At 42.0% G+C, this 132,349-nt stretch overlaps 3 protein-coding genes, 2 long non-coding RNA genes and 4 gene segments (V, D, J or C); 3 read left to right on the forward strand and 6 right to left on the reverse strand.

Annotated features, from left to right (window-relative positions):
• The first annotated feature begins 2,370 nt into the window (after positions 1–2,370).
• On the forward strand, positions 2,371–6,209 carry LOC139062164 (uncharacterized). Its single transcript, XR_011515750.1, has 2 exons — positions 2,371–5,508; positions 5,729–6,209. It is a non-coding gene; the product is annotated as an uncharacterized lncRNA (long non-coding RNA).
• Positions 6,210–25,340: 19,131 nt separating this feature from the next.
• Positions 25,341–31,298, forward strand: LOC129166901 (uncharacterized). Its single transcript, XR_008565787.2, has 2 exons — positions 25,341–25,469; positions 25,674–31,298. It is a non-coding gene; the product is annotated as an uncharacterized lncRNA (long non-coding RNA).
• A 14,255-nt stretch (positions 31,299–45,553) lies between these two features.
• LOC129165201 (zinc finger MYM-type protein 1-like) lies at positions 45,554–48,743 on the reverse strand. Its single transcript, XM_054747769.2, has 2 exons — positions 48,129–48,743; positions 45,554–47,862 (listed from the first exon to the last, which is right to left on the reverse strand). The coding sequence occupies exons 1-2, from the start codon at positions 48,457–48,459 to the stop codon at positions 45,701–45,703; spliced, it is 2,493 nt and encodes an 830-aa protein (XP_054603744.2). The 5' UTR covers positions 48,460–48,743; the 3' UTR covers positions 45,554–45,700.
• A 12,825-nt stretch (positions 48,744–61,568) lies between these two features.
• On the reverse strand, positions 61,569–62,348 carry LOC139062163 (Ig heavy chain V region 914-like). The segment is given in 2 exon segments: positions 61,569–61,940; positions 62,022–62,348. Coding segments are annotated over 2 exon segments (363 nt in total).
• A 5,197-nt stretch (positions 62,349–67,545) lies between these two features.
• LOC107372684 (Ig heavy chain V region MOPC 173-like) lies at positions 67,546–68,246 on the reverse strand. The segment is given in 4 exon segments: positions 67,546–67,651; positions 67,737–67,830; positions 67,937–68,122; positions 68,204–68,246. Coding segments are annotated over 4 exon segments (429 nt in total).
• Positions 68,247–68,763: 517 nt separating this feature from the next.
• Positions 68,764–69,511, reverse strand: LOC129166969 (Ig heavy chain V region MC101-like). The segment is given in 2 exon segments: positions 68,764–69,297; positions 69,383–69,511. Coding segments are annotated over 2 exon segments (384 nt in total).
• Positions 69,512–72,829: 3,318 nt separating this feature from the next.
• LOC107372685 (immunoglobulin heavy variable 3-64D-like) lies at positions 72,830–73,299 on the reverse strand. The segment is given in 2 exon segments: positions 72,830–73,152; positions 73,239–73,299. Coding segments are annotated over 2 exon segments (348 nt in total).
• A 12,265-nt stretch (positions 73,300–85,564) lies between these two features.
• Positions 85,565–109,703, forward strand: LOC107376631 (zinc finger protein OZF). 4 transcript variants are annotated; one of them, XM_015945848.3, is made up of 3 exons: positions 85,565–86,547; positions 89,501–89,607; positions 107,549–109,703. In XM_015945848.3, the coding sequence occupies exons 2-3, from the start codon at positions 89,514–89,516 to the stop codon at positions 108,862–108,864; spliced, it is 1,410 nt and encodes a 469-aa protein (XP_015801334.3). In that variant the 5' UTR covers positions 85,565–86,547; positions 89,501–89,513; the 3' UTR covers positions 108,865–109,703. The 4 variants fall into 4 exon arrangements, with proteins under 4 accessions (XP_015801334.3, XP_015801332.3, XP_070398784.1 ...); XM_015945846.3 differs by having other exon boundaries at positions 85,565–85,996; XM_070542683.1 differs by having other exon boundaries at positions 85,565–85,968.
• Positions 109,704–117,007: 7,304 nt separating this feature from the next.
• Positions 117,008–121,301, reverse strand: LOC107376632 (zinc finger protein 875). The gene is made up of 3 exons (XM_015945849.3): positions 120,871–121,301; positions 118,786–119,148; positions 117,008–118,097 (listed from the first exon to the last, which is right to left on the reverse strand). Exons 1-3 carry the CDS (start codon positions 121,040–121,042, stop codon positions 117,370–117,372), a joined length of 1,263 nt encoding a protein of 420 aa, XP_015801335.3. The 5' UTR covers positions 121,043–121,301; the 3' UTR covers positions 117,008–117,369.
• Positions 121,302–132,349: the final 11,048 nt, after the last annotated feature.

The following is a 132,349-nucleotide window of genomic DNA, read 5'->3' on the forward strand; positions in this document are numbered from 1 at the left end:
ACATGCAGGCCTTGTCAAAATCAAACGACGGCTTTAATTACCTATTAACCGTCATAGATGTATTTTCAAAGAAAGCCTATGTACGAGCCCTGAAAAACAAATCGGGGAAAGATGTTACAGAAGCTTTTGCTTCAGTTTTGAAAGACAGCGGTGTCCCTAAAAAATTGCAAACGGATTCCGGTAAAGAATTTTTTAATAAGAAATTTGAAGCCCTCATGAAGAAACACGAAATTGTGCATTTTGCCACAGCCAGCAGCGTAAAGGCCAGCGTTGTGGAGAGATTTAACAGGACTCTAAAAGGTAGAATGTGGAGATATTTCACAGCCAAAAACACCCATCGCTACATAGATGTAATTCAAGATTTGGTGAAAGGTTATAATCATAGCTACCACACTTCTATCAAAATGGCCCCCTTTGAAGTTAACACGGAAAATCAATGGCAAGTGTTTCGCAACCTTTACGGGACCACCGCACCGAAGCCTGCAAAGAAAATGAAGTTTAACAGGGGTGACGTTGTGAGAATTTCCAAACTCAGAGGTGTTTTTGATAAAAAATATGAGCAGAGTTTCACGCACGAGCTGTTCACAGTAGACCAGTGTCTTCATCGAGCACCGCCGGTTTATAATGTTGGTCTCTCTTCCGTTAGACCAAGCACGGGTACGGAGTAGATGGAGTTAAACACCTTTTAAGTTGACAGAACGAGGAGACAAATGATCAGAAGTCCATTCACTGTTTCGCCGCTCATGAGGGGGAGAGTCTCTGCAGCAAGTCCCGCGACCTGCTCTTGCCAGATGCTTCGGACAGACTCTCGCCGTTCTGCTGAAACGGCTGATTTTTATTGAAGATTACAGGAATGTTACATACGCAGTTTGCCATGTACATACGTCAATGATTATGACAGGTGAAAATAACAGCCTTGTTAGCGGACAGTCTAGAACATTTATCCTTGAAAGTACCAGGAACATCGTGATACATTTATGACAGGAGAAGATACATTCACGGTGCGGAGAGGCACTGAGTGTAGATGGAATGTGCACACTCCTTTCTCTGGTGCAGGAAAAGATACACAGCTATTAATCTTTGTGTGGAGGCCTTGAGTATCTGAGCGAGTTTCCATAGCATAGAATAACAAAATGAGCTTTTAAGGTAAATATATATATATTGCCTTGTTAGGCAGGATCTAACATGTCACAAGAACTTGTAATTAGAAGATGAGCAGAAACATCTCCCTTTTGGAGTTCCTGCAGCTGTTCTAAGAGCTTGTGCAGGAGAGAAACACAGAGAGACCTTTATATTATAACATGATCCCATAATGAAAAGAGTAGCATGTAAGAATGAATAATAAAAGAGCTTATATGAGAGTTACATATATTTTCAATCCCCCTTTTGAACTCTTTTAAGAGTTCAATAAAGATATAAGAAATCAAAACAATAACACCAAATTCCATCAAAAAGAATCCAATAAGCAAAGTTTTAAAATACCAATACAAACAACCAATCAGATTACATTTACTCATCTTTCTAGCAGTAAACTAATACAAAAAACATGATCATACTTTCAACTGAACATGTTACAACATGTATGGATCGCATGCAACTCCATATGAGGGCGAAAAACCCTAATTATCATATGTTTATAGGGAAAATTCCCCCATGTCCCCCCATTTGTCATATCTCAATTTTGGGGCGAACACCTGTTGGCATAGAGTGTGCATGCCTAGGACATCAATGATCAACAAAAAATAAAACAAAACAAACAAAAAAATCATAAAAATGAACTGGTGAAGGGATGGTTACATAAATCACTGAACATTCTCACACTCTAACAACATCTTCTTCATCATGAGAGTCATCACTATCATCAGAGAGTTCCCCTCCCAAATAGATTTTAGTATTGGCTAGTAACAAGGGCATCTGGATAATTGGGTCAGCAGGTGGAGGGTGTAAAATATTACCCTTGTAAAATAAATGAGGGTGTTAAATAGAACCTTTGTAGAATGTTCATAGGGTGGTTACTTCTTCCCCCTGTTGAGGTCCCTTCACTGGCTCCAGGCAGCTGCAGGGGGTGATGATATCAGGATTCTCGTCCTGCAGGATGTGGTGGCAGCTTGGCATGCTACTGTAGTCAGCTACTTCTCTTCCTGGCTTTTGGATCCTTTTTCTGGTTAGGCAGATGTCAGCTGCTTCTCTTCCAGGTTAGGCTCCTCCCGTCCAGCCGGACAGCGTGTGACGTCCTCTCCGTGATCCTGTATGGCTCGGTCCACCTCGGTTCCGTCCACTTCCTTTTGGTGACTTTTAGCAGGACCCAGACGCCTGGCACCGAAGGCGAAGTATCTTCGTGTGCGTGGTTTTGGTCCAATGAAGGCTTTCTCGGCTTGTGCAGTCCTTGATCTCGGCAGATAGTTGGTAGGAAGATTCACACTCCGGCCGGACCAGAAGTTCCCCGAACCGATCGCCTAGGGATTAAAGGTTATGCACAAAAATGTCCTAGCTCTTACTGACCCTAGCCTCTGATACCTTCAACATCAGACACATGCAGTTACGAACAGCAAGCGCAATTAAAGGTACAGTGACATCACGACATGGACACACACAGACACACAAACACATACACATGCACATACACAGAGAGAGAGGGAGAGAGTAAGAATGTGTGTGGGAGAAAGAAATGAGTGGGATCCACTTTGCCACCAGCATCTCCACCTGTGTCACAGGGAAAAAATTACAAAGAAATTAAAACATAAAGCAAACAACAATAATTCAATGAGTATAAATGATCAAACTAAAATATACAACCATGCATGGGTTTTATAACAGTTCCGGCAACACTGGAGATGATGCCTTGTACAATGAATTCTTAAGATGTCCTTCATTAATTAGAGGTTATAGCCAAATTGTTTCAGGATCCTGAAGTTGAATTGGTCAATTTACTCAGAATAGCCCAATGGCTTTGTTGATGTTTCTCAAGGCTCAGCCATGCCCATATAGATAAATAAGCAAACAAACAAGACAAACACAGTCAAACACACGGTCCATACACGTCTCTGTGCCCTCACACACCAAGCAAATGTCAGACTGAAGCGAAAGTGTGAAAACACTTAACCTAACGCTAAATCAGTGGAAAGAAAAAAACAAGACCTAAAGCGTGTAATCAAATTAATCCAACAAAACTTCCCATAACTGCCGTTCTAAACTCATGTTGCGGTGTGATCTCTCCAATTAGAAATTAGGACAACCACTTTTACTATCAATTCAACCAAATAGTTTCAGGTTGTCCCTTACCTAAACTACCTGTCTTTCTTACCTTCTTTCTTTCTTTCTTTCTTTCTTTTTTAGGAACACTACTCGCACAAGAAATCCTAAGAATTAATTCACTACTTAAGGTTAATTCATAAATAACGAAACTGCAGTTACAGGTTTGTTTGTGCATAGTATTGGTAATCAGCAGTTTTTTTTTCCTTATCTCCTCATCTAGAAGTGTTTCTGTGCTACTCCTCCATCTATAACACAAGTTAGTATCATCCTTAAAGCATCTGAAATTAAGCTGCATTGCTAAATCAATAACGTGATTTGTGCTAAGAAATACTCCCCTATCCTCTTCCTTTTTCCAGTGGCGCTGAATGACAGATTTTAGATCAATTTAACGTTTTATCACTATTACGTTTCATTTAATTAATTTTGCTTTTTCTCTCTTATTTTTGTCTATTTATTTATTTATGTTATTTACTTATTTATCATGCCATCCTGTGATGATAATCTTAAAGACTTTTTAGCCAATTGTCGTCAAAACGGCCATTTAAAAATATTATGTTAAAGATTTCACAAGATAAAAATGTGAACATAATTTTTATCGAATGAGGGGTACAATTATTCAATATTTTTGTGACATTATTTTCTACGTTAGAACTTACAGCTGATAGAAAAATATAGGATCAGCTAGGTTTGGCTAGATCTGTTGGGAAACTCAACGGAGCTGAAACAACACTGTTGTCTCGGATGAGATGTTCCATGAATCATTTAGTCAGCTGGATGCCAAATTATTCATTTAATGTTTATTTTTATGCAATGAATGGAATGGGATGGAACGTTACTATAAACTATCCGGAAATTTGCGCATGTTTGCTCGAAGGAGAGAACTGTTGAAGCCTAAAGCGTTCTCCTAGACTTATAAATAGACACCGTTTCCTTAACTAATGAAGATAAGTGATGACGCCGATGAATGACTTTTTGAAAAGAAAATAAGGCTTTACTGCATGTCCGCTGCAGCTGAGAATCCTAAGACAATAAAGATTATATTGACGTCCAATGATGAGTTGGGCTGAAATCCAGGTTACTAATCCTATTATTTATTTATTTATTGATATTATTATTATCTTTTTTTTTTTTAGGCTAACTTTCTCAGTTAACTATGTTCTACAGTAGTTTAGTAAATTTTCCACAGTTCTGACATTTCATCAATTCAACTGGTTGTTGCCAAAAAGCCTTGTTCATTACCTGACTGCAGCAAGCACTCTTTTACTGGGTGTAACCATAGGAAACAGTCTCTTTTGAGCCTCTCTTTGTAAGTCCAGGATGACCACCGTCATTGATTGAAGTTCACATGTTAGCACACATGCTCCCCCTTTTGTACTTTGTTTCATCAGCAGCAGGGCAAATAAGTTTCTGCCTCTTTGTCCATCTTGTAGTGCTCCCCGTCTTTATGTTATGAGTCACAGCTTTTGGTGAGGGCTTCCAGGTTCTCTTTGGTGAGGGCTTCCAGGTTCTCTTTGTATAGAAGTCAGAGCCAAACATTCTTTGCAGCTGGTTGTGACAGGCCCACCCAGTAAAGTTCATGCCTGCCACAATGCACAGCAAACGTTTTCCTTAAATATGTTGATTGAGTTAAAATGACAGAACTTTCTCTTTTACAAATCAAAATCAACGATGGTTTCTAATATTTAGTCGACTTTATTGACTCAAAGGTAAATCTAGACTACTTCCTATGCACAATTTTTCTGAATCGTCAAATCGGTTCTACACAGGTTTTAAACTTTAGGCACAATCTATCCCAAATGCAAGATCCCTCCTTTCATTTTTTATTTATCTATTTTATTTTGGGAAAATAACTACCAGTTTTTAACTCAAAACAGCCTAGTACAGTTTCTAGCCAGGTTACAGGAAATAATACTTAGTTTATCTGTTTTTTCATTATTCAGCGTCCCAAAATCCAGCCATTAACGTTAATGGTTCTTAAAGTTGAGGCAAGACAATTATTGGATTTTGTTTTATAGCAAGATTTAACAAATATTTTATTTCCTTACTGATTATTTGTTAATTTTATGGTTTTCATAAAGATGATCCTGAGAGGTTCAGAGCTGCTTTTCGCAGTACCCTGTGCTATTTTTAGACTGCGGGACTCCTGTGTGTAAAAGTGGGTGGAGTCAGGTCCCCAGGCTGAAACTCCAGTCATTCTCACTAAATCTGTCCGAGAGGAAGGATCTCCTGAATACCCTAACCAGAAGCCTTAAGGTACGTCCAAAACACCGAAAAATATCCTTTCTAAAGTCACAAATTGCTTAAAACTGCATGTTACACAGAAAAACTGTGAGAGCGAGGGAGTCCAGCTGACTCCACGGCCCATAATCAGACAAAATACTTCCTTTATAACCACAACCATACAACTTTTGTATTTTAAAGGATTTTCTTGTCCTCACACTAACGATAAATTCTTTTTCTATTGTTTCCACAGTCTCTCGAACTAAATAACCGTCTAGTAAAAACATGGAACGCACCCTGTTTCTCAAGCAGCTGCTCCCTCTATTAAAAACTGAGTCATTCAGAAGATCCAGCGAAAGCAGCTCATGCAAGAAGACACACATTCACTCATTCACAAGGCACAGAGACATTCTTTGTTTGTCACAGTCTCTTTTTATTATTATTATTATTTTTTTAAGGTAAGTCAGTTCGTCACTTATTTATTCTCTCTCTCTATATATATAATATTTTAAGCACAGAATTTATTTAACACTGCACTGGTTATTTTCAGAATTTAATGCTTACTATGCTTTTAAGCAGGCCTTATGTAACATTAGAGCAAATCCAATTGCAATTTTTTTGAGAGCGCTCTGAGGAATAGTTTATATATTTATTTTCTGCAGATCTGTTTTGATTTTACTGTTTAGCAGCTATATGACTATATTTCTAAAATAAAGCTGTCATTTACATCCTTACTTGCGTTTCTTGGTGGTTTTTTCCCTTTTTTCATCTCCAGGTCACTTAACCCCCAGATCGGGGTCACTCACATGCTGCCCCACACACAAATGATTATCACGCTTGTACACTACATATGTATATATATATATGTATACACATATACATACGTACACACATACATATACACATGTTACTTTAAAAACCTTTTATTTATTAACTTATGGTGTTCTGTTCAAAGACTGATCAGAACAGGGTTGCAGAATTTGAATTTTGCGTAGCTCCAAACATTAATTTTAGCACTGCAGTGTAATTTACATATACGAGTTGCAACTTTTTAAAGCTCTTATTTATTTTATTTATTTATTTTCTGGTACCGCATCAGGCCTTCACACACCCACCCAGCGCTGTACACTCACACGCACACACATGGAGCTCCCAAAACTCTGCTCTGCATTCTGCACTCTCCTAGTGCTGCACTTTCAATCCAGAGCCATAAGCAGCCTCTTGCTGCGCCTCACACACACAGGCTGAACTCAGCTTACACACACAGTGAAGCTTGTCTACAGCTGTGCCTTTTTTCTCTCGATTCTGCAGCCTTCACTTCCCAAATCTTTCTCCAGTTACCTCTACTGTTAACATCTACCCCTTTTTTCTTCATCGCCTCTTCCGCTGACTATCTCAATAAAACCTTATTTCTCGTGGCTTCAACTGGGCTGCTTGTCATATTTAAACATTGCTCATTTTATGCAAAAACAGCCAAAAGCACGCAGAAATAGCCAAAAGCACTGCTCTCTTCACACAGAAGCAGTCAAAACATTTATCATCTTATGCAAAAACAGTTACCTCAGAACATTTTTCTCATCTCATGCAAAAGGTCCTTGACCTTAAAAATCCAGGGAGCTCTCTTTAGCCTCCCCTTCCCTTAACATAAAAACCAGGTCCTTGACCTTTAAATCCAGGGAGCTCTCTTTCAGCCTCCCCTTCCCTTAACACAAAAACCAGGTCCTCGACCTGTGGACTTTTAGGGTTCCCACACCTATGGATCCAGCCAAGCTTTATATAACCTCGTTATATATTCTATCCGCTCGTCAGCAAATAGTGTGGTCAGCCACGACCTGGAAATGGAACTTTAGGGCTCCTCAGCCCTGGGTCACCATCCCTTCATCTGTACTATTTCCTTTTCTCATTTACTCATTAAACCATTACAAAAAATCCTCATTTCATTTCACCACTAAACCATTACAAAAAAAATCTCTTATTCTCCTGCACTTGTCTCCACTTTCTTCTCCAACTATTATTTTAGGACCTCAGCTACTATGATTCTGGACACAAAGGCTTTGGATAAATCCAATGAGCAGATTTTAGATAATAGGCTCTGCTCACCTTGTTTTCCACCGCGGTGTTCTGTGCCAAGATCTGTTCGCTGGGTCGGTTGGTCAAATTGTCCTCCAAAAACTCCTTTTTCTTCAAAAAGAAAAAATCCTGTTCGTGACGCCAAATTTGTTGGTCTCTCTTCCGTTAGACCAAGCACGGGTACGGAGTAGATGGAGTTAAACACCTTTTAAGTTGACAGAACGAGGAGACAAATGATCAGAAGTCCATTCACTGTTTCGCCGCTCATGAGGGGGAGAGTCTCTGCAGCAAGTCCCGCGACCTGCTCTTGCCAGATGCTTCGGACAGACTCTCGCCGTTCTGCTGAAACGGCTGATTTTTATTGAAGATTACAGGAATGTTACATACGCAGTTTGCCATGTACATACGTCAATGATTATGACAGGTGAAAATAACAGCCTTGTTAGCGGACAGTCTAGAACATTTATCCTTGAAAGTACCAGGAACATCGTGATACATTTATGACAGGAGAAGATACATTCACGGTGCGGAGAGGCACTGAGTGTAGATGGAATGTGCACACTCCTTTCTCTGGTGCAGGAAAAGATACACAGCTATTAATCTTTGTGTGGAGGCCTTGAGTATCTGAGCGAGTTTCCATAGCATAGAATAACAAAATGAGCTTTTAAGGTAAATATATATATATTGCCTTGTTAGGCAGGATCTAACATGTCACAAGAACTTGTAATTAGAAGATGAGCAGAAACATCTCCCTTTTGGAGTTCCTGCAGCTGTTCTAAGAGCTTGTGCAGGAGAGAAACACAGAGAGACCTTTATATTATAACATGATCCCATAATGAAAAGAGTAGCATGTAAGAATGAATAATAAAAGAGCTTATATGAGAGTTACATATATTTTCAATAAACTCAAAGATTTTGATGGGGAAAAAATTGAAGGGTCATTTTATGAACCCGAATTGCAGAAAGTAAACTTATCGACCGAACGATCCTTCCACGTTGAAAAAATTTTAAAGCGCAGAACTTACAGAGGCCAGAAGCAAGTGTTTGTTAAATGGCTTGGATGGCCTCAAAAATTTTCCAGTTGGATTAAAGCCTCAGACCTGCACGACGTTTAAAAAACAGATACAATAAAAAAATGGATCTGAGACAAGAGGAGGGTTTTTATATCACATTGCCCTCTAACGCCAGTAACGAGGTGTTTAAAAATAACACGATTGCCAGTTACAGAACCGATCTAGCCCGTCACATCAATCTCAATGGCAGGTGGCAAGTGGGACTGTCTGAAATCAATTACGTACACTCGTGGTTTAATTTACCGAACGATCGTGCGTTTGTTGAATGGCGACGAGTGAAAGAACCTAAGAAAATCAACAGAGCTCCGATTACTCCCGGATATTATAAAGCTATCCAAACACTTAGAATGGAATGTGAGACTGCTATGAGAAAGATTGATCCTGATTTCTATCTCATTCACAGATTCCCCGACCCCATTCTCAAATATCAGATCGGTGATGAAATAGAATTTAGATTTTTAGCGCCTCTGGCCTATCTGTTAGGTTTCAACGCGGGTGAGTGGTTGACGCCTGAAGGTACTTCAGGCATCGATGAACCTATCAAATCGGCGCCTCACCCACCCGATTTAACAGGCGGTCTATATCAATTTTACTGCTACACGGATGTCGTGACCGAGCAGTTGGTCGGGGACGTCTTTGCGCCTTTATTACGTACGGTGAAAGTTGAAGGGACCTTCGGTCACACGGTCACTCATGTGTTTAATCCTGTGGATTACATCAGCGTTTCTACGAATCATATAGAAAGCATTCATATCGAAATAAAATCTGATCAGAATGAGCCGATTCACTTCTTATACGGAAAAACAACGGTGAGGCTTCATTTCAGGCCCGCACATCAGAGAAATACAATAATATAACGCTCGTGAAACAGGGTGAGAGAGTCAGTTACGCTCGTACGTCTTGCAGACATGATTTATCACCTGCAGAGAAACGATCCCAACCGTTTTATCAATTATTACGTCACTCAGGCCGGTCATGGTTTACCAGGTTTTAGCGGTGTTCCTTATATGTACGGACGTGGCTTTGGATCGATATTTTCAAGACTGTTTCGATTCATATCACCTTTTGTTAAAAAAGGATTTGCTCTGGCTAAACCGCATCTCAAAAAGGCCGCTACAGGAATCGTGTCAGATGTGTTGACGAGAGCCGTCGGTAAAATCAATGACCCTAATGCCCAAGAGGGGTCAGGCCTCATGGTTCTGTCGAGGCGTGTTCGCAAAAGACCCCCCGGCAGGCGTTTAAAGACATCTACATCACGAAGCGACCGACGCATCAAAGCTCCAGTTACAAAACGCAAGCAAAAGAGGAAGAAGTCTCGTCAGACAGGCTCTGATATTTTTTAATCATGTCACTGCTCCACAACAAATCGTCAGAATGTACGCTGAGTGAACTGGATCTCTTCACCGTACCCATGACGCAGTTGTCTATCGAAGATAAGATCTACAGCGAAATTTTACCCATAGCGGCCCTGACGGACGGCGGGCCTGTAGAATTTTTTGTCCCCGGAGATGGAGAAAAATATTTGGATTTAAACGACACTCTTCTATTTTTGCGGGTGAAAATTACAAACGATGACGGCAGCCCGCTAGATGATGGTGCTGCCACCGGTCTGATTAATTACCCGATAAACACGATTTTCTCACAATGTGACGTGGTTCTCGGCGATCGTCTGATTTCACAATCCAGCGCCACGCACCCCTACAGAGCGATCATCGAAACCCTGCTGAACTTTTCTGAAGCGAGTTTGAATTCTCAATTCAGCGCGGGATTGTTCTTCAAAGACACCGCAGGCGCGCACGATTCCACCGTTGTAATTAACGGACGCAATTTAGGCCTTAATCAACGAGCGACTTTTACAGAAAACTCCAGAGAAGTGGATCTGATAGGACCCCTGCATTCTGATATATTTTTCTGTGAAAGACTTCTTTTAAATTCCGTCGATCTCAGAATTAAACTGACACGCGCGTGTGATGGTTTTTGCCTGATGGGGGCGCGTGATTCCACCTACAAGCTGAAACTGCTAGGTGCATCGCTTTTTGTGAAGAAAGTTAATATTTCACCCGCCGTACGTTTGGGTCACGAGTCTGCTTTACTAAAAGCAAACGCCATGTACCCGCTCTCACGCGTGACCGTCAAAACTTATTCCATTCCACAAAATTCGAGGATATGTAATCTGGAGAACCTCTTTCTCGGCGCCATTCCTAAATATATCGTCTTAGGATTAGTGGATCACGAAGCTTACACAGGACGTCGAGATCTTTCGCCTTTTAATTTTCGTCACATGAATGTGGAATATCTGGCGTTGTCCAGAGACGGAAAACAGATTCCATCGAAAGCCTTCCAACCTACTTTTTACCAGGGAACATCGGTCAGAGAATTTTATAATCTGTTTACAGCCACTTCAAGACAATTGAAAGATTTGCCTCTATCGATTAATAGGTTGGAATATCAACAGGGGTATACACTCTTTGCCTTTAATCTGAACACAGCGGATGACTCGGAGGCGCTTTCAACCGTTTCCACCGGCAACCTGAGGATGGAGATGCGCTTTGGAGAACCTCTGAGAGCCACGGCTACACTCATTGTGTATGCGTGTTACGACTCCATTCTGGAGATAAACTCAAAGAGAGAGGTATTGGTGGATTATTATTAATGGATAATCACGAATTGGACAGCATATTATCGAACCTGCTGGGAGATTATTTTGGTGGCGTGTACGCGTCTGATCAGCTGTCTACCGTCCCAAAAAACATTCGACTACCGGCCTACTTTGTGGTAAACACTCATCCTGTCCATTTACCCGGTGAACACTGGTTGGCGCTAGCTGTGGAACAAAATGGCCTCGGGACATTTTTTGACTCTTACGGTCTATCGCCTGAATTTAAATATTACCCTGAAAACATCCTGAATTTTCTAACAGAACGTTGTTCACGAATACAATATCAGGATCGTCAGCTACAGAGTTTTGCATCCGACCGTTGTGGCCAGCATTGTGTTTTTTTCCTGTGTCATAAGGCTTGTGGACTTTCTCTGAAACAAATTCTGTCTAAATATCATAAAAATGTAGATAAAAATGATGCTATGGTTTATCATTTTGTTAAAAAATTTTCAAATTGCATCAAACGTCATGATGTATACTACACACAGGTGAATTGTACTCTTGAAATGTTTAAAGAATGTCACGGACTGTGAAATTTGTTTTGAATAAAGTTTTATTGAACAAACAAGAGAGTTAAGGTGTAAAGCTGATCCATTTCTTCAAAGTGGGGACATCGCTCCAGCTTGGTGATAAAATGATATTTCTCCTCGGTTTTTTCTTTTTTTTCTTCAAAACGTCTTCAGAATCCGGAAGTACAGCCCCTCCGTTCCTGAGTTGCGTAATCTGACGTTTCGCTAGCGGATTGGACACGATAGATAAGGGTACATTTTTTTCTACTAGAGTTTTTAGGAAAGGAGTCCAACCCGTCGGTTCTGATTGTGGATGTTTTTTTAACGGGTTGCTGATGCTTTTAATCAAGTCAAGGATGTGCGATCCTTTCTGCACATCGCCTTTATATTTAAATTCCCCCGTCGGAGTCCAGTTTAATCGTGTCATTTTCAGCAGGTACTCGGCGTTTTTTCTTCCGCGCACAGGAAGATTCTGTAGCGTTTCATTAATGAGCGTGTCAGCCGCTGTTTCTACAGCTGACGTAGGCTCAGCCGTCACAGTGGGCGGTTCAGTGGGAGTTGCACTTTCGTGTAGTCCGCTTTTCATCAACTTCAGATAACGCTGTAGCAGCGCATTGTATTTTTTAATTTTCTCATACGGCGTTAATCCCGTCTCCTGCATAATTAATTTCATTTCAGAGTCAAGATTCTCTTCAGCCACGTCCCGTATCGTAGGTTTAACAAGCTGACGTAATTGTTGGGGGGTCACCATAAACATTTTTTGAGAAGCCATCGTTTATTTCCTTATTAAGCCACCTATCAGTTCGCCGATCAGAGGCGCAGCGGCTGCTAGTAGTATGGGTAGAAATCCGCCTTTCTGGCCGACTAAAAGCTTCTTTTTTTTAAAAAGGCTAGTTTTGTTATGAGTCAACTGTCTGAGCACCGTTTTGCTTTTAGACAACTTTCGAAATTGACGCGGCGACAGACGTATATTTCCTTTGATCACGTTTAAAGCTATCTCACACAAAGCCTTGAGAACGTCCTCGGAGCACCCTTTTAAAAACTCCTGACGTTGGCGATGCTTCATACGTGACAAAGCACGTAGAATCTTGGCGTTGCGTTTTATCCGGGCTGACATGGCTCTGTTTTAGGCAAATACACCGCGGTGAGCTGATCCGGAAGTAAACCCGTACGGAGACGGAAAGATTCTGGCGTTTCCGCTTTTAAATCCACAATTAAATAACCGTACGGTTCTGACGTAGCGTCTTGAAAACTCTCCATGAAATATCTTTTTTGGGTAGGATATATTTGATTTGCTAAAACATTGATTTGCAATTTATCTCGAGGGTTTTTAAACAAAATCAAATAATTGGTGTTTAAGCTGATGGAACGACTATGTTTTCCTTGATGAAAAACATTTTGAGTGATTAAAATGACGCTCATATTTCTGTGATGTCTCAGCTGCGTAAATAATTTTAGCACTCCAGGATGGCTGGAGGTTTGAGACATCATGTCATCCAAGATCACCAAGTGGTTTTGACCCGATGGAAATAAATCATCATCCTCGAATGAAAGCGGGAGACCTTGAATGAATCGAATACTTTTATTACAAAGATCATCATACATAGGTTGATAAGATGTAAAAAACCACACGATGTTTTTTGGCATTTCAGTTAAACATTGCATACAATTTTCCAAAATACTTTTTACAAAAAAGGTTTTTCCACAGCCTGACGGACCAGCAATTTGTGCACTGAATGGAGACTTTAGTCTAGCGTCAAAATCAGTTTCCATTTTTAATACCCGAATGGTTCTGTACTGCCGTCAGCAAACAACCTCCTTTTATCAAAAATCACACGAAACCTTTTCACAAATGAAACATTCGCGAGAGTGAGACCTTTTTTATCTCTCTTGACGATCTCCTGCCGAGTTTGCAAAAATCTTCCCCTTTCTCCAGCCACGTACCCCTCAACCAGCAGCGCTAAGCTGTCAAAATTGATGTGATCAGATGAAATGAATGACTGTGTGATACCCTTAGCCTTTAGCACCACCTGCTGGCGGTCCCGGGTTTTGTAAGCATACGTTTTTGGACCAGCTGATGCAAATTCCGTGATGGAATCACCTCCAAGTTCGTCAGTTAGATCCCCCAGCAGCGGTCCTGTTGGTAAAACACACTCGTTCTCTTTGACAGAATAAATTATAGAATCTGTATCGTAATAAATGACGCGATTTCCCAGTTTGTTCAACGCATTTAATAATTTCAATCTGGCATAAGTTGTGGTGAAAGCGGCGATAAAAATGTTGTTGCTTCTGCCAGGAGTCGTTAGGCATTTTTCTGCCAAACTGTGTTGCACCAGAACGGCTCCTGAAGTGAGAAAACTGAAGAATTTAACATTGTATCTCCCTGAAAACAGAATGTCAAAAAATTCATCAGGTTTTTGAACAAATGTGGTTTGTACAAGATCATCTCTTTGACCAAACTTTCCCCAGAGTGAATTGAGACATAATTTTGAAATGGCACGCTTAGCAGGATTGTGCTGAATCTTAGACGCATCTAATAGTATTCCCTGACGAAGTTGGTAGTCCTGAATGTATTTTCTTTTCGAGTCATCGTCAATCAATCCTTCAGGAAAACCAGACGCTTGTTGTTTCTGCTTCAAAAACGTGTTAATGTAACCTGCGAACACATCTTTACTGCTTTTCTCAAAATCCCAGACTTCAATCATTTTCACCAGACTGTAACCTGAATCCAAAGCGTAATTGAACTCTACACTCACCCAAACGCCCGTCAAAGCACGTTGAGACGCGCTGTGTGAACAAGAATCAGATTGATTATTCATTTCAGCGCATGTGCGACACAGTGTAAAAACGAGTTTACCTTTGGATGTTTTAAAAGGCAGAACAGGGAAAAACAGTTTTCTGGGTGGCAAAACGACAGCTTTAATCAAGCCAAAATAGTGACTCGGATCTCTGAAATTTTTAACATGAATTTTGGGATGGCCTATGGGGTAAGTCTGTGTGGCGTTTACATAAGGGTACAGGCTCGTAAAATCCACATAGTGGATTTTTTCACCGCTCTGAGCAGAATGCCTCAGCCGAACCGGACAAGTTCTGCCTCCATACAGGGCTTCACGAGGTAAAAGAGGAGCCGGCGGTGGATCAAATCTTGAGACAAACTGTTTCACGTCCGGATCAGTTTTTACCATCTCCTGCCAATCATGTTCCCAAATGACATTCATTTTTAATCGATGCACAGTTTCCAACGACTGAAGCTTTTCGACGGTTTTGTCATAAATTTCACCAAAAGTGATTTTTCTCAGAGGACATATGGATGACTGTAAGAAACATTTTGGACAGCCGTGGAAAAAACAACCCATATACTCAAACCCTTGTTCGACGCCTGAAATCACAGCATATCCGTCGAGATAAAAATCTCCCACTTTGTACTCCCCCAAAGGCGTTAAAGCGTGTTGAATGTCTACATTTTGACTGCGTGAAACCCATTCCAGCCACACGATGCTTGAACTTGAAAATGGTTTTTGTTGCGGTCGATAGCCGAGCGGACAAGGAATGGCCAATGTGTCTGGTTTTAGGAATTTTGATCTAAACACACGCATGCAAGCTGAAGCGATCGTGACAGATTTCAGCGGGTCGATACCTGTTTCATTAAAAAACTCCTCTCTGAAAATACCGCATGCTTTACGCAGAATTTCCACATCGTTTCTACAATAAAACACGGCCTCCTTTCTGAAATCAAACAGCTGCTGTTTAGACACATCGGTGTACCATTCTAAAAATATTTTTTTATGCTCCGGAGACATTTGTTCAAACCCATAATGGCTGACATCTGGGTAAGGTCCTTTATAATTCAGATGTTCAAGCGATGAAAATCTGTGAGGAAAATAACCTTTAGTTTTATCTGTAAAGCCCAAAGCAGCTGGAAGGTTGGCTAATTTCATCATGAGGAAACTTAAGGAATCAATGAATCTCAACCCAAAATCTGGATCGTGAAAACTCAGGATTTTACAGCCTTGCATGAGTATATTTTTGGGAACAATTTTTAATTGACACATAGCGCTCAAAATTATATAAGCATCAAATCCACGCGCATTGTGTGCAACAAATGTATAATTGCTGAATTTAGGACGACGCATCTGCATAATAAAATCTTTAATGCAATCTAAACCAAATTTCTCCCAAACGTCGCCTGAATCGGATTTTGCACAGATTAAAAAAGGTGTATGCACACCGTTCTGATCCGTAAACGTTTCAGTGTCGTAATAAATAACCTTTTCCGTTAAACCGTCATCTTTTTTTTCAAGCTGAATAAAACAGCGATGATCGTCCGTGACCACCGACTGTTTGCAAACGATGCATTTGGTCGCTGAGCAAACGTGCTGTGAACCATTTCCACCCATGGCGATGTAATAAGATTGTTTACAAATGGTGCATTTTTTAAACATTTCGCAAGGAGAAACTAACCTGTTTGCTTGAGGCCTTAAAACAGGTGTTTTGTGAGTTTGAAAACATATTACATTTTGGCATATTCGATTACAATCAGAACATGTGATGAGAGACGTTTCTGTCCGTTTGCATAAATCGGTATTACACACGCGACAGAACCATTTACAGTGATGTCCGTTTATGTTATTATAAGCGGAAAAGCACCATGAACAAAAATATTTGGCTCCTAAGAAACCTTTAATATTTTTTATGCCGTAATAATGTTGGTTCAGTAGCAAAATGAACAACGGATTTGTTCGATCGCTAAAATCTGTTTCAAATTTAGAAATGATTCTGTCGGATCTGTAAAAAATGATTATTTTTCTTTGAACAATATTTTCAAATTGAATCACGTCGCTAAATGAAACGGTTGATTGCTCCTGAAGCCCTGCCTGTTGATGAATATTTTTAGCCACATTCAATAATTCTGTATCTCTCGCTGAGGGATTTAACAGTCCGGCTATGCTTAGCGCAAAACACAACGGCTGATTGGCCTCTGGAGGGCAAATGAGATGGTTTCGTTTTTTATTGACTAATTCGTGATCCAGAATGGATTCGATTTTTCGTTTTCCGCCGCCGGACGGATTATTTATCACTTGCAGTCTGAAATTAAATTCGTTGTCGGCCTCTAATGCTTCATTTGATTGGACTAACAGATCCAGTAAATACTGAAGCTGATTTAACATATTTGATCCGTCATAATTAAAATTAACGTGGTGCGTCGTGTGCAAAGTATTAATTTCAAACTGGACTCTATCGTTGGGACGCGCGATCTGGCTTCCTCTTTCAGCAAACCTGTTTAATATTTCCATCAGATTAATATAAAACTCGGCTGGGTCGTTGATTGCTTGAAAAGACACTCTCTCTCTAATTTCACGCTGGTTAAAAGCTGCGTTTACGCTCCCTCCGATCTGCCGGTGTTCTATTTGTCTCAATATTTCATCTACAGCTTGTGGAGATGGGTCATCTGAATTTGCTAGTATTTGATCGATCTCGTTTACGCGCTGCTGGTGTTCTATTTGTCTCAAAATTTCGTTTATTGCTTCTGATGAAGGCTCATCCGAATTTGCTAGTATTTGATCGACCTCGTTTGAAACGGCTTGGGATGCTAAAATATCGTCTAAGATCTCACTATCTGAAGCTAATTCATCTACTTCACTCAGTCCGCTTAAATCAAACCAGTCAGTTAACACCAAATTATCGGCCTCCTCCACTGAGGGATTTTGGCTGGCTAAAATTCTATCTAACATTTCATCATCAACTACGTTTAATTCATCATCAACTACGTTTAATTCATCATCTACTTCAAACAAATCTGAAAGGTCATCAAACCAATTTTCACTCATGATACAAAAGACATTAAAAACCTACTAAAAATGAAGAAAAAAATCTGCGTCGTCCTTTTACAGAGCCAGAACTTGTTGCATCACATCGACCAGGCCGGAATTGACTTGCAGGAGCAAATACCCAAGCTTCATCCTGTTTAATCTCTGCAATGGCGTAAATCTGCCCCGCTTCTTCTTCTTCAGCCGTTTTTCTGATGAAAAAATAAATAAAAATAAATAAAATGAACGAGCTTTTAATAAATTATATATATAAATTTAACTTACTCTGTACAGGTGCAGGAGGTGGGGCGTTCTCTTCGTCGGTCGTGGGTTGTTCTGAAAGGATAAAAAACATCATCTTTTTTACTTCAAAAATTAAATATACTATGCAGAGCGGTTTTGTGAAACAGCTTACCGGCTGGCTGCTCAGGACCACGTTCAGCGGTTTCAGAGTCGCTGTCGGATTGTTCTGAAAGAATAAAAACAAGGAAAAATATGAACGAATCATCTTTGAAGTAAATAACCACCTTTTTATAAATCTCTTACCCTGTGCTGGAGAAGGGGGAGGAGGAGGAGGAGGTGTGGGCGGAGATATTGAAGCGGCTGTCGGATGTTGTTCTGAAAGTATAAAAAACAACGGTAAATGTGAACGAGTCATCTTTGACTTATTAATCAGTTGTTTTTTTTATCGTTACCATCCGTCTGCGCATGAGAAGGGGTTGGAGGTGGTGGTGGGGGCTGAGATATTGGGGGTGCGTAGGCCGTCGGCCGTTGCTCTGGAGAATAAAAACGATAAATATGAACGACACACCTCTGACTTATTAATCGCTATTTTGTAATCACTTACCAGCTTCGAGGATCGTCTGTGGCGTGATGATCCTGTAACGAACAGCTTTCACGTTCGCATTCGCGTGTGATCTGACGGTATGGCTGGGCTGATACGGATGTAAGACGGTTCGGCTGGTGGATGGAGGCGTGGTTGGGTAAAAGTTATCACTTCCGGGGTAAGGTTGAACCCCCTCCTTTTCTGTAAAATGAGATATTTCTCAGCTGAAGAAAAGAACGTTACGTATATATTTATAAAATCCACTCACTCAGATTCTCGACCGCGCGATTAATTTTAGACAAATCATCCAGGGGGGAAGGTACCGGAGTTTTACAAGTTAATTCCTCAATAGGAATTTCTTCCCACTCGCCGTCCGATATGACAATAGCGTCTGAAAATAAAGATGTTAAACCAGAAAGAGAAAAAAAAGATTTGCGTCTTGAGTTAAAAACTTACCCGTCATCTTAGCTTGTTACACCTCAAATCACGACTCCGAAAATGCGGGTTTACATTTTATACAGCTGTTTAAAAAAAAATCTTGAATAGAAAACGGTTGCGATTGGTCGAAAAAAAATGTTTATAAACAATACATAGTCATTTGCTTTGTTGTATAGGTAGACAAATGTATGAATGGGTGTTTAGAGTTGTGTGTGTGTGTGTGTGTGTGTGTGTGTGTGTGTGTGTGTGTGTGTGTGTGTGTGTGTGTGTGTGCTCGTATCCATTGCTTCATCAAAACTCCCCGGAGCAGAAATAAAAAAACCTTTACGATCCAAAAAATAATACCGTACCGTTTTTGTACCGGACTTTTCTTCCTGAAATCTCATCATGTCTCAATTCGAACGTTGTTTTTAGCAGAGGAAGGCTATATTCAAAACACGTATCCATCGGTTCTTCTTATTCTTCTTCTTCGCTCATGTTTTGGTTAAAATGTAGCAGCTCTTTCACTCGTGTGTAAATCCGTTTACGACATGCATGTGCCTTAGTTTAACTATTCTGAGAGGTATGACATTAAAGGTTTGACCAGAGGTACGTCTGCTCTGAGACTTTACTAATCCACCCCTCCCAAAAAACAAACCTCATAAACAGCTTTTTATTTATTTCAGCTGTTATAGGTCCTACAAAATGGATCAAATCTTTTCTCTGAGGCAGGAAGCAATGTGTGTGTGTGTGTGTGTGTGTGTGTGTGTGTGTGTGTGTGTGTGTGTGTGTGTGTGTGTGTGTGTGTGTGTGTGTGTGTGTGTGTGTGTGTGACAGTGAAAACAAAATGTGACACTAAAGGCAGGAGGCGATAGTTAAGCTTTCACTGATGATGATGACGAACCAAAGATGCTGTTCACCTAAATAGCTCTTTGAAACAATAGCAAGTCATTTGCTTTTGTGAATTGTTACCATGCCGACTTGGTTAGAATGAACCAGAACTTTGTTTTAAAACTTTCCCGCCACTCTTTCAATACAGCCCACCTGCAAAAAAAGTAAGTAATTTGCTTTTTGTGTGTTGTTTCTGTGACGATTTGGTTCAACCAGTTCTTTGTTTTTAAAACTTTCCCGCCACCTGCAAAAAAAAAAAAGAAGTCATTTGCTTTGTCAGAAGTCGCTGGCCGTGCAAAATTGTTCAGAATGAACTTTAAAAAAGCTCAACAGATCTTAAAAGCATCACGCTGAGGTAAGGATCAACTTTTGTTCTTATAGGCTTGAGTATGCAGGGTGGTTTACAACAGAACCATAAATGGTTTAGGATGGTAAACCATTGCTTTTGTGAAGTGAGAGAAATGTTTGAATGGTTTAGTCAAAGACAAATGTTTGAATGTAATCCTTTTACTTCTTAGAGAAGTGTGTGTGTGTGTGTGTGTGTGTGTGTGTGTGTGTGTGTGTGTGTGTGTGTGTGTGTGTGTGTGTGTGTGTGTGTGTGCTTACAGCCTCTGATGATTCATCCATTATTTGAGGTGCTGCTGGACAGAGAGTTTTACACATTAGTTTTAGTTCTGGTCAAAAAGTGTCTGAGAGCTGCATGTAAATAACACATTTAAACACAAAGTTTAAGACTGAACATACGAAATCCAACGTGAACATGTGCCAGATGGCTGAGTAAATCAAAGAGATTATTAATGACATAGACAATGTGTCACTCTGAAGAGTTTGTGTGTGTTCAGCAAAAGGCTGCAAAAGTTCTTGCATTGACTTCAGCTTATGCCACCCACTCGAGAGCAAGCAGACCATCCCATCTTGTTTGCTACTTCACAAACAGATTCTTTAACTTTGAGGAGACGTACAACCATTTCATAAGTACTTGACCAGCGTGTGGGGCTGTCATTCACAGCAGTTAGGCCGCACTCATCCACTGTCAGTGAGCCATTTTTTTCTTAGAGCTCGGCTTTTCACCATTCGGACAGATCTGAGCTTTTAAAGAGTTATGCAAAGGGGGTAACACTATAGGAATACACTCAGAAGGGAGGGGGGCTGTGGGAACCGATGGGCTATCACAAAAAGAAACTTCACACGCCATTACACACATTAGCCTATGACGTGGGGATCATGGACATCTGGACACGTTCAACAATACGCCATTGATGATGCGGCGTGGGGGGTCTAGGCCATCTGGACGATCAACAATACACCTGTCCATTTGATTAATGATACGGAAGGGGGGGCAAAGATTGAACAATACACCTGTCCATTTGATTAATGATAGGAAAGGGGGGCAAGGTCAAGGGTCAAATGAACAATAGGACTGAAAGGTCAGAAAGGTCCAAGAACAATAGACCTGTCAAAAAGTTTGACGAAAGGTGTCTTATAATTCTCTCTAATGTTCTGATTACTGACATTTTCTGTATGGTGGGGTGTTCTGATGTCCATAATAAGTATTGGTCTGTGTGTGTTGGTTTCCTATATGTGTTTATGTTCAAGGTCCCGTCGTTCTGCCTGCTTATTTTCATGTCCATACATGCCATACTGCCTTCTGTTTCTGACTTATACGTGAACAATGTTATTCAAGTGTTGTATTAGTGTCCAAAACTGTAGAGGTCTTCAAAAAACATTTAAAAACTCACCTTTACATCCTGGCATTCCCCGCTAAATATTCTGAAAGATGGTTTTGTCTTTGTTCATACCCTGACTTTGTTTTTGCTCCTGATTTTTACTATTTTGTCACTGCTATTGTTTTTTATGATCTACTTTTATCGGTTTGAGGTATTTGCCCTGATTTTACTCATGTTGTACAGCACTTTGTGATTCATATCTGCAAAAGGCGCTTTATAAATAAACTTTTACTTACTCACTTACTAGTGTTTCTGTTTGTCCTTTTACTATTGTTGTTGCCAAGAAGGTCAAGAGGTCATCTACAACATATATTGAGTTGAATTATGAGTACTTAGGTTAAAAGCTTACTGAGAAAGCTGTGTTCATTGTACGTGAGGTTTAACATGTCCAGCTTGTGTGGGCCAGCTCCAGTGGACCTTGAGCCCTCGGATCATGTCGGGATAACAGGGCTGGTCGACCTCTGGGCTGGAGGGTGCGTCGACCATTTGGAAGTGTAAATATCACCCCATCCTCTCTCCACATTTGTCAAGGGACTGTGGGAGTGGCCCAGGGACAGAGGGTATGAATTTGGGACTCCACATGTGGTCGAGATCTTTTATAGTTGGCTGTCCTGAGATGTGAGATGAATGAATAAAGAGACCCGCGCTGTCTGACTGAGCTGCCCGTCTCCGACTGCTTCTTTAAGAATAACAGAGAAACCCCACATATTGGCACAGCAGATGGGTGAACAGAGGGGAGTTCCAACAGCGGCCCTTGGCTCCTGTCCAGTGGATGAGGTCCGAAGGGCCCAGGTGAGCATGTTTTTGTTCATTTTTGTGGCCTCTGTCACTGGGCGGAGGGGGGGGGGGGGGGGGGGGGGGCTGTCCTCCTGTTCTGATAATACTATAAATATCAGTTGGAGAGGGGATTCATGTCTGGCAGTGGTGAAAAATATTCACACGTGTGAAGTCAGCTGTGTCATTTTGATGACGGACAAATTTTAAGTGTCAAATTAAAAGGTGGGACAGCAAATTGGAACAGAGTTTTAACAGCTGATGGTTCTGAGAGATCGACACTCTTTAATCCAGTCTGCTGACTCGGTTTGAGCAGAGACGGGGATCTTGAAGAAAAAGCGCTGAAGTTGTGAGAGATAAGCTTTGCTGTAGTTCGGCTATCCCCGGGGATTGGTAAATTTAAGAGTTTTTTGGCAAAGCATGTAAAAAAACAGGGTCCGTGAGCTCGGGACGACCTGTACGTTGTACTTTGCAGCAAAATGGCTGTAGAAACAGTTTCCGGGAGCTCGGGATTCTGTAGTTCTGTAGTTCTGTAGTTCTGTAGTTCTGTAGTTCTGGGTGTATGAGGCGCATCAAGAGGCTGCGTATGGCTCTGGATTGAAAGTGTGTGAATGTTTGTGCACTGAGTGCAGAATGCAAGACGTGTGAGTATGAAGGCTTGATGCGGTACCAGAAAATAAATAAATAAGATAAATAAGAGCTTTAAAAGTTGCAACTCTGCAATCCTGTTCTGATCAGTCTGAACAGAATACCAAAAGTTAATAAATAAAAGGTTTTTAAAGTTATATATATATATATATATATATATATATATATATATATATATATATATATATATATATATATATATACAAGCGTAAGAATCATTTGTGTGCGGGGCAGCATGTGAGTGACCCAGATTTGGGGGGTGAAGTAGCCTGGAGATTGAAAGGGAAAAAAACAAGAAATACAAGGAAAGTTGTAAATGACAGCTTTATTTTAGAAATATATAGAAATATATAGATATACATTTATTGAAAGTCGGACAGCTGCTAAACAGTAAAGTCGAAACAGATCTGTAGAAAATAAATATATAAACTGTTTCTGAGTGCTCTCAAAATATTGCAATTTGGCTTGCTCTAGTGGTTGCATAGGACCTGCTTAAAAGCATAGTAAGCATTAAATTCTGAAAATTACCAGTGCAGTGTTATACAAATTCTGTGCTTAAAAAAAACAAATACATGAATAAAAGCTGTTAATGGAGCTCCTGCCAATTTGGTGTAAAGTAGGAAAAGTAAGTGCCAATTTGGGTCGGTTAAATTTAAATTAGGAGAAAACATAATGATAATAGTCCAGCTGGAAATAAGATACTAAGAAAAAATAAGGTAAACAGACGTTTATATATATATATATATATATATATATATATATATATATATATATATATATATATATATATATATATATATATATATATATATATAAAGAGAATAAATAAGTGACGGACTGACTTACTTTTGTTTGGAGGACTGTGACAAACAGAAAAATGTTGTTTGTGCTGTTGTGAGTGAGTGGATGTGAGTGTTTTTTGTTTTTTTTTTGCATGAGAAGTGAATGCTGCTGTGGCTGGATCTTCTGTTGAATGACGCAGTGTTTAATAGAGACAGCTGATGGGAAAAAACATGGTGTGGCCCAGGCTTTGCCCGACTGAAAAACAATAGAAAAATAATTTATAGTTAGTGCGATGACAAGAAAATCGTTTAAAATATAAAAGTTGCATGGTTGTGGTCATACAAAGGAGGTATTTTATCTGCTTTTGAGCCGTGATGGCTGAAACTGCACTTTGGACTCTCTCTATCTTTTATCTATGTTTGCTTTTCTGAAACTGGAGCCTCTCTCTCTCTCTATCTCTCTTTTTCTCCTGCCTGCACACACACACACACATGGTGAGACCAAGGCTGGCTTGCTTTTCTGTGAAGTGCAACAGGCAGGTTTAAGCAATTTGTGACTTTAGAAAAGATAACTTCTGGTGTTTTGGGCATACCTTCTTAGTCCACGGGTGGCCTCCGTGTGAGGGTCTTTTCTCCTGGACGGTTGAGAGCGGAATGAGGCTGAAGGTTCAACCTGAGGGCCTGACTCCACCCACCTTTGCACACAAGACCTCTGCAGTCTAAAAATAGCACAGGGAGCTGCAGAAGAGCGCAGCACTCGGATTCTTAGAATCATTTATTATCGAACCATAAAATTAACAAATAATCAATCAGGAAATAAAATATTTGTGCCAGATTGTTTAGTTACACCCACTTATAACTATTTTGCATAGGTTTTGTAAAACTATTGCTGTAAATCTTGCTATAGAAATAAAATGCAATAATTGTCTTGCTTGAACTTTAAGAATCATTAACATTAGTGGCTGGATTTTGAGACGCTGAATAATGAGAAAGAGATAAACTATTATTTCCTGTAACCTGGCTAGAACCTGTACCAGGCTGTTTTGAATTAAAAACTGGTAGTTATTTTCCCAAAATAAGATAGATAAATAAAAAATGAATGGAGGGATCTTGCATTTTGGGTTAGATTGTGCCTAATGATTAAAACCTGTGTAGAACTGATTTGATGATTAAGGACAATTATGCATAGAAGGTAGTCTAGATTTACCTTTGAGTCAGTAAAGTCAACTAATTATTAGAAGCCATCGTTGATTTGTAAAAAAGACAGTTATGTCATTTCAACCCAATAAACATATTTAAGGAAGACTTTTGCTGTGCACTGTAGCGGCAGGAATTTTACTGGGTCGGCCCGTCACATTTGAAACCAGCTGCAAATGAAAGTCTCCCGGATCTGGCTCTACACAAACGGAGCAGGAAGTCCCCACCACAAGCTGAATTATAACACCGAAATGGGGCAGCACTACGAGATGAACACTGTGGGACCGGCGCTTGTTTGCCCGGCTGCAAGATGAGACGGAGACAAAGGGGAGGAGCACGTGTGCCAACATGTGAACTTTAATCAATGACTGGGGTCATACTGAACTTACAAACAGATGCTCAAAGGGTCCCACCAGTGAAAGTGTGTTTGCTGCAGTTAGGTAATGGAAAGGCTTTTTGGCAACAATCAGTTGATTTGGTGAAATGTCAGAACTGTGAAAAATTTACTAAACTACTGCAGAACATAGTTAACTGAGAAAGTTAGCCTTAAAAAAATAAAAATAGGATTAGTAATCTGTTCCAACTCACCATCGGATGTCGATATAATCTTTATTGTAAGTATGATTTAAGATTTGGAAAACCGCAAGTGTCAAGTTTCTCTATGTTTGCTCTATAGCCTATCCTAGCTTTCTATCATAGCTTATATGATTAACAAAATTTAAATGAAATAGGGGTAAAGTAAATAACTCAGTGCACAACAATTTCTCGGTATTCATCAGGTTTCTTAGTTGACTGAATTACTTTTCTTATTTCTACAGGTCTTAGGGTACTCAGCTGCAGCGGACAGGAGAACAACAGTGTTGTTTCAGCTCCTTTGAGTTTCCCAACAGATCTAATCAAACCTGATCCTAAATTTTTCTATCAGCTGTAAGTTCTAACGTAGAAAATAATGTTACATAGTACTGAATAATTGTACCTCTCGTTCGATAAAAATTATGTTCACATTTTTCATCTTGTGAAATCTTTAACATAACATTTTTAATTGGCCTTTTGCGGGAGTGACGTTGCGAGAACATTTGGATTTGGCTACAGCCGAAATTGGCTAAACTGAAATTTTGGTTTGACTTAAATTAGATGTCACTGCAGGTAAACAAAGTTATATTCGTGCTGCATGGGAATTGGAGGAAAATAAATGTGGATGTGTCGGTGAGAGGAAAACAAAAATAAAAAATAAATATCAAACAATATCACAGTAAAAAGAGTGTAGGGAAAATTATTAAAATAAATTAAACTGGGAGAAATAATCCTTTTTTTTTTAGGGACTAATGCATGGCCATGAGCTCTGCTGGAAACACCCATAAAATCGCTTTACATTCATCAGGTACATTACAAAAGAGCCTCATCAATGGTTAGTCATGCTGGATAATGAGAACATAACAATAATCTGTCTCCCTAGTTTGGTTGGGTAAAAGGGAAAGAGGTGTTTATATGTCTGATGTTTTATAGGAACCAGTGTATCACAAGAGGTAGGACGACAATTGGCTAAAGGAAAAAAGTCTTTAAGTTTATCATCACAGGATGGCATGGTAAATAAATAAATAAATAAACAAACAAACATACAAACAAATAAATAAATAAATAAAAATAAGAGAGAAAAAGGAAAATTAATTAAATGAAACGTAATAGTAATAAAATGTTAAACTGTTCTAAATCTGTCATGGAATCAGTGCCACTGGAAAAAGGAGTAGGTAAAAAGAGGATAGGGGAGTATCTCTTAGCACAAATCACGTTATTGATTTAGCAATGCAGCTGAATTTCAGGTGCTTTAAGGATGATGCTAATTTGTGTTATAGATGGAGAAGTAGAACAGAAACACACATCTAAACGAGTAGATAAGGGAAATTACTGACAATACTAGGGTTTTAGGATGTTTGGCTTTAAGTAATTTGTGGTTTGACAAGCAAATATATACAAACAACCCGGTAACTGCAGTTTCGTTATTTATGAATTAACCTTAAGTAGTGAATTAATTCTTAGGATTTCTTGTGCTAGTGAGGTTCTTAAAGGAAAAAGGAAAGAAAATAAGAAAGAAGGTTCATAATTGGGGTGAATATTAAGGGACATTGGAAAACCTGAAACTATTTTGTTGAATTGATAGTAAAGTGGTTGTCCTAATTTTTAATTGGAGAGATCACACCGCAACATGAGTTCAGAACAGTAGTTATGGGAAGTTTTGTTGGATTAATTTGATCACACGCTTTAGGTCTTATTCTTTTCTTTCCACTGATTTAGTGTTGGGTTCATTTAAACCAAGCGGAAACACAGACTTGAGAGAATAAGTAGTTTAGTTGTGCGTGTCCCGCTCTTGCAGTTTGAGCATTTTTCCAGAAATAATCTAGATATTTAAGAAGTGGAAGGAAGCTCTTGATGAAATTACTAACATGCATGCCTACTTAAATGAGGAATTTCACACTTTCGCTTCAGTCTGACATTTGCTTGGTGTGTGAGGGCACAGAGACGTGTATGGACCGTGTGTTTGACTGTGTTTGTTTTGTTTGTTTGTTCATTTATTTATATGGGCGTGGCCGAGCCTTGAGAAACATCAACAAAGCCATTGGACTATTCTGAGTAAATTAACCAATTTAAATTCAAATTCAGGATCCTGAAACAATTCGGTTATAATCTCTATTTGGTGAAGACCATCTTAAGAATTCATTGTACAAGGCATCATCTCCAGTGTTACTGGAACTGTTTTGAAACCCATGCATGGTTGTATATTTTAGTTAAATCATTTAGGCTCATTAAATTATTGTTGTTTGCTTTATGTTTTAATCTCTTTGCAATTTTTCTCTGTGACACAGGTGAAGATGCTGGTGGCAAAGTGGATCCCACTCATTTCTTCTTCCCACACACATTCTTACTCTCTCTCTCTGTGTATGTGCATGTATATGTGTTTGTGTGTCCATGTGTGTCCATGTTGTGATGTCACTGTACCTCTAATTGCGCTTGCTGTTTGTAACTGTATGTGTCTGATGTTGAAGGTATCAGAGGCTAGGGTCAGTAAGAGTTAGGACATTTTTGTGCATAACCTTTAATCCCTAGGCGATCGGTTCGGGGGACGTCTGGTCCGGCCGGAGTGCGAGTCTTCCTGGTGTTGCACGGTGACCAAGGGAGAGGATGGAAAAAGATGAAGATTGGACTCTTATGAACTCACGTCGATACCTGAGACGAAGACTAACAGATAGTGTTGCTTCTCACCTTACTGGGACTAGATTGACTAACATAAGAAGAAGTTTGCTTACTTTTGTTCCAGTTTTACGACTTTGAATTAGTTCCTGAGTAGTACTGGTATTGTTTTAATGGTCCGAGGGGAGGTTACTGCAAATGGGGTCGTAGTTTTAAGGTGTACGTAAAGCTTTTGGGTGGGCCAGAAGGGCCAGGGAGATCTGAGATTATAAAGAGATAAATCCTAACAGAATATAGCATGTGTGTGTTCCAGGTAAACTACCAATAATGAGCCCAGAACTGACACGTTTCTGGTTAGTGCTTAGAGCACGTTAATGACAAAGTTATAGATCATAATGCTACAGGTTAATTCCTCGTATGCAGAGGATTCAGAATTACAGATGATAGGCGACTCAACGTGAGTTTACCGTATAATCTTAGGTTTCACATCATTTTTGTTCCCGTTTGTGTCAAAATTCTTTAACTTAATGTGATAACGTAACCATGACTGTTACTACTCCGTTTCAGGTGCAACAGATCTTCTGGTGGGTGCTGGATGTCATGTTTTGACTAGTGTTTTCTTATTGTGATGGATTAGCATGTGTTCGTTTTTGAGGGTGTGTGGATGTTGCATGAAGGGTTTTGAATGTGGTTTCGAAGGATAAGGAACAGATTATGTGATTCTGGTTGAGTTTAGGTCAGATTTGCTGAATGATTTTTAATTTGGTTTTAAGGACTTATTTCTGGTCGTTTTACCGAGCGGCCATTTACATTACTCCTGGTTATCGAGACAATCATGTGAGTTTTGCTCTTACCGTTAACCCATAAATGCTTGAGTAAATCATTGCATGCCTTACTACCAAATTAGCCCTTTAATTTAGGATAGTGGGTAGGATAGAAAGGGGGTGTGAATGTGGGGATGGATGCTTTGTCTATGGGTCTAAAGTTTAGAAAGTTTTTGTGGTAATAGGTTTATAGGCAATTGGCGTGCTAATTCAAGTTTTTCTTCTTGACATGTTGTGTTTTGCTTGCTGTGGGGAGGATGAGGTCGGCACCACCACGCTGCACGCAGATGGACAAAGGGAGGACTGAGCCAAGAACTTATGCCTTTGCTTTGCTGACAAATAAAGGACACTTGTCCACATAAAGCCCTGCTCAAGCAGAAGACCTCCAATGACGACATGGATGCTGAGCTTGTATTTTCCGTTTTATTCTTTTGAATGAAATCTTCAACCGGATTTATTACTGTTTCATTATGTCTTCGCTAAAGCTAATTGTTCATTATTCATCATATTTGTCACCTGTTTATCTTCATGTGCCTTTGTTGTTTTGTGTGTTCTTTCTTTTGACCACTGATGAGGATATTTGTCACCTGATGTCCTCAAGCTAGTCCTCGCATGCCAGCTCTGTGCTCCGGCGTTCGTCCCCTTGGGTCGGGGAGGACATGGGGGAATTTTCCCTGTTAAAGTACAGCGGACAGGGTTTTTCGCCCCCGTATGGGGTGCGCATGCAATACATTTGTGAAGTAATGAGTTCAGTTAATGCTAAAATCATGTTTCATGTATTGTTTCACAGTTTTTCATTGTCTCAGCTGTAAACTCATCGGTTGTTTTTCAGTTACTTAATCATTGTTCATTACATATACAAGTTGAAGTTGCTGTGTTATTCTGGAACATCATCTCGTGTTTTGGTATGGGTACTTTATGCATTTTTGATTCAAGATCATATGTTATACCCTTTTGTTTCCATTTTTTGTTATTTTGTTAGATTATCTTTATTTGCTGCTCATTTCTTCTGTTACTTAGTTAAGCATTCATTTATTGATATACCCTACATTGCTGATTCGTTTACAATGGTGGTGTGTGGCGCACAAGTCCGCCAAAGGGAGGACTGTTGTCGCCAAGAAGGTCAAGAGGTCATCTACAACATATATTGAGTTGAATTATGAGTCCTTAGGTTAAAAGCTTACTGAGAAAGCTGTGTTCTGTGTACGTGAGGTTTAACATGTCCAGCTTGTGTGGGCCAGCTCCAGTGGACCTTGAGCCCTTGGATCATGTCGGGATAACAGGGCTGGTTGACCTCTGGGCTGGAGGGTGCGTCGACCATTTGGAAGTGTAAATATCACCCCATCCTCTCTCCACATTTGTCAAGGGACTGTGGGAGTGGCCCAGGGACAGAGGGTATGAATTTGGGACTCCACATGTGGTCGAGGTCTTTTGTAGTTGGCTGTCCTGAGATGTGAGATGAATGAGTAAAGAGACCCGCGCTGTCTGACTGAGCTGCCCGTCTCCGACTGCTTCTTTAAGAATAACAGAGAAACCCCACAGTATGATTTCCAGCATGTCGTCTACATAGTGTTTCCATAATTTTATTTTGCAGTCTGGGGGGGCCAGTGGTTATGGCTTTTTGTTCTAGGTCTTTCATGAAAAACTCGCACTTGGTGGCTGATAACGGGTTGCCCATGGTGAAGCCTTCCAGTTGTTTGTATCTTGTGTCATCGTATGTGAAGTAAGTGGAGTTAGCTACCAGTCCTATCAGTTGTGCTATGTCATCTGCTGTGAGGTTTGTTCTTTTCTGTAAATTCTTGTCCTCTCTGATTCTATTAACTACTATGTCTATGTTTTTTTTGGGTCGGTGTTTTTGTGAACAGGGATGTGGCATAATGTGATATGAGGATGTTGTTATCTTCTATTGTAATCTTTTTTAGTTCTTTTGCCAGTTCTATGCTATTTTTGCAATGTTGATCTGTGTTACCTAACAACGGGCTGATTATTTTGCTGATTTCTCTTGCCATGTTGTATGTTGGTGTATCTATGCTGTCTACTATTGGTCTAAGTGGATGTTTTGTTTGTGTATTTTTGGAGTTCCGTAGATTCTTGGTGTTATGTTTGCTGTCGGAATCCAGAGTTTGTACATTTTTCTGTTATTTAGCCTTTTTTCTTGTAGTGGCTCCAGTAATTTTTTCATGTTTTTCTTAATGTTTTACGTTGGGCCTTTTAAAGTATTTTGTATGTATTTTTGTCCTCCTGCATCTGTTTCATCTGTTGTTTATATTTTTCTTTGTCCATTACCACTGTGGTTCTTCCTTTGTCTGATGGTAGAATGATTATCTGTTCATTTTTGGATAAAGCTGTCATGGCTGATTGTTCTTCTTTTGTAATATTGCTGTGTTGAATTTGGCTGTTCTTTAATATCCCAATAACATTATTTCTAAGTTCTGCTTTCTTTCCTTCATCTGTGATCTGTTGACATGCTAGTTCTGTCGCTACAATGAATTCATCATATGGTATTTTCTTTGGTGTTACTGCAAAATTGAAACCTTTATTTAATATGCGTTCTTCCGCTTCTGTTAGTCTGTATTGTGAAAGGTTACAAACCAATGAGCTTTGTGTGGTGTTTTCCTGTATTTCTTTTGTCATTTTCTTGTTGATGAGTTTGTTTAACTCCTTTATGTGTCTTTCTTTAACTTTTATGAACTCTTTTTCCTGTTGTTCCATTATGTGTCCTTTAATTTGTTCCTCTGTTTTTTCATCTAGTTTGTAATTCCTTTTTAAGTCCAGGTGTCTTCTTTCCAGTTCATTATCCACTTGCTTCTGTTGCAACGTTTCCTATCCTTCTTATCCTTTCTTTTTGTGTTCTTTCCATTATGTTCTGTGCTGTCTTGGTCTGGATCAGTGTTTTCAGCTGTAGGCTTGATGGCGTCATGTTTTCGTCACGGCATCTTAAATTGAAGCAAAGGTGGTTCCTTAGATGTGCGTGTTTTTGGTGTAAACATTCCAAACGGCAGAAGTCCTTTGTTCCCTGTCCGTATTTTTCTTTAAACTTTGACTGGGTAACAGTCTTTGGTATGTTCTCTCCGTGTTGCTTTTCTAACTGCAGACGTCCTCTGCTGCCCGCGGATAAAAGGAGTAGGAAGTGATGCCAACATCTGTGCTCTGAGGAAGTTTGCAGCCACGATTAAAACTGTCAGCAGCAAAGTAAAAAATATACCTATTCTGTGTTTTTAAAAAAAGAACCAACAATGCAGTTAGAAAAGCAACACAGCAAGAACATACCAAAGAAGTCCTATCAGGTCTTTTTGGCCTGTGGGACTCCAGAGAAAGCTGATGGGTACCGGCAGTCCAAGCGGAAAGCGGCTCGGGTGGTCGCCGAGGTAAAAACTCAGGCGTGGGAGGAGTTTGGTGAGACCATGGAGCAAGCCTTCCGTACGGCTTTGAGGCCATTCTGGTCCACCATCCAGCGCCTCGAGACGGTGAGCTGCTGACCTCTACTCAGGACGTTGTGGATCGGTGGGCAGAATACTTCGAAGACCTCCTCAATCCCACCAACACGCCTTCAAGTAAGGAAGCAGAGTCTGGGGATTTTGAGTTGGGCTCTCAGATCTCTGGTGCTGAGGTCACTGAAGTGGTTAAAAAGCTCCTCTGTGGCAAGGCTCCAAGGGTGGATGAGATCTGCCCAGAATTCCTTAAGGCTCTGGATGTTGTGGGGCTGTGTTGGCTGGCGCGACTCTGCAATATTGCATGGACATCGGGGTCAGTCCCACTGGACTGGCAGGAACTGGTGGTTCCCTTATTTAAAAGGGGGACTGCAGGGTGTGTTCCAACTACAGGGGATCACACTCCTGAGCCTTCCTGGTAAGGTCTATTCGGGGGTTCTGGAGAGGAGGGTCCATTGGATTGTTGAACCTCAGATTCAGGAGGAGCAATGTGGTTTTCGTCCTGGCCGTGGAACACTGGACCAGCTCTATACCCTTAGGGGGATCCTGGAGGGTGTGTGGGAATTCGCCCAACCAGTCTACATGTGTTTTGCGGATTTGGAGAAGGCGTTTGACCGCGTCCCTCGGGGGGACCCTGAGGGGGGTACTCCAGGAGTATGGGGTACCAGACCCTCTGATATGGGCTGTTAGGTCCCTGTATGACCGGTGTCAGAGCTTGGTCCACATTCCCGGCAGTAAGTCGAGCTCGTTCTCAGTGAGAGTTGGACTCCGCCAAGGCTGCCCTTTGTCACCGATTCTGTTCATAACCTTTATGGACAGGATTTATAGGTGCAGCCAAGGTGTGGAGGACATCCGTTTTGGTGGCCTGAGGATCAGGTCTCTGCTTTTTGCAGATGATGTGGTCCTGTTGGCTTCATCAGAACGTGATCTTCAGCTTTCACTGGAGTGGTGATTTGCAGCTGAGTGTGAAGCAGCTGGGATGAGAATCAGCTCCTCTAAATATGTTACCTTGGTCTTGATTCGGAAAAGGGTAGAATGCCTTCTCCGGGTCAGGGATGAGGTCCTGCCCCAAGTGGAGGAGTTTAAGTATCTCGGGGGTCTTGTTCACGAGTGAGGGAAAGCTGGAGCGTGAGATCGATAGGCGGATTGGTGCTGCCTCTGCAGTGATGCGGGCGTTGTACCGGTTTGTCGTGGTGAAGAGAGAATTGATTCAGAAGGCAAAGCTCTTAATTTACCGGTTGATCTACGTTCCTACCCTCACCTAGGGACATGAGCTTTGGGTAGTGACCGAAATAATGACATTGTGGATACAAGTGGCCGAAATAAGTTTTCTCTGCAGAGTGGATGGGCTCTCCCTTAGAGATAGGGAGAGAAGCTCGGTCATCCGGGAGGGGCTCGGAGTAGATTTGCTGCTCCTCCACATCAAGAGGAGCCAGTTGAGGTGGCTCGGGCTTCTGGTCAGGTTTTGCGGGCACGTCCAACCGTGAAGAGGCCTAAAGGTAGACCCAGGACACGTTGGGTGGACTATGTCTCTCACCTGGCCAGGGAACGCCTTGGGCTTTCCCCGGAGGAGCTGGCCCAAGTGGCTGGGGAGAGGGAAGTCTGGGCTAAGTGCAGAACAGACGTGGATCAGAGTCTGGGCTGGGAGGTTGTTTTTGTTGCCTGTGGAGCTCTCTGGGCGAGACCACAGAAGCTCTTCAGCTTAGTGAGTTGATGGGTGCTTCAAGTTAGAGTCACTCAACCACATTTCCTCGCAAACCTCTGTTAGCTTCAGTTAGCTAGCATGTGGGAACAATTTTGGAGTCTGAACTTCATAGTTCCACTCTCATGTCCATCACTTTTCCCATTAATGGATTGTCTGGGCGTGATGAGACCCGTGACACGGCCAAGATTGCAGCAATTAGAACTTCCCATTTGGCTTTAAATAAGCCCCTCAGAAAGCTATGGATGGGGATTTGTCCAGTATTTTTACATTCATTAATGGCAATGGAAGCCATCAAGCTGAAGATGGAGGTTTTTGTGACTTGGCTGTTTCAGAGTCCCTCAGAAGCAACTAACAATACCTTATGGCCTAAAACACTGCAGCATCTGCGGTTGGTTATCCAAAAATTCTACTTTTTAGAGAAGTCATGGGGTGATAATATCATTTTTCACAAATGTAGTGTGTCAAGTTTCCCAAATGGGGCCTTTGTTTCAGCTACTGAAGAATTACACTACTTAGCTGTCTTGAGATAATGTTCTCGTGTGTTGGAAAGGAGGCTTTGTCCAGTTGTCCAGCCTCAAATTCAAGGAAGCAATGTTTGTCTAGATTATTGAACTGTGGTCCAGTTCTTTACCTTTGCTGAGTTGCTGTTTCATGTAAGTTTGCTTCTAATGGCTTTATTGGTTTTGTTAATCTGGAGCAAACTTTTTAAAAAATCACTCAAGGCAGGTGTCAGTCACATTCAATACTCAGAAATATAGATACAAGGGTTTAAAAAGATTTCTGTAGAAGTTGAAGTGTCAATTCAACCTTTTTACTTGAGTAAAAAAACTATTTGTTTCTTTCACAAAAGGCCATTATGACTGTAGATAAGATGTTCCTACATTTAATTAGAAACCATAAAATGTGAAATATCACAAAGTATGAAATATCACCTCAATGGATCTTTAAGTAAATTTAATCAGAAGATCAGATGTTTTTATTGCAGGGATTGAGCAACACTTCGTATTAACTTCAAGAAAAGCGAGGAGTCAAGTTTAAAAGTTTAAAGATGTATTATTAAACAAATTAAAACTAGACTAACTTTAACACTAGGTGTATGGTGTAACTAAGGTGAGGTAAGACTGAGAATGGTGGCCTCTAGCAAGACCCAAAAAGGAGTCGTGATGATTCAGCTTTTATTCTGAAAGAACCGTTGCAGCAGGTGGAACAGCAACAGATCTTATCCAGCTTGTTGCTAGGTTCTTTCGGCTGAAGAGGAAAATTACGGATAGGCCACTCCGACAACTTCTCTAGAGATAGAATAGAATAGAATGCCTTTATTGTCACTATACAGTTGTAAAGTGAGATACAGATCATCTCCTACTCAGTGTAAAAAAACATCCGGGGGGGGGGGGGGGGGGGGGGGGGTACAGTTCTGCAGCGCTATGTACATATGGACAGTAATGTTATGTATATACAATTATTGCACATGGAATTTGGTATCAATAGATAGTGGTGGTCAATGGAGGAAGTGGAAAGTGGGGGCTGTGTTATCGGTGCATGTGTGAGTTCAGGGTGGTTATTGCTTTGGGGAAGAAACTGTTTTTGAGTCAGTGGGTTTTTGTATTAATGCACCTGTAGCGCTTCCCTGAGGGAAGCAGTCTGAACATGTTGAAGCCAGGGTGGGAGCTGTCTTTGATGATGTTTGCTGCCCTACTGAGACAGCGGGAGGAATAAATGTCCATCATGGAGGGGAGAGGACAGCCGATGATCTTCTGTGCTGTCTTTACCACTGTCTGAAGCCTCACTCTATCTGCCTTGATACAGTAGGTTAGCAGGCTCTCAATGGACGAGCGGTAGAAGGTCAGCAGCAGGTCAGAGTTCAGTTTGTACTTCCTGAGGACTCTCAGGATGTGCAGCCGCTGTTGGGCCTTCTTGATGACCGCTGAGATGTTTTCCGCCCAGGAGATATCAGCAGAGATGAGGACACCAAGGAACTGGAAGGTGTGGACCCTCTCCACACACTCCCCGTTGATGTAGAGGGGGCCAAGTCGGTGCTGTGTCTCCTGAAGTCGACAATAAGCTCTTTTGTTTTCTTGGTGTTCAGAAAGCTTTGAACTGAAGTTAAGATGATGTGGGCATAGTTTTATAATTTGGATGTTTTGATTTACGGTCAAATCAAAACAGGACAGATTTACCAAGCATCAACAAAACACGCCTCGCGTCAGACCTGGAAGGTTCTGAATGGATCAGAAAAAGCAAATGTGTCATGTGACTTCTTAACATTATGTGTGATCATTCTCTAGTGGAAACATTTAAAGTTATATGACTTATTATAATATGATATCTCATGCAGATTAGTTCTGTGTCAGAAACTTCTGGTTCTGCTTTTAGCGGAACAAAACAGAGCAGGGCCTTTTAGGTCAGAAATGGACAATTCATCACGCTACATGACTATAAGGGCTACAGAGGGGTGTTTTAGCACTAATCTCACAATCCTCCTCAGTGGCTCTTTCCAAGTTTCTGTCTTTCTCTACCATCCTTGCCAATTGAGTCCCACAAGGCTCTGTAATGGGTCTCTATTGGTTCTCAGTTATCTGCTCCCTCGCCAAAACATTTTGCTCTTCTAAAGTAATCTCTTACCATCTTTACGCAGATGACATTCAATTTTACATCTCTTTTAAGCCCCAAGAGATGTCTAAGCTGCAGCTGTTGCACATTTACTTAGACCTGGGTTGGACGATCTTGGTCCTCAAGGGCCGCTATCCAGCGGGTTTTAGTTGTTTACCTGCTCCAACACACCTGATTCCTGGATGAATCACCTGTTCAGCAGCTCATCAGGCTCTGCATCAACCTTTTAATCACCAGCAGATACAAACCTGGTGTGTTTAAGCAGAGAAAAAATTAAAACCTGCTGGATAGCGGCACTTGAGAACCAGGATTGCCCACCCCTGGCTTAGACTCTACTAAAAACTGGATGGCTAGGAAAGTTCTTGATTTTTTTGTGAGCTTTCTGGTTTGCTCTTTTTATCATCTCTACAACATAGTTCATCTGAGTCCCATTCTGAACTTGAAAATCCTTATCCACATCTTCATCTTTTCATGCTTGGGCTATTTCAGCTTGCTTTGCAATAGGGGTGAAAGTAGGCCGATACTGTCCTGTATCTCGTACCACTAAAAGATGCAGTGGTGCTTAGAAGTACCAAGAAGATGGAAAAATGGTTGCCTGTTTTAAAGCCCTTATTAAAAACCAGTCAGTCAATCTTTATGTTCATCAATCATTTGTGTTATTTTGTTTATTTCAATGAAATAGTACAGATTTAAAAAGATGCCTATACACTAATGCTACAATTATTGAAAATATTGTGATACATATGTTTATTGAAATGCTACTGCAAAATTCTAGATGATATTTTTACCATATCACTAATCTCGAACTTAGATTGTGCCGTTTCAAAGACTTGAAACAAATGTTCTTTGTCAGCTTCACTTGCATGTGTTGGACTTGTCAACACAGTTTAAGTATTCAGCTTTCAGTCCTGTTTTCTGTCAACTGGATGTGGAAGCACCTGTTGTGGTGAAGACTGTTTCCTGAGTGTTACAACAAAATAACAGTAGGGAGGTTGAAAATCACAAGTGTACAATATCATCGTCATAACCAACAACTCAGGCAACAATGAAGGAATATTAAAGTGTTTTCACTGAAATACATATTTTTTTAATTCACTTAAAGTTTAAAATACTTTTGTTCTGGACTTGATCAGACCATTTAGAAAGGTTAATTTATGTTGTGTTGTTGCAACAGACATTTACTTTCAGAATGTTTTGTTGTTTTCTATCTATGTGGTGCCACTGATAAGAACCAGTACAACGTGCAGCTTTGGAACAAAGATCTGATGACGCTGAAGACGTTTCCCCTAAAATGTCCAATATGGCTGAGGAGAATAATATCTGTAGTTCAAATATTAATTCTGAAAAATATTTAGAGATCCTATACACAAAAACACACAAAAATTATTCTAAAACCTGACTTTGAAGATTGGTTGAATTAGTTATTTTTATTTTTTATTTTTATTGATTTTAGCCTCTCAGTAGAACTTCATTACTGTGATCAGAGTGTGAAATATCCACAACAGCTTTAAGCATGCCCATAACTTACATGGCTAGGTTATAAGGATTTTCACCAGGACAGTCCTATATATGGGAATATATAGTCTAACCATGGTCCATTGACAGCTCTCAGTTGTAGGTTTCTGTTTTGTTTAAGTGTTTCAGTTTTTCTCCTAGTGCCTTCTCTCTTACCCCTCTTTTTCATTGGTGTCACCTGACATGTGTTAGTAATCATCAATCAGCACACCTGTCCTTATCTCTCCATGCACTTCCCCATTACTATACCCTATTCAGTTCACACCTCACAGTTCACGTCAGTTATTTGTTATTCATTTGAGTTTATTACTGCTGGTACTCTGGAGTTTATTTGTCTCAGTTTATTATTTTCTAAGTTGGTGAAACTCAAAAAAAAGAACATGGTGCAAAAGTCAATTTGTCAGTAATTTAACTCATACGAGACAAAGGCTCAAGAACTATTAATTTTATATATATATAGGAAAAGGTAAAAATTGTGGTAACAAAATTTTGAGGAAAGGGAAAGAGAAAATGAACAAGAAAAGGTAATCAGTGGATCCCAGGAAAAGCAGAATCGGTAGGAAGAGCTGAATGAGGATATTGTAGTGAGGAAGAATCAACAGAAGGTCACAAAATCCAGCCTGACCTGGTGAGTTTTCTGCTGCCTTTAGGAGACCACTGAGTCCACTGATCTGAGGGGAGAGAGTTCCAGAGTCTGGGGGCCACAGCAGCAAATTATCAATAAAACAATCAATCAATCAATCAATGCTTTATTTGTTTAAGTGCCTTCCACAACCCTCTACGGGAGCCCAAGGCGCAGGACACAGCACATAAAATTAAACTAGAACGCCGTACAATGAATAAAAATAATATAAAACATGATAAAAGAATTAAAACATGTATTAAGAATGATGACTGACCCAGCCCAGCAAAAACATGATAAAAAACAGAGTTAAAACAGGAATAAAATATGTAGAAAAGGCAACACAACTGGAGGCAAATCTCGGACATGATCAGGGAATCCTAAACGAACAAAATGAGTTTTAAGATGACTCTTAAAAAACAGCAGGGATGGAGACAACCTAAATGAGAGTGGCAGCTGGTTCCAGAGTGAGGGAGCTACACCTTTGGTCTTTAGTCTGGTGCACTGCACAACCAGCAGGCTTTGGTCACTGGACCTCAGGGACCTGCTGGATTCATAGGGACTGTCACGAATGTATGATGGTTCTTGTCCATGTAAGGCCCTAAAAACCAGAACCAGGATCTTGAAATGAACCCTGAAGTTGACTGGCAGCCAGTGAAGCTGGATGAGAAGCGGGGTGATGTGGGTGTATTTTGACAATTTAGTCAGAAGTTGAGCACAGGCCTTCTGAACCACCAGCAGACGTGAAAAGCAAGTTGCAGTCGTCTAAAGCCTGGTTTATCCTTCTCCGTCAGCTCCACAAGGGACAGACACGCACGGATTGATGGAAGCGTTTTGCTCTTTTACTTCTCCGTCTCCTGGGGAGTGTTGCAAAGCAATTGCCCGGCAGGACAACAGAGGGTGTAGCGCTGTTCTGTGGTATCCTGTCATGTATCGGTCCAAGATCGTGTGTTTATATTGTGTTTTTTGTGTGTATAAGAGACTTTTAACACAAACATATTTGTCTCTCATTCTCCCACCGCTTCATGCGCTCCCCACCTCTAAACCCACATTTCCTGTCATTTCCGTCCACAAATAAAATGCTTGCTGCGCATCTTTTCACTCCTCCAGTCACGGGAGGATGAAACGTTCATATTTTTAGAGTTTTTTCGCGAGGTATTCTTCAAGCTGCTCCGTGTCTGCCGCTAGTTATCCTCGGCTCTCTTTGCAATGGCGGCGCTGTAAACAACAGCGGCGTCCTGACCAATCACAAGCTTGCGTCATCCGTCTCGTTCGACGGATGTTTAAAAAAGTGGGCTCGACTCCGTACGTACTTGCGTGCCCTACGCAAGGACGGATAATGGCGTTGCGTGTCTCCGCACTGACGCAGACGGAGAAGCATAAATCAGGCTTAAGCTTGAGGAGATAAGGGTGTGGATAACATTTTCAAGTTGAGATCATGATAGAATTGGACTCAGCTTAGCAATGTTCCTGAGATGGAAGAAGGTAAAGTGAACAAGAAAACTGACACGAGACTCCAGGGTGAGATCTGGGTCAAAGGTCACACCAAAATTCCTGACAGAGGATTAGGTGTGAGAGTCAAGTCTGACTTTTGGGAGCATGTCTGGGACATAGATGAGGATGTCAGTCGTATCTTCACCCAGGTTTTAATAGAATCTAAGCAGGTGTGCAACAGCTGCAGCATAGACATCTCAAGGGGCTTAAAGGAAATGGACAATTGGATGTCATCTGCATAAAGATGGTAGGAGATCCATTTAAAGAGCTGAAGATGTGCTGGGGAGGAAGCAGATAGAGGAGGAAAAGTAGAGGCCCCAGCACAGAACCCTGTGGGACACCATGGGCAAGCGAGGTGGAGGATGTCCTAAACTTGGAGACGGCCACAGAGAATGAACGCTCAGACAGATAAGAGAAGAACCACTCCAGAACAGTTCCTGATAGGCCTACCCAATCTCTCAGCCCATCCAGTAGCAGGTGATTGTCAACATTGTCAAAGGCTACAGTCAGGTCCACCGTATTCTAATTTTTTTTAGTTTCCTGTCTCCTGGATTTACCTGTGTTAGGACCCTCACTTTCATGACACATTCATGTTTATGTGAGCCCTGTAACCCTTAGCTTAAGTGGCTAACAGCTCAAACCGTCTGTTTGTGAAGCGAGTCTTTTTGGCGTGATTCTGATGAGAATCAGCCCTCCGACCGAGTACATTGTGTCGGTAAAGCGTTTTAATTTGCGGCATGCAACTTTTCTTATGCTTTTTCCATTTATTGAACCTAGACTGGGTTTCATGGGGGGATTCTTACGGGTAAATAGCGCTAACGTTCAGATATCAAATAGTCCGTCAGGCGTCCCTGGCGCAATTCTGATCAAAACAGAATTAGTTTCCTGAATTCTCGTCGGAAAAACGTCCGATACCATGGCGGATATACAGCGGACTAACCTTAGGTTGATCAGATCTTGGTTAAACTGATGAGCTCTGGTGCTAAATCAGAGGTAGCTTAGTGCTAAGTGGAGTAGTTTCTCTGGCCCTGGTAAACACAAGCTTTAACACAGTGACCGTACTACACGAGTTGTGCAGTAGAATCACTGCAAAAGACATGATAAACACACATCCATAAATGTATTTTATCTTAGAACAAGAAGAAATAATTATTACCTGCGGTTTAGCTCAACTGGAGAAATGGAGGCTGATGTACACAGCACAGACACAGACTTTGAATGACAAGAGATAGCAGCGCCCCTTGGTGGCGAATAACGAGATCTCTATGGCGTCAGATGGGTGCCAAAACCCGTGCACGCGGAATCCACATCGCATGTGTGAATGGGACTTGCGCATGGAAGTTAGAACCTCTCGAGTGAAAATATACATGGTGAGAGGTCATTTGTACACTGAGAGGGAGCAAACTGTGTCTGTGAGCGCACAAGGATGTGCACAAGTGACAAACTTGCGTGCGCGCGTTGACCCATTGGTTTCCTCCCGGAGCACAATGGGGGTAGCGGAAGAACAAATCTGATTCAGTCTTTAATAGATACTTTCATAGCTCAGCTAGTAGAGCCGATGACTTTCACGATTCAAATATTTATGTATGTTTAACTTTTATTCAGTTTGCCGTCTCTAATTTTGACTAAAACACCAGGACCATATCAACTTCAATAAGGATGAACCTTTTATAAAACAAAAATGACTTTTGGTTGTTCCTGCTGATTTACACAATATATCAGTTGAATAAAATCAGCTGCAAAACTAAACAAACAAACCATTCAGATGACTAATTTACATAATCTGTCCTACTTTGATGGAGATACATCTCATACTCGTCAGGTTGTAGTCCAGCACCACCCTGCTGAAAAAAACCAAAAACAAAATAACAACATAGACCAGCATTTGTTGTGATTTGGTGCTGGTTTAGCTACTGGACCAGCATACGATGCAAGTACAGAATGGGATACTGGTCCAGCATCCATCTACCAGCATCCCTAGCATTGCATGCTGGACCAGCATACCAACATCTAAACCACAATATTTACTGTTTTTTCAGCAGGATAAAACCCTCCTAATTCATCTCACCAGCATCTGTAACCATTTCTTGCCAACGGGACTGTCTTATTTTTAGCTTGAGGAGGTTTTTGTTACAGGATGTGTCGTTGTGTCTCCAGTCTGCACTGTGGTTAAACTCAGTACCAAAACTCCACCCTGATCTCCAGCGCCACGGCTCCAATAGCATTTTTTTCCTTCAGTCAAAAACTAAAACAACATTTTTAAACTTAAAAAAAAACATTGTATTCTCATAAATGTACACTCATTAATGAAACTAGGCAGGAACTGAACTTTACTGAGCAATAACAAACTAAATAAATACTAAAGAGATGTTTGAATAAACATTTAAACATTTTCCTACAAAATAATGAAATATAGAAATATGAAAACTAAACAAAATAAATGCAATTACTGCTCATGGCCCATGAGAATCAATCCTTTTTATAAATAAATATGACAAACATGAATTCATGATATTTTATTGAGCAGTAAGAATAAGGCTGGATTCATTCCTATTAAAAAGCTAAAATAAGAATTAATTTTAATATGTTTCAGTTTTTACTATAATGATATCGAAAGAAGAAAATGTGGGAAAATCAATTTAGTTGTTTTTTTTCCTTAAATAGGAAACTTTTAACTGTTTGGCTTAATGAACTGGACTCTATTAGAATGGTTACTCTGTGAGAAGAAGAAGAAGAAAATATAATTTCTCTAGCACCTCTCAAGATAAAAATCACGAGGCGCTTCACAAAAACAAAAAATGTAAAAGTATAAAAAAAGCATTAAAAATGTTTAAAAATATATTTAAAATAGCAAAAATAGGCAATTGTGATTAAAAAATGTTAAGAAAGAGAGAGAGTGAATAGGAAAGAGGGGAATCAGTGGATCCTGAGGAAGGTGGAATATGTGGGGAGAGCAGAATAAAGAGAGAGTGGTGAAGAAGGTCATACAAAAGCCAGCTTGAACAAGTGAGTCTTCAGCTGCTTTTTAAAGGAGACCACTGAGTCCACTGATCTCAGGCTCAGGGGGAGAGAGTTCCTGAGACTGGGGGCCACAGCAGCAAATGATCTGTCACCTTTGGTCTTTAGCCTGGTGCTGCACAACCAGTAGGCTTTGATCACTGGACCTCAGGGACCTGCTGGGGGTGTAGGGACCAAGAAGATCACCAATGTAAGATGGTGCTTGTCCATGTAAGTCCCTATAGACCAGAACCAGGATCTTGAAATGAACCCTGAAGTTGACTGGCAGCCAGTGAAGCTGGAGGAGAAGCGGGGTGATGTGGGTGTGTTCGGAGGACTTGGTCAGAAGCCGAGCACAGGCATTCTGAACCACCTGTAGACGGATCAGGGAGGTTCTGCTCAGACACGTGAAAAGAGAGTTACAGTAGTCTAAGCGTAAGGAGATGAAGGTGTGGAGAACTGTCTCAAGTTCAGAGCGGGACAGAATGGGACTCAGCTTAGCAATGTTCCTGAGATGGAGGAAGGAAGAGCGAACAAGAGAACTGACATGAGAATCCAGGTTGAGAGCTGGGTCAAAGGTCACGCCAAGATTCCTGACAGAAGGTTTGGTGTGAGAAGCAAGCTGACCAAGAGAGTCTCTGATTTTGGGAACCAGCTTTTCTAGGGCACAGATGAGGATCTCAGTCTCATCTTCATTCAGCTGAAGAAAGCTCCCAGGTGAGGTGCTTTGAGACGACTCTTGCCGTGATTTCAAATCAAATCGAATCAAATCACTTTTATTGTCACTTCACATGTGCAGGTACACTGGTGCAGTACATGCGAGTGAAATTCTTGTGTGCGAGCTTCACAGCAACAGAGTTGTGCAAAAATACAGTAATGTAAAAACAAGCAAAATATAAAAATGGCTAATCTAAGTAATAATATGTATAGTGTGTAAGGTTAGGGTTAGGGTTACCAAATGTGTGTGCTAGTATTTTATTTTATTTTTTTATTTTTTCTACGTGTGTGCGTGTGAGTGTGTGTATAGTGTGTATATACATGTTTTACAAATGAATAAAGTAAACAATAAGATAAGAGACATAAAATATACAGAGGTTGGTATGTGCAAAACAGTGGCATTAATGTACAGTATGGTGTGTGTAATGTTGGAGTTTCAGTAGTGAGGGTGAGGTGTCTGCGAAGTGTTCAGCAGTCTGATGGCCTGATGGAAAAATCTGTCTCTCAGTCTGCTGGTTCTGGACCGGATGCTGCAGAACCTCCTTCCTGATGGAAGTAGTCTGAACAGTTTATGGCTGGGGTGACTTGAGTCCTTGATGATCTTCCCCGCTGATTTGGGGCTATATAAATAAACTGAACTGAATTCATGCTATGCCTAAAGTTCAGAAAAATCCAAAACAAATAAATGATCAAAAAAGTCATCACCCGCATCTGCAGTGATGCGGGCGTTGTACCGGTTTGTCGTGGTGAAGAGAGAGCTGAGTCAGAAGGCGAAGCTTTCGGTTTACCGGTCGATCTACGTTCCTACCCTCACCTATGGTCATGAGCTTTGGGTAGTGACCGAAAGAACGAGATTGCGGATACAAGCGTCCAAAATGAGTTTTCTCCAAAGAGTGGCTGGGCTGTCCCTTACAGATAGGGTGAGAAACTCGGTTATTCGGGAGGGGCTTGGAGTAGACCCGCTGCTCCTCCACATCGAGAGGAGCCAGCTGAAGTGGCTCGGGCTTCTGGTCAGGAAGCCTCCTGGACGCCTCCCTGGTGACGTTTTCCGGGCACGTCCAACCAGGAGGAGACCTAAAGGTAGACCCAGGACACGGTGGAGGGACTATGTCTCTCACCTGGCCAGGGAACGCCTTGGGATTCCCCCAGAGGAGCTGGCCCAAGTGGTTGGGGAGAGGGAAGTCTGGACCTCGCGACCCAACTCTGGAAAGGCAGATGAAAATGGATGGATGGATGAATAGATGGATGGATGGATGGATGGATTGATGGATGGATGGATGCAGGGGCGGATCTAGAAAATTATTTATGGGGTGGCAGAAGAGGGGCAAACATTTTTCTGGGGTGGCAATACATACCCACACAGAGATTATATATGTATATATACATATATATATATATATATATATATATATATATATATATATATATATATATATATATGTATATATGTATATATATATATATATATATATATATATATATATATATATATATATGTGTGTGTGTGTGTGTGTGTGTGTGTGTGTGTGTGTGTGTGAGCTGAACCAAGGTAAATCTAATTGCACTGTGTGTAAAGAAATATTTCACTGCAACGGGATATTGTACTTTGGTTTTATTGTTCACTCAGAAACATGTTTTCTTTTATCTTTTCCCAGAATTTACATATTCATTTGTTTTGGGTGCTCATTTAATAAGCTTAAAGGCCCATCACAAAAATAAAACATATTATAAAATTATGTCCTTCCTACAACAGCTGAATGCGGCGGTTTCCATGTTGCTCAGCAAAACACTTTACAAACTCATCAAGATCCAAAGATTTTGCCCGTTTAGATTCAATGCTGAGTACAGCCAAGCTTGATAGTCTTTTCTCTGTCATAGCAGACCGCAAATAGGTCTTTATGAGCCTGAGAGTTGAAAAACTTCGTTCACAGGATGCACTGCTTACTGGTAAAACAACAGCTATTTTACACAACCTGTACAATTCATGAAAAACATCCTGATATGGGTCTAAAAACTGAGTCATCTCCATCAGAGTGGTAGGACTCTCTTTTTGCCCTTTTTTTCTCAGCAACACTCTTCTTATCTGATGTAACTCATGTTTGAGATCCTCAGTGTTGGAATCATAAGCTTCAGCCAACAAAAGAACAGTCTCCTCTCTCAAAAATGTCTGACTTGATGGATTTAGTGCCTGCACACCTTGCATTATGTTACAGTTTGTGTTAGAAAATCTTCTTCCTATTTCTCCAATCATGTTATCCAGAACTGGATAGTACACAGAGACGCAAAAAGTGTGTTTGTTATCTGGAACTTCATGCTGTCCTAAGGTGGAGGCAACAACACTGCCCTGAAGCACCTTTGATGTGACTCTTGGCCTCTTTGGTTTGTGCTGAGTTGTCTCAATGTTGCTTCGTGTGCATAACTCAAGTGTTTCACTCCACATTTCCTCAAAAGAGTCATGACTACGGTACTGGATCAGTGTCTCTTTTAGTGATTCAACAAGCTCAACAACCTTGGAATAATCCACCGTTTTAGACTGGAGCAGGTCTGATAAATATTTGGAGTCACTGAGAACCTTTCGAAAGAGAACAAGACATCCGGCAAAATTTAGATCAATCTGAGCCAATATCCCTCTTGCTTCAACAGCTCTTTGTGGATGTTTCTCAGATGCAATCTCTTCAAGCACCTGTACAATTGCAGGCAACCTGTCCATAACATTGCGACATGCTATGTGCCTACAAGCCCAGCGTGTATCACTTAGCTGTTGAAGCTCTCGTGGTGCACCATCAAACATCTCCCGCTGCACTTCCAGCCATCTGTTATGTACATAAGAGCCAGATATGAATGTGTACATTCGTTCCAACAAGGAGAAGAAGTTTCCTGCATCTGCCACACTTTTTACAGCATCTACAATGACCAAGTTTAAGCAATGTGCGCTGCAGTGAACATAAAAGGCATGTTTAGCCACTTCTTTTATTTTAGCTTGGACACCTGCATGTGCCCCACGCATAACTGCTGCACCATCATAGCCTTGACCTACGAGGTTGTCCTTGTACTCTAGGCCATGCTTCTCAAGAAAGTTTATGATCTTGTCACTTAAGGCAGCAGCATCCATCTGTTCTGCCACTTCAAACTCAAGAAAACTCTCATGAACCACACCACTGTAATAGTATCTCAGAACAAAAGAAATTTGTTCTTTTTTTTGAACATCTCTAGTTTCATCCACAATCACTGAAAACTGCTTGCTCTTTTTAACCTCTTGAATGATTTCCTTTTTAACCATTCCAGCTAGGCATTCAAGTATTTCATTTTGGATTGTTTTACTAGTGTACTTAGCATTTTTCGCTTGTTGTTCAAGTCTTTTTTTAATGACAGGATTATGGTTACTTAGCAGATCTAACATAGATAGAAAAATCCCTTTTTTCTCAGAATCTGAAGTCTCCCTGTGACTCCGCTGGGCTACATTTTCTGTTGCAGTTAGAACAAGGATCTCAGCCAGTGTTTTAATGTAATACTGATTTTCAGTCAACTGTTTCTTATTTTCCTCATCCATTATTGCAAACAATGAAGCATTTTTGTCCATAGTTTTTTTGTTCTCTGTCCATGCAAACATTGCATTTACATGGCTTTCTGATCTTGCATGAGAACAGAAACCGCTGTCTTTCATTTTTGCCTTTTTCCAATTTTGATAACCCTCAAGGGAGGTGAAAACAGTCCTTGGAGCATCAGGGAGGGAAAAATGCCTACAGGCAAAACAGTACGCTGAATTGTTCAACTGTGAGTACTCCAGCCATGGATGGGATTTGTACCAGTCACTGTGAAAGCTTCTCCTGGCTCCTCCTTGAAATGTCTTAGGAAAACTCTGGAGCTTTGGTTGTGCCGGTCCCTCACACCAGGACTTGGATATGTCTGAAAGAGAAGAGGTGAAAAGAAATTGTTTTTACGAGATTAATCAGACTGAGTTAACAAGCACAGCATAAAATATATGTTTTCGGGTAACTTTCTTTTCCTTTTACACACAAATGTTTTTCATAGAAAGCAAACACAATAAGGATGAATAAAAACATTTATCTTAAGTGCCCTAAGCAAATAAGTTTAAATGTACTGCCTAGAAAAATATTTATTTTGTCTTTAATATTTTGATTCAGATGTTGTATGCAGTGATATATCCATACCGTGTGGACCAGCTCGACTGGAGATGTTTGGTGATGTTTCAGACTCTGTGTTTCCACTATCTGAGCCCTGCATACCGTCTCGTCTTTCTCCCTCCTCATCCTGGTGGTGATCCTCTCCCTTCTCCATCACTGCACCGCTGTGCCCTTCTATCATTTCCTCCTGTCCCTGATCTTGCTCTTTGTCACATTTGTGTTGCTCTTCTCTCTCTCTTTCCAGCTCATCTCCTCCACAACAGAGCTGGTTAGTCTCTGTTTGTCTCACCTTACTCTTTGGTGAGAAAAAGCTAGAGATACTACCTTTCCTCTTCATTTCTGAAAGATTGAAAGTCATTTACAATGTTTTCTGGACAAATATTTAATTGGTATCTGCTTTTCTGCCATATACAGGCCTAAGAATCTGGCTTAAGCCAGGCGTACACTGTGCGACTTTTTCACTCGTAGCATTCAGCTCCATTTCAAACTGTACAACTTTCTAGCAAATCAAAGCTTGAGCGCCATGTTGGCACACTGCACCGTGTACGCCTGGCGTCACTAACCTACACACAATGCGCTTTGGCATTTTATCGTCTTAAAATCAACAGCAGCTATTATCACCAAGTCAAATAGCGTAGTTATGTAGTTCTTACCTCCTTGGTTGCCTTCTCGTCTGCGTCGGCCCGATCTCCTCTCCTCTCGCTTCCCGCGGCTGCCTGCTGCTGTTCAGAACTCGAGCGCCAATGGTCAGTGAGTGTGCTGCGTTCAAAGTAATCGGACCTGTGACTTTTGCTGCATTTTAATCCATTGCATGGGCGACTTTGTGCTGTGTTCAATGTTTTTGGACATGCAACATTAACGTTTGTAATGCCACAACTATTTATTGAATTTACAGTTGCCAGCTGGGGTGGCAGCAGGGGTAGCAAGGCTTTCTTTTAGGGTGGCAACTGCCACCCTATGCCACCCTTGTAGATCCGCCCCTGGATGGATGGATGGAAAAAAGTCATCGATCCAGTATATTTACTCCGTGAATGTTTAGCAGATGTAGAAATCTGTGGAAAATGTGATTTTCATCATATGAAGGTTAAATCCTGGAGGAGAGGATCTTGTATTGCTGTTTCACACAGTGGTAGCCGCTATAAACACAGCGATCAACACTCATACAAAAACACCTCCTCCTCTGGCGACCAGTACCAACTTCTGTCCTTATTGAATGTTTTCTTCAGTTATATCACCTGGTTGACATTTAGGCGTCAGCAACTCTTATTAGTTCTTTAATTATTTTGTGTTGCAAAGTTTTATTTTTATTTACTTTCATTAAGTCCTCCATGTATCGTCTGATTTTTAAGGTTGTTTTAAAAACAGAAACAACTAAAATTTCCCATTTATTGAATTATTTTTACTGTTTTCAACCTAAACGTGTCACGTTCTGCCCCTGCCTTCCTGACTGTGTCTCTCTCCTGCCCTGATTAGTCCTTATTGTTCTCACCTGCCCCTCGTTAACCTGCCCATGTGTTCCTGATTTCCCTGTGTATTTATACCTCCCTCCTTGTACCAGTCTTCGTCGGATCATTGTATGTGCGTGTGCTTGTTTTGTCCTGTCACTACCGTTCCACCATTAAACCCATTTTTATTTTTCATCCGTGCCTGCTCTCCTGCCTCCTGAACTCTCCACCACACATGGTCCATCATCTCCACACCCGCAACATGACAAAACGTCTCACTCAGGTGGATTTGGCTTTTGTTATTGGCTGTATCGCTGTGGCTGCCGTGGTTTCCACTGTGCTTGAGCTGATTACAAAAACATCACTCTGAATATTTTCATGGCCGATTAGCTGCTTTTACAAGATGTTAGTGTGTCAGTTTGTTGTGACCAACTTGATGATATTTTCTAAAGATTTATGCTAAAAATAACATTTAACAATTAAAATGTATTTACTCTATATGTTGCTAAATATCCTTCACTTGTTAGGTCATTTTTATATTTTATATTTGAAGCTTAGTTGTGAAGTAATTTTCAAATATTTGTTCATGACTTTTTCTAAAATTTATTTTCACTTCTGTCAGTGTGCCCCAGGAGTGTAGCTCATCACCCTCAGGGTGTGAATGCGTGTGTGAATGAATGAATGGTACTGAGGAAGGTGCTATAGAACAGGCCATTTACTATTTATTTTACATTGTTAGTGCACACAGACTCGAGAAAAGCACCATACTGCACAATAACTGACACGATAAGATCAGAGTCAGTCACATAATTATCAGTTTTAATGTGAAAAAGTCCTCATTAGCTGTTTTTCAGTGATTTTTAGCAGGAATGGGGGTACAGTGACTTTTTCAGTTTTCCAAATAAATTTCTCTTTTTTTATTGTCTGTTACATATTTGTTCATATACTGTAAAGAATGAGTCGTTTACATCTTACTTATGAACCATAAAATGTGAGATTCCATAGAAATATGAAATATCAATCTGATAATCTTTAATACGATTAATTAAATAATTGCAGGTTTAGTTTTGCTTCAAAAAACAAATAAAAAGTTGTACAAAAATACAATTAAAAAAATATTTTAAGTGAAAAATTCAACAGTCACATTTCATATTGAGTTGTAGGTTTTTGTGATAGTGTGTATCATTGTGGTAGTAAAAGTCCACCATGATACAATCCAATATAAAAACTCCACCCAACAAACCAGCTGCATGACTCACACTTGCCTTTACCACAAACCATAACATTTCAGATGGAGCAGTTTTACATAGTTTCTTTATTTATATAAAACATTACACAAACATTTAGCTATATGCCATACCAATAAAAACACAGGTGAAAATACAACATGCCAAATTTACTTTTGCTTTCATTAAACACCAAAAACAAGTGCTATTATAATTATTCGTCTACTAATTCAATTATAAACAGATTATTATTAAGTAACAATGAATATAATAATGATTTCATCATGAACACTGAGTCCTGAAAGAATGAAGAATATAGTGTTTTATCTTTGTCTAAGCAGCCATGTTTAGTTTGTCTCCCCCTGCTGTCCATGAAGTGACATCATAGTTTAGATTCTGCCCTTTAGAGCCCTACGTGATAAAAAGGCTGATTAAAACATGTCAAGTTGAATATTTCCTGTTAAGATTAATATTTTTATTCTTCATTTGCGCAGAAATTAACAGCATGAACAATGATGAATGATGGAAGCAGCACGGTGGTGTGTTGGCTCAGCTCTTGTCATCATGTGACTCAGTGGATTTTCTCCCACTGTGTTGGGAACATCGAAACCACTAGATGGCAGCACTGATTTTTATTGTCTCTTCTCTGGATGTTCCCAAAAGGCAGCACTGGTCAGTCTCCACCTATTATCTGCTGCTCCAACATATTTAATGCTGTAAACATAAAAAATTCTGTATATAATTTGTTCAGATGCTGTACACTCTTTTCCGTTCCTGAGATGAGTAGCTTGAAGTTTTTGTTACTTTCCCACATTTAGGGTTTTTCCAGGGTCCTGTCCAGCAGTAAAGAAATCAGAACTGTTGTCTGAGAGCAAAACACAAGCCTTACATTTTACTGCTGTACGCTGTGCAGCCTGTAGTATTTCACCAGGGAGGGTGTTCGCCCAGGGCACCAAACAGGCTAGACCCGCCCTTGGAGAGAGGTATAAGCCCCATTCCTCTTGTCCAGAGTGGCGATTCGTGGCTCTACCTCGACCGTTGTCATGTGACGTTGCAGCTCACTGAGTAAAGTTTAGAGCTACACCTCCATCTGACAGGATGGTTTGTTGGTGGTCCACTATGGCTCAAAGTTTAGTGACTTCCATGATGTCAGAATAAGGACAGAACAACCTCAGGGATGTGTCATTAACTTCATGACTGGGGAGGCACTGACTTTAGAGTAGGATAAACAGACACATGTGTTGGGGTTATTAGGTGAACGAATAATTTGTAAGCTTTTACTTACTTTTTGGATTCTTCAATAAATTTGTAAATATGGAAATTATTATTGACTTATTAAACAATTTGGATATCAGAGATATCTACGGGGCACCATCCCCTTTTTAACCGGGGAAAAATTGAATCCAAAAATCTTATCAATCCATCTGAAGTTCGTAAAATCGGTTTTAGGAGCAGAGATTTTCAGCCAACACACACAAAGTCGCTTGACACAAACTGAATTGAATTTTACAACATTTATTAACCAACCTATTTTATCAAATGAATAACAAATAATTAAACAATGGAATAATAATGTAAAACAATTTGACCCAATAAGTGTGTGTTTTAGCTTGAGTGTGTGTGTGTGTGTGTGTGTGTGTGTGCGTGCGTGTGTGTGTGTGTGTGTGTGTGTGTGTGTGTGTGTGTGTGTGTGTGTGTGTGTGTGTGTGTGTGTGTGTGTGTGTGTGTGTGTGTGTGTGTGTGTGTGTGTGTGTGTGTGTGTGTGTGTGTGTGTGTGAGTGAGATGAGGTAATGCTGGAGGAATGTGAGTGGGAGCTGTCTGTCCAGCTCTCTTTCACAGACAAAGGAAAGTTCAGCTTCTATCTTTAACTAGATTTCACAGTAACTTTAACACTTCAAAACTTTAAACCCGCTTCACAGGTTAACAAACAACAAAGATCACTCCCAGGCAATATTTAATATCTAACAGAGTTGATCAGCCTGACCACAGCTGACGGACAATGACCCAGATATTTGAACAATAAAACAAACAAACCAGCTTACTTTTTTAAGATGCTCCTGTGACGTATTTTGGTATGAAAGAGAAACCGAAGCTACTTTAAAGCAATGCGTGGTTTTATTACTTATTTTGGTCTAGAAGAAATGGAAAAGAAGAAGTTTCGTCTTCGTCTTCGTCTTCGTCTTTCTCCGCTTATCCGGGTCCGGGTCGCGGGGGCAGCATCCCAATTAGGGAGCTCCAGGCCGTCCTCTCCCCGGCCTTGTCCACCAGCTCCTCCGGCAGGACCCCAAGGCGTTCCCGGACCAGATTGGAGATGTAACCTCTCCAACGTGTCCTGGGTCGACCCGGGGGCCTTCTGCCAGCAGGACATGCCCGAAACACCTCCCCGGGGAGGCGTCCAGGAGGCATCCTGACCAGATGCCCAAACCACCTCAACTGGCTCCTTTCGATCCGGAGGAGCAGCGGTTCTACTCCGAGTCCCTCCCGAATGTCCGAGCTCCTCACCCTATCTCTAAGGCTGAGCCCGGCCACCCTACGGAGGAAACTCATTTCGGCCGCTTGTATCCGCGATCTCGTTCTTTCGGTCATTACCCAAAGCTCATGACCATAGGTGAGGATTGGGACGTAGATCGACCGGTAAATCGAGAGCCTGGCTTTCTGGCTCAGCTCCCTCTTCCCCACGACAGATCGGCTCAGCGTCCGCATCACTGCAGACGCCGAACCAATCCGCCTGTCGATCTCCCGATCCCTCCTACCCTCACTCGTGAACAAGACCCCGAGATACTTAAACTCCTCCACTTGAGGTAGGACCTCTCCCCCGACCCGGAGGTGGCAAGCCACCCTTTTCCGGTCGAGAACCATGGTCTCAGATTTGGAGGTGCTGATCCTCATCCCAGCCGCTTCGCATTCGGCCGCGAACCTACCCAGCAAGAGCTGAAGGTCAGAGCTGGATGAAGCTAGGAGGACCACATCATCCGCAAAAAGCAGAGACGAGATTCTCCTGCCACCAAACTCGACACATTCCACACCACGGCTGCGTCTAGAAATTCTGTCCATAAAAGTGATGAACAGAACCGGTGACAAAGGGCAGCCCTGGCGGAGTCCAACCCTCACTGGGAACAGGTCCGACTTACTACCGGCTATGCGGACCAAACTCACGCTCCTCTGGTAAAGGGACTGAATGGCCCTTAACAGAAAGCCACTCACCCCATACTCCTGGAGCGTCCCCCACAGGATGCCCCTGGGGACACGGTCATAAGCCTTCTCCAAATCCACAAAGCACATGTGGATTGGTTGGGCAAACTCCCATGCCCCCTCCATCACCCTTGCAAGGGTATAGAGCTGGTCCACAGTTCCACGGCCAGGACGAAAACCACATTGCTCCTCCTCTATCTGAGATTCAACTATCGATCGGACCCTCCTCTCCAGTACCTTGGCGTAGACCTTTCCAGGGAGGCTGAGGAGTGTGATCCCCCTATAGTTGGAACACACCCTCAGGTCACCCTTCTTAAAGATGGGGACCACCACCCCAGTCTGCCACTCCCTAGGAACTGCCCCCGATGACCACGCAATGTTGTAGAGACGTATCAACCATGACAGCCCTACAACATCCATAGCCTTGAGATACCCAGGACGAACCTCATCCGCCCTCGGGGCTCCGCCGCTGTGTAGTTGTTTGACTACCTCAGCAACTTCTGCCCCCGAGATCGGACAGTCCATCCCCAGGCCTCCCAGCTCTGGTTCCTCCTCGGAATGCGCATTGGTGGGATTGAGGAGCTCCTCAAAGTATTCCTTCCACCGTCCGACTATAGCCTCAGTTGACGTCAGCAGCTCCCCATCCCCACTGTAAACAGTGTGAGCGAGTTGCTGCCTTCCTCTCCTGAGGCGCCGGACAGTTTGCCAGAACCTCTTTGGAGCCGATCGATAGTCTTTCTCCATGGCCTCACCAAACTCCTCCCACGCCCGAGATTTTGCCTCGGCAACTGCCACTGCTGCACCCCGCTTGGCTATCCGGTACCTGTCTGCTGCCTCCGGAGACCCACAGACCAGCCACGCCCTGTAGGCCTCCTTCTTCAGCCTGACGGCTCCCCGAACCTCTGGTGTCCACCAGCGGGTACGGGGGTTGCCACCACGACTGGCACCGGCCACCTTACGACCACAGCTAGCAACAGCCGCCTCGACAATCGCAGAGTGGAACAAGGCCCACTCGGACTCAATGTCCCCCACTGCTCTCGGGACGTGGTCAAAGCTCTGCCGGAGGTGGGAGTTGAAGACCGTCTTGACAGGTTCTTCTGCCAGGCGTTCCCAGCAGACCCTCACTATGCGTTTGGGTCTGCCAGGTCTACGCGGCATGTTCCCTTGCCATCTGATCCAACTCACCACCAGGTGGTGATCAGTTGACAGCTCCGCCCCTCTCTTCACTCGGGTGTCCAAAACATACGGCCGCAGGTCAGATGATACGACTACAAAATCTATCATCGACCTGTGACCTAGGCTGCCCTGGTACCAAGTGTACCGGTGGGCATCCTTATGTTCGAACATGGTGTTCATAATGGCCAAACTGCGGCTTGCACAGAAGTCCAATAACAAAACACCGCTCGAGTTCAGATTAGGTGGGCCGTTCCTCCCAATCACACCCCTCCAGGTCAAGCTGTCATTGCCCACGTGAGCATTGAAGTCCCCCAGCAGGACAATGGAGTCCCCTGATGGAGCACTATCTAGTACTCGTCCCAGGGACTCCAAAAACGGTGGGTACTCTGAACTGATATTTGGCCCATAAGCACAAACAACAGTCAGGACCCGTTCCCCAACCCGAAGGCGCAAGGAAGCTACCCTCTTGTCCACCGGGGTAAACCCCAACACACAGGCAGAGAGTCTCGGGGCTAACAAAAAGCCAACCCCAGCCCTCCGCCTCTCACCCGGAGCAACTCCAGCAAAGTAGAGTGTCCAACCCCTCTCCAGGTCTCGGGTTCCAGAGCCAATGCAATGTGTCGAGGTGAGTCCGACTATATCTAGCCGGTACCGCTCAACCTCTGCCACAAGCTCCGGCTCCTTCCCCGCCAGCGAGGTGACGTTCCATGTCCCAAAAACTAGTTTTCTTGTCCGGGGATTGGAGCGCCAAGGCTCCCGCTTTGGTCTGCCACCCGAAAAGAAGAAGTTAAAAAATAAAATTAAAACTTACAGGAGCAAAACAGCTGTTCCAAAGCAAAGGCGTCCCCTTGTCATCCGCACTGATTTGATGGCTTTTCCGCTGTTTTTCCACGGATCGGCGTCATCCACTTCAAGCCGTTAGGCCTGTGCACATGCTGTCCGGAGCGACAGCAGAATATTGCGTCTTCACGGCCAGTGGAACTCTGGACAAAAGACAAAGGAATCTGTTTTTCGCCTCCCTTCATTGGCTGTGTTTCAATTCAGGGTCTGCATCCTTCGCAGGACCCAGTCTACTCGGCCAACGTGGGCTGGGTCCTCCATCGGCCGAGTAGACCGGATGTTAACGGCTGTGAATTTGGACAGGCCTAGCCTTCATGAACTCCCTCGGCGAACGTTCCGTCGCCTAGCAACCGTGGAACTGCTGAGCAGAAGGAAGAAGGAACTTTAAACGATGGAGCTCGACGTTTTATTTAGCTTTTTAATCATTTCCTTGACTGTTGGAGAGCTAATTCAGAGAAAATACTTTTGACAAGATGAGCCTTATCAAAGATGTGATAATAGTTTTTAATACTTTCTAAGGGTCTTAATTTGGCCAAAACCGATTTATCACCTTTTAAGACTTTTCAGACCCAGCGGATACCCTCTAGTAAACAATTCTCATTTGTAAACAAAAATAAAATTCAAGAGTTTAATGCAGAACGGATTTTATTTAGATATTTCTTTTATATGTACATGTTTAATCTTTATTAACCATTTTTTCTAGCAAAGTAAAAAGCTGTCAAAGTTCTCCCTTCTCTCTGTGCCCTCTGCAGCTCTGCCTCCCTCTGCAGCCTCATGTCCTCCCTGATCAGCTCCAGAAGCTGGTCATCGCTGTCACCTTCCCCTGGACGCCCATTTTCTCCAGAATAGTCTTAACAAACATGTAAGAAAAGAAACAGGAAGAGAAAAGAGGACAACGGGTTATTCCTTTCATGTTTTCACAGAAAAAAATAAACTCAAACCAGTTTTTAAAATATGAGATGTTATTGTACCTCCATGCCACAGCCGCCGAATACTTTGCTCCAGTGATCATGTGATCCATCTCCGCCCTAAGCTTAATAAATTCCCTGGTTTTCTCTTTTGTCCCTAAAATACAAACTTCTTAAAATCAGGGGGAAACGTAGCGGGAGAAGTACGACACCGAGCGGCCGAACATACGAGCCGAGACCGCAATACAAGCACTTTCACTGTAACATTTCTAACTAAAATAACGTTCATGTATCACAAAAAGTCCGTAACCTAACAGTTTAAGTTTATACTGACATGTATATGCGCAATCCTCTCCAACAGCTCCCGCTTCACTGTCCGCCATTGTTTTTAAAAGTTTTCTGCCGGCCGGCCCGCAAGGCATCTTGGGAAATGCTACCTATTGAAGGATACACCCAACCCATCCTTCATTCAGGCAAAAAGAAGGCCGGATTCGTCGACCGCATTTGAAGGAGTCTTCGAATTGGGACAGGCCTAAACGCTGCGCTGTGACGTAACCGGCCGACGAATCCGGCTGACGTAGGATGCAGACCCTGAATTGAAACACAGCCATAGGCTGTGTCCGAATCCAGGGGTAGGATGCTTGTGAGTACGGGTCCTCGCCGGTCTAGCAAGGCCTGGTCCTTGCAAGACCGCTAAAACCGGAAGTCAGCGGCTCTGAATTCGGACAGTACTAGCCTCGTTGTTATTCCCGCCCCCAGATCACGTTGCCTAGCTACCGTGACGGCGGCAAACTGGCTAGCGACGTTGAAAATGGATCCACAGCAATATTTCATTTTATTTGTGGTTTTTGAGGAGCTGCGATGGCTCAATAAACGTCACCGGCCTTTGTATTTAAAGTTTAAAAATCATTTAGTCCTGTTATCTGCTAGAGTTACAAGTATTATACTCATAATCTCCTTTTTTGCATATATCTGAATGTTAGTGATGTGACAGCCGTCGATTGAGCCAGCCCAGCAAACCCTTTTGATGGACGATGATGTTCCACTTGCCAACCAGAAACGTTCAGCCACGGATCTCGGTTCCTGCACTCCATCCACCTCGATCCATGTTTAGTAGATTTAGCAACACCACCAAAGACTCCCTGCTTTCCAAGTTTACTGTATATATTTTACTTTTATCTTTACTTTTATTCCTTACAGTGTTCCCTTACAATTTATTTACAATGTTGTTACTTGTTAAAAACTGAATAATAAAACTGTTAATGATCAAAAAAGAGTTATCAATCAATAGAAATTTTATTACATTTAAACAAATAACAAAAACATTCAAACACATATATAGAACCTGAACCAGAAGAAACTAAAAGAAAAAAAAACATTTCTCTGCCATCCTTTCCATCAATGCTAAAAATCTGTCCATCCTTCTTTCTCTCCTCTCCTCCGCTTCCCTCTGTTGTCTCATGTCCTCCCTGATCAGGTCAAGGAGCTCATCAGCCCTTCTCCTTTTTCTCCCTGATGAGGAGTCCGGCTTCCTTCCACCACTCTCCCTGTCCTCTGTCTCATCCACTGCTGCACTTGGCCCTGGAGTGTCCTCGGGAATGGAAGCAATAAGGACAGGAGGCATAGTGGAAGGCCTCTGTCCCAACACCTCGTCCATGGGGACAAACCAGGGCCAGGTTTCAGCAGTGGGCTTTCCGCTGACTCCCTCTCCTGACCCTGGATACTTGCAGTCCTACAGACAAAGGGAATTAGAATTACAAGGCTTTATTGTCATTTAACAACAGAGAACACTGTGGGCATGATGAAATTACAGATGCTCCTTAAAGGTACTGGTTCTGGATGAGAATAGAGAGGAATAGAAGAACAAAGTCAGATTATAAATCATAGTAGATCCGACAGATGGTGTTTCATGTCTCTTCCTCCTGAAGTCCTCGTGGTGCATAGTCAAAACACCTTACACTCAGACTCGCCTGCATCAGCTCGAGATTCTGAACTGACACACACACACACACACACACACACACACTTCAACATTCAAATCCATATGCATCCATCATATAGAGTAAGTCCTGGTGATTGTTTGAATTTATAATTATAGAAATTAAAGATTCTTAAACGATCCCAACTCTCTCTTTTCTTGTCTCTAAGTCAATACAAAGTGTTTGAATAAAACTCCCTGAAGTAAAAACAACCTCTTCTGATTATAAGGGCCCAGTTCATAGATTAATCTCTGGACATAATAAAAGTGTAAAGAATATATCAACTATATTCCGCTACATCTGCCAGTGTGACCCAGGGCAGCTTTGGCTACAATGTAGCTCATCACCATCAGTATGTAAATGATTGTTTTACAAAGCATTGAGTCTCTGACTTAGAAAAGTGCTATAAAAATGTTTTAGCAGGTCGGGCACAAACAAAAGATGGTCTTTCGGAAAACATGAGTGGACTTTAATGAATGCATCTTTTTTATTTTCTGTTTGTGGCAAAATAATTATAGTGTAATTAATGTCTTGTGAAAGTATTTTTGGAAGACGATTTATTTTCTTCCTTAAGGCCTCAGTGGATGTGGGCCCTGGACCTGTGCCCATAATGCCCAATCTGGGAATAATCTGGCATTGACCTTTTTTTCCGTGTTCTGTCTGGCTCTAAAGCAACAGAATAGATGTCAGAGACCCAAAAACAAGACTTACAGTTTTACACTCACAGGCGGAGCGTTACAGCTTCATCTAAAATGCCATTGCTGATATAGGGTTTCTCTGTAGGAGTGTCCAATAGTGAGTGTGAGGAGCCACAGACCTGTCCCCTAAGACCCATAGAGAAGGTTTGAGCCCCAGACATCCAGAGGTCTACCCCAAGTATGACAACTCCAGGAAGACCACTGCAGTAAAGGAAATGTAGTGTGAATTATAATTTTTCTGGATTTTTCTCTGTGAATTCACGTTTCCTGGGACAAAACCAAGACCCCATAATTCGGGTCTGGATATGAAGCAAAACAGGAAGTGACAAAAATAGCAGTTCCACCCTCATCCACTAGGGGCTGGTGTCAGAAGCGAGCAGATCCTCATTGACTCCCATGTTAAAAATACCAATTTCACAGCAGAAATAAACATGTTTACAGCCTGGTACCAAAACATGTTTTAGGTTAAATAGATCTAGTTTACACTCATGACAACTCTGATGGGGGTGAATTTTTTTTGTCAGTCTTCTGTTTAAGTGTATTAAATGTCTAAAATTCTGAATAATTAATGAGCATCAGACCCACGTAACTGCAGAGCTAGCTCCGGGGATAGGCCTTAGCCTGAGCCTTGGCCTCGCCTTAAAACTGTTCCGCCATTTTCAGTCTCTCAACTTTGACCGTTAGTTGTGCCGTTTGTGCATTCTTTTTGGATATTATTTGTGCAATTGTTGGACAAAATGACTCATGTGTCACTAATTGCACTGATAGAGCATCCAAGGAGTCTCCACTTCATTTTTTTCAGTAAGTAAAATTATATTTATATATTTACGTCAATGATTTTAGGTCACTGCCGCTCTTGCGCTAGCTTAGCTTAGATTTTAACATGTACTGTTTAACCATGAAATTTAAATTTAATAGGGTAAAACCCAGTGCATTTAACATAATGCTGCACTTTAGAAAATGGGTTGAAATATAACATGTTGGTGGAGCTGGGTTCCGACTATCGGTATGGTCTCCCTCCCCTCAGCGGCAGCTCGGCGCATCTCTGATCGCAGCGGCTCCTGTCTGCTGCGTGGGCTGCCGGCTTGTGGAGCTCTCGGGAGACCTCTGTGTTCCATCCGGTTTTACCCAGCGGTCAGCCAGGTGCATCTCTGACTCAGAAGCTCCGGTGTTGTGCACAGTTAGCTCCGGTTGTAGCTAGGTAGCTACCTCCATTAGCTTAGCTCCCACCTCCACTTTAACTTTGGGTTAGCTTGTAGCTACAGCGCTTCAGCTTGACAGGTGTCGTCATTTGATCCCAGCCTTACAACCTCACCCTAAGCTCCACCTCTTTTCCCTTTTATGGAATTGTCTGGGCTTGACGGAACCTGTGACACGGTCTAAATGGCGGTGGTGGCCACCTCCCATTTTGGCACAAAAACTGTGGCACACACACGAGGCAAAATGCCCCAAACATCTGATCACAGAGTTTATTTAAACAAGGAGATAAAGATGGGAGTGAGGTGATTGTGTGTGTGTGTGAGAGAGAGAGAGAGAGAGAGAGAGAGAGAGAGAGAGAGAGAGAGAGAGTGTGTGTGTGTGTGTGTGTGTGTGTGTGTGTGTGTGTGTGTGTGTGTGTGTGTGTGTGAGAATACTTCAGGACATTTGAGAATAGGATTAACGCAATGAAATATAACATTACAACATAATTTCCATAAGACCTGCATAATAACACATGGACGAATGTGAGAGGATTTTTAGAATTAGACAGCACATTATTTTGGTGAACTTGGGCCTGTTTAGATTCATTTAGCATTATTTTTGATAATATAACACAGTTACATTCAAAGAGCGAGTTTATGGTTCACTTTAAAATATTCTGAGTTAGAGTTGAACATATGTGTAATAACATTTTTATTAAGAATTTCCATAGCTAATTTGTTTCATTACTATTTTCTCAATTTGCAAACATAAAAAGTATATTCATAATGTTCTTAAAAAGGTGATTAGCAAAAACAAGCCATTTTCCATTTAAGGAGAAGAATTTATATCAGGTTTTTGTCCAGCTGCCCCACTGACTTCAGTCACTGTGTCTCTCGAGCACAATAATAAACAGCAGAGTCTTCAGTCTTCAGACTGTTCATCTGCAGAAACAGCTGCTCTCTGCTGTTGTCTCTGGAGACAGTGAACCTGCCTCGGACTGACTCAGAGTAGTAGTTGGTACCACCGTTAGCATCAGTAGCGACCCACTCTAGACCTCTCCCAGGAGCCTGTCTGATCCAGGCCATCCACCAGCTGCTGAAGGAGATTCCAGATGTTGTACAGGTCAGTCTGTGGGATTCTCCAGGTCTTCTAACAGCTGGTTCAGATTCTGTCAGAGTCTGACCAGAAACACCTAAAATGCAAACAAGACAACAAACAGTTGGTAATAAAAACACTCATTGGTGAATGAAAGTTCATCAGGGATCATCTTCACCTGCCCAGCAGAAAGATAAAAGCAGCAGCAGCCTGGTTCTGTGAGCCATCATGTCAAACTGTGATTCCTCTGAGGGTCTGTCCAACTCTCCACTCAGATATAAGTAGAGGTAGAAGACGTCTGAGGTGTTATCGACTCCTCCTCCTCAAGGCTAAAAAGGGTTGAATTTTCAACCTGATTTGGTTACATTTTCATAAACTTACCATTTCTTCAATTATTGGTCTTGTTTGCTTTCTTTAGTTGTCTAATAAAAAAAAACGCTCAACAGAGAAGAAGATGTTTTGAAGCAGCTGTTTTAACACCTAACAAGTTCAGCAGACTAAAGTGAACGTGTTGTGAGTGGAGATGGAACATAACAGAAGGTTCTAGATGTGAGATGGTTTGTTTTGTGTTTTTGTTTGTCTCTGGTAAAAATGACCCAACAGCGGTTTTATTTCTTCACTAAGGGAAAATGGTCTGGTAGCAGAGCTTTTAATATTATTTCATTGAAAGCACCTTTTAAGCAAGTTTAAAGCTGTTATAATGAATCTACAGAACAAGCTAGGTTTTGAATGTAAACATGGTTACAGAACACTCACCACTCCCCTCGGGTATCTTCCCTGAGACGCTTCTGCTGGAAACTGGAAACCTGGAAACCTGGAAACCTGGAAACTGCGATGCCGGAGGATACAAGAGAGCACTAAAGACCAGTTGCCGTTTTCTATGTCCAAACGTGTTTTGTTGTCCGTGATTTCAAATGGTGCTTTTCTTTTTGGGACTCGGGTAGTTTGTCCAAAAGTTAAAGTGGTAGCAGCCGTCTGTTTCTCCTTCTTTTTGCGAAACGTTCACACTAGTGATGTTCTGTTACACAAGTGCGTAATGAGTGGAGGACACAAGGACGTGCGATGGTTCGCCGAGACCAAGAACCAATTGTTGGTCCGAAACGTGTTATTGGCTGAGGTTTTCAGAGAAATGCGAGAAAAACACTTTGCTACCTTTTTTAATCTTCATGATATATTTATAGCTATACTATGTTAGAACGTTGTTAAGGGGCATGACAAAAATCTTTTAGGATCATTGGCTTTTGAAATTTGCCATTACAGCTTAAAATCAATTGCCCAAAAAAATCAAAGCATTTTCTGCACACAGCAAGTCAGCCTCCTGACTAAATTTGTCAAGCTCAAAATTTACTTCACTATTGAGCTTTTTTCTAGTTCCTAATTATAAATAAAGGATGTAAAATATGTTTGAAAAATAATATTTAATTCAATCTTTAATTGATCAAATAAATTCTCCTACAAATAAAACAATAGATTTATTGAAAAACGAAACTCTTTAGAAGCTCCTGTTTCTTTGGCTGTTTTAACTCAAAGACAGCTGCTGGGTTTGTGATCAGTTCTGTGGCTTCCTGTATCACTGCAGCTCTTCGGGCACAATAATAAACTGCAGAGTCTTCAAGCTGCTCATCAGCAGATACACCTGATCCTTGTTGTTGTCTCTGGAGCGGTTCTGCACTGATGGAGAATAACATGTGATGGTTCCACTGGTAGCAGAAATGTGTGCGACCCACTCTGGTACTTTTCCTTCAGCCTGTCTGATCCAGCTGATCTGATATTCCTGCACATGTACAGGTCAGTGTGTGGGATTCTCCAGGTCGTTTCAGTGCTGCTTCAGATTCAGTCAGAGTCTGACTGCAAACACCTGAGAGACAAAAAGAGAGATCAGAAAAGAGACAAACAGCAAACATGAGAACAGAAGAGAACGTGCAGATTGTCATGAAGGATTGACATGAACCAGACAGGAAGTGATACATCTGCTAGTGAGTAGCATCTAGTATATTCCAAAAGAAATCCGTGTGGCATTTAACTTTCCAGCTTTTTTGTTGTTATTATTAATGACAGAAATATGAGTTCACAGCGCATGATAGTTTGTTATTTTTACAGGAATATCTTTCAACAAATTTCTAATCAGCAGGTACAGTCTGCTGGCAATGACCTCTCCTCTGATGAAGACCCTGGAGAGGCTGGTTGCTGACCTACTTTGTCTCCTGGTCAGGTCTTAATCATTACCAACCAGGCCGGCATGACAATGGTTTTTACTCTACAACAGGAAGGATGTGAGATATTCTTCCTGCTTTGCAGTAGCCTTTATTATATAGACCACATGTGCTTAAGCACCAGCGTGTTAATTTTATAAGAGGTTTCAGCATCAGTTCCACTGTCCTGCAGAATGTAATTGTACACTACAGGTCCTAGTAAAGATACAAGAGAAAGGAGTTGATCCCCTCCCAGGGCTCAGCTATGAGATGTAGATCTGCTAAACTAAACCAGGACTTTTGGTGAGGATTATTTTCAGGCATGCAGCTTTGCAAGTTGCGTGCACGCACACACACTAGATACTACATGTAGCACAAACAAAAACATGGTTTCTGCCAGAAAACCTTCTGCTACAACTATGCAGCTTGTTTAATCAAAAATAGAGTAGACAATTATTTTAACAACAAAAAAAGCATTTCAAGGGACTGACATTTGGATGGTCACTGGACATCTCATGAAACACTGCTGTCCATGGTGCTGAAACAAAACAACTGGAACACCTGCATCATTGGATGATGCCTGACCACAACTTTTTCTCTCTCTCAATGTCACCAGATGGGCATACTTTCCCCACAGTTTGTTAGATCACAGGGATGTGTCTCTTACAAGCTGATCTGCAGGATAGGGCACCACAGGGATCTCTGCTGGTACTGTTCCTGTTCACTCTCTACACCTCAGACTTCTCCATGCGTTTGAGTTTTTTGTTCAATGTTGAGCCTTTTATTACTTATTCTTCTTATTTTTGTTCTTCTTTGGTCCTGTTGAGAGTGTGATTGCTGTCCCCACTGTTGGACAATAAATCGACTTTCTATTCTATTCTATTCTATTCTATTCTATATGTAGTCGTGCACATCCTTTAGACAGCAGACTTAATGGGTGGACAGGAAACAGGTGTGTGTGCAGCACAGAGTCATGCCTGTAGTCAGAGGTAACAGCAGGTGGAGGAGGAGAAGGAGAGGCCACAGTCAACTGCCTAAATCTGTATACCCCTTTAAAATAATTTCTATCTGTAAACTGTCAGGCTCTTGACCTGATCCCATCCATTTTCTCTTGGACATCTCTGATACGCCCACTCCAGAGGACTGTCTCAACATGATGAAATCTGACCAACCGTTCTTTTCAAAATGACTTCCTTAATACTTCGTTTATTTTATTTACTTTTGTTTATTATCAGTCTAGTCCAATAGAAACAAGAACTGATGCTTAAATTCAAAGAACATGTTTTCCTCGTCACTGACAGATTTGGATACTAAAGCCTTGAAGAAGAACATGCTGTCCTTAGTGAATAATCTGTGTTAGTAAAGATCCATATGTCAGAATACCTGGGATTACAATAAATGGACTTTCTATTCTATTCTATGTCTCTAAGAATTATGTCTCGTTTCATCAGCAAGCCTGTAGTTAGAGTTTCATTAATCAGAACAAGTTTTCAGAGTAAATCAGCTTTACACGTTTTCAGTAATGTGATGCAAACGTTGTACCTGTGAACCAGATCCTACAGACCCTCTGGAAGGGTCCTAAGTATGCAGACCCTTTGCTCGGTATGTGGTAGAAGCTCCCTTTTGATCTAAAACAGCCATGAGTCTTCTTGGTAAAGGTGCAACAAGTTTCTTACACCTGGACTTGGGGATCCGCTGTCATTCCTCCTTGCAGATCCTCTCCAGTTCGGTCAGGTTGGATGGTGAACGTTGGTGGACGGCCATTTGTAGGTCTCTCCAGATATGTCAGGGCTCTGGCTGGGCGATGCAAGGACAGTCAGAGTTGCTGTGAAGCCACTCCTTTGTTATTTTAGCTGTGTGCTTAGCGCCATTGTCATGTTGGAATGTAAACCTTCAGCCCAGTCTGAGGACCTGAACACTCTGGAGAAGGTTCTTGTCCAGGATATCTGTCAAGTCCTGCACTTTTTTGTGCCTTCCAACTTGAGTGATAAACATCCACCAAGAGTTGAGAAACTGGATTTCACTCAGACTGAAACGATGCTTTACTTTTTGCTTTTATGTTTATTTTTCAGCATGTCAGCTCGGGTGAGGTCAGGTGAAAAACCTTCAAACAAGCAAACATATATCCTTAAATTGGATTTACATAATTTTACATCATTATTTTTAGCATTAACTTTAAACGGCATTAACAAACATCTAATAATTATCAATAATATCAATAATACATCTACTATTGGATTCTAATAGAGTCTAGAACCCGAAAATGGACAAACCATTTTGGGAGCAAATTCATCACCACATGAAATATTGAGAAATCTGCCACAAACAAGCGCAATAGAGTATTTATCTCGCTAATCGGCAAACAACCACAATGTTATGATAAAGCCAAACAAATCACCCAGAATCTCAATTGGGCCACACCTAGGCAAACAATTAGGTCAACAATTTCTTATTTAACCAGCAGCAAAGTCCATACACAACCAGCTATATATTATAAATTAATCTTACCGGCTGCCTCTATGATTTTGGTAGATGTATTTAGTTCTGAACAGACTTTCTGAATGACTGACTCAGAACGCCATGCTCTCTGGTAAAGTTACCTCTCAGAGAGTGGTGCATCACCTTTATTGTCCCTGTGGAACCCCTTCTGCTGAAGATGGTTCCTACTCTGAAACAATCCAAGCTTGACTTGACAATATCCCTGAACTTGTCCACATTCATCGTTCCCTCTCTGTTATAAAGCCCTGACTGTTGGATCTTTGGGTTCTTCTTTTTATCTCTCTCAACAAGGCTCTTCTTCCCTGGTTGCTCAGTTTGGCCAGATGGCCTGCTCCAGGAAGGGTTTTGGTTGTCCAAATAATCTGCCATTTAAGGATTATGGAGGCCGCTGTTTTCTTAGGAACCTTTAGTGCAGCAGAGATGACTTTGTAACCTTGGCCAGATCTGTGCCTTGCCACAATTCTGTCCCTGAGCTCTTCAGGCAGTTCCTTTGACCTCATGGTTCTCATTTGCTCTGACATCCATCATAAACTGTAAGGTCTTATATAAACAGGTGTGTGACCGTCCTAATCAAGTCCAATCAGTATTATCAAACACAGCTGGTCTCCAGTGAAGGTGCAGGACCATCTCAAGGATGATCAGAAGAAATGGAAAGCACCTGAGTTAAATACATGAGTGTCACAGCAAAGGGTCGGAATACTAAGGACCATGTGATGTTTCAGTTTGTCTTTTTTAATAAATCCGCCGAAATTTCTAACATTCTGTTTTTCTGTCAATGTGGGGTGTTGCGTTTACATTAATGAGGAAAACATTAATTTAATGGATTTTAGTAAATGGCTGCAACATAACAAGGAGTGAAAACTAGACAGGGTCTGAATACTTTCTGTACCATGCACTGTAAAACTTATTAGAACTGCTTTTGTAATTTTAATCCCAACGGACACAGAGATGGAAGTAAAATTACAGGTGCTCTACTCGAATCTATAATTTGTTTAAGAGATAATAAAAACTTCAGTTGAGAATGAAAAGATCGGGCATTGTTCCATAGTGGCTCTCTACCCATGAGGTCATTTTAATGTTTCTGTTGTAATCTTCCCAATATTTCAAAATAAAACGTCTAACAAAATGAAAAGATCCTCTGATGAGCAGCAGCATGTGAGTTTTGCTGAATTGATCTTTTCTCGTCATCTAATTATATTAACCTTGTTCTACTCATGTGCCTCTCCACTGCCTCTCTCAGATCAGTGTTATTCAGTTTCTGTGCGGAGTCGTTGCCTCTTGTGTCACTGTGGCTCTCTGGCACAATAATACACAGCAGAGTCTTCCTGTTTCAGACTCTTCACAGATAGATACACAACATTCTGTGAAGTATCTTTGGTGATTGAGAACTGGTGTTGGACACTTGATGCAAATATTGTTCCAGTTCCACCATCGATGCGACCGATCCATTCCAGTCCTTTTCCTGGTTTTTGACGAATCCAGTGCAGCCAGGCGAGAGGAAGTCCTTGTACTTGACAGGACAGAGAGGCTGGCTCTCCTGCTCTGTGGACCACTGGCTCTGAGGAGGTGAGGGACTGACCCCGAGCAGCTGGAGGAGAACACGGTTTAGAGGAAAGCAGACATCAGAGAGGCCCTTTTATTCTCTCAGCTGGAGACAAACTTCACTCACCCGAAAAAAGAGTCAGAAGAAGGAAACTCTGCAGGAGCATCATGGTGACGATTGAGCCTCAGAGAGTAAACTGAAGGATGTTTAAAGCACCAAGAGACAGGGTGGAGATTCATTTACATATCTGAATATGACAGCAGCATTTTACATGAAAGAGCTGTTTAGTGATAATTTTATATGCAAATATTTGTGTTAAAAGCAACATTATATGTTTCAGATTATTCTTCATATTGTTTATGATAAAAATGGTTAATGTGATTGTAAAGCACATAATTAAGTCAGAGGACTCCAGAGCACCACAGGCAGGGATTTGATTTTTGCATTAACAAGAGTCCCTCTGTCCTTAACTCTGACGTTTGGTGCTTTTTTTTTATTCATGTAGCATTTTATTAATATCACACTATTCAGGAAAAGTAAAACACATCTTTCCAGCAGATGAAAAAGTGTTATTGTAGTATGAAAAACACATAAAGTTTTTTATTTGTTTTGTTTTCCAGTTATTTCTCTCAACCTGTTGAACCGCTGGAAGGACAATCAACAAAATACTTGGATACTTGAAGAATTTACCCTTAAAGGTTGTTGGCTATTCTGGGAATTTAATTTCTTTTGTCGTGTGTGTTACAGCGTGTGGGTTTAAAATGAAGATTTCAACCCTGCATAACCCATTAAATAATAAAGTCCACTGGTCTGGGAATCATTAATGGTCTGAGAGCTCCTCTTCTGGTGATGGATTGCATCTGCCTTCAGACTCTGAGGGGTTTTTGTTCAGCTGTTCTGATGTTTGTGCCACTGTGGCTCTCTGGCACAGTAATACACAGCAGAGTCGTCAGGCTGCATGTTCTGTCCAATCAGAGTCACTGTTTTACCGGAAGGGTCTAATTCAATGCTGAACTTGTTCTTCAGCGACTCTTCATAGTCAGAGTCTCTAATAGATTTCCACCCGATCCATTCCAGTCCTTTTCCTGCAGGCTGTCTGATCCAAAATGTTGCATATATATATATGCGGAAATCATAAAAGACCTGACAGCTGATGGTCAGACGCTGACCTGGCTGCACAGTCACAGAGGCTGGCTGAGTCAGCTGTTCACACTTCACACCTGAGGAGGAAAACATCATGAATCAGTCACAACAGTAAACAGTCAGTAAGTCTGATCAGACTGTTTGTGTCTCAGTCAGACTCACAGGATCCAGCAGCCAACAGCAGCAGCAGCAGTCCTGTTCTACAGTCCATCATGTTCAAATGTCTGTTGCTGTTTTCTGTCGTCCTCTCTAGATAAATAAGAGCTGGAAGATGTTTTACATGAACTCCTCCTCACAGGAAGATGACTTATGGATCAGAATCAGACAGAAAATGAGATGTTTTATCTTTTTTTTTCTTCCTGTTTTTAACAAATGATTAACATAGCAAATATAATTTAAAGGGACATGAATTATTTAACATACCTAGACATCGGATACTCGTAAAGGAACATTGTGTCTCCATATATGGAGTTAAATTGTGGAATAAATTGAATACTGAACTCAAGAATGCAAAAACAATATTGACTTTCAAAAAAGAGATAAAAAATAAAACGATTAACTTATATAGATCCGTTACATAAATGTGTGAGGGGAGGGGGGTGGGGGGGATTAAAGGAACAAAATATTAACCTAGTATGTGCTTGTATGTGTATATATGTATGTATATAGATCTGTAACTTTATGCTTCTTTCTGTGTAAATTGTTTTCTTTTTCTATTTTTTTCTCAAATTCATGGGTTGAGATTTTGTCGGCCAACAGGTCCAGGAACTATATTGTTCAATTTCCTTAAGAATCATATGATTATTTCATTTGTATTAAAGGGGCAGACAACATAAGTTTTTCTTCTTTCTGTCCCCTTTTTCATTTTGGCTTGCAGCAATTTAGTTCTAATTGTATTTTTATTTTAATGTCAATAAATGAAAATAAAAGATTAAAAAAAAAAAAAAAACTACACTACCAGAAGGTAAATCCATAGTGGGGGGCAGATGGGTTTATGCTATCAAAGAAAATGCTGATTCAACAGAGACATATAAGGCCAGATATGTAGCGAAAGGATATAGTCAAAAAGCAGGAATAGATTACAAAGAAACATTTTCTCCAACAGCCGATATGACTTCTGTACGCACATTAATGCAGCTTGCTGCACAGAATGACTTACAGTTGCATCAGATGGATGTAAAAACGGCGTATCTGAACGCTCCCATTGACTGTGAAATGTACATTGAGCAACCTGAAGGCTTTGAAATCAAGTCTGACACGGGTAAAAAGCTTGTGTGTCGTTGAAAAAGTCCTCATATGGTCTAAAGCAGTCTGGGCGGAACTGGAACAAAATGCTGCATGATTGTCTTTGTAAAAACGGTTTTATACAGAATGAAGCAGTTCATTGTGTCTACAGTAAACAAACAAAATATGGACAAATTCATCTGTTAATCTGGGTTGATGATCTCCTTATTGCATCAAAGGATACAAAGTCCCTTGAAGAAGTGAAAGACATGTTAACAAAAATGTTTGAGATGAAAGATCTTGGTAATTTAAAAACGTTCTTGGGTGTTGATTTTACACAGAAAGGAGAGAAAAAGATGAACCAAACGAGATTCATAACAAAATATTGGAAAGATTTGGTATGTCTGACTGTAAAGCAAGATCTACTTTGTGTGAACAAAAGATGCATTTTGATGATGAAGGTGACGCCGTTGATGCAAGAAGGTATCGTGAAATGGTCGGCAGTTTGATCTACGTAATGACTCGTACAAGGCCTGACATATGTTGGATTGTTAGTAAACTTTCCCAGTATCTGTCTAAACCCAAAGAGCAACACTTAACAGCTGCAAAACATGTGTTAAGATACCTAAAAGGGACAATAAATCAAGAGCTGTGCTACACAAAAAGTGAAGGAAAGCTTGAACTTGAAGCTTATCGTGATGCAGATTGGGCTTCAGATCGCACCGACAGATGCAGCACTACAGGTTATTGTTTTAGCTTAAACAAAAGTGGCTCTATCTCATGGAGGACCAAGAAACAGCAAAGTGTTGCATTATCAACATGTGAAGCAGAATATATAGCTCTAGTTGCCACAGTACAGGAGCGTTTATATCTTTTACAACTGCTAAAAGGGTTGACTGATGAGTGTTATGTGCCTGTAAAAATCTTTGGAGATAACCAAGGTGCTATTGCTTTGTCTAAGAATCCAGTCTGTCGACAGAGAAGTAAACACATAGACATAAAGTACCACTTTATTAGATCTATGCTGAATGATGGAAAGATAACCATTGCATATTGTCCAACAACAGACATGGTTGCAGATGTTTTAACAAAGCCTGTAACAAAGACCAAGATGGATAGGTTCGGGAAATATTTGTTTGGAATGTGAATGTCAATTGTCATAGTGGAGAAGGAGTTCAATGTATAAGAGCAAGTGGGGGGTGTTAAAATATGTTGATTGGTTGTGCTCTTACAGCTGTGATTAATGTGCATGTGTCAATAAAAGGGCGTGGTGCTGCTACGGTTGCGACCGGTCCCCACTGAATGGTGCCTGTGGGGTGTTTGTTCATTCCTCTGTCAAGATTAGCTGTCCGTTGGTTCTCCTGTCTTCAAATGGCTGCGTCAACACCAAGAGTAAAGGTTTTCGCTTATGCAGCGACCACTTCATATCAAGTACTTAAACCAACGTTTCCTCAACTGTGTATGGTGTTTATTTTAAATGCTTTTATTACGATTCTTAGTGGGCTTCCTAAACTTATTTTGGCGTGGCTTTTTCTGTCTTAGTACTCATAGCAACAAGTAAACGTCACGTAAAACGTTGCCTCGTGATTTCGGCGTGCTGCCGTTTACGTGTTTTATGATCACATCAATTAACCGGCTAAGCTGTATTTAACTTTTAAGCAATGGTTGATCAATTGTCAGATCACACATAAAAAGCACTTTGGATTGCTATTTTCTGTCTCACCGTGTCAGATCTCAGACAGATCCTGAGACGCTCCTGCCTGACATATTTATTTTATTCACGGGAAAAAAAATCAAACTAGTGATTTCTCTTGGCGTTCAGTTTATACATTCAAACAGCACAGCACTCTATTTAAACTACTTACATGTAAATCTGTTATTTGTCCATCCATCCATTTTCATCCGCTTATCCGGAGTCGGGTTGCGGGGGCAGTAGCGTCGAGAGGCCCAGACTTCCCTCTCCCCAGCCGCCTGAGCCAGCTCCTCCAGGGGAATCCCAAGGGGTTCCCCGGCCAGGTCCAGTAAGAAGTCCGCTCCGACAGCTTCTGGCATTTTTAAAAAGTATCCCAGGGGCACGGTAAGGGTCCGAGATGTTTAGTCTATTTAATTTCTGACTATATAAAACGATTTCTTCGGTTTTAAAGTGTGAAATAAACTCCGACAAAGTAAAATCCAAGCCGATCCCGTTCACGTTCATGGTTAAGATCTGTGTTTGTTTAGCTTCTTTTACCTGCCAATATGGCGTCTACTAACTGAGAGTCACGTGGGGTCCGGAGCTCTATACGTGTCCATGGACCCCAGATTTCATTTAAAAGCTGGTCTTAGAGCTCTCACTCTGGTGGTTTTATGTAACAGCTGTTCAGACTGGGGGGTTTTTGTTCAGCTGTTCTGATGTTTGTGTCACTGTGGCTCTCTGGCACAGTAATACACAGCAGAGTCTTCAGGCTGCAAGTTCTGTCCGTTCAGAGTCACTGTTTTACTGGAAGAGTCTAAATTAATGCTGAACTTATTTTTGAGAGAATCTTTTAAGTATGTGTTACGTCCAATACGTGCACTACAGATATATTCCAGTGTTTTTCCTGCAGGCTGTCTGATCCAGTGTGTCCTGTAGCTGGTGAGAGAATAAGAGACCTGACAGCTGATGGTCAGACGCTGACCTGGCTGCACAGTCACAGAGGCTGGCTGAGTCAGCTGTTCACACTTCACACCTGAGGAGGATCAGATTAAGAATCAGTCATTAAAATAAACAGCCAGTGTAGTTTAATCCGACTGATTCTGTCTCAGGGAGACTCACAGGATGCAGCAGCCACCAGCAGCAGAGCTACAGAGAACATGATGAAGATGATGATGAAGAGGATCTGACTGAGCTTCTCTTTGCACCGTGTTTATATTCACCAGCAGGAAGGTTGTTTGCATAATGAGGACCGCCAGCTCCTCACATGTGGAACTCAAAAGTATTCAAAATTCAATAAATAAATAAGACATTATGAAATATATATTTCGTACGTGAAGAAAAGAATGAAAAATATTTCACAATATTGATCTTAGAATTTACATAAAATTCTGTTATTTCATAATTTCATTGTCAGATTACATGGTTGCCTAGTATTTCTTCATGTAGATATTTATTTCATAATGTCTTATTTATTCGTTGAATTTTGAATACTTTTGAGTTCCATTTATAGCAGAATAAGCTGCTCTCATCTCAGTGGCTGGAGCTACGCTGTTTGATTTATGTTAACTGAAGAAGCTGTTGAGAAGATTTATGTTAGTGAAGAGTTAGAAATATTGCTGTGATGAAGGTTGTATTAATCAAATGTAACATTGAATTGCAGGGTTTCCCTTACATAGGCGTAGCCGTGGCTGCCCGCCACGGCTGAAGTCCCACCACCACGCCTACAAGATCCCAAGTTTTTTTTTTTTGGCGCTGTTTCCTGAAGAAGCAGCGGGAACCAGGGGCGGTTCTAGACCAAATTTTCCAGGGGGGCCACAGTGGGGCCAGTATTTTTTCACGGGGGTGCAAGACAAAAAAAGGGAAAAATTAAGGCAATATCAAAATTCTTTTTTGTCTCTGCCATATGACAAATTTTTTGCTTGTGCACAATTTTACCAAAGGAAATTCCTAGTACTGATGAAACTACTCACTTTTTTGTTCTCTTCTTTTTCATATCTATCTTTACTATATTTTGGGGATCAAATTTATTAAAAATTTTCCTTTACTTTTTTCATCTATGATCTTTTACAGCTGTATTTTACTAAAATAAGATTCAAATAAATTCATAAGTAAAGACAATGAACAAGTAAACTATTACAGTGAATGCAGTAATGGTTTACTTGTGAAAGTAAAACTGGCATGTTTTTATGGTACTCAGATAACAATTCTGAATGCTTCACCGCAACATGAGACTTGAGTAAAAAAATAATTCTAGTTGATCATTATAGTTTGTGGCTTTATTTGAAGACTACATGTACTGTACATATGAAAAATAAACATTCAAACAAATTAAATATGTGCACAATACAATTTGAGACAATTTTCAGACAATTTCCATTTTTGCCTTTCAGACTTTGCATATACCAAAAAAAACCCTCTTCTCTCAGTTGCTTTTTTCCAGTTCCTAAATCCACATGGTGAGTCAAACACACTTCCTGCGCTACTTGGTGAGCTAAAATGTTTGCATGCATGACAATAAGTAGAGTCAATAGTAAATGAATATTCAACCCAAGGATGACTTTCATACCAGCTTGGCTGAAAGCTGCGTCTTCTGTCTCCTATTAATGTCACTGGAAATGTCCTCAAATGATGCTGAGTAGGTGGGTCATCCTTGCACTTGCTGATATCCGAAAGAAAATAAATGTTAGCATGAGAATAAAAGTCATAATTAGTTAATTCAGAGTCTTATATTATCTATTTATTAAATACAAACAACAGAAATGTTGGTCCAGAGTCAGCATGCCTCAAATGCATTTTACACACAATATGAGCTGCAATCACAGAGGGGTTGTTCAACACCCACAAACCTGACGGTAGTGTACACGGTGCACATGACAGAAGATGTCCCTCTTTTTGCTCCTCACTCTCTCCCTCACAGCCTACATCTTCCTCCTCCTCACTCTCAGGGTGGACAGCCTCTGACCTCTCTGGTTCCTCTCCAACCAACTCCTCCTTCTCTCTTTCATCCTGCTTCTCAGCTCCCTCGTGACTTTCATCCTCTCTCTGTCTACGCTGTTCTTTATTAACAGCGGTAAAAAAAAGGACAAAATGTCCATTTTTCTTTTCATGGCCGCTGATGCTTCCAGTCAGTGCTGCGAGAAAGTCATAGAAAAATGAATCCTGTGATCTAATCTCAACGTGTCTAAGGCTTAAAATGCAGAAACTTCATTTTTATTTTACAGTTAATGTTACAAAGGAAAAACAAATCAGTGTTAACTGTGGATAGACTCAGTTAGGAACTTAAAAGTAAATGACAGAAACGCGCGACCACGATCAAAACACTGATGTCAGGAAAATAAACTGTATTGCTTACCTTCGTCTCTTAGCGTCTTTTCCGTTAGTCGTGCTCAAGAATTTCTCCGGGTCCCATTTAAACTACTTTTAATCTTTTATTCAAAAATCCAGTTCTGTCCACAGAGTGTGCTGCACTCTAAAGGCTCCGTGTGAAACGCTGCAGCGCATTAGTTCCCGTCTCCGAGGCAGCGCGGGAAAAAAAAATCTGATCTCTTCAGCACAGGGGCCATAACAGGGGCCAGGGCCGGTTCTATGGGGGCCAGGCCCTGTGGGCCCCTGTTTAAAACCGCCAATGGCTGGAACTACTGTGTTGTCGCTTGTGATCACAGCCGGCAGGCAGCAAGGAGGAGCAGGCAGATCAAGGTGAAGTTACAGCATAAGTTACTGAGTTTAAAATTAGAAAGGTAGCAGTGGACATAATGCTTTTTGGTTTACATGTTTCAGTAGCATTAAGATAAATGAGTGTTGACGATCTTGACAGGGTTTCCTCCAGTGCTTATTAGGCCAGGTTTTCCTCCCCCCACCAGGCTAAGCATCACTTATTCATGTAAAAATTTTTTTTTTTTTCGTGTCTGACTTTAACCGCATCTAATACTGTATTACGGCGTGAGCGCAACAGCGACAACTTAAGATCGATGTGTGAGCAGCCTGAGAGGTCGGGTGTTTTCATCCGAACCCTTCAAACCTCCAGCAGGCTACGCTGCACTATTGACGTGTTAGCACGCGGCGCTTACAACTTAGCGATGTGACATGTCTCGGAGAAAGCGTAAAAACATGTTGGATGCTTCTTCTGAAGCGGGAAAATAACACATCTTCTTAAGCAGAGCACGACGTCGCCTCGGCTCGTTCACCCTCTGCCGAGCCGGACTGAGCTCGATAACAACATTGACCCAGCACAGCTACTGGGTCGTTGGAGCTGCCCCGTGACTGCCTGATGGAAAACCAGCGGGTTTCATGAGACTCGTAAAGTTTCTTGTTTTTGCTGGGGACCCCCTGTATTTTACCGCTCCCTCCTGCAGTCTTCCCCTATTAACATTTAAAATGATTCTGTAAATTTCGTGTATCAATAGAAAAAATCTCTGCCTCTGCCAGCTGCAGTAAATGTAGTCTCCAAATAATAAATAAGAGGTGCATTCATCTGTGTATCTCCTTTGATCCACATTAGTGATATTCTCAGCACCAGAACAGTGAAGCAAAGAAACAGATTCCTGAGTTTGTTAGTAATTTTATTTATTAGGTGCATCTGACCTGTTCTATTTTTCTCTGAAATGAGATCAAATCAGTGCTTCTGTGGGTTGTCTCCACTCTGCACTAGAAAATTTTACTTTATTTAGAGACGTGTCATTATTTCTCCCCAAGCCCCCGCCCCCCACCCCACCCCGGCAGGCCCCACCGCCACAGCTGGAAAAATTCCTAGGGGAAACACTGAATTGTCAAATTATGTTTTTTTTCTCCTCTTTTGTCTTTTTCACTATCAGAGCAGAAACTTAGACTTCAGTATCAAGTTTCATTTGATACTTTTAAAACAAAAACCTGACAATAACTTAAGTTTTTTATGTTAAAATGTGCAAAGGAAACAAATACAGCAACAACAATTTGCAGTAATGTAAATTGTTTTCAGGTTTATCACACAATGATGCCATTTCAATTAAAAAAACATTTTAAGTCTGTTTTTATCGTTTCTGCTGCAGAATAAAAGATCTGATGTTCAAATGTGGACCTGGCTGCAGTCACAGAGCCTACAGGTGCTATATTTATTATATAATAATATAATATATTATCGCTGCTATACTTATCATATAATAATATAATATATCATAGGTGCTAAACTTCCATCCTTCCATTGTCTGAACCCACTTGTCCATGTAGGGTCGTGGGCGGGCTGGTGCCTATCTCCAGTGGTCAATGGGCAATCAGGCAGGGTACACCCTGGACAAAGTACCAGTCCATCGTAGGGCAACACAGAGACACAGGACAAACAATCTTGCACACTCACACCTATGGACAATTTAGACAGACCATTTGTCCTAACAGTCATGTTTTTGGACTGTGGGAGGAAGCCGGAGTACCCAGAGAGAACCCACGCATGCACAGGGAGAACAAGCAAACTCCATGGAGAAAAATCCCAGGCCAGGAAGCGAACCTAGGACCTTCTTGCTGCAAGGCAACGGTTCTAACCACTGCGCCACAGCGCAGCCCAATGCTAAACTTATTTTATAATAATGTAATATATTATAGGTGCTAAACTTATTATAAATGATAAATGACCCACACTTGTATAGCGCCTCTCAGAGTAAGGACTCCAAAGCACTTTACACTACAGTGTATCATTCATCCATTCACACACTGATGGTGATGAGCTTATGAGGTAGCCACAGCTGCCCTGGGGTGCACTGACAGAGGCGAGGCTGCCGAGCACAGGCGCCACCGCTCCCTCTGACCACCACCGGCAGGCGAGGTGGGTTAGGTGTCTTGCCCAAGGGCACAACAGCAGAATTCTCTGTCCGAAGTTGGGATCGAACCTGCAACCTTCCGATTACTGGACAACCCGCTCAACCTGTTGAGCTTTTGCTGCCCCATATATATTAATATAATATATTATATGTGCATGTAGAGCTGTAGACTTGTTACACACAGCAGATTCAGGGTTGCTTCACCAGTAGGTGGCGCGTGTTTCCTGCAGTCACTTACTTGAAGGATTTCCTGTTAAACCATGTGAGTGACAGGCAGTACACCAGTTTTCCCATGTTTGGAAGGTCACTCTGTTTTCTAGGTGGACCCTAACCCCCAATTCTCTGTCCTCAATGGTGGACTTTCATATGTCCAGTGGACGTTCAACAGTCCAGAAGAAGTTGGTGTTGGAATAATTGTTCAAGAGTTGCTATGAGGTGAAATAAAGTTTAACAAATTGTCAAAGTGACTCTTGTAAAACTGTACTTGATCCCTGACAGATGTGGTTAAAATCTGTATTTCAGACCAGGTGATGCAGGTTGGACTAGACTGACCCTGACTGACTTGAACATCAGGTCAAATCAGGTCACATGTTTTTGTGAAAAGCAGCAACGACCTGAGCTGAGGTTCTACCAAAGCAGTTCCTGTTGATGAGAAACTGAGCTGCTGCTCGGTTTCAGTCAGATTTTATCTGCAGCTTCAGCTTCCTGCTGAAATGTGGTTTCAACTGATGAAACCGCTGAGCTGGAAACAAACACGTTTAATGGTTAAATATTAAAGACGTAACAGATCAATGTCTGCATAAAGCTGTTAAACTTTTACAGGAAAACACAGCGTCAACGCTATGTTAACAAATATCATCATGAAGAGTTTTTCACTACATGGAGACAAAAAGACACATTTATAATAATAGCAGTCTGAGGACTCAGCCCTGAGGAACTCCATTATATAGTGATACGACCCCTGGGTTTTACCATGGTTGGTCGTAGTATTATAACTGTTTATTCAGTGTTTGCCCCCTGTTTTGTAGTTTTCTACCCGTTGTTTCGTTTTCTTTTGGCGTGACAACACCAGACCCAGATACAGATGGCTGCCTCCATACTGTTGTCCAGTATCCATGGAAACCACAATGAGACCCGGCAGCCTCATCACCTCTGGATCCCTCCACGGTTCTCCAGGTGGAAGCAATTGGACTAATCCTTTACCCTGGATCTTGAAGGATAAAAGGCTGGATGAACTTTCTCTCTGGGAGCTACTTGTTTCTAAGTAGACACCGTTCGGGCTGGCTTCAGAGTTTTGATATTTGAACATCTTGGAAAAATAATAACTTTGCTTTTAATAGTCTCTCTTTAGGTTCAGTAATTACTGATAGTAAAATGGCTACAGTTGCTACTATTTGAGTGTGAGTCTTTGTGGTTGAGTTGCTATGTCATTATTTAGAGGGTATCAAAGCACAAAGAGGACTCAAATGCAGAGCTCACACAGTTTTAATAAGCAGAAGGGATTCCTGGAGTACAACACAACTGAAAAGTCCAAATCTAACTGAATACACTTTTACCAAGTGTTTCTGAGAGCAGGTTCACATCACACAACGGGAGAAGACAAACTGGCAAAGGAAACTGTTGCAAAGACGCTTAAATGGAGAAGCCAGGACCCAGGTGCAAGACATGAGGCTGATTAGTGAGGAGCCTCATGTCGTGAAGCTGCCTGTAATGAGACAGGAAGTGAATGCACAAAATAAAACAGGAAGTACCAGAAATACAATAAAACCAGAAACAAGACTGCAAAGCATTCAACCTACAGAATCACCCATGACAGAGGGTAACCTCTTTATAATCTTTGGTGATAACCCCGAGTCCTTCAGTTAAACCATCCAACATCCCCCTTTCTTTTAACATCCTGTTGGACACGTTGGTCTGTTCCTCTTCCTTATAGTTAGTTTTTTTTTTCTTTTGTTGCTGCCAGTTAAAGGAACTGAGCCTTAGCCTCCTGGTTCATTTTTTCTTAATATTATAATCTCTAGAAGTAGAGTTTGCTGGGCTGTGTTAGTTTTATTGCTGTTAGGATTTCCAGCTCATGATTTTGTGTTATTTTCTAATGTTGTTAAAAATCATTTACCTTACACAAGTCCTTTCTTGCCTTCCTGTTTTCCCCTCCCCGAAGAAGAAGGTAAAACGTAATGTATAGAGATGTATTACTTAGTGTATGAATAACTCCCACTCTTTATAGCTATGATGACTGTTTGTTATTGTCAATGAATGAATGAATACACTTTTTTATTTAAACAGCCTTGAAAACATGAAAGCAGTTTATAGCAGAAACAACAAAAGAAAACACAAAATCTTATAACAAATGTAAAAATCTTCAAATTCATAAACAGTGATGTAAAAAAAAGATAATTAACACTTACTTAACTTTACAATTTGTACTTAAATCTTGAAGATAAACACTACAAAGAAATATTAAACATAATTTGAACATTTAAAAAATCTTTTAATATTTATCATTCTTTTAATTATCATCTTTATGGGTAAAATATTTCATTCGACTATTGTTGTATGTATTTTTATTAAATTAAAAGGCATAAAGATGCATTTGGAATTTTGTTTTTGTTTATGTTTATGATTTCTACTTCAATCACAGATTTTCCTAAATGTAAAATATTTTTAGCTCCTTAAAATAATCAATGGTTAAAATAGTTTTTTGTTTAGCTTAAATTAATATTTTTACTTGTCTGTTTTTTATTATCTTTTGGGTATTTTTTACTTTAGTCACTAGTAAAGTTTATATGCATTAATTAATCATGAATGTAAATGTAAAATGTTTATCACTCCTTAAATATGGAATTTTAAATAAAATAATAAATGTTTATAAAGTGGAATATTTTTTTAATTTAGCTGTTTTTTATAATCTTTTTTTTTACTTTAGTCTATAATAATCTTTATATATGTTAAAATAACTAACACAACTATAACAATAACACAAATTCTCAGTGTTAAAGTGTTCATCTGGATTCCTTCATGTTTATGTTTATGTGCTTAGCAGACGCTTTTATCCAAAGCGACTTACTTTTTTTTTTTTTTTTACCTATAGGGCATGTTGTGATCTGTGGGGGAAACCGGAGTACCCGGAGAAAACCCACACATGCATGGGGAGAACATGCAACTCCACGCAGAAAGGCCGCAGCCGAGTTTCGAATCTGCGACCTTCGTGTTGCGAGGCAACGGTGCTAACCACTGCGTCACCATGCATGTGTATTAAGTTACGTCCATTTCATAAATTTAAAGGAAAAAAGTTAAAACTCAAACCAAATGTTTTATTTTAAAGAGTTCAGGCATTAAAATAACGTGTTATTTATGGCTGCATTCCATTTCTGCACCTGTAGGCCCACTCAGGGCCGTTGCTAGCTATTTTGGTGCCCTAAGCACAAAGGCTTTGTGATGCCCCCCCCCCCCCCCCCCCCAAAAGAAAAAACAACACAATAACACAGTATGTGCAAGCCCTTCGCCTTAAATTGTCTTGTATGCACAAACTGCTTACTATTTCCAAAAAGTAGGATTGATATTTACATAATATAACATACTCAACACAGGAACTCCATATTGTTATTATTAGAACTATGTAACAGATCCACATCACACAAGCACCGGTTGTTGCACATGTGTTTCTCCAATGATAACCCTTCTCCTCCTTGAATGTACTTGTTCATTGAGCCTGCATTCAAACACAAAAAGATCATTTGTCATATTCATTCTAGAATAAGATAAAAGTTTTAAATCATGGTAAAAAATACTGCAATAGATATTTATAGGTTTATATTGGCTTATAAATCACTGGCATGTGACATGACTAAACTCAAAACTATTTAACCTTTATTAAGAACTAGAGAGGCACAATATACACATTTTATACACAACTAGAAAATTCTGAATATGAAGGGAGGAGGTTAGCATGATGGACTTTTTCCTTCAAACTATACCATCAGCAGCTGATGTTCCCCTTGGCCCGTAAATGTTTATGAAATATAAATCAACATAGAGCAAATACCTAATATGAAAATAGGTTTGTCTAATTTTTCATATTAAATCTCAGTTACATAGCCTATAGGCCACATAGGCTATTTAATAATGATATAAATCATGTCCATAGTTAACTAATGATTAATCACAAACAGCAGCTTATTTAAAAATAAAATTTCTTACTTTACCTTGACGGTGTTTTTGTCCTTGCTGAATTTGTGATATTTATCTAAGTATTTGTGCGGACAAATATGATTCATTTGTTTATTTGTGTTTCAGAACAGCACAGATGTGTCATGATTCGCCCCGGCCTCCCTGACTGTGTCGCTCCTTCCATAATTAACCTTATTGTTCTCACCTGCCCTTCGTTAACCTGCCCATGTGTTCCCTGATTGTTCTGTGTATTTATACCTCCCTCTTTGTTCCTGTCGTTGTCGGATAATTGCGTTGTCTTCGTTGTGTTCGTGCCTGTGCTGCCACCATTAAATCCATTTTTATTTTTTCATCCGTGCCTGCTCTTCTGCCTCCTGAACCCTCCAACACACATAGTCTGCCATCTCCACCCTCACCTCATGACACAACCGGTGCTTGTGTGATGTGGATCTGTTACATAGTTCTAAATAATAACAATATGGAGTTCCTGTCTTGAGTATGTTATATTATGTAAATATCAATCCTACTTTTTGGAAATAATAAGCAGATTGTGCATACAAGAGAATTAAAGAGAATTTAAGGCGAAGGGCTTGCACATACTGTGTTATTGTGTTGTTTTTTCTTTGGAGGGGGGGGGGGGGGCATCACAAAGCCTTTGTGCTTAGGGCACCAAGATAGCTAGCAATGGCCCTGGCTCTCGAGCACAATGATAAACAGCAGAATCCTCAGAGATCAGAGTGTTCATCTGCAGATACACCTGATTTCTGCTGTTCTCTCTGGAGATGGAGAACCGGCCTTGGACTGACTGAGAGTAGAAGACGCTACCACTGCTGTAGATAATAGCGATCCACTCCAGTCCTTTTCCAGCTGCCTGTCTGATCCAGGCCATTCCATAGCTGCTGAGTGTGAAACCAGAACCAGTACAGGTGAGTCTGTGGGGTTCTCCAGGTCTTTTAACCACTGGTTCAGACTCAGTCAGTGTCTGACCCTCAGTACCTACAGACAGATGCTGCATTAGCTGCTGTAATCTGAAGAGTTTCTATTGATTCTAATGCTTCCTTCTTACCAGTCCAGTAAACAGACAGGATGAGTAAAACAATCCCAAGCTCAGGTCTGATCGTTGCAGCAGCCATTTGTCTCTGATCAGTCTACAGTGAGTTTGTCACTGATTTGGTCTTAAAATCTGTAACAGGTTAAGATGGAGGCAAACACACTTTGCATCAGCTCCTCCACTCACACACACACACACACACACACACACACACACACACACACACACACACACACACACACACACACAACTCATCTCACTCATTTAACAATTAATTATTTTAGATAAATTCTAAACCTGCAGCTTTGTTCTCAGGACATGCAGCCTCAGCTTGATGTTATTAAAAAAAACACAAAATGAAGATAAACATGTCTCATGTCTGCTTTTAAAAATGTCAAACATTTTTTACACAAATAAAAACAGAAACAACAAACATAAACGTTTGCTACAAGCCAACCCTGATCGTATATATATATATATATATATATATATATATATATATATATATATATATATATTCTAATTTAATTATCATTGAAAAGTTTAGAATCATAAAGTAACCCAGAGAAACAACAGATTCACTTTAAAATGTCCCTTCATAGTAAACACATTTTATCTGTTCACCTGAATCGTGACTCTCTTTTTTCACTCTTGTTTTTACTTGTCTTGTTGTTATTAAAACTTGTCTTTTATTTTAAAACTGGTCCTAGAGCGCCCTCTATGGTGGTTTTATGTAACAGTTGTTCAGACTCTGAGGCGGTTTTGATCAGCTGTTCTGATGTTTGTGTCACTGTGCTCCTGTCTGGCGCAGTAATACACAGCAGAGTCTTCAGGCTGCATGTTCTGTCCATTCAGAGTCAATGTTTTACTGGAAGAGTCTAAATCAACGCTGAACGTATCATTTAATGAATATTTGATGGTTTCATCATTACAAATCCACTCCAGTCCATTTCCTGCATGCTGTCTGATCCAGTGTGTCCTGGAGCTGGTGAGAGAATAAGAGACCTGACAGCTGATGGTCAGACGCTGACCTGGCTGCACAGTCACAGAGGCTGGCTGAGTCAGCTGTTCACACTTCACACCTGAGGAGGATCAGATTAAGAATCAGTCATTAAAATAAACAGCCAGTGTAGTTTAATCCGACTGATTCTGTCTCAGGGAGACTCACAGGATGCAGCAGCCACCAGCAGGGAACATGATGAAGATGATGATGAAGAGGATCTGACTGAGCTTCTCTTTGCACCAAGTGTTTATATTCCCCAGCAGGAAGGTTGTTTGCATAATGAGGACCACCAGCTCCTCACACAGAACAAAGTTCTCTCATATTAAACCAAACAAGCTTAATGATTTAACACATCATTAAATGATTTAGTATTAATAACTAAACAGAACTCAGAGTGGAGGATTAGAGCAGAATAAGCTGCTCTCATCTCAGTGGCTGGAGCTCAGCTGTTTGATTTCTGTTAACTGAAGAAGATGTTGAGAAGATTTATGTTAATGAAGAGTTAGAAATATTGCAGTGATGAAGATTTTATTAATCAAATGTAACACTGAATTGTCAAATAATGTTTTTTCTCCTCTTTTCAGTATCAAGTTTCATTTGATACTTTTATAACAAAAACCTGACAATAACTTTAGTTTTTTATGTTAAAATGTGCAAAGGAAACAAATACAGCAACAAATAATTCAGGAAAAGTAAAACACTATTTAAAATGTTCAGGCAGGTTTGTGTCATCATGTAGGGAAAGTTAGAAGTAAAACATTTTGAAAGATTGCTCCCATGGTCTATCTTAGTCACACCTCTGTAGTTTTTCTTTCTGTCGTTTTTTCCTATAGGTTCAGCTTTTCAGTTATTAGTCTCTTTTAGTGCGTTTCTTTCCCCACCAGTTCTTTTCTTTCTCCTTCCTCCTTATATCATTGGTTATTTATCTTGTTCTTGTCTTTAGGTTTTGTCTTTATTCTTAGGTCATGTTATTTTCCTCTCCCTGATTAGTTAATTGTTTTCACTAGGTTTCTCTCCCCACACACCTGCAGATCATCTCCCTCTCATCCTGCCCCAGTGTATTTAACACTGTCTGCATCTCAAGCAGGCCCTGTCCACTATTTCAGGTTTTGAAGGAGATAAGGGTGTTTGGGAGAATGTGTGTGTGTGTGTGTGTGTGTGTGTGTGTGTGTGTGTGTGTGTGTGTGTGTGTGTGTGTGTGTGTGTGTGTGTGTGTGTGTGTGTGTGTGTGTGTGTGTGTGTGTGTGTGTGTGTGTGTGTGTGTGTGTGTGTGTGTGTGTGTGTGTGTGTGTGTGTGTGTGTGTGTGTGTGTGTGTGTGTGTGTGTGTGTGTGTGTGTGTGTGCGCGCGCGCGCGCGCGCTATTCCAGACCACACTAGTTGGTGGCGGTAATGCACCATTCGTTGTGTGCCAACTGCCATTTAAACCCCAGAAGAAGAAGGCCCTGTCCACACGTAGTCGGGGATCTGCCAAAACGTAGATATTTTTCTACGTTTTGGCCTGCTGTCATCCACACGAAAACGGAGTTTTTTCACACGAAAACGGATCTTTTTAAAAACTCCGGCCAAAGTGAAGATCTGCATTTTCTCCGTTTTGGGTGTCTGCGTGTGGACCATCGACTTATATACTCTCTCCCTTTTGGAGCTGACGGAGAAGCATGAATCGACAAGGAGAGAACTGGCGTTCCCACTCCAGATCGCTAGGTGGCGGTGATGAATGTTAAACACCAAAGAAGACTCACAGTCATTGCGCATGCGCCGTTCTCCTTCTGCTCCCGGCTGCGGAAAAGCTGCTACGTCTCTCTGTTTGGATTTAAATGTGTTTTGTTTCTACAGACAACGTGAGTGTAACAAAATGGAGCTTTAAATGTGAGTTTGAGAGGGAGACACAACATTTAATGGATGTTTACACCTACGTCTCAAAACAAAGCCGTGCTTACTAGATCTGTTAGATATTAAAGGCGTTCACTCCGTGGTGAGTGATGGGCTTTAAGAGCTTTCACAGACATTTTGGTGTTTTCCCGTAACGATATTTTATTAAAACAATTATAAATATAAGTTTCTTGATCTTAGTTGTGAAATATTCACGTTTTTTGTAGATTTCAGGCAAAAGTATGTTGGGTGTGTTCAGTACATGAATAAGATAGCGGAGTAAAGGTGACTTGAATTAATGTGTTCTAAAATAATTTGAAACTATGATAAAGCTATGAAATGAGGAAATAAAAAACAAATGCAAAGGAAAATAGTTATAATTGTGATCGTAGGACCCTGACTGTAAATCGAAACGTGAGCTAACAGATTTAGCCCGCACCATCAGAACCTTTTAGCCTCCATCATAGTCCACTACTGCACAAGATCGAAGATGATTATAAACGGTGGAACAAACACCCTACTCCCTCTAATATGTGTCTTCTCCAATGGTGAGTATGTGCAAAGGCAGCGGCTGCTTTGCTTTTCTATCCGGAGCTGGGTTTGGTTTTGTTTGGCATGCCACTTTGTCAGTTATGTTAAAAGTTAGTCGTGCTTTGAAACGGGTTTAGTGAGTGGAAACATGTCACAAAATGCATGAAACAGCACTGCAGCAGCAGACATCACAGAAAAAGCTATGCTGATGTGTATTACAGTCGGGCCAGTCGCTGGAAGGATAGATCCAGACCGGGAGAAACAGTGTGAAATGAATGTGCATACAGGGCTGATGTTTGGAGAAGAGTTGTGTTTGTTTTGGGCAGAAGGAGGTGTGGCTCAGAGGGTCCAGTTATGTTTTTGGCAGGACTGTTGATAGTAGTTATTACCTGGGCATTCAGGAGTTATTAAGTGAGTTTATTCCTTTTGTGGTCTCACATAGAGGAATATGGGAATGAAGGCACAGGAACACCTTCATATAAAACATGAAGAGTTTATTCAGCTGATGGATGATCAGGTTCTGTCTGAAATAGTGAAGTAAAAGTGCCTGAACACTTTTCCATCACTGTTGACTCCATACCGGATGTTGCACACCTTGATCAGCTCACATTTATTCTAAGAAACGTTTCATCTGAAGGACCCTCATTGAAATAAAATGATGTTGGCATACCTGCTACAGTTATTTCAGACTCTTGGCTGCGTGGAACCAACTGGCTCCTTTAACACACGAAAAAGATCTAGCTGTTGACCTGCTGGAAGGTGATGTCCACCCAACATGTCCTCTTCTAAGGGTTTTTTATTGAATTTTGCAGCTTGAATGGTGGATGTAAGTTTCTACTTTTCATCTTTTGTAAAACAGACTCATCCAGCGTGAGTTACATGATAGTAACTGCTACAAGCAGATGGTTTAAATTTGTCATGACAATGATGGTTATTGAAAGGGTCATTTATACCATCAGATACAGAAAAACTTGCAATACCTTAAGTATACACAATATATCACCCATCCCTAGTTAAAAGTACCAGGGAACATAAAAAAATTGACAATTGTAATTTGTTTAACATCATGATATATATTCATCAACTTATATGAAAAATAATATTATAGTATTAGGATTTTTTTCCCATTTTGCCCCACCCTACATGTACCATTTTCTATTAAAATTTATTGTTCAACAGAGTGCATTATGGTCAGACATGCACTATATTTGACTTACTCTACTTACTTACTCTGTAAACGTCCATTAAAATTTTTATTTAACCTTTATTTATCCAGATGAGTGGCTTGACAGCTCATTCTCATTTACAACGACGATCTGGCCGAGAGGCAGCAACAACAAACACATAGTTAGCTTTACATCAAAGAAAAACAGGTAAGAAAAAAACATACAAGATCAAAATAAGATAAAACAGTTATACATAAGTCAAAGGACTGTTCTCATTTACAATATGTACAAGCAATCAAAACAGACTTAAAACAGTCTTTAAGCACTCAGAAGAAGGAACATTGATCAGAATATATTGATTGCAATGAATGATTGAAGGTAAATGATGGAATGTAGGTAGTGAGCTTTAGGGTGTTTCTCAATGTCAAGGCGCCTGGCTTACGAGGACACTGTCCTTCCTTGGTCAAAGAAAACTGTTAAATGGAACAGACCGCAGCTTCCACGGTGGTCACGTAACGCCACGTAACACGGGAGATAACGTTACATTTTATACTTATCAGTTTCAATATAAATATACAACAAGCCTTTTACTTTTTAAATTGTGTATATGTTTATTAAATTAAAAATATAAGTGAGTTACTACCTGCTAGCCACTGAAGCTGCAACTACTAAGCAACTAAGCAACCATAGATAACTTCTTTGGATCTAAAAAAACATTTTAAATTAGTTGACTTATTTTAAAATTTGAAAATGATCCCAGAAGTAGCTGCTGGCTTCTGATACGCTGTCCTTTTGAAAATACGGTGTGTTCTGGGAAATTTTTGACCAAGGCTAGGCTACAAGACACCTCCCATGTATCCTCGCTCAGCTAGCTAAGCGGCTAACAAACAGAGAACACACGCCTCGGTAGACCATGAACATTGGAACACGTTTCGGCAGCTAACAATGACGTATCTCCTAGGCAACAGGGGCGGGGCCAAGACATCAAGGCAAGGTTCTTTGGCTTTGAGAGCTCATTCCAGTCGTTGGAAGCAGCAAACTGGAATGAGGAGTGGCCAAAGGAGGTGCGAGCTTTGGGACTAACCACAGAGATTAAGTTACTGGAACGTAAATTGCGCTGGTTGTTGGAAGTGATGAGTAATGAGCGAAGACAAGACGGGGTTCTACTGATGATTGTTTTGTATGAATGAGTCTAGTAACTCTCCCATGCAAATAACCCCACACCCTGAGAATTCGAACTGAGCCAATCAGTACTGAGCAGCGTATGTCACACACCGCAACGCTCAGTTTCTAATAAACAACAAAGGTGCCGTTTGAAGTGGAGTTCGCCGCGGCTCTGACTACAGTCGGCATTTCCGCATTTTTTCTGATTGGTTATTTTTGAGCTGGTTAGTCTCACCTCTCACATGCCTCTCTGCCTTTGAGTAACCAGACGCACTCTGCTCAGCGCTGATTGGCTCGGTTAGAATTCTCAGGGGGTGGGATTATTTTCACGGGAGAGTTACCAGACTCATTCTCTGTGCAGAATTAAACAGAGGAGGAGTCTGGCAGACCAGGCTAAACACTCCCACCAACCGTCTCAGCGATGTGAATGCTAGTGTGGGAAAATATCTTCTAGATAAACCAAGAAATACTCAAATAATATCCGTTTCAGAGAAGGTCTAATTTTATGATATAACAGCAGCAGTTGCTTGTTTCCTCCATAGACAGCATCTACCCTCGGCTGATCAGAACCAAACCACTGGATCTTTAATCTCCTGCGTTCTTCTGCAGCTTCATGTCTTCTGCTTTGTTTCCATTGCAGCTGTTAGCTAAACATGGCTACATCAAACGAGCTACCACTTCAGGATCATCGATCAGCTGATTCACCCTGTTTACATCAATATATGGATCTGGACATCATTAATACAGGTAGTGCTACACAACCATTAGTGTGTGTGTGTGTGTGTGTGTGTGTGTGTGTGTGTGTGTGTGTGTGTGTGTGTGTGTGTGTGTGTGTGTGTGTGTGTGTGTGTGTGTGTGTGTGTGTGTGTGTGTGTGTGTGTGTGTGTTAGGGCTGTCGCGGTTGAGGAATTCCCCCTGCGGGGATTCAGGGTGGCTTAATATTGCGGTGTGCGATATTATTGCAGCCCTTTTTAATTGCAGTACTATCTAAACATAATGTTTACACATTTAAAAAAGGTTAAAAATTGCCGTGCCTTCTTTTATAACACTTTACTGAATGCAGATCAAAGGGCAGTAACAACACAGATCGCAGTAACGTTTGTTTCTCCGACAGTCGGAGTCCGACTGAACTTAAAAACAACTAAATTCAGGAGGTTAAACTTTTAAATGCAAATTTGGCTGCAGCATCTAACAAATAAGAAACAAGTCCCCATTTTGTTTAGTTGTTTAAAATAAAGCATAAAAAATTACATGTACCGGGCGCGCCGGGGGGCGGGCGCACTATCGTTTCACTACACACGAATGACGGTGATTTATAGCTCGGTCACGTCCTTGTTACCTACAAGGAAAACCAGCATGATAACTATATACGGTTTGAGAGAGGATCTGAGAGGGGTGGCAACATTTCCACCAACACTGAAAACCCTCTCAGATGGTGCGTTCGTTGCACTAACACACACGTACTTGCGTGCAACTCTGGCGAGCAAAGGGAATATCTCCCGGTTGTTGCTCCACCATGTCAGGGGGGTTTCTTTAGGGTGGATGCATTCCTCCTGCAGGTAGCGAGTGAGCTCCAGCTCGGCTCAAACTCTCTTCGGGACGGTTGCAGAAGCAGTGCTTGTCCGGGACTTCAGCAGGTCTCCGAGCGTTTATTTATTTATTTTTGCCGCTGGTGGCAGCTCTGTCTCGGCCAAGGACTCTGGCTGCGCAGCAGCTGACGTACAGAAAACCAAAGTGCTCCCAAAGGAGCAAAGTAACATTTCGTTTTGATACCAGTGCAGCCATCCTTCTCATCATGCATCATTGAGTTGAATCACGTTCAGTAATCGCGGTGGCCCGTGATGCAGCGCGGTGGGCTTCTTCATATCACGATATTTCATTTTTGCGGTTACCGCGACAGCCCTAGTTTGTGTGTGTGTGTGTGTGTGTGTGTGTGTGTTTGTGAATGAGTGAGGGAGGGAGTGAGAGGAGAAATAATACCATCCAGCATGCTGCTTCTGCTGGGGGTGTAGGGCCTGAGAAGATCACCAATGTGTGATGGTGCTTGTCCATGTAAGGCCCTAAAAACCAGAACCAGGATTTTGAAGCGAGCATGGATGTAAACTGGCAGCCAGTGGAGCTGGAAGAGGACCAGGGTGACGTGGGTCTATTTTGAGGACTTGGTCAGAAGCCGAGCACAGGCATCCTGAACCATCTATAAATAGTTCTGGTTGGTTTTGCTCAGATAAGTGAAAAGTGAGTTGCAGTAGTCCAGGTGTAAAGAGATGAAGGTGAGGATTAACAGTCTCAAGTGCAGAGCGCGACAGAATGGGACTGAGATGAAACGAGGAGCGAACAAGATAACTGACTGACATGAGAATCCAGAGTGAGAGCTGGGTTAAAGGTCACAGAGATGATTGACAGAGGGTTTAGTGTTAGAAGCAGTGCAGACACCCTTCGGCCTACATCAGCTGACAACAGACCCGTTTGTCCCCCCTTATTGGTGGACCTGGGGGAAGTGGACATATTGAAAAGGAGCAGGTGCGTATGGGTTGCGTTCGTCTCACGGTGACTGTGACAGTAGCACACACAGGCAGCTCCGGCTTATAGCAAACCGGGGAGAGGGGGTCCTATTCAGATCCTGCCATGAGAATATGGCCGACCTTAGTATTTCCTGTTTTCTTTTGTTCATAATGGTTAAGTTAAGTGTTAATGTGTATGTGGCAGACAAGTGCTCGACTTTTATGAAAAGATGAAACAAATTGCGTCCTGCATTGGTTCAATATGGGATGCAACATTTATAAAACAAATATTAGACAATTCCATATTTTACTGGATGGGTGGCAGGCATACTTCTATTTAACCAGAAGAGTTTTTATTTAGCTTGATGGCTCCAGTAAACAGACCCTAGCCCCATGGGGAAATGAAGCCACGAATCATGACTGTTCACTGGGGTAAACCATCGACATATAAAAATATGGACATAGCTCGCCCATTGTTCCGTGGGGGGCAGGTTGAGGCCAAAAATGGGAGGTTCCCACCACTGATTTTGTGACCGTGTCACACGTCTCGTCACGCCCAGACAATCTAAAAATGGGAAAAGAGGTGGAGCTGAGGGTCGGGCTGCTACATTTGGAACAGGGTTAGAACAAATGAACCGGTGTAGCTACTAGCTAACCTAAGAAACTAAGAAGGGCTCTGGGGTAACTCATCCGCACGGCTGACTGGCTCCCATGCGAGGCTGTAGTCATGCTGGTCGCCGGCGGGATCTAATATGGACTGGGACTGTTAAATTACAAGTGGAGCCTCAGGTCGTTGTCATCGTAGCTGGGTGCTGTCGCCTTTTAGCTCATGCTCCACGTTTGGAGATCAGCCAGACATTAGCTACATGCTAATCCAAACCCAACAGAGTTTTTCCGGGTGTTTTTAGCAATAAAAACACGATAGAGCGACTCCAAAGTGAAGGCACCTCAAGCCTGCTTAGTAACAAAATCATAACTAGGTAAAGCCGGGCGTACACTGTGCGACTTTTTCACTTTTTTGAGCCGATTTTCCAGTCGTGCGAGAAGCCACGAGATCGGGGCGAGTTTTGCGCCGAGCGGTCGTGTAGTGTACAGGGGGTTACGAGAGGCGATTAACACCACGTGACCAGCCGCCGATCAGCAGTCGTGAGGTCGCACGGGCTTCTGGTGTGTTTAATATTTCGCTCGTCCCTCGTGAGGGTATCGCACTGTTGAAGCGGCGCTGCGAGCAGCTGCGACCCAAAAAAGTATCAGAACCGCTCACGGCGCATGCATGCATCAACACCGCTCGCCCGCTATTTCCCTAATAACACACGCTGTTCGTTTTTGTTTCTACACGTTTTTTTTACTCACAAAGATTGTCAAGAGAGCGTGTTTGTCGTGTTCATGTCAAATTAAACTGATCACAAAACACAGATTCACTTTCTTTATTTCGTTTTCCTCATCCAACCCCCATACATCCCTGTGTGTCCTCCTGCAGCACTCCCGAAGGACAACAGGCAAGACAAAAAAGTCTGACGTGTTGAGTAAAAACGGCTATTTTTAGCACATTTTTAGGGCCGACGTGTTGCTACCAGACGTACAGTGTGAGCAGTCAGGTCGCATGCGAGAACTGGGTCGTACAGTGTGAGCACATGACTCGTGAGATCTACTCTGCGAGGAAGTCGTACAGTTTGAGCTGAAGCTGAACGCTGCGAGTGAAAAAGTCGCACAGTGTACGCCCGGCTTGGCTTTAGCTGACCGAGGATTTCGGGCTTCGCTGGTCCACCGCGGTCAAATTTCTGTGAGTCCTTTGTTGTTGACTCAGTTACTGGCAGGGCTGAAACGATTACTCAAATAATTCAATTACATCGATTAAAAAAAATGGTCGACTTGTTCTACTACTGCAGCTCCAACTGATCATACAGTTGACAAATTGACAAATGCAAAAGGGATGACAACACCCAAAGAAAACCCCAAATAGTTTCCAGAGTGTTGGAGTAATCCTAACTAAAGCCGATGGACAAGATCGCTAGCTTAGTGCAAAGCTAATGTCATGCTAAGCTAACGTTGCGCTAAGCTAGAGGTTCACAACAGCACTACGTCTCTCCAGCACAAAGTATCCAGGTTTTAGGCATCAGCTACGGACCTAAGACAAGGTGTGTGCTTTAGAGCAGTGGTTCCTAACCTGGGGGTCCCAACCCCCACAAGGGGGCACTAAAGCCTCTCAGTGGGTCGCCAGGACCTCTCCACTTTAAGGGGTTAAAACTTCATTTATTACTTGTTTATAGCCTACATTTTGCTCAAAGTTTTTTTCCTGAGTGAAAAGTTTACTGATATTAAGACAGGAAATAATTAGTACAGAAAAAATAACACACTTTTAAGAACATTTTGCTCAGCTCACTGTTTTATTTTCAAGTGTCAAAAGTTCATTAAAGATAGGACTGGTTGATTAATCACAGCCTTTACAGTAAATAATCTAGTATAAACAGTAATATACACATTTAAGTACATTTTGCTCAGTCTATTTTTTATGTGTCAAACATTTATTGAAAGGATTGATTGATTTATCAGTGTTTACAAGAAACAATGTGTTCAGAAAAGTAATACAAACTGTCAAGCACATTATGCTCTGTTTGGTTTTGTTAATGACTTTGTTCTGTACTGGAGCCTACTATTACTGTTATCTATTGAATCAAAGCATATTAAAATATGCTTGAACAATTTTATCATTTCTTAATACTGTTTGTACTGGAAGAGAGAATGGGAGGGGGTCGTCAGAAATTATACTGGTAAAAAAGGGGTCCCTTGGGAAAAAGGTTGGGAACCACTGCTTTAGAGTTTCAATTAAAATAAGCTGAGTATCGTCAGTGTGCTAACTGAGACTGAGAAATGTTTAGCTGCTACCCCTAAAAGCCAACAAGTGTTTTTTTTTCTCTGTGTTTTATTGCAAGTCATAAGAATTATACTAAAATGTTTGAAGAAGATATTATCTTTTATATAGCGCCTCTCTACATAAAAGTCTCTAAGCACTGCTTTGCTTGTCAGCTTTGGTTTTGCATGCATGTTTTTGATTTTCAGTTATTTTATTTATAACATTGCAGTTTTATCTTTACTGCAAATTAGGAAAAGCATGTATAAATGTTTGAGTTTATTAATGTTATTGTTAGATAAGCAATCATAGTTGTTGTGTTGTGTCCATTTTTAACATGGGAGTCAATGAGAATTTGCTCACTCATGGTGCCAGCCCCTAGTGGATGAGCGTGGAACAGCAATTTTAGCCACTTGGCGTCAAAAATGCAGACAATAATGGCCCCTTGGAGTAAACCCAAGTCAATTTCACCTACCTTAGATGAGTTACACTCAGTTACTGGCTAGTGGATGACTAGTTACTCTTTGTGTAAAACACAAAAAAGCAACTGGACCGGTTGAACCTTATTGTTACGGCCGCCGCCTGTCCATCCAAGGGGCGGGAGTTCGGCACTGCAGACAGTGTGTGTCTGCTGCACTTCGCCCCATTGGGATTCAGCACCATGGACAGCGGGACACCGAGGATGTGCTTTGACCCCTCCTCCCTCCTGGATGCAGACGGTGCAGCTGCACTGCTTTTCCCTGATGACAGTTGGTGGTGGTGCTCCTTTAAAAAATTCCGGGTCACATGGAAGTAATGTGTTTTGTCTTATGGATGGGATGTTGGAGTATGTTACATCCCCGACATGTGTTGGTAAAAATGTGAAGGATGGGGGTAACATTAAGAACTGGCGGAGGAGTTTAAAATGGGTTTATTTGTAACAAAAAGGTATTAAAACACAAGCAAACAGATCTCTCTACAAAGGTTAACATTACACAGCCAAATTATCAACTATAAAACACCTGGTTAAAACTTATATTAAAAGTTTAACCGAGCAGAAGATGTTTTAAAATCCCAAAGTTGATAAAAAGTCCCAAACAATTTACTGATTAAAACACCTGGTAAAATCTTATTTTAAAAGCTTGACCACATGAAGGTTTTTCAAAACCAAAGTCAGTAAAATTGCACCAAACACAGTTAACCTTTAAAAAACTTATCACCAAGAGTTAAAAACTACCACAGTTTAAAACTCCAACGAATTCAAACGAATGCAACCAAAAAGGGGTTAAAACCAAACAAAACCCAGGAGGACAGCAGAACCCCTGCACTGCTGCCTCCCAGACTGCTGAAGGCACAGCCCTTTTATGCAGGTGTTTGCTCATCATGATGATTCCTCGCAGCTGTGCTCCTCAGCAGCCCGGGAGAGAGGAGGAGGAGGGGCGGTGTGAGGCTGATTCACCAGGGCTTGGTGATCCTGGCTGCTTCTTCCCACAGGCCAGCCTGGCATCCGTAACAGAGTACAAAAGGGTTAAAATGCCAAGGTCTGAGGTGTTCAGGGGGCTCAGTTCTGTACTTTTGTCCAGTAATGGATATTTTTATATCATACATGTGTGATGTGACTTGTGATTATTGCAGCCTACATCTCCACAGTCCAGACAGATACCATTTTTCAGGTAGCCTTCATTCCTAGCTAGGAAGTAAGTTATGTCTGCCAATTCCAGGGAAGGAGGAGGATGGGCTGAGGGGGCAGTTCTTATACTTTTGTCAACATGTGTGTCTGTGTCTTGCTGGACTATAAAGTTGTATTTATGCTTTTGTTCTGGGCTCATTCTGTGACCCTCATAGGGTGAAACCTGAATGCACTTTATGCCTTCAGTAATGAATAACATGGAAAGGCAGACATTGTCTTTATTTTGTGTCTCATCAGTTCAGGTGACTGATTACCACAAAGATCCGCAGATCACTTTGTGGCAATAATATAGTTACCGTAAATCCTCTAATACAGGCTGGCATTCAATTAAAGGCCGGGTCTCCAATTTTGGCCGGTGTCAGAGTCAGTGGAGGTAAATAATGGCCGGTCTCTTATTGTGGCCGGGTGGAATGTGGTAACAAGCAAGTATGAGCGTCCCAGCGGCAGGGTTATAGTCCCCAAATCAACCAGCAGGAGGCAGTAGAGGTTCACGCAGACCTTTATTAGACTTTTTCTTCAACGCTTTGTAATGCTACAGACACGATCCTCTATCATGCTCCTACCACGCAGAGTCACGGTGTCAGTTAACCATGCTAATTCAACCCACTCCACAGAACACACATCACCTTCCCTGTGGCTTACATAACACTCACACAACACGCAAATCAGCACATAGGAACTAGCAGAACGATAGGAAACACATATAACACAATACCCAGAATGCACCTGGCTTACAACCCCAGCCAGGTCATTACACTATCAAGTTCAAAGAGAACGTGCTGATTATGCTGCAGAACACTCTGGAGAGCAGCAGTAGGGGGTGTATGAACTAGTCAACTTCACTATAGTGACTTTTTACGCCTGTCGTCGACTAGTCGCTGTCACGTGATAATGACCGGCAAGATGCAGCCCTCGGAAAAGACAGCAGCCTGCTGTCAGCAGGTGACAAGCTCCTGCGCTCGGGGGGTGGGGGGGGAACGCGCTGTGCCAGACCGTAGGTACTGACACGCGATCGTTCATGTCGGTTCATTTCCTTCAATGTTTTCTGTCTTTTATTTGCGCCTGAAGTGTATCGCTGCTGTGGAGCGGGGCGCATCAACTTGTCCTCCGACGCACAGATCACTGATGCGGCCGGCAAGCAGGGAGCGCTCCGCTGTTTTTGCGGTCGGTAGATCTGCCTCCTGAGCACGGCCACAGTAACAATCAGGTGTCGGCACCTCAAAAACTAATTTAACACGCAACCGTTCATGTCAGTTCATTTCCTTTAATGTTTTCTGTCTTTTATTTGCGCCTGATGCGTTTGCTGCATGCTGTGGAGCGGGGCGCTGCGCGCATCACCTTGTCCTCCGACGCACTGATCACTGATACGGCCGCCAAACAGCGAGCGCTCCGCTGTTTTAGCGGTCGGTAGATCTTTTAGAACTGCAGTTCAAAGGTAACTCATGAGGTGAATATATATGAACCCAGGTAGCAGTTTTTCTTTAGGATTGAGAGGAGATGCAGGAAGATAATAAACAGACAGGACAGAAAAATAGTCAAATAAAAACAAGTTAGTTTTTGTACCTGGTGGTTGCAACAAACAGACACCATTGAAGGTAATCAGAAGTGAGGAACAGAAAATGAAATAAGTATTTTTAATGTTTAGAGCAGCAGGAACTCCGAGAGGCTGCAGGCGCATCAGTGAGTTTGCAGCCGCTGCGCAGGGGGAGGGGGGAGAGGGCTGAAGCAGAAACTACCGTTGTTAAAAGAAATGTGTTTAACTTTGAAAATGTGGGCGCAATTTTAATTGTCAAAAACTCCTGCGAACCATTAGTTCATTTTGCTCAAATAGAAATAGAGGCCTGCCTCTAATACTGGCCCTCCTTCCAATAAAGGCCTGGAGCTTGATGAGCTTGAGTCAAGAGGAGGAGTTCACGCAACGTCTTTGCGGGCCTGCCGGAGAGCTCCGCAAGGACGGACGGAGTCGAGCTCTCTTTTCTAAACATCCGTCAGTCGAGATGGACAGTGCAAGCTTGTGATTGGTCGGGACGTCGCTGTCATCTCCACCGCCGCCATCGCGCCCTCAAAAACATAAAGAGAGCCGAGGATAACTAGCGGCAGACACGGAGCAGCTTGAAGAACACCTCGCGAAAAAACTCTAAAAACATGAACGTTTAATTCCCCATGACTGGAGGAGTGAAAAGATGCGCAGCAAGCATTTTATTTGTGGACGGAAATGACAGGACACGTGGGTTTAGAGGTGGCGAGCGCATGAAAAGGTGGAGGAGGATGAGAGACAAATTTGTCTGTGTTAAAAAGTCTCTTATATAAAAAAACACAATGTAAACACACTGTCTTGGACCGATACATGACAGGGTACCTCAGAACAGCGCTACGCCCTCTGTTGTCCTGCCGGGGAATTGCTTTGCAACACTCCCCAGGAAACGGAGAAGTATGAGAGCAAAACGCTTCCGTCAATCTGTGCGTTTCTGTCCCTTGCGGAGCTGACGGAGAAGCATCAATCAGGCTTCACTGAAAGTAACCAACGACCTCTTGATTGCTTCTGACTCTGGTTCCCTCACCATTGTCCTCCTCCTTGACCTCAACTCAGCTTTCGATACCATCGATCATGCCATCCTCCTTAACCGTGTTCAATCATTTATTGGTATTACTGGCTCAGCACTCAACTGGTTCACTTCTTACCTCTCCGACCGCCACCACTATATCTCTGTCAACAACTGCACCTCACACACTGCCCCTGTCACCCACAGTGTTCCCCAGGGCTCTGTGCTGGGGCCACTCCTCTTCATCCTGTACATGCTCCCCCTTGGTCATATCATACGCCAACACGGTCTTCACTTTCATTGCTACGCTGAAGACACACAACTCTACATCTCCAGCAAATCAATCACCCCAGCCATTCTTTCCACCAAGGGCGTAGGAACGGGGGGGGGGGGGGGGGGGGGGGGGGTCCCCTTCAATATTGGACAAACGCGCATTTGTCGTCGTCCCTCCCCCCTCCCACCTCCACCCCCCACCCCCACCCACCCACCCACACACACACACACACACGCACAATAACATGGAGAAGAAAAAAAATTGATTTTAAATTATTTGACTCACGAGCTTTATTTTGAAAGACACTGCTGACTTCTAACCGACACAGCCCCTCCCCTCAGGGAGTTAGCCAGGCTGGCTGAGTGAAGCGGGAGTCTGAGCCAGGACGACAGCAGCTCAGCGAGTTTTTCTCATGGGCAAAAAAAGAAAGAAAGCAAATGTGAGTTGGTAATAATTTAGTCCAAGAGGATAATTGTATTTCTGGTCAAACGTTAGACTGGCTGACTAACGTAAACATCTTGCTAGTTAGCATTAAACATTAAACAACACTACTAGTCAACAAAAAATTGCGAATTTGACAGTAACAGACAAAAACCATTTGACACGAAATAAATAAAAAAAGTAGAATCTCCACATAAAATGGAGTTTGTAAGTGTGATTGTTGCTTGCTTGTGACATTCTATTCACATTTTATTTTGAAACCTTATTCTTGTCACTTTTTTCATATAAGAGACCAGAGGAAGTTCAGCAGGAAAATGATGAAGGTGAGACAGGCAGTGGCAGACCTGCTGTGGGTGAGACAGGGAGCACCAGACCTGCTGAGGTGCAGGTTGGTGCTACAATGAAGAGTGAGATTTTAGATGGTTGATGATGAGCGGAAGATTCGAGCATGATAACAAGTGAACACGACTAAATAATACTATAACAACCATGATTTTATCATTGCACTAGTCCTCCAACAGTAGTGTCCACTGTTTTTACATTAGAGATCAGAAGAAGTTCAGCAGGAACCAGTTGAGGGTGAGACAGGGAGAACCAGACCTGCTGAGGGTGAGACAGGGAGCACCAGACCTGCTGAGGGTGAGACAGGGAGCACCAGACCTGCTGAGGGTGAGACAGGGAGAACCAGACCTGCTGAGGGTGAGACAGGGAGAGCCAGACCTGCTGAGGGTGAGACAGGGAGAGCCAGACCTGCTGAGGGTGAGACAGGGAGAACCAGACCTGCTGAGGGTGAGACAGGGAGAGCCAGACCTGCTGAGGTGCTACAGTGAAGAGTGAGATCATTTTAGGTTGCTGATGAGAGGAAGATTTGAATGTAACAATAAGTGAACAGTTAAATGTATTTAATCCCATAACAAGCAGAGCTGGGCAGTACGGCTTAAGAATAAAATAAATGCTTCCTTCCTTAGAAATATTAGAAAAATAAGTGTTAAACTCTGCATTCTGGTGCTTTTAGACTGCAATTTTGGCCACTGTTTTTTCTTTTGTCCATCTGAAAATTAACGTAGTTCCAGCTGTTGTTGTGAGTGAATTATTTCTTGTTTCATTCTGTCAGAAGCAAACAGATTTTTCTGATTGTTGGTCAGCATTGTTGGCCGATGTAGTTTAAAATATTCTGATGAGAGTCAGATCAATTCAGACTGAATATTCACAACTTTAGTCTTGTATTAAATCTGTTTACACATCTCTACCCTTATGAATAAGATTATATATCCTACATTCATATTATTAAATAAAAATAAAACAGTACTGAAACATAAACAGCTTTTTTATCATTAAAATGTCCACGTTGGCCGGAAATCACCTGGATCTGGCTAATGGGGAGCCTAAGTCTCCTCCCCTTCTGGCTGGCTCATGGGTCCCCGATTAAAAAAAAAACAGAATGTTAGTGAACTGGGCTATAAAAGTTATTTTCTTGTCTTTCTGGGCTTTGCCTTACGCCCTGAGTCACATCTGTCAAGCTTTTCTAATCCTAGAGTTTCACCGTCTATCAGATTTTCTATCAGAAGCTAATGCAGGAGATAGCGGTAGGAGACTATTCTCTTATGTTTCTCATCCCGGCTTACACTCCCCTCAGGAAACAAACAAAGCCCACAACACACACCATCACCACGTTACCTGCTGAAGCCCTCCCTCAGCTACAGGACTGCTTTGCCTGCACAGACTGGAGAGTGTTTGAACAACAGGACCTGGAGCAGAGCCGGTGCTATCCTACATCAGAACCTGTGTAGAAAATGTCACAGTGACCAAACAGATTCAGATCTTCCCAAATAGGAAACCCTGGATGACATCAGAGGTTCAGGCTCTAATCAGAGCCCGCAATGTTGCCTTCAAGTCAGGTAACAGCAACTTGTACCGCATAGCCAGAACTAGTCTGAGGAAGGGCATTCGCCAGGCAAAGAGAGTCTACAGGAGGAAAATAGAAGACCTCTTTCATAACAACAATCCCTGGAAGATGTGGAAGGGGATTCAGACTCTGACCAACTACAGAGGCCACACTCTGTCCAACACTGGCAGCAGCAGAACACAGGCAGAGGAGCTAAACAACTTCTTTGCTCGTTTTGAAACTACTGCCCACCCACTTTTGCAACACCCCCCCCCCCACCACCACCACCACCACCACCACAACATGAGAAACCCCACTCCTCCCTCTCTCATCCTCCAGGAACATGAGGTGAGAAGAACATTGAGAGCAGTAAACCCCAGGAAAGCTGCCGGACCAGACGGCATACCAGGGATTGTGGTCAAGGAGTGTGCCAGTGAGCTGGCAGGTATCCTCACCAAGTTGTTTAACCTCTCCCTGTCTCATGCTTCAGTCCCAAGCTGCCTCAAGTCTGCAACAATTATTCCCATCCCCAAAAAATCTTCTATAGACAGCTTGAATGACTATCGTCCGGTTGCCCTCACACCTGCAATCACAAAGTGTCTGGAGCGACTTATCTCCAATCACATCCAAGCCTGTCTCCCCACCACCTTCGACAACCTTCAGTTTTCCTACCGGGGAAACAGATCAACAGAGGATGCCATCGCCCTGACGCTGCACACAACACTGAGCCACCTAGAGACCAGAGGAAGCTACGTCAGGATGCTCTTTGTTGACTTCAGTTCAGCTTTCAATACCATCATCCCAGACATTCTTATCTCAAAACTGCTAAGCCTTCATATCCTTCCCTCTACCTGCCACTGGATAAAAGACTTTCTCACAAATCAACCACAGCATGTTAAACTTGGCTCCCATCTCTCCTCCTCCATCCTGCTCAGTACTGGCTCTCCTCAGGGCTGTGTGCTGAGCCCCCTACTGTACACTCTGTACACATCGGACTGTACCGCATCCCACCCATCCACTGCCATCTTTAAGTTTGCTGACGACACCACTGTGGTCGGCCTCATCACAGACGGAGATGAGGCAGCTTACCGGGCAGAGGTTAGTAATCTGTCAAGGTGGTGCTCAGATAACAACCTCACTCTAAATATACAAAAAACAAAAGAGCTTATTCTGGATTTCAGAAGACACAGTCACACACACGCCCCTCTCCTCATAAATGGAGAGCGTGTGGACCGTGTCCCCTCCATCAGGCTCCTTGGCACCATCATCTTTGCTGACCTGTCCTGGTCTGCCAACACCAGAGCTCTGGTTAAAAAGGCTCAGCAGCGGCTGCACTTTCTCCGGGTCTTGAGAAGGTGTGGCCTGGATCAGAAACTGCTGCTGGCTTTCTACCATTGCTCCGTGGAGAGCACCTTCACCTACTCTCTTGAGTGTGTGGTATGCAGGCTCCACTGCTGAGGACAGGAAGGCTGTTCAGAGGACAATAAACACTGCCCAGAAGATTACTGGCTGCACCCTGCCATCCCTGGAGGCCATCTCCAGAACCCGCTGCCTGAAGAGAACCGCTGCTATCCTCCGTGACACCACCCACCTTGCCCACTGCCTGTTTGAACTGTTGCCCTTAAGCCGGGCGTACACTGTGCGACTTTTTCACTCGCAGCGTTCAGCTTCAGCTCAAACTGTACGACTTCCTCACAGAGCAGATCTCACGAGTCATGCGCTCACACTGTACGACCCAGTTCTCGCATGCGACCTGACTGCTCACACTGTACGTCTGGTAGCAACACGTCGGCCCTAAAAATGTGCTAAAAATAGCAGTTTTTACTCAACACGTCAGACTTTTTTGTCTTGTCTTGCCTGTTGTCCTTCGGGAGTGCTGCAGGAGGACACACAGGGATGTATGGGGGTTGGATGAGGAAAACGAAAGAGTAAATCTGTGTTTTGCGATCAGTTTAATTTGACATGAACACGACAAACAGGCTTTCTTGACAATCTTTGTGAGTAAAAAAAAGTGTAGAAACAAAAACAAACAGCGTGTGTTATTAGGGAAATAGCGAGCGACCGGCGTTGATGCAGGATTGCGCGCACATGCGCCGTGAGCGGTTCTGGTACTTTTTGGATCGTAGCTGCTAGCAGCGCTGCTTCAACAGTGCGATACCCTCACGAGGGACGAGCAAAATATTAAACACACCAGAAGTCCCTGCGAACTCACGACTGCTGATCGGCAGCTGGTCACGTGGTGTTAATCGCCTCTCGTAACCCCCTGTACACTACACGACTGCTCGGTGCAAAACTCGCCCCGATGTCGTGGATTCTCGCACGACTGGAAAATCGGCTCAAAAAAGTGAAAAAGTCGCACAGTGTACGCCCGTCTTTAGGGCGCCGCTTCAGGTCAGTTAAATCACACACCACCAGACTTTCCAACAGCTTCTTCCCTTGGGCCATCAGAACATTCAACACAACAGCACCATTCAACCCCCCACATCCCCATCAGTAATGTGGACTAAACTGTTTTAAATCCTTTTAAATTATTGTTTTAGCAGATCTGAATCACTGGTTGTACTTTCTTGTTGTTTGCTAAATGTTTTTAAATTGTTTTTAGTCCTTCATGGTTTTTGACATTTATTGCCATTTATTGTCTTGTGCACTGTTGATGGCGGACCATCTGTAATTTAATTGCCATGAGCAATTAGAATAAATTCTATTCTATTCTAGACTATGTTCATGTTCAGCCTGCATGAAACACTCAGTGACACGTTAGAATCAGAAATAATCATTAAATGTATTTTTTTCAGTGAGGTTGACCTATGTATTGACCTACAACAGATTTGTTAGATTTCCAACATGTGCCCCCCCCCCCCCCCCCCCCCCCCCCCCCCAATATTAAACTCGTTCCTATGCCCTTGCTTTCCACGATCTCAGGATGCCTCTCTGACATAAAACATTGGATGGACTCCGACTTCCTCAAATTGAACTGCTCCAAAACAGAACTCATTATAACTGGTCCCAAATCTTTCCTACCCTCAGTTCAAAATATTTCTCTACAAATTGACGGTCTTACAGTGACTCCCTCCTCTACAGTCCGTAAACTCTGTCATCTTCGACTCCCCCCTTTCCTTCAAGTTCCACATCAACAACATCCACAGGGTATCGTGCTTCCACCTCCGCAACATTGCCTGTCTCCGTCCATCCCTCACTGACTCCACTGCCTAAACATTCATCTTTGCCTTCATAACCTCTAGACTGGACTATTGTAACAGCATTCTTTACGGACTTCCTTCCTCAGCCCTACAAAAACTTCAATACATCCAAAACTCAGCAGCACATTTACTCACCCACACTCGCTCCAGGGACCACATAACTCCAGTACTCAAACAACTTCACTGGCTCCCAGTTCCATACCAGATCCATTACAAATTGCTCTTCATCACTTACAAATGCCTCAATAACCTTGCACCATCCTATCTGACGGAACTTCTTCACTGCCATTCTCCTTCCCGGCAAATCCGTTCTGCTGACTCCAACCTCCTTTCCCCTTTAAAACAAAACAGCACACCATGGGGATCGAGCCTTTGCAGCCGCTGCCCCCATACTTTGAAACTCTCTCCCACTAATTATCAGGAATGCCGTCTCTTTCTACTTTCAAGTCACCGCTTAAAACCCACTTCTTTAAATTGACCTTCTCTTAGGATCAACCCAGCATCCCCCAGTCTGTTTACTATGTTTCATTTTGTATTATTATGTGTTTATTGCATTTTTTGTGAAGCATCTTTGAGTGACCTAAAAAGCGCTATATAAGTTTGATGTAATATCATTGTTATTAGTTTTGATAGTGTCGTGTGCCATTTATGAAATTTCCTTAGTTTTGAAGAAGGCATTTTGAGTTAGCTATTTGTACATTTGATACGTTGTGTTTATTAACAGCGCCGCCTCTTCCCAGGAACATATCCCAAGGAAAATAAAGCCTTTGTTTAATTTGAACATCCTGCACACGTCTACTTTATGTTTGTTTATGTATTTAGCAGACGCTTTTGTCCAAAGCAACTTACAAGTGATAATCGGCATGTTGCCCTTGAAGCTAACAACAATTACAACAACAACAACAACCAATTTCCAGTCAGTCGTAGGTGGCAGTGAGGCAGCATGAAGAATCATGGAGTGGTGGGGACAAGGAGTGGACAGTAGAGAGGGGGGTGGATGCAGGGAGGGTGCTAGTTTAGAAGATGCTCTCTGAAGAGCAGGGTCTTCAGGAGTTTCTTGAAAGTCGAAAAGGAAGCCCCTGTTCTTGTAGTTCTTGGTAGGTCATTCCACATTTGTGGAACGATGCATGAGAAAAGTCTGGATTGTCCTGAGCGTGGTGTAGGCACTGCTAGCCGACGATCCTGTGATGACCGGATCAGCCGGGCCGAGACGTACGCCTTTGCAAGAGGATTCAGGTAGATGGGAGCCGTACCATCTCGGACTTTGTATGCTAGTGTTAGCAATTTGAATTTGATGCATGCTGCTAGCGGTAGCCAATGGAGCTCAATGAACAGAGGGTTGCACCCTCTTCACATTTTAACATCTGGGCTTAACAGTCACAAAGTGGCCAGAGAGTGTTAACTAAACAAATACAAATTAAAGTGCAAAAAATAGTAACACAACATACCATACCTTTGTTAATTTATATAGCACATTTAAACATAGCATGGCAGCTAACCAAAGTGCTGTACATGGAAGAAGCAAGATGCTCAGATGGAACAAAAACTTCATTTTCTTATTAGGCAAAAATTTGCATTAAAAAAAGAAAAATAACAATATGACTAAACAACGATAAAATACATCATAGATGTAAAGGTACTAAAAAACAGCTGCAAAATTGTTAAAGAAAACAACTAAGAAACACTTTATAAATCGACAATATACAACGACTAAAACAGAATGTCATGTCTGTTAAACAGACTGAATGCAACCAAAAAGATCAAAACTAAGCTAAAAAACACATAGGAATCATTTAGAATTAAAAGACTGGGTCACCCACCAAAGCTAAAATATATGTGTGTCATCAGAGAAGATTTGAACCTGCTGGGACAGCAGATGAAACATCACAGTCCCCTGTGATTTGTATCGGACCTTTGGGAGGCACCGAAGCAGGTGATCAGCTGACTGTAGGGGTCGGGATGGAACATAAGGAATAAGCAGCTTGGCTATAGGTAAGAGGATGCTGGTAGCCTGGCCTCCCAGACTCGTCCTCTGTTTAATTCTGCACAGAGAAAGCATCTGGTAACTCACAGGCAGAGAGGCACATGAGGGGCGGGACTAAGCTGCTCAAAAATAACCAATCAGAAATAAGACGGAAAAGCCGACTACCGCGCGGCGCTGTAGTAAAAATGGCATCTGGCAACAGCGCAAACATCTTTCTTTAGAAGAAAGGCTTTTGGCACCTTCTCCTTGTTGTGGTTTTAAAGACGTGTTCAAGTCATTTAGAACAAAGGAAAGAGCCGCAGTTATTTCCACTTCAGTCGGCATAATTATAAGAAACTTGGCGTTATGGTGTGTGACGTACGCTACTCAGCGCTGATTGGCTCGGCTAGAATTCTCACGGGGTGGGGTTATTTGAATAGGAGAGTTCCCAGACCCTTTGTCTGTGCAGAATTAAACAGTGGAGGAGTCTGGCAGGCCAGCCAGGCTAGGATGCTGGACCATTCAAAGGTTTATCGGCGAAGGTTATTACTTAAAACTGAGGATGGATTTTAACCTTGTAATGCCGCAAGGTTGAAAAAAAACAAGACCTCATAAACATTGTCATTGAAATTTGAAGTCTTCAAGAAGTTCGAGTCTAGTTTAACCCCCAGTCTGGTTGCACACAGTTTGAGGCTTAGTGAAGGGAGTGAGGGAACAACAGGAGAGTTTCATATTTGTGGGCTTAAAAAGTGTAGCGTCAGTCTTGCTATCGTTTAACCACAGAAAATGTGAGGCAAGCCAGGTTTTTACCTCAGACACATTCAGAGAGCCAAGATGTTGAGCTCTGTTTATTTAGTGCCAAATAAATGTGACAAGACGGAGCAGACACACGCACATGCACGTGCACACATAAATACAACATATATGGTAGTGTTTTTGTGGCTGCATACTTTGAGATTTCTTAGTAGATATTCCATTTCGTAACAGGTAAACTTTATTGTCTTTATCTGAGTGAATTTATAATTAATTAAACAGATGAACTAGTAGTAGCATATCCTATGACAAAGAAAGTAGAATTATCCATTTTTATGGTATTCTGTGTGAAATAAATACTTTAAAGGAATGTTTCAGGTTATCAACGTATGAGAAAAATCTGATTCATTCTAGTAAACCTACAATTTTTTTTTAAATCGCTGTATTTTTCACCGCACATGAAAAAGTCATTAAATTCTAAATGTATTTCATGTTTTTGGGGTCAGTTCAGATCTCACCAGCTTAAAGCAGTAATACGATTTTATATGTGTGAATATAAAGTTACATCGGTTGGTAATTCACACCATTTGGTTCTGTGTCTCCTACAGATATCCTACAGATGGTGCTGGTTAAAGAAGAACCTCCTGATGAACAGAGTGCTAACCTGGACCTGCAAGACCCAGACCACCTTCAGATAAAGGAGGAACAGGAAGAACTCTGGACCAGTCTGCAGGGAGAGCCGTTCCATTTGAAGGAGGAGGAGACTGATGCTGCCAGGTTTTCCTTCACTACAGTTTATATAAAGAGCGAGGATGATGAAGAGAAACCTGTGTTCTCACAACTTCATCACCAGCAAACACAAGACAGAGATGTTCCAACCAGCAGCTCAGCTAACCAGATGGCTGCAGAAACTAGCAGGAACCCAGATCTGAACCATCATCAACAGACATCTGATTCCTCAGAGACTGAAGATAGTGGAGATGAAGACACTGAGCTGTCAGACTCTGGGCCGGAAACTGGAGAAGTAAACAATGACTGGAATGAGAGGAGGTCTTCTGCATCAGATGTTAAGACTGTCAACAAATCCTTTAGCTGCCCTGAGTGTGGTAAACAATTTCTCCATGAGTGGTCCCTCCAGAAACATATGAGAGTGACAGGTCATTCAGCAAAAAGGTCTTCAGACTACTTGGTTAATACGAAAAGTGTTAGCCACGAGCAACATGTAGACTCATGCAGGAAAGTCCAGACACAACTAAAATCATTTAGTTGTGATGACTGTGAGAAAAGATTTAGCAGAATATCAAGTTTAAACATACACATGAGAGTCCACACAGGACAAATATCCTTTGTCTGTGAGGTCTGTGGACAAAGGTTCAGACATAAGACAAATTTAAACAGACACAAGATAGTCCACACAGGACTGAAATTGTTTGCCTGTGAGGTCTGTGGACAGAGATTTAGCCAAAAGGCAAATTTAAACATTCACATGAGAGTCCATACAGGACAGAAACCTTATGTATGTGAGCTCTGTGGACAAAGATTTAGTCAAAAGTGTAGTTTAATCAGTCACGTGAATGTCCACACAGGACAGAAACCTTTTGTTTGTGAGATCTGTGGACAAAGATTTAGCCAGAAGACACATTTAAACAGCCACGTGAGAGTCCACACAGGACAGAAACCTTTTGCTTGTGAGCTCTGTGGACAAAGATTTAGCCAAAAGTCACATTTAAACAGCCACATGAGAGTCCACACAGGACAGAAACCTTTTGCTTGTGAGCTCTGTGGCCAAAACTTTTGCGATAAGTCAACTTTAAACAGACATACAAGAGTACACACAGGACAGAGACCTTTTCCTTGTGAGCTCTGTGGACAACGATTTAGCCAAAAGACACATTTAAACAGACACCTGCGAGTTCACATATGACACGAAAGAACTTGTTTAAATACAAGAGTACTTAAAGAGATCACTTTAGGTTTTACATCCTGGAAATTATTCTTATACCTCTGGTGGCTTGTAGCCTAGATCATGGCAATATCTGGCCCCCAAGTCATAAATGTTCAACTAAACTCCCATTTACAAATGCGAGAGAACCACTTCATTAATGTTTCTCATGCATGATTATATTTCTTTTCTTTTTTTCAATTTTTGAATAACTTGACTAGGGTTAGGTTAGCTGTGTGAAGACAGATTTTCTACCATGTGTAATGGTGGTTTAGGGTCGTTTACTTAATGTCTGTTTAGATTAAACTAAACCATAATTTTGAAAGTGGCAAGGAAGTTGGAAGAGACGGAGGTGTGCAGTTCTTTAACTTTCAGAACAAATTAGAGTTCTGGGTGGTTCTGGTTCAGTGAATTATTGGATGAATACCTGTCAGTGTACCTTAATGTCTTTGGATAGAATGTCTTGTTAATTTCACTCTATTGTTGTTATGAGTATTTTATTTTGTAAATATTTGCGCATTAAATTTGAAGAACTGTTGAGGGTGAAATCCATCCAGGTGTTATGAGTGTGTTTTGTTGTCCTTTTTGGTATAACAGCTGTTACAGGTTGTTGGAGATATCTTTGCTTGGGTTATTTTTATTTTAGGTGTCTATTCTTTTGTTTAATGTCATGAGACATCATCATTTCACTTAATAACAAAGCCAACTTTAATCTACCGACGTACAAAATTGTTGGCACCCTTCGATCAATGTAAGAAAAACCCACAGTGGTCACAGAAATAACTTTAATCTGACAAAATAAAAACAATCTTTGAAACTTAGCCAATGAAAGTGAGACATTGCTTTTCAACCATGCTTCAAAGAAATTATTTTTTTTAAATAAACTCATGGAACAGGCCTGGACAAAAATGATCATCTGTAACAATGATTACCAGGTTGCCTCTGCTGCAAGTGGAAACCATCTATATCTCATCTTAGTCTGTACCAATTGAGCCATCTTCACCACACTAAGGCCTGTGCCACTGGCTGAAGTCTTTACACCAGGGTTACTCAAATATTAAAGGCCGAGTTTGCAAGGGGTGCTAGTGGAGCAGGGGCCACAAAGAAGTGCCTCGCGGGCTGGGTCACCTATTCGGAAGTTAGAGCGACTGCCAAATCCTCAGTGCTTATCCTACTCGACTTATCGGCTGCATTTGACACTGTCAACCATGGCTTCCTTTTGTCCACACTCTCTAGCATGGGCCTCACAGAGAAAGCACACTCCTGGTTTGAATCGTATCTCACATGACGATCAGAGTATCTTGGCTTGGACAATCCTCTACCGTGCACCATCTTGCCACAGGAGTCCCCCAGGGCTCTGTACTAGGACCTCTTTGCCATATACACCACCTCACTAGGTGAGATCATTCAATCACATGGCTTCTCCTACCACTGCTATGCAGACGACACCCAGCTCTATCTGTCATTTCCACTGGACAACCACACTGTCTCTGCACGAATATCAAACTGTCTCTCTGACATATCAAAATGGATGAAATCCCACCATCTCCAACTCAACCTCTCTAAAACTGAACTACTTGTCATTTCTGCAAAACCATCCATACAGCACAATATCTCAATCCAAAATGACTTCCTATCTCTGGCTCCTTCAAAGGCAGTTCGAAATCTGGGTGTTGTGATTGATGAACACCTGACCTTTAAAGATCATGTTGCCTCTGTTGCTCGTTCATGCCACTTTGCACTGTATAATATACGAAAGATCAGACCATACCTAACACAACATGCCACCCAGCTCCTGGTGCAATCTACTGTCATCTCCCGCCTCGATTACTGCAATGACCTTCTAACTGGTCTTCCAGCCTGTGCTGTGAGACCTATTCAAATGGTCCAGAATGCAGCTGCGCGTCTGGTCTTCAATCAGCCAAAAAGAGCACACGATCAATCAATCAATCAAAGCTTTATTTATAAAGCGCCTTCCACAACCCTGTTGGGAAGCCCAAGGCGCTGAACATGGTACATGAGAAAGTTAAATATGGTGAATAAATCGAAAATAAAAGCAATTCAAATTACAAATTACAAAAAAAGGTAAAACATTCTAGTAGAAGACAAATGGGTAAAACAAGGGATAGAGTGAACCAATGAAAACAGGGAAATAAAATCAACATAAAAGAGGGCCAAATTCAAACATGTTCAGGGAACGCCAAGCAGAGGAGGTGGGTTTTTAGGCGACTCTTAAAGACTGGCAGAGATGGGGACAGCCTAACTGAGGGTAGCAACTGGTTCCAGAGTGACGGTGCTAAGATAAAGAAAGCCCGGTCCCCGCGAGTACGACACCTAGAACGAGGGACAGCGAGCAGGCCTTGGTCAGAGGAGCACAGAGCACATGATGGGGAATGTCTGTTCAGGAGTGTGGCTAGATAGGGGGGAGCACCACCCTGGAAGTAATTGTAAACAAAGACGAGGAGTTTAAAGTGTGAACGATAACAAACCGGAAGCCAGTGCAGGGAGGCCAGAACCAGACTGATGTGGTCCCGTTTCCTGGTCCCAGTCAGGAACCTGGCTGCGCTGCTCTGCACAACCTGTAGGCGATGCAGTGATGACTGACACAACCCTGCATAGAGAGAGTTGCAGTAATCAAGCCTAGAAATTACAAATGCATGCAGTACCCGCTCCAGGTGGGCTCTTGACAGCATAGGCTTGATTTTTGTAAGGCGTCTCAGGTGAAAGAAACTGGACCGGATCACAGAGTTGATGTGAGCATCAAACTTAAGTCCAGCATCAATTTTCACCCCTAAACTGGTGACAACTGGTTTTGAGTATGGAGAAAGAGGGCCAAGATCAACATAACGACCCACAGCCCTGCTGTTGGGGTGAAAAACAATGAGCTCTGTCTTTCCCTCATTCAGATGCAGAACGTTGGCCATTAGCCAAGACTTTACCTCGTTAAGACAGGACACAAAGGACAGGATAGAGTGACCTTTCTCCTGACACAATGGAGAGTAAATCTGGCAATCGGGTAGAGGTCACTGCGTGTTTCCATGAAACATTCATGTGTTCAGTTTTATCGCTGACTTTATCCTCTCAGCTTTCTGATTCTGTGACCTTTTTTTTATCACGACCTCGTGATCCAGAACACAAACCAGGAATTCACAGATGTTTTCTCCATAAAACTGGAGTTTTCTCCTCAAGAATGACAAAGAAAAGGTGGATTACAGATGTCGTCTTGTTTCTTTTAAAAGTAAAACGCTCATCTTCACAGGTGGAGGCACTGACAGCCTGGTCCTCCAACATCCGCCTCATCTCAACAGGAAAGAGGGAGTCGTCCATGTCCATCCGTCCAGTTCAAGAACCATAAACCCACGTTCTCCAAGTCAAACCTGCAGCTCCTCCATCACCTCCATCACTATTGTCCTGGGTCCAGTCAGGATCAGGTTACTGACGGTCCGGTAGTCGTGGCAGAGGACGTTCAGTCCATTCACGGACACAACATACTGACACACCTGGAGACACGAGGACAGACAGGAGAGACGATGGAAACCTGACTGCTTTCATGTTTATTACATATTAGTCATTTCATGTGTTTTACACTAAAGATCAGTTCTTCAAGTTTGAGCCTTAAATAAATCAAAAGATTGACACACATTGGATTAGCCACGGATTGACAAATGATGGTGTTAAAGCTGTTCTAGTCAAATCAAAGACTCCATATTAAATCATTTAAATATCTTTACTCAGTGGTGGCTGGCCAGTAGAGGGCGATAGGGCGCCGCCCTCCCAGTTTCCCCTGTGTTTTTAATTTTTATTTTAAAAAATAAATAAATAAAATTAACAATAATCACATATTCTAAGTTAATTTAGTGTTTTGTAACAAAAATAAATCATATATATATATATTGGTCTCTGCCGGTTTCTGCCGAGTGGTGGAGGCTGTGTGCTGTTTTTCAATCGCCCAAACAAGACGGGACCAGTTGTCCAATTGCTGACAAGAAAATCAAAGGGTAGGAATGGGAATGTATCCAGTCAGCGTCGACGTTGTTTCAGAACGTTTCAGAAGCATGATGGGCGATAGAGCTACCGCCAAGGCTTTCGTTGGTGTTCGGTAGAACTCGGAGAGTCTCGACTCCAGCACGTTTTTGGTCGTGACTCGTGACGGTCATGACGCAGACGCAGACATGGACGCCAGTGCGCCTACAACATGGATACCGGATCTCAGCAGCCACTGAATTCAGTTCGGTCTCTTCTCCAGTATCCGTTCGAGAGGAGAAATATGGTGGAAAAACTTAATGTCAAAGAGCTTGGACCAGATCAGCCCGACGTAAAGATAAGCCAGCAGGACAAGGAGAAGGGTAAACTGTACACACGACGCTTCTCCCAAAATTGGTACACCAGGAAGCAGTGGCTAGCTGGATGCAATCACGCTAATGCGTTATTTTGCTTTCTGTGTTTGTTATTCAAAACGGCTGGGATCCACAGAAGGTGGATGTGGAACTTGTGTCTCATTGGGGACCCCATTCATTCTCTGACTGAGGAATGCAGCGCATCAGTGCAGCAGCCAACAAAGAAACGGAGGACGTTTGGACAGGGAGAACAGCAGCTGGGTGCAGAGGTAAGCTGTACATTACATTTCTGTAAACAAGACAATCAGAATCAGAAATCCTTGGTTGTCCCACAAACCGGGACATTTGTTTAATAACATGTACATTGTTTAATGTGCAATAACTGTAAAAACTAATTTCAGCACACATACCTATTATACATATTTAATCATGTAAATGTGTATTTCAAGTAAATTTGTACATACATCAATCTGATTCCATTTTACTTGTTACACTTCTGCTGCAGCAAACAAATTTCCCAGCTTTTGGGACAATAAAACATTTCTGATTCTCAATGAGATGTTTTTACATTTGAAGTAAAAACATCTCATTGAGAACCAGAAATGTTTTATTGTCCCAAAAAGTGGGAAATATGACATTTGTAAGAGGATACTGATGACATTATTTCCTATGAAAGTGTTTCCACTTTCCATAAGTCCTAACAGTGTAAATTTCTGGCATTTTGTCTAAGTGGTGTTTACTACCATTACTGTACCAGTGACCTGCTCATAATTTTTCGTGTTCACTCAAATGTTGAAATTAAACAAAATGTTTTTGTTACTTGCCTCTTGCATTGCCTATTTACCATTTATGGTCGTGTTATTTTATGTGCAATTTAATGCAGTATTTTTCAACCTTGGTCCGCAAGGCAGTGTGCCAATAGTCAGACACACCTGGATTAATCAGTTTGTCCAATGATGTAAGACAGGAAATAAAAGAGCTGTGCTTAATTCAGGAAATAGTGAAGTTGTGCACAAAGCTCAGAAAGCACAAGTTTGTTTAAAAAAAAATAGCACAGCCCCACCAAAAATATTTTCACCAGCCGCCACTGTCTTTACTTGGAGTTCATGTTGTAAAGGAAACTTCTGCTCAATGTCTGTAAAACTGACTCAGACATTTTTGTATTCAATTCCAAGTCAGCCACGCGTGGATGAACATCCAATCATTAGTTTTGAAGAGTTTCATTAGAATCCAGAAGTGGTCCATGAAGATTTTGCAAAAATAAAAAAACACAAATGCACAGGTGAATGAATCAAACACACCCAACACAACCTGTGGGAGGATTTTCCCTTTATCTGTTGTGCTTTTGACTTGATACTGGCTGGTTTAGATTCCCTTTGAAACAGAAAAGCTCAGTTTTTCTGTTTGATTGCTGCAGCCAGCACATTTCCGTACTGATGCTCCTCAGCTGTGATCCTCAGAGAAAAAACATTCAAATAATGTTCTAGGTGTTCAGTTATAAAAGAGGAGTGCAGGAAATCCCAGGCCATGATGTAACCAAACACAGAAAGGGTCAGAACCCGTCCAGAACTCCAAGGTCATAAAGATGTAATTGAGGCTGTTTAACACTGGGAACATCAGAACATCACTCATCTAACCAGCTCAGTGGCCTAGTGGTCTGTGTGTCCTGAGACTGGGAGATCGTGGGTTCAAATCCACGGTCGGGTCATACCAAAGACTTAAAAATGGGGCACAATGCCTCCCTGCTTGACACTCAGCATTAAGGGGTTTAGCTGGAGGGTTAAACCCGCGCACAGCCGTGTCTGCAGCTCACTGCTCCCTCAGAGGTGGGTCAAATGCGGAGAACAAATATCACCAGTGTGTGATGACCGACCCAATCAGAGCTCTAAAAATCATCCTTAACACTGTTTGAGGGCAAAAAAGACAAAGATTAGAACTTCCATCCCAACTATTTCCACGACTTCAGAGGCAAACTAAAAGCTGCTTGAGAGGCTGAGTCGGGCCGCGTGACGTGCTCTTTACAAACATTGATTACAAAAAGATTTATGGTGAGGGAAGCATCTCGGAAGCGGAGAAATACTTCAGACAGAGTTTTCAGATGTTCCGACCACGTAGTAGAATAAATCACTACATCATGTTGGACAAGGTCTTGTTCGTCCTATAGCTGCAAAGATCCAGGCGATCATTGATTTTCCAGCCCCACAGACCAGGCGAGAGCTGCGTAGATTCCTGGGTATGTGTGGATTTTATCGTGGATTTAGTAAAAACTTTTCTGAAGTAGTCAGCCCATTAACAGATCTACTTAGTCCCTCAAGATCATTTGTTTGGTCCTCTAGCTGTCAAACAGCGTTTGAGTCTGCTAAAGCTTTGCTGTGTAGTGCACCGGTGTTGGCTGCGCCAAACTTTGAGCATCCTTTTAAGCTAGAGGTGGATGCCAGTAAGTGTGGAGTCGGTGCTGTTCTTCTGCAGACGGATAGTTATGGGGTGGACCATCCAATCTGCTATTATTCAAAAAAGTTTAACAAGCACCAAGCACATTATAGCACTATTGAAAAGGAAGCTCTTGCTTTATTGTTGTCGTTACAACATTTCGAAGTGTACGTCGGCTCTAGCGTGGATCCAGTATGGGTGTACACAGATCACAACCCATTGGTGTTTCTGAAACAGATGCAAAACTCTAACCAGCGTCTGATGCGATGGTCCTTGTTGCTACAGGATTTCAACCTGCAGATCCTATACAAGAGGGGTAAGGACAACGTAATAGCTGACGCATTGTCAAGAGCTGTGTAGGCATTTTATTTTATGAAACAGTCTGTTTGTTTCATTCTTAGTTGTGGGGGTGTTATGACCCCAGTCATAAGGAATGTTATTTCTTTTATTTTTATACTCTTTGTATTTCTAGTGTTGTTTTGAGTGTGCAGGTGCCCTCCTAGGATTGGTGGATGATGGCCAGGGGATGTTTGGATTGGTAGATCAGCTGGGACAAAGCTGTTAAAAGGAGCCTGATGAGATGCAGCTGTGTTCTTCATCCTCCACTCATTCCAATCAGCCACCATTTTGATGCTCTGTGTTTGTGTGATGCCCTTGTGCCTTTTGTGACTAGTACCTGCCGTTCGAGGATTCTGTAGGGGTGAACCGCCTTTTTTTCTTTGCATTCCTGTTTTCTCCTGTTTTGGATAGTCGGGGAGTTTGGTTGTCAATTATTTCCTTTAAGTTTGTAGGTCAGTTGTCATCCTGAAGTTAGAGGTGTTTTGTTTATTGTTTTAGGCATTGGTTCACCCTGAGTTATTAATCCTCCCTCGTCCTTAGTTCATCACCTTGATTTTGTGGATAAATTATATTATTGTAATAAATTATTGTACTTGGAATTCTGGTGTGGTGGTTTGGAATTGGTGGAAGATGGAACCATTTTGATGTTACAGCCTGGCCCTCCTAGACGGGTTGTAACAGCTGCCATTCCAAACTTGTGTTTCCAAAAACTTTATTAAAGTAACTCCAATTAACTCGAAAAAGCGCGCTCAACCCGGGCCGGGTAGCGTAGGTTGTTTACATATCTGGGTGGCCTGGTATTTTTCCGGGCCAACCAAGGCTCATTCTCGGCCCAAAAGTCGTTTGGGGGGGGGGGGGAAGAGACTGGTGCATCTGTTTCTGGACATTTAATTCAGCAAAAGGAGAAATTAGATTCAGATAACAGCAACGCAACTCTACTACTGACTTATGATATGGCCTGTTGTGGTGATAAAAAGATGAAGGACATGAGCGTAAAACAAAAGGCATGTACAAGATGGTAAAACCAAACAAGTGTTTAATAGAAATGATTTTAAATCACAAAACTCAACTTACTACAGGTTCCTTGGAGAAAACACACACACACACACACACACACACACACACACACACACACACACACACACACACACACACACACACACACACACACACACACACACACACACACACTTTTAGACAATTTTCATGTGCAGCCTGCAAGTTAAACTCAGACGGATCATTTTCAAAAATAAGAAAAAAGGTTTTTCGGCAAACCTGCTATTTAAAGATAATTTCTGAAACTCCTACAGCTCGAACATGGCCCGCAATGAGTTTCCTCGTGTTTAGTCAAGTAAGCTGAGAAAAACATTTACCACAGATTTCACATGGATATGGCGTCTAGCCTGTGAGTCCTCATGTGACTAGTCCAATTACGATTTGAGAAGAAACGTTTACCACAAAACATACATGACCGTGGCTCTTCGCGTGTGTGAGTCTTCATGTGACTAGCCCAAATACTAATCAAGAAGAAACGTTCACCACAAATCTCACACGGATATTCCTTTCTACGTTCGTGAGCCATCATGTGTGCATTGAAGGGTTTCCAAAGAGAGTAACATTTACCACAAATTTTACATGGCTGTGGTTTCTTCCTTTTGTGCATTCTCATGTGAATACCTAAACATCGATTTCCACTGAAAGATCTCCCACAGATGGTACATGAGACTCGTTTCTCACGGCTGTGCTTCTTTAGTTTCTGACCATCTCCCTGATCGTTCCGTGTCAGTGCTTCATTCCTGCTCGAGTCCGAGTTTTCATTCCTGCATCCATCCTGATCTTGGTTCTCAGCTTCAGTAGAACTCTGACACAAGGGTTGGTTCTCATCTGTTTCTTCTGAAGGAGAAGCCGCCGTAAGGAAAACATTTTCCTGCTTCAGTATGAACGGCCCTTCGTGCAGATGGATACGGAGTTCCTGCTGGGTCTCGTTGATCAGCTGAGGTTCTGGTTCCTCCTGGTCCACACTGGACGTCACCCCCTGGTTAAAGAGCTGCTGGTCAGTCAGAACCTCCTTTATTCCCCAGACATGATCCCGTAGAACTTCTGGACAGGCTAAAAGACAAAAGAAAACATTTTCTTTTAAAAGCCAGGTTCACAAAGAAACCATTTTTATTTGTTATTTTGAAATATGATCGGTCACCCCGAGTTTCACATGCAAGCTAAACGTGAAAATAGCCTTCTGCTGCTTTTTGCCCACATGAGCCACCAATAGAAAAGAAATAGAAAATGCTCGGGTTAGAAACGCCAGTCAGATCTAGCCTAGAAATCAAGACAGACCGTTGCTGAAGCAACATGATTTTGCTCTGCATTGTCTAGCCACGTTCCATGGGAACCTCAGCAGGCTCAAACAGTCTTGTGCTCTGCCAATCACAGCCCTCTCATTGTTTGGTAGGCGGAATGATGCGACAGCGAAACAACTAAGTTGGCAACAGCTCGTTTGAAACAGCTTTGGCATCAATTTTGGACTATTTAGACTTGGGCTTATCTTTGAGTCAAGAGCAGATAAAGGTATTAGGTCCTTTCATTAGAGAAAGGACGTATTTGCGTCTTCTTTGACAATGTATGGTGGACTGGCCCATTGATTGACAACCATAGTGGTGAGTACGTTGTTTGTTGTCCATTAGCATGTAGAGACCGTCAGAAACAGCCGTAGATTCCACCCCGTTTGCCTAAAATGAGCTGCTTCAAAAAGTCTCCGTTTGTGACATCACAAAAAGGAAATTTAGGATAAAACCCCCACCTGTTGATGCTTGAGGAGCAGTGGCTCCAGTCTCAGCCTCAGGAAAACCTGAAAAAAGGAGTTGGTTGCTGACTGGTTCTGGGTCATCGTGGTCTCTTTCCTCTTCAGGAGGAGTCACAAGGGAGGTACCCATCTCCTGCTTTAGTACTAATTGATCTTCATCCTGACTGATGCTGAGCTCATCTTGTTCTAGAATCTGCAAAAGTTCTGGCTCATCCTGCTCCACCTTTATCTGTGGAGGTTCTAGTCCCTCCTGTAAAGGTTCTGGTTCTTCCAGGTCCAAACTGGAGCTCCTCTCCTGGCTCCAGAGCTGCTGGTCAGTCAGAATCTCCTCCTCTTTCCTGATAAAATGCAGTGGGAGTTCTGGACAGACAAAAAAAAAACCTGATTCATGTGACAATAAGAAAGCACACTTCACTTTAATATTCTGATGCATGTGAAGATGTTTCAGAAAATGATTAACATTTAAACAGACAAATAACCACACACATTAATACAGACTGGTGTGTGAGTGCTCAGCTCATAACACCGAACATCTGTCAACTTTAAATAGGGCTCTTGATCGCGACGTAATCACCGATGCAGCAGCCCCATTGGGAGGCGTGAGTCCTTACATGTTAGGTAGAGTAGATAGAGTAGATGTAACTCAGTGAAATCCCCGTGAATCAGTGCTTTGACCAAAACAGTTTGGGGCGGGGGTCGGCAACCCGCGATTCTGGAGCCGCATGCGGCTCTTCCATCCATCTGATGGGGCTCTCTGTGCTTGTAAACTAATGAATGGATATTTAAATAAAATGCTTTATATTTTACTGCATACATTTTACATCTGTAAGCTAATTCTAAATGTAAAGATTGTCTGTGTAAACCTCAACTGGTCCAACCTGGTCTGACTGTGAGACCGGGTTGACGGGTCACGCTTGTGCGTAATCATATAGGCGCTTCCTGAGCTGAAGAGGATGTGAGATTCTGGGATTCTCCTCAGACAGGCTCATGGATGCGTCGCCACATTGGAGACAGGAACAAGCGCTATTCAGCCAAAGTTTCATAATCAGGGAACATTTTCTAAGTGACAAGTCTCGCTGAGAGACCGGGTTTGGAAAACGCTCGCTTCAGTCGGAGGAACCTTCCCGCATGCGCTCTGGTTCTGCGACGCGCTCCAAGCCCCTCTCCACATCTTCAGCTCGCTGTGGACCTTATGTACGCGCTGACAGCGAGCTGCGCTGAGCAGTGTCCAGCTCAGATGTTCAGAAGGAAATCTTTTCTTGGGTGATTTAGCTACATCTGCGATGTGCATAACGAATAAAATGTCAGTTTGTCTGCATGCGTCGGGGTAATTCATTCTATTCTTTCTCCGTCAAAATAAACGGTCAAATACGAGAACTGTCCGGTCAACACGAGCCCTGCTTTTAACTGTTCTGTTTTCTTGTGAAAATTGTTGCAAAAAGATATAATTTAACTTGATTAACACCAGAGCCAGGCGCACTGCACTGTTATCTCCGTCACTGTAAACGTGGGAAAAACAAAATGATCGGATCCTTTTCTGACCTTCCCCACCTGCAAAGTTTAATTACAACAATCAAACGTGACAGAGCCTGGATTTGTATTCTGAACAGTCTAAACATGTTTTAAAATGAAACGTATGACAAAAGTGGCACCTGCTCAGTAAAACCACCAACAGGGTGAAAAATATCTAAATATTGTAGGCATAGACGGGCTACAACTTCTGGATCCACTTTATATAAATCGTTTTATTGCTTATCTTCTTATGAAAGATAACTTTGACGTACACGAGCGACCGCTGTCACCTGTTGTGATTGTTAAAAGCAGCTCAGATGTCTGAGGGTAGGCCCCGCCCACAACGGCGCGGCTACTGCGGTGTTTTCTTTACTGTGGGAAACGGGTAATGATGGCTCTTTGATGGGAACAGGTTGCCGACCCCTGGGTTAGGGTAGGGTTACTACTGTAAACAGCGCGCTCAGTCTCGTTCTTCCGGTTTAAATTGATCTATTATTCATTTTATCGGTAAAATTACACAACTCTGGGTGTTTGAACCCACTTTCTAGAGTCCCGCTGGTGTTTTCTCACCTATTCTGTGTAAGTTGATCTGTGGGTTCCAGCTGAGCTCCAGCAGTCTGCGCTGACGAGCGATCTCTTTCTCGTACCGGATGATGGTTTCTTCAAACTCTGAGAATATTTCTTCAGCAGCAGCAGAAAGTCGCTTGCAGATAAATTCTCTCAGAGACTGGCCTGAAGCCATTGTTTCTGTAGAGTCTCAAATATCCACCTTACACCAAAACAACAAGCTAACTTAGCTAACCGCTTCCGTTATCTTCTTCTTTAGACAGGCCGGGCGCCTCCAAAGCCCCACTGTTTCAGCTCAACACATAACAAGATTCGCAACATGTAACACGCAGATGGCGCAGATAACCTTAGACGAGCTCTTCCGCCAGTCCCAGCTTCCATTTTCCTTGTTTGTTTTTGGGGACAAGCGTGAAGGTGCACTACCGCCATCTACTGGACAGGAGTTAAATATATTGAACAACGAAACTATCTCCATGGACCTGAGAGTATTTTTCTAATAATAAACGGCTACACATAACGTCCTCAGGTAATTACTGTAATGAAAAATAAGTTTTTTTCCATTGGTTATAGTATGTTCATTACTTTTCAAAAGCAAGAAAATCAAGTTAAAACTACCTTTTTCTTTATGGTGTTCCATGATCTAAACCTAACATACCTTATCTAAATCTTTTTGTCTTGACTTTATGACCTTTAACCAAATTTTTAAAAAATGTTCCGGGGCAGACAAAAGCTTTCGGTAAAAATTTAGAAGAAACTTTGTTGTTGTTCATATAATACTTGATAAGGCCACCAGATGGTGCGGTCTTGTTTTCTCCACTGAGCCCTGATAGGCAAAATAAAATAAAAAAATAGCAGAATGCTAAAGCTAATTATAAAACAAATTCCATATATGATGGACTACATTGAATATAATAGTATTATATGACACACACACTTATAAATTACTGAATGCAGTAATTAGGGATAAAAAATCAATAATTTTTGGCAAAGCATTAAAATAAAAAATAAATAAATGGGGGTGGGGGGGGGGGTAAGAAAGCTTTAAAATAAGGAAACACAAATTGTTTTTTAAGTTTCACCTTCAGTTTTTTTAGGCAGGACACCAATTAAAAACTTGTTTATATTGTGAATATACTTAAAAATAGGAGAGTTGCTCTTAGTTCAAGTTGTTTACTCCCTCAATATGCAGCTGTGAGCAATGTGTGTTCATGTGATGGAGTAGGCAAGCGGAGACGGCAGGTTAACTTTTCTCTTCATAACACCTGTAGCTCCAATGCGCAGCTCCGATGCTGCATGAGAACTAGAAACCCAGATGTTTTGCAGTCTGTTGGCGATTTCTCTTTGTTTATTAGTGTAACTTTCTCTGTCGGCTTGCTCCCCGTTTCTTTCTGTTAGAGGTAAATTGGAGATTAATGGAGACCGGTGATAATGCTTGGTCCATAGTTTTTCTGAACACAGCAACATGTGAATTAAACAAACGAACAAACAACAAAATACATTTAAAAATAAAATTTGAAATGACATTTTAAATAACAAATATATTTTTCTGAAATTTTTGTGTTTGTAAATTTTTGGAAACGTACTGTTTTGAAAATAAATAAATAAATAAATAAAGGAGCAATGCACTACATCGCCAACTCTGCCAGAGTTACCACACGGACCAGTATGGTCTGCCACCCCAAAAAATTCTTTGGCCCCGTCTGGCCACCCTTATCAAAATTTTCTGGAGGTGTCCCTGCTCCTGTGACACGTTACCTCTGTGTTAGCAGGCTTGCTAACAGCGATGCTTGGTGTCTGAGTCCTTGCCTGCCGTAATTTGTGTGAGGTTACTGTGTTTTTGTACAAGAAACTAATTATTATTATTATATTAATAATATTATTGATGTAAAGGAACTTATTGAAATGAAAGCTAAGCCATTTTCATTCAATTTGATAGGCTCTTTCTCAGAATTGTCATGTTGAGAGGTGTAGGAGTTGGACCCGATGTGCAGACACCCAGAATGATATGGAGCAGGAGAGGATGTAAAATGAAACATCTTTATTAGGATGCAAATCCAATGCAAAAAACAAAGCATGGTACGAAGCAAAAAAAAAAAAGGGGGGGCAGAGCCAAAGAAATCCTAGTAGGGCAAAGCCAAAAACCTAGAGACCTAAAGGAGAAGAAAGAAGAAGAAGAAAATATCATTTCTATAGCGCCTCTCAAGATAAAAATCACAAGGCGCTTCACGAAATCAAAAACGAAAAATATAAAAAAGCATTTAGAAAATGTTTAAAAGTATTATAAAATGAGCAAAAATAGGCAATTGGGATTTCAAAGAAAAAATGTTAAAGCGAGAGAGTGAATAGGAAAGAGGGAAATCAGTGGATCCTGAGGAAGGTGGAATAAGTGGGGAGAGAAGAATAAAGAGAGAGTGGTGAAGAAGGTCATACAAAAGCCAGCTTGAACAAGTGAGTCTTCAGCTGCTTTTTAAAGGAGACCACTGAGTCCACTGATCTCAGGCTCAGGGGGAGAGAGGTCCAGAGTCTGGGGGCCACAGCAGCAAATTATCTGTCACCTTTGGTCTTCAGCCTGGTGCTGCACAACCAGTAGGCTTTGATCACTGGACCTCAGGGACCTGCTGGGGGTGTAGGGACTAAGAAGATCACCAATGTAAGATGGTGCTTGTCCATGTAAGGCCCTAAAGACCAGAACCAGGATCTTGAAATGAACCCTGAAGTTGACTGGCAGCCAGTGAAGCTGGAGGAGAAGTGGGGTGATGTGGGTGTGTTTGGAGGACTTGGTCAGAAGCCGAGCACAGGCATTCTGAACCACCTGTAGACGGTTCAGGGAGGTTCTGCTCAGACACGTGAAAAGAGAGTTACAGTAGTCTAAGCGTGAGGAGATGAAGGTGTGGATAACTGTCTCAAGTTCAGAGCGGGACAGAATGGGACTCAGCTTAGCAATGTTCCTGAGATGGAAGAAGGAAGAGCGAACAAGAGAACTGACATGAGAATCCAGGATGAGAGCTGGGTCAAAGGTCATGCCAAGATTCCTGACAGAAGGTTTGGTGTGAGAAGCAAGCTGACCAAGAGAGTCTCTGACTTTGGGAACCAGCTTTTCTAGGGCACAGATGAGGATCTCAGTCTTATCTTCATTCAGCTGAAGAAAGCTCCGAGCCATCCAGGTTTTGATAGAGTCTAAGCAGGTGTGTAACAGCTGCAGCTTAGACAACTCATGGGGCTTAAAGGAGATGTACAGTTGGATGTCATCTGCATAAAGATGGGGGAGATTCCTTTGAAGGAGCTCAGGATGTGCTGAAGTGGAAGCAGATAGAGGAGGAAGAGCAGAGGCCTTAGCACAGAACCTTGTGGGACACCATGGGTAAGAGAGGTGGTGGAGGACCTAAACTTGGAGACGGCCACAGAAAAGGAGCGCTCAGAAAGATAAGAGGAGAACCACTCCAGAGCAGATCCTGATAGGCCTACCCAGTCTCTCAGCCTCTCCAGTAGCAGGTGATGGTCAACAGTGTCAAAGGCTGCAGTCAGGTCCAGCAGGACCAGAACAGAACAGTCCCCTGCATCACTGTGAGTCAGAAGGTCATTAGAGACCCTAAGAAGAGCTGTTTCAGTAGAATGAGCTCTAGGAAAACCTGACTGGAAGATATCATAGATGTTATGTTCATCAAGAGCAGCTGTGAGATGTTTAGCCACAACTTTTTCCAAGATCTTGGAGATGAATGGAAGTTTAGAGATGGGTCTGAAGCTGCTATGGAGAGAGGCGTCAAGACTCTGTTTTTTAAGAAGCAGGTGGATTACAGCGTTCTTAAAGTAAGCAGGGACCTGACCAGAAACCAGAGAAGCATTAATTATAGAGAGCACGCTGGGACTGATGGACTGAAAAGCACTTTTAAACAAAGATGAGGGTAAGATGTCGAGGGGGCATGCAGAGATCTTCATAGAGTTAACTAGTTTGGTTAACTCAGGCAAAGAAACAGGAGCAAAGCTATCTAGGATGATGGGCCTGGTTGGAGTCGGGAGAGGCAGCGATAAGGCTGAAGGAGAGATGCTAGATCTAACCTTATTGACTTTGTCCACAAAGAAAGACAGAAAGTTCTCACAGTCTGCAACAGAGTGGATGGAGGCTGTAGGAGAGGCAGGAGAGACGATGCTGCTGATGGTGTTAAACAGCACCTTGGGGTTTCCTTTGCTCTGGGACACCAGGTTGGAGAAATAGGAAACCCTAGCGTCTCTGACTGCAGAGTTAACAAAGAACAAAAGCAAAAGAACAAAACAACACTGACATGAAACAATGAACCAACATCACAGTGAGACGCAGACAGGGTTAAACACACTGGGGCAGGATGAGTGGAAGATGAGCTGCAGGTGTGTGGGGAGAGAAACCTAGTGAAATCAATTAAGCAATCAGTGAGGGGAAAGTGAGCTGAGGAGGGGAAAATAACATGACCTAAGAGTAAAAACAAAACCTAAAGACAAGAAGATTAAGATAAACAACTAATGATCTAAGGAGTGAGGAGAACTAAAACACCGGTGGAGAAAGAAACACACTAAAAAGAGACTAATTAAATGAAAAACTGAACCTATAGAAAGACTTCAGAGGGGTGACTAGGGGAGACCAACGGGAGCACAGGACCTGGGGGGGGGACACCTGGGGGGGAAAACCTCGAGGGGCTGCAGACAAGGGGACACATGAGGAACATAAGGGGATCCTAGGGGGGATGGATAACACAAGGAGACACATGAGGGAGACGCAGATGCAGACCATGACAAGAATGAATTTTAAAAAGTCATATTTGTTGTTTTAAAAGGTTAAATCCGATTTATTTCTCCTGATTCTGATCCTTTCAAAAAACACGTGACGGGCCGATTTCCGATGACATCATCGAATAGGCGCATTTCTAACAATAATATAATACATGTCAACAACATAACTCATGTCTAGGATGGAGTTGCAATAAACAGAGGAAAATCAAAAACAGGTGTAGGGATTTATCAGAACACATTTATTTTAACAGAAAAACTAAAAAAGGTGAAAATGTAACCCAAGTTACAACTTTACCCGTTATTGTTCTGCAACTGATTGAAGCAGATTCGTATAAAGCAACAGAATTAAAGATTTAACAAAAAAAGGAGCTTTAAACTAGAAAACCTGTGTGCAAAATGGTTGAGGTAAAACAAAGGCTTTGAAGAACACTGAAGATGAAAAGGAAAACAATTATGAAATATATTTATTCTAACAGAAAAACTGGTGATTTGTGGTGGATTTTTGGTTGTTTGTGCAAAACATATTTGAATTAAATGAATTTAAATTAAAGGGACAATGTGTAGTATTTATTTACAATTAATCTCTGGAGGTCCTACCTCAAGTGGAGGAATTTAAGTATCTCGGGGTCTTGTTCACGAGTGAGGATAGGAGGGATCGGGAGATCGACAGGCGGATTGGTTCGGCGTCTGCAGTGATGCGGGGGCTGAGCCGATCTGTCGTAGTGAAGAGAGAGCTGAGCCAGAAAGCCAGGCTCTCGATTTACCGGTCGATCTACGTCCCAATCCTTACCTATGGTCATGAGCTTTGGGTAATGGGCGAAAGAATGCGATTGCGAATACAAGCGGCCGAATGAGTTTCCTCCATAGGGTGGCCGGGCTCAGCCTTAGAGATAGGGTGAGGAGCTCGGACATTCGGGAGGGACTCGGAGTAGAACCGCTGCTCCTCCGGATCGAAATGAATCAGTTGAGGTGGTTTGGGCATCTGGTCAGGATTCCTCCTGGATGCCTCCCTGTGGAGGTGTTTCTGGCATGTCCTGCCGGCAGGAGGCCCCCGGGTCGACCCAGGACACGTTGGAGAGGTTACATCTCCAATCTGGTCCGGGAATGCTTTGGGTCCTGCCGGAGGAACTGGTGGAGGTGACTGGGGAGAGGACGGTCTGGAGCTCCCTAGTTGGGATGCTGCCCTCGCGACCCGGACCCGTATAAGCGGAGGAAGACGACGATAATTAATCTCTGGGAATATCCATCAAACTTGTTGAAAATGAATGAAATGATGCACAGTTGTTGAAAAGTATTAGCAGCTTCTTAACATAACCATAAAAATCATTCTAAAATACATGGGAGTGGGTTTAAGTCTCAGGGCTATGCCATATTAGACGCCATGTTTCCTTCTACGGGAGCCCTTGAGGACAAAATGCCTTACTGATTTGTAACAAACGGTTACAAAACTTTCACCATTTATAAACGTTGTCGTTTTACACATTTACCAGTGATGAAAGGGAGCCTGATTGTCATTTTGCTGAAAGTGGCACTCCCCCGGGCTTTTTGACCATAATGGGCATCCGTTGATAAGGTCTTACTCCAACACAAAATACTGCTTGCTTGCAGCAATTTAGGGATCTCCTGCCCCCTATCGCCAGGAAAAATACACACTGTCACTTTAAAGAGCCACCAGACAGAATAATTTTGAATATTTTTCATAGAGAATTCTAGATTATACTCTCCACTCTTGAGACTGAAGCTTCTGTCATCTGGACTGAAGAGTCTACACTTTAAACTGGAGGCTCTCAGAACTGTGTCTCACTCTTTTATCCCTCTCACTGTCTTTATGGGTGACCCCGCGAGGAAAGTTGACCATTGAGCAGGGTTGATGGTTTATCCCTTGAGGTCCACGTGGCAGGGGTGAGGTGGTGCTCACTCCTCACCCCTGCCACATGGAACCAAGGGATAAACAATCAACCCTGCTCAATGGTCAACTTTCCTCGCGGGGTCACAACCATTAGGACAGTGGGAGGGTTATTCCTCCCTCTCCTGCTGGATATCTGTTATTGTTCATTCTGTTAAATTCTCCAGCTTCTATTTTCTCAACAGGGGCTTTCCGTTTACTTCTGTCTTTGTTTTTCCACCTCTGAGCTGTCAACATTTGTTTTAACTTTCTTATGATTAGTCGAGTCCAGCAAAGTAATAAAACTAGTTGAAAACAAGATCTAACTTCAAAACCAGCAGGTGGACCTTCAATAATTCACTGATGCTGCAGAAACAACTAATCTCCCTGAATATTAGAGATTTGTCTCAGTTCCCAGAAATCCCAAACCCAGTTTAGACAAGAATCATCTCCATGTTTAAATGTTAACCAAATGAACAGTTGCATTAATTATGAACAGAACATGTATTTTTATTCTTTTATGTATTTAGTCGTCAGAGTTATGTTTAAACACATTTTCTTTGTCTCTCTCTTCTACAGGAAGATACCAACCTGGACCTCAGAGTCCTGCAATCTGATCTGTCCTGTGTGTTGTTGTACATCCTGTTATGTTTGTGTTTCTGCAGCCTGTCAGGTTGTCTGATCACAAAGGAAGGCTGTGCTTCATGGCCTCAGCTCTGAGCCCCAACCCCTCCCATCTGAGAGAGCAGGAGAATAGCTACAGACTCAGGAGTGAAGCTGCTTTTGCCTGGACTGAAGGATCCATATTGGAGACCAGACACTCTCAGACTTGTATCTTTTTTTATTAGTGCTTTGAGTAGATTTTTGGGTGGGTCAGAGATGGAAAAGCTGCTACAGAGAGACTAAAAGAACCACATCTGGCCCCAGAGCCACAACTTGAAGACCCCTGATGTTTCTCATTCCAAAAGGAGCTGTGATGTCCAGATCAGTGTGGATCTGAACTTATGTTTCTTTACTAATAAAGTTTAAAGGGACTTTACGGAGTTGTGAATTTTTATGCTCGCGATTGCCCCCTCAGGCCAAAAGCGTAACGGCAGCTTCAATTGTAGGCTCTTGCACGAGGCGCGCATGCTGTACGTGCACACTCCTTAACGAAAATAACAGCTGAGACAGTCCCGTGTGTGTGTGTGTGTGTGTGTGTGTGGCCCAGAGGACAGGACAGGAGAACACGCAGCTAATTAATTAAATAATTTGGTTCTGTACCTTTCTCTTCAGCACAGCCGACAAAGGTTTATGATGGGTCAGTCTTCCTGCATGCTCAGATCTTGCTTGAAAAATTGTTCCAAAATGAAAGTTGAACCCACATCTTTTTTATCTGTGAATTCAATGCAGTTCAGCGAGTGTCAAATAAAAATTTGGGCATCTTACTGTAAAACAAAATATACCATTATTGTAAAAAATAAACTCTAAATGAACTATGTTCACATCCACATTCAAACCTGGGTCTTCTGCACGAGAGTCCAACGTCATACCAGGTGAGCTATAGCGCCATTCCTGGTGAGAGCTGAAACAACGTTCAAAGAATGGTTCGAAGCGAAAATGGCTATTTTGTTGCTAATTGGCAGGAAATATCTAGAAGAAAGTAGCTAAGGGTCCTCAGAAATGTAGCTAGGTTCATCACTAGGCGTTAGGAACAGCGATAAAGTCGCTGAGTTGGCACTGCCCCTCTCTCTGCTGCTAAAGCTACGGATAGCAAATGCTACGGGCTATGCTTGAGTGTGAACGTGCATGAAGCAGCCTGCTCGACCCGAGCAGCTCTCTTTTTCTGTGATTTTACAGAAAAACAGGCAATCACAGTAAAAAATGCCAGGGCTCATTCTACAGGACCAGGGCATTGCAGGAGAATGTATGAAGAAGACATTTATTATTTCTATACATGTTTTGGCTGTCAAACTTCCATAATGCCCCTTTAAAAATCTAAATGCATTTTTAAATTTCATCTCTCCCCTGCACAGACTCACATATCGTATGATTCTGCAGTTTGTCATTGCCTTCAAGCTGCACCTTCATGTCCACCTTCGTGAACATTGTGAGTTCATAGGAATTTACATCTGGGTGGGATAGCACTAGGCACATCAACAATTACTATTGGCTACCTCTGGAGTGATCTGGTACAGTGTTTGCCTCGATTGGCTAAGGATCCTTTGGCAGTCGACCCAGATCTGTGACACTGTTGCTGGGAGGGAGTCACAGCATGCTGCTGTCCGACTAGTGCCAAGGGGCCAGCACAGGGGGAAGCAGGGCACCATTCCCAGCAGACTGCCTGGGAGCATCTCTCTGTCTGACACCCTTGTGCCCTCACATAAACTCATGGTCATCATTTTCCTTCTAGGCCTTCATTTGGCCCCTCTGTGCATCTGCATTAACACACACAGAGGTGAGGGGTCACATATGAGCTGTGGTCCAACATCAAATAGTAGCAATTTGGTTACACTAATTGGGTTTTAACATGATTTTCACAAGAAGCTGAAAAATGCTGCAGGGAACATACATGCTGTCAGTATTAACCAGGTGATAAAGATCTACACAAAATCATAAAAGCATTTATTAATCAGTCTAGACAAAGGTGAAGACGCTTCTGTATCTTCAGATGCCACGTCACTTTTTGAGAAAGTAAAATATGACGGTTTAAAGGAGCTGATTTGATTACAAATGAGATAAGTCCAATTGGTTAGTCTGCAACTGTTTTTACACACTTTTTTATTTGAAACATTTTAAAAGTACACAGTAACGTGCAGTCTCAACTAAAACAAATGAAATAGTAGTTACACAAAGGAAACAGTAGAGATTACCAACACAAACCTTTACATTTTCAAATATTATTGAGCTCTTAATATAAATGTCAGTTCCTAATGAAAAAGTTGAGTACACATGGTTAGGTTTAAAAAAATAAAAACCTGCTCAGGTTTTAGTGTGATAGTGCCATCCAGTGGCCTGTCAGGCTGAGTTATACACTGAACAGAATGTTACATAATCTTAGGTCAATTTAAAGTGAACTTCCATCTTGACGACTTTAATATAGATTCTGACTGAAGTAGTGTTACCCATCCATCCATGCATCCATCCTGGGTTGGGTCGCAGGGGCAGCAGCAGAGGCCCAGACTTCCCTCTCCCCAGCCACTTGGGCCAGATTCTCCAGGGTAATCCCAAGGTGCTCTCTGGCCAGCCGAAAAAACATAGTCCCTCCAGTGTGTCTTGGGTCTTTCTTTGGGTCTTCTCCTGGTTTGACATGCTCAGAAAACCTCACCAGGTTGGCGTCCAGAAGGCATCCTAACCAGATGCCTGAGCCACCCCAACTGGCTCCTCTCAATGTGGAGGAGCAGATCTACAATGAAACCTTCATGAATGATGGAGCTTCTCTCCTTATATCTAAAGGAGAGTCCAGACACCCTGCGGAGACAACAAATTTTGGCCACTAGTATTTGTGATCTCATTCTTTCGGGCACTACCCAAAGCTCATGACCATAGGTAAGGGTTGGAAGGTAGATCACCTTCCGGCTCAGCTCTCACTTTACCATGAGTCACGACGGACTTGTAAAATACCCACATTACTGTAGATGCAGCACAAATCCACCTATTGATCTCATGCTACATCTTTTACTCACTCTTGAACAAGATCCCGAGATACTTAAATTCCTCCACTTGAGGCAAGACCTTGTCCCTGACTTGGAGAAGGCATTCCACCCTTTTCTAAATCAAGATCGTGGTCTCTGATTTAGAGAAGCTGATTCTCATCCCGGCTGCTTCACACACGGCTGTGAACTGCTCCAGCGAAAGCTGTCGATCACAGTCTAATGAAGCCAACAGGACCACATTATCTGCAAAGACCTGATCCTTAGGCCACCGAAACAGATCCCCTCAACACCTTGGATGCAGCTAGAAATGCTGTCCATTAAAGTTAGGAACAGAATTGTTGACCAAGTTCAGCCTTGGTGGAGTCCAACTCTCACCGGAAACACGCCTGACTTACTGCCGGCAAGGCAGACCAAGTTCCGACACCGGTCATACAGGGTTACAGCCTAACAAGGGGTCTGGAACCCCATACTCTCAGAGTACCCCAAAAAGCCCCCCTTCTCCCTAGGTACACAGTCAAATGCACTGACCTTCTCTCTCCAGAACCCCTGAATAGACCTTACCAGGGAGACTCAGGAGTGTGTTTCCCCCATATTTGGAACACATGCAGCCCCCCTTTTTAAATAGTGGGACCACCACCCTGGTCTGCCAATCCAATGAAATTGCCCACAATGTCCACACAATATTACAGAGAGCCTTAACCCTCTGGTGACAGGAGTTGCTGATTTGCAACGTTAAAACCTGCCTACCTGGTTACTCCACATGCGTATTCCATGAGCATTTTTTTAACTCAGAAGTTCCCCTGAAGGACTTAGTTGTTTGTCCTTTTATTGAAACTTATTTTGAGCCGGAGACGGTAAAGCCAGAGCATTAAGCCTGATTTATACTTCTCAGCAAAGTAGAGGCGCACACGCATTGACAGAAACATTTTGCTCTCTGACTTGTCCGTCACCTGGAGAGTGTTGCAAAGCAATTCCCCGCCAGCACAACAGAGGGCGTAGCATTCAGCTCCATCTCAAACTGTATGACTTCCCTGCAGAGCAAAGTTCACTAGTCATGTTCTCACACTGTACGACCCAGAGCTTAAATGTGACCTGACTGCTCACACCGTACGACTGGTAGTAACATGTCTGAACTGACACCTGTGACCTACAGCAAGCCTGAAGGAGAAATGACATAACAGTCTCCGAGTCTTCCGGTATT

This window comes from Nothobranchius furzeri, chromosome 12, assembly GCF_043380555.1.
Source record: "Nothobranchius furzeri strain GRZ-AD chromosome 12, NfurGRZ-RIMD1, whole genome shotgun sequence".
Taxonomy (NCBI): domain Eukaryota; kingdom Metazoa; phylum Chordata; class Actinopteri; order Cyprinodontiformes; family Nothobranchiidae; genus Nothobranchius; species Nothobranchius furzeri.

What these genes read in the sequence shown, in the direction of transcription:
- LOC129165201 (XM_054747769.2), bottom strand. Translation starts at nt 48,459, where the DNA reads ATGACTTTCAATCTTTCAGAAATGAAGAGGAAAGGTAGTATCTCTAGC. An exon ending in CAGTCGAGCTGGTCCACACG is followed by an intron (nt 47,863 to 48,128) that starts GTATGGATATAT and finishes CTTCTCTTTCAG; the next exon opens with ACATATCCAAGTCCTGGTGT.
- LOC107376631 (XM_070542682.1), top strand. Translation starts at nt 85,845, where the DNA reads ATGTTAAACACCAAAGAAGACTCACAGTCATTGCGCATGCGCCGTTCT. An exon ending in GTTTTGTTTCTACAGACAAC is followed by an intron (nt 85,969 to 107,548) that starts GTGAGTGTAACA and finishes TGTCTCCTACAG; the next exon opens with ATATCCTACAGATGGTGCTG.
- LOC107376632 (XM_015945849.3), bottom strand. Translation starts at nt 121,042, where the DNA reads ATGGCTTCAGGCCAGTCTCTGAGAGAATTTATCTGCAAGCGACTTTCT. An exon ending in GATCAACTTACACAGAATAG is followed by an intron (nt 119,149 to 120,870) that starts GTGAGAAAACAC and finishes TTGTCTGTCCAG; the next exon opens with AACTCCCACTGCATTTTATC. An exon ending in TGCTCCTCAAGCATCAACAG is followed by an intron (nt 118,098 to 118,785) that starts GTGGGGGTTTTA and finishes TTTGTCTTTTAG; the next exon opens with CCTGTCCAGAAGTTCTACGG.